Source organism: Asterias amurensis, chromosome 19 (genome assembly GCF_032118995.1).
Source record: "Asterias amurensis chromosome 19, ASM3211899v1".
NCBI lineage: Eukaryota > Metazoa > Echinodermata > Asteroidea > Forcipulatida > Asteriidae > Asterias > Asterias amurensis.
The window spans coordinates 2,731,049-2,838,867 of record NC_092666.1 but is presented as its reverse complement, the minus strand read 5'-3'; the positions used below and the strand labels follow the sequence as shown (position 1 = coordinate 2,838,867).

General features: G+C 38.7%; 4 protein-coding genes across 16 annotated transcripts; 1 reads left to right on the top strand and 3 right to left on the bottom strand.

Moving 5' to 3' along the window:
* Positions 1 to 389: 389 nt before the first annotated feature.
* LOC139951490 (ubiquitin-ribosomal protein eL40 fusion protein) lies at positions 390 to 4,380 on the bottom strand. Its single transcript, XM_071950397.1, has 5 exons — positions 4,287 to 4,380; positions 3,191 to 3,302; positions 2,458 to 2,544; positions 1,432 to 1,534; positions 390 to 872 (listed from the first exon to the last, which is right to left on the bottom strand). Exons 2-5 carry the CDS (start codon positions 3,291 to 3,293, stop codon positions 779 to 781), a joined length of 387 nt encoding a protein of 128 aa, XP_071806498.1. The 5' UTR covers positions 3,294 to 3,302; positions 4,287 to 4,380; the 3' UTR covers positions 390 to 778.
* Positions 4,381 to 4,697: 317 nt separating this feature from the next.
* Positions 4,698 to 46,419, top strand: LOC139951326 (tyrosine-protein kinase JAK2-like). Its single transcript, XM_071950176.1, has 21 exons — positions 4,698 to 5,031; positions 7,139 to 7,770; positions 11,916 to 12,104; positions 15,137 to 15,253; positions 19,818 to 19,975; positions 20,916 to 21,064; positions 25,852 to 25,986; positions 26,509 to 26,741; positions 27,848 to 28,054; positions 29,328 to 29,470; positions 29,920 to 30,058; positions 30,711 to 30,864; positions 31,969 to 32,136; positions 33,249 to 33,316; positions 34,015 to 34,104; positions 34,594 to 34,777; positions 36,344 to 36,483; positions 37,074 to 37,264; positions 37,603 to 37,719; positions 38,187 to 38,403; positions 40,064 to 46,419. Exons 2-20 carry the CDS (start codon positions 7,243 to 7,245, stop codon positions 38,398 to 38,400), a joined length of 3,324 nt encoding a protein of 1,107 aa, XP_071806277.1. The 5' UTR covers positions 4,698 to 5,031; positions 7,139 to 7,242; the 3' UTR covers positions 38,401 to 38,403; positions 40,064 to 46,419.
* Positions 46,420 to 46,681: 262 nt separating this feature from the next.
* On the bottom strand, positions 46,682 to 100,006 carry LOC139951493 (uncharacterized). 13 transcript variants are annotated; one of them, XM_071950401.1, is made up of 24 exons: positions 75,227 to 75,344; positions 73,744 to 74,103; positions 72,236 to 72,400; positions 70,750 to 71,112; positions 69,821 to 69,892; positions 68,887 to 69,261; positions 68,209 to 68,535; positions 67,394 to 67,723; positions 61,392 to 61,709; positions 60,469 to 60,804; positions 59,660 to 59,947; positions 59,147 to 59,170; positions 57,705 to 57,989; positions 56,731 to 56,871; positions 56,591 to 56,624; positions 56,243 to 56,313; positions 55,347 to 55,532; positions 54,117 to 54,227; positions 52,851 to 53,038; positions 52,633 to 52,755; positions 52,100 to 52,211; positions 51,184 to 51,280; positions 50,559 to 50,658; positions 46,682 to 50,086 (listed from the first exon to the last, which is right to left on the bottom strand). In XM_071950401.1, the coding sequence occupies exons 3-24, from the start codon at positions 72,303 to 72,305 to the stop codon at positions 50,009 to 50,011; spliced, it is 4,029 nt and encodes a 1,342-aa protein (XP_071806502.1). In that variant the 5' UTR covers positions 72,306 to 72,400; positions 73,744 to 74,103; positions 75,227 to 75,344; the 3' UTR covers positions 46,682 to 50,008. The 13 variants fall into 13 exon arrangements, 12 of the variants coding, with proteins under 12 accessions (XP_071806502.1, XP_071806504.1, XP_071806506.1 ...); XM_071950403.1 differs by having other exon boundaries at positions 56,243 to 56,310; XM_071950405.1 differs by having other exon boundaries at positions 56,731 to 56,856.
* LOC139951497 (uncharacterized) lies at positions 75,265 to 85,592 on the bottom strand. Its single transcript, XM_071950428.1, has 6 exons — positions 85,498 to 85,592; positions 84,561 to 84,914; positions 82,286 to 82,642; positions 80,026 to 80,421; positions 76,738 to 77,097; positions 75,265 to 75,391 (listed from the first exon to the last, which is right to left on the bottom strand). The coding sequence occupies exons 1-6, from the start codon at positions 85,559 to 85,561 to the stop codon at positions 75,351 to 75,353; spliced, it is 1,572 nt and encodes a 523-aa protein (XP_071806529.1). The 5' UTR covers positions 85,562 to 85,592; the 3' UTR covers positions 75,265 to 75,350.
* Positions 100,007 to 107,819: the final 7,813 nt, after the last annotated feature.

Here is a 107,819-nt window from a genome sequence, read left to right as displayed (position 1 = left end):
TGCATTGCTAGAGCAGATGTCCCACCACTAAACCATCAAGCCAGCCCAATTGCTAGAGGCAGTTGGAATCCGTATTAAAAAATCCAAAGGCAATTATATGCAGAGTTAATTTAATAAAATTTTGACCCCCATAAATGGCCGACGTGTTAGTCGACGAGGTAAAAGGAAAACCACGCAATTTCGAGGCATGTTTGTGTGGATCATTGTATTCTACTTTTACAACATCTTTCTACCCATATGCATTTTATAAAAAACGGTTACAAACGCTTTTCAAAGACCAACTCGACCGATCCAAGGCAACGTGTTCCTTTAAGAGAGTAGCCAAATATGATCTTGGTGCAAGGAGTCGATGGACATTTAAAACATACAAAAGTAAAACGACAACAAAGTTTCTTTGAAGCTTTCTTTACATTCCGTTTATTTTGTCCACTTTTTAAATTGATTTCCTTCTACTTTACAATCCTTACTCAAGCCAGAGGGTTTTCAATTGAATAAATGGTGTTACTTTTTAGTTTTGTTTTAACATGTTTATGTGGTTCTTGCTTGATTAAAGATGATAGTCCACTAGCAAAAACACATTTTGCAAAGAAAATAAAACCCCAAAGTATCGGACATTTTAAGTTCTTTTAAAACAATTGTAAAATGAAATGTTTTTTACAATTTGACACCAACACGAGTGTATTCACTGTAATCAGAAGTTGTTTTGTTTGTTTTGAAAAGGCAATAGAATCTGCAGGTGCCAGTATCCCTCCCGAGCTGGTAGATTAATCCGTGCAGCTTACTTCAACTTCTTCTTGGGGCGGAGATTGTTGGAGTGACCACACTTCTTCTTGCGGCAGTTGGTGGCACGTGGATGCAGACGGGCATAACACCTGATGCAGAAAAAAACCAGAAGGGCATATAAATAGAAGCCAAGGTGTGTGATTGTACAGATATGAAAAACCCTGTGGGGTGTCTCTGGCTGACAAGTGAGGAGCTGAGGAGGAGAGTCGGAGTGGAGGGGATCAGCCTTGATCAGCCCTGCAGGCCAAGGTGGTTTGGTCATGTGGAGAGAAAAGAGGATGCCAACTGGGTCAAAAGGTGTACCGATGTAATTGTGGGTGGGCCCATGACTGTGTTGGCCAACTGTGCAAAACGTGGCAGAGCTCCTTGTCAATCGACATGCATAAGATTAGAGTCCATGCAAGGGCCAAGTGATGGAGAGCCATAGGGAGAAAGCAGGCCAACCCAGAACAGACTGGACAACGTAATATTTTGCAAACTGTGAGAAGTTTTAGCATTTATATACATTGAGTGTTTTTTTTCATGGTGTGAACAGGGCTGTAGTCTCTTTTGAGAATTTCTTGGTTTAATATAAACCAAAATAAAACACAAATCCAAAAGATGCAATTTTGTATTCGCCTTAAACGACAATAGCAGATTGGAACTTACTTGCGGCAGATCATTTTGTCACAGTTGTACTTTGCTGCTAAGATCTTCAAGCTGGGTTCGATGATACCTCCTCTAAGACGCAGAACAAGATGGAGCGTAGACTCTGTGGAAAGAGGAAGAGAAAGGTTAAGGATATCAGCCACTAGAAGCAAAGAGTAGAGTTGAGAGTCATGGTCGAATGGTTTGGTTTAATCGGACTCGTTCTGGTTGCTGAGTTAACAGGTTGTGGGTTCAAGACATTCAACTTTACCGGTGTCTCATCATCCAGGTAAAAGGGTGCATACGAGTCTACTGTTCTTGTGATTGGTTTAGCTTGATGAGCTATATATATTTGACAGTACAGCCTGTGTACTCCCACAGCTGTCAACAGTTGCATATTGTAATCAGAAAGATGCGTAGAACTCAACATAACAGGTCGTCACTCAACAGAACAGGTAAAAGGTTACCATATTCAGGGCGATATTCAAATTTGTTAATCAGAAAATGACAAAGGTTGGTTTACTTTCAGGGAACTTTCTGCAGAATATAAAGGGAGAATTGGCAGCAATGTACTCCAAAGAGAGCCGAGGCTTTAGGTAAGGAAACAAATTGGCCCGATAATATAAATCGAATGCCAAGAGCAGATTTGAGCTCTTATCAAGAAGGTGCGAAAGATTTGCAATGAGCCAAACCTTTCACCAACTTACACCAGTTTGAATTAAGTGCATGAAAAACTCGACGTCTGAAACAGTTAGGAGCGACTGGATGCACTAGACGACCTAAGATCCACTGTTGCAGTCGTTCGGAACGACTCTGGAGCGCCTTGGTTTTAGACATCAATCTTGTCATGAGCCGAACCTAATGTTAACATGGTTAATGTTATTAAGTTCTCCTGTCTGAAACCGAAACCCGAGTCGCTCTTAATCTATTTGGTTCTGCGCGACTCTGGAGCGCCTGCCTGAACCGGGTGTTCGTGATATTTGTATAATTGCCTGTTGATTCAGAATCAGTGCAAGGCAAGGCAAGAAAGTGTTTTGATGTACTTACCTTTCTGGATGTTGTAGTCTGACAGTGTGCGGCCATCCTCCAATTGCTTACCAGCAAAGATCAATCTCTGCTGATCAGGGGGGATACCTGCCATCAAGGTCAAATAACAAAAAAGTTTACAGTTTGACCCCAAGGAGAAGGCAAAGTTGTTCATTCAAGTCATAGGATGCAGGGTCCTCACCAGGATTTTGTAAGACTGGGGCATTCTGGATCAAAAACATTTTAAGTTTGGCCTAAGCACACTGAATTGAAATGAGGTCACATTTTGTGTTTTTAACTTTGTGTTTATCTTTGGTTTTGGACAAACCATGTAATCTGGATCTAAATGGATTCATCTTAATTATTTTTGTGAATTTGATCCATGATTAGGAGTAGGATTTGAAACTTCACACAATCTACATGGACCGATCCTACTAGATCAAATTCACAAAAAAATCATTCAGATGAATGTATCTCTATGATGCAAAGTTGCAAATCTTACCGATGTACATGGTGTTGGTGGAAACCTTACTAGATTGTATTATTTTTGTTATTATTTATTCGGCCATTTCACTAAGTACAATAGCAATACTTGTTTTTGCAAATAAAGTTTAAAATCCTACCCCTGTACTGCGCTACTGTAAACCTTACAAGGCAATTCTACTCACTCTGAAATCGTGGGATCGATGCAAACTGGAATCTTTTTAACTCACTGAAGACACAAAGACATAAACATTGAGCAGTCGCTACTTACCTTCCTTATCTTGGATCTTTGCCTTGACATTCTCGATAGTATCTGAAGGTTCAACCTCAAGGGTGATGGTCTTGCCCGTTAGGGTCTTCACAAAGATCTGCATGTTGGATCGCTGAGATTGAAACGACAAATAAACAATACAAGGATTGCTCAGGCCTGTATGCTATGTATTTAAGAGAGGGCACCAAGACATTTTCTCCTTGCCTTTGTTGTACATTTCTACTGGACTTTTGAAGGGTACCAAGGCAAAGACCAATGGGGGGGGGGGGGGGGGGCGGCATGGAGGCAGTCACCTTTGTTTCCTCCGTGGAGTATCAGTCCTGATTCATTGCTGCTATTGTAGTTCAAATGCAGGTGGTTTTCCATTCCAGTTATTTTTCATGTTTTTTTCATTATTATTGAGCAAATTTTGGGCACATTTGTATTTATGATAACGCAACATTTTGCCTGGCATGCCTTGGGGGGGGGGGGGGCTAGCTGCGGAATGACTGCGCATCAATGATCAGTCGAACTTGACGTTGAATTGAAAAAGATAAAATGAATACAGTGCTCAAATACACTGGTTAATATTCGTTCCATCAAGTCTTGAATTCTTGGAATTCACTAGAAAACTTCCCGTATCCTGCCAGCCCGTTTTTCATACATTTAAAAAAAAAAAAAAACATTTTAATTTATTCTTATTTAATTTAACTAATAATACAAAAAAAAATGTAGTAAAACTAGATTTTATTTTTATTTCATAAATAATTATTTCAATGAAAAAGTGGTGGCAGGATACAGAAACCTGTCCACAAAAAAACCGGACGATCAACTCAACTTGTCTGCTTTTTTAACTTGGCAATTAGCCTACATTACAAACATAGATTCATAGAAAATAACATGATGATGATGATGATGTGACAACTCGACCTGCAAGCATTCAAGGCATTTTTTTCATTGAAATCATAGATTTAATTTCACATTAATTTAATAATTTAACATACAGAAGTCTTATTACAACACCATGTATACATTTGATAATTTTTGTTTGTTTAATATCACAAAATAATCATGTTTTACAATTAGTCCCCAAGAGAGTTTTTCGTAATGTACCAACCTCACACGAGTTTTACGGCAAAAGGCCTCCACATGTATTTAACTGGTACTTTATTGACCTACACGTTGTCAACACCTTGCTGTTTTTGGTTACCAGCTAAAAAAGACTTGACCATTAATTTGGTATAGCGCCCTCTATTGAGTCAATTTTTAGGCGCCTCCTTTTTTAGGTTGGTCGAGGTTTTTTTGGCCTTGGATGCCAATATTTACTTTATATGGTGACCCTTTTTGCTTAGAAGTAAAACATTATTTAATTTAAAACAACTCAACAACGGCATGACAATTTTGTTCTAAAAAAAACCTAAACTAAAAACTAAAGAAGAAGGAAAAAAGCTTCCGGGAGGCAATACCGTCCCCCGGGTTTATCAGTGCCACTCTAAGCTTCACGTGGTTAAAACATCAGGGATCGATGTGGCGCACTGCTAAATGGGAGAACGATCGTGAAGTGCGTTCAACTCATCATAATTTTGTGCAGAGCGAAATGTATCGTGTCATGGAAATGTCACCATTTCTACTCAACCACTGCTGTCAGCAGAGAAGATAAAATCATATTTGTCTGTAAATTACATCCGCCCTCTGTACAGTAGATGCTTCAGTTTGTGATAAGACATGCTACACGTTGGTGACTGTCTCAGTCTGTGTTTATGGTCAAATTCAGTTGTTAGCGCTGCAGTGCTGTGATTGAATGAAGTGAAAGTTTCGGCGAGCTGCAGTTGTCAGTAATGACAAACCGGTTTACAATATCGGTAAGCCATTTGTACGTTTTTTTAACTGTTTTGGAAAAGTGCCTTGTCCAAATGCCTCTGTATAAAGCCCTTTCACACAAGATTAATTTAGCGAGGGTCCCTTGCTAAATTGTAACATGGTTGTAACATTATGCAAAATGTATCTCGTGTGAAAGTTGAATTCTCTGTCTACAACAAACAACACAACTCAACTGAGTACTGTCATGTCTCATGACTGTCCAACAAGTTCTTTTGCTAAATCTTGTTAAAATAAAAAATAAAACATTGCTACATTTTATTACAACCATAGTTAAGCAGGGGACCCCAGTTAAATTGCTGTCATGTGAGTCACTTTATGTTCTTAAAAAAGTCCAGTCAGTGCGCAACTTCGAGATAATGAAGCTGAGTTTCTTTGCAAAATTGTGATCAGATCAGTGAATTCATTTGTCTGTGAGCTGCCAGTTAAAGTAAAACTTAATAATCTGTTTTACCAATTTGTTGTTGAATAATTATTTAGCTGAGTTGAGTGAAAAAATTACTGTTTTGTGTTGGATTATTTTCCTTTGTAAAATTAATAACCTCATCTGAATAACCTACTGAATTGATGCGTCCTGGGGTCAAGTTCGGGTACACTTCTGGGTGTGGGGGGGGGGGGGTGGGGGCTACTCTTGGGTTGGGTTGTCAGGTGGTTTTCGCCCTTTATGATGTAAACAGTCATAGCACGAGCGTCCAGTAACTTCGCATGTACAGTGGAAGCAAAGAAATGCACGGGATCACCACAGGGAATTAACAGAGGCGCAACAGTCCAGGAGGTTATGATCACGTTGGACAGGGAGAGGGAAGGGGCACGTAGTGTGGTACATGTACCTCTGTGGGGAGGGGGGACAGGGGGACGACAAAAAATGAAGGGAACAAATCAAACGGGTATAAACGAGACTGGGAAAGAAAGAACCAGTAGCGGGACCTGCACAAAACTAGAAAACATGAGTTATGGGCAAACAGTGGCAAGCAAAGAACGATGCCAACCCAGGGGATCGCGGGAAGGGTGAGGCATGGAGGCGCAGGTTAGATATGGGACGGGAGTGGGAAGGGGCACACGGTGGGAACGGCAAAATAAATTATGGGAAAAAATGAACGGGGCTGGGATATAATAAGTACAGGAAAAAAAGAAAAAGGGACTTAAAAAGGATACAGGACAGGAAAATAATAAACTGAACAGGAAAAAACCCGAAACAGGGTATAAATGGCACTGGGAATGAACCACTAGCGGGACCGCGTGATACCAAACAACATAGACAGGACCGACAAATAAAAAGAAACAGGAAAAAAGACGGGCAAGTGTACGATTTCTCAAAGCACTAAAAGGTTCGTCCGGACTCCGAGTGTCCTCCACTTGCAACGATTTCTAGCAGGTGCCGCAACGGGGTGTAATGGGACTGGGAAAGAACCACTCGCGGGACCCGTGCGAAAATGGAAAACTTGAGTTATGGGCATACAGTGGCAAGTAAAGAACAATGCCAACGCACGGAGTCGCAGGGACGAAGGCACACGGAGGCGCAGGCTAGATATGGGACGAGAGAGGGAACAAGGCGGGGCAGGGGACGGGGGAACGGCAAAACAATTAACGGGCCGAGGATATCATAGGCCCTACGGGAAAGGAAAAAAAAAAAAACTTATAAACGATACGGATACATGAATGAAAGTAATGCACTGAACGTCAAAAACAACCTGGGGTACATGTATAAACGGGACTGGGAATAAACAAACCACTAGTGGAATCCTTGCGAAACTGGCAAATATGGATGGGATCGACAAATTAATGATGAGAAACGGAAAAAAAGGGCAAGTGTACGATTTCACAAAGCACTACAATTCGTCTTTTAAAACTTAGGGTGGGTGGTTTGCCCTGGTGATTTGTATTGTGACCATTCCCTCCGCTTACCCCCACCCCTCCCCCCCCACATTATTCATCTGAACAAAATTATTCCTGCATCAGTTGTTGTAATGTTGTCTGTTACTGACACTGAATAGTGACAAATCCAGTTGTTTATTTCACCGGACTCGGTTGGAAGTTGATATAATTAATATTTATTACACCGGTATCTTTTTCTTTGAATCTCCCCTACAGAGTATGCGCTTAGTGTGGCATGAAATCTGAACGCCACATGAAGCGGTCTTTAAGTTTCTAAGGAAAAACTTTAGTCCCCATCGACGGCCTTGGTTGCAAGCAAGATGGAAATGCAGTCAGTACAGCGGCCTGTGACGGTCTTTCTATACAACACCCTAAAGGGGGAACTGTTCTGTATGGATTACACCGAAAATCTTACAGCAGAGGCTCTTTGTATCTTCTGTGCAAAAAGGTGTAGAATCCCTCGCTTGAGCACAAATCTTTTCGCTATTTACGACGGCAACAAGAAACTCTGGATATCCCCTGGGGCTAAAGTCTACCCAGAGGATGTCGGTCTGACGTTCCGGATGCGGTTTCACATGTCTAAGTCGCCGATGAATATCACGTCCCTTGATAAGAACGTTGTTGGGTACCTGTTTGCGCAGTACCATCATGACTTCCATCTGGATAAGATTCCTAAGATTACCATGGAAGAGACGCTTGGGCTGGTCGTCCTGGACATAGTGCGCTATGCCAACGAGAAAAATATAAGCGTTCAAGCGTGTCTGGGGCGGAAGCACTTCAGGAAGTTTCTACCAAACTCGCTCTCCAAGAAGCTGAATATTTTGGACAAGTGGAAACTTAAAAAGAAAGTGAGCAATTTATATTTATTCTAAGTACATGTAAGGTACTCAGGAAGATTTGCATGCCTTTTTGTGTACTTGATGGTTACTTGGCCTAGGCAACTAGTGCGACTAATGTCGTAGTCGTGACTATTGATTGCTTGTAAATGAGTCGAGACTACCCTTTTCCAACTACCTGTCTTGGTTAATCGTGCTGCTGCGACTGCTACAAAAATAGTTGCGACTACTACAAAAATAGTTAGTGGTGACCACTTGTTTGATGAAACAATTGTGTCGCTCATGACTATTCATGACTACGTACATGTACTTATATTAAGTTATTTATGAAACACAATAAGACATCAGTGAGACAATCCTTCATTTCCCTTTTAGTAGCCTGAATTTTGTTAGTGCACTTTTGGCAAAAAAGCTAAAGGTGCAATTACAAATTAGTCACGACTAGTGTCGAAGTCGCGACTATTTGAGACGTGACTATTCGAGTAGTAAATTTCATTATAACACATCTCTTGCTTGTTCTGTATTCTGGTTGGCTGAAACACGGTCACATGGGATGAACTTATATAGTCTTGTGATCCCACGCATGCTTTGCGGGAACTACATGTAGTACCCGAGCAGGCACTAGTCTTTGAAAATAGTGCCCGGTTACAGCGCACTCTCTTGACTTGAACCGTGAACAGCAACTACAAAACTTCCTTTCTTTTCCAGATGTCTGTTCTTATTTGACAATTAAGACCGAGCTGTGTTATAAAACACATATTGACTGGCATAATTCTGTAACTAGTGTATACGTCTATTCCCCCTCGGGCCTATGAGTGACCAGAAGAGGGGCCTATTTCCTTCTGCCTCGGGAATAGGTCCCTCTTCTGGTCACTCAAAGTCCCTCGGGGGAATAGCTGTACACTAGTTACCTCATTGCCAGTCAATGTGTACTAGTCCCCCTGGCATAATGGTTACCAGTGCTAAGAAATGGAAACTTGCTAAGTAAGCACAAAATCGGCTGTCAAGCAGCTCAATGAAATAAGACCCTGGACCCATATTCATGGAGCTGCTTATTAAAAAACACAAAAAGTAGCACATCAAGATTATGCGTACAAGCCAAGGAAATGTGTCGTACCATTTAATATTGGTATCATTTCTGCTAAGCAGGAAATTGTTAAGCAATATTTCTGCTTAAATACCAGATGTAAATCTCGACCGTAGGCTCAAAAAGATAAAAGGAGTGAAAGGTTGTCAAAATAAAAGAAAATGTCTGGATTGAGGTACATGTACATGTACGAGTACAAATGGTACATGTAGTCTAATAACAGAAATTGTCTATCTGTATCCTTTTTAATGTAGAAACCACACGCCCGCCATGGTGCCGGACGTACATTGAGAAATGCACTTTTTTGTTTAACCAATTTGTATTCGAACTCTGTGATGCGTTTGAACCTTTAGAGAATTATTTTATTCATGAAAGGAAAAATCATTTAAATTTGTTACAAACGGGTGAACAATTAAGTCATGCGTTTGATTGAATAACTCAGGGATCAGATACAATAATAGTTCAGATTTTTTTTTTAATTTAGACTTTCTTAGAACTCGACCATGTGTTTTTCCCCTCCAAATTAAAAAGTCATGCTCTTTGGTCTACTTTTCTATATACATGTGTAGTACTAGAAGGATACTCTAGTTACTGTATACATGTAGTAACACATGTAATATGTATTCCCAAAGGCTTATTTTCATGTACATGTAGTTGTGGCGGAATGATTAACCAAGTAGTTGAAAAATGGTAGTCGCGACTTGACTTACATGACATACAATGTACGTAGCAACAAAAACATGTGTCGACAGGACACTAGTTGCACTAGTCACCCAGGCTTAATGTGTACACCTCTGAAGGTCTGGATCCCAGTTTTAGACTTTTTTGTATGTAAGTGCTCACTGCTGACTCTCATCCCTGGTCAAAGGGTTTGGGTATTTTTTGTAGGACACAATCTCCACAGATTTAAATTAAACTTACACAGTTTGAAGAGAAAGGGTAGTAGAACGCTTTACCTTAAAATATTACTACATACATGTAGCTGAGGCGCTGTAGTTTTTGAGAAATTAGTAAAACATTGTCACGAAAATACGTTTTACATGTTAAAGGAACACGTTGCCTTGGATGGGTCGAGTTGGTCTTTGAAAAGCGTTTGTTATAATATGCATATGGGTAGAAAGATGCTGTAAATACAATGATCCACACAAACATGCCTCGAAATTGCACGGTTTTCCTTAAACCTCGTCGACTAACACGGTCGGCCATTTATGGGAGTCAAATTTTTGACTCCCATAAATGGCCGACCGTGTTAGTTCGCACAGTAAAAGGAAAACCACGCAATTTCAAGGCAAACTTGTGTGGATCATTGAATTCTACTTTAAAATTATCTTTCCAACCATATGCATTTCTAAACAAACGGTTACAAACGCTTTTTTATAGACCAACTCGTCCGATCCAAGGCAACGTGTTCCTTTAAAACAATTTTTGTCTAAATTAATGGCCTGACGTTTCGACCCTAGACATGCTAGAGAAAGCCTTTGAGAAAGACTCTGCTAGGGTCCAAACGTCAGGCCATTTACAATTTTTTTGCATTCATAACCTTGGTCCTTTTGGTTAGTATGTAAGTTGTTTGCAACAGCTAATTCAATTTTCTCACTTGTTAAAGATGCTATGTCATGTATGTCAGATTTTTGGCCCCAAAAATTAAAAAATAGATTTTTATGAGTGAATGGTATTTCAAAGAGTATTGCCCGCTCCATCTAACGAAAAAAAGTTTAACTTTTACTTTTAATGGTCAGGAACCATGCAAAAATTTGAAACGTTTCTAATAAAACACATAAGAATTGGTCACGTGATATATTGTCGGGATCCCGACAAAAACTAATTTTGAGCACTTTATTTCACTGCTACTAATAATTGGCGGACTTTTTCGAGCAATGGCTCAAATGAAAGCTTGTAACTTTCTCGACCCCCATCAAAATTGATTTTTGGGTCAAATCGGCCAAAAATCTGACATAGCATCTTTAAATTACTAGGCCTAACTTCTTAAAAAACTACGGCACCTCAGCAAGTAATAGTCTAAGGAAAGGTTTCTACAATCATGGTTTTCAAAGTGTCAGTTTAATGTGAATCTGTGGACAATGTGTTTGTATCTGACAAAAAGTACCCAGACCCTTTAATGTTTTTATGATTCTTGATATCTCCTGCTGTTTCTTTTCAGGTTGCCAGATCTTAGGAGGTACATTAAAATGATTGCAGTTCCACCTTTTGATAACCACTGGAGTTCCTATATAGGTTCCAATAACCCTTTTCTACCAGAGAATCTAAAAAATTATTCTTCTAGAAAACATTAAGATCTGGATCTCAGTTTCAAACTTTTTGTGAGCACTGACTCTCACCCCTGGTTAATGTTTTCATGCTAACCTCTGGAGTTATAGATTCCAAGGAGCTTTTTTCTACCCGAGAATCTGAAAAAGTATTCTCAGAATGCTAAATGCCCGGTTACACAGGCCTCAATTTATAACGAGAACAAAAACGATAATGTTAAAAATGCACGCCCCTTGATTGGTTGATTAAGCGTTGGCTGGAGTTGTAGGGCCTAGATTCCAAGGAGTATTTGCTAGCCGACTCCTAAGATCTGGATCCCAGTTTCAGATTTGTGTTGTCAGTACTAACCTTCATCTCTTTATAAATAACAATTCAGATCAGGCAAAGCCTTGAGGAGTTCCGTCGCTGCGATCAGGACGTCATTAATGTTTTCATGATGTTTGTTATCTCCTGCCTTGCTAACCACTAGAGTTATAGGGCCTACATGTAGATTCCAAGGAGTATTTGCTAGCCGACTCCTAAGATCTGGATCCCAGTTTCAGATTTGTGTTGTCAGTACTAACCTTCATCTCTTTATAAATAACAATTCAGATCAGGCAAAGCCTGGAGGGGTTCTGTCGCTGCGATCAGGACGTCATTAATGTTTTCATGATGTTTGTTATCTCCTGCCTTGCTAACCACTAGAGTTATAGGGCCTACATGTAGATTCCAAGGAGTATTTGCTAGCCGACTCCTAAGATCTGGATCCCAGTTTCAGATTTTTGTTGTTAGTGCTAACCCTCATCCCTTTATTACAATTCAGATCAGGGAAAGCTTGGACGAGTTCCGTCGCTGCGATCAGGATGTCAACAACTGCCACATGATGTTCCTTATCTCACTGATGGAGGAACATGAAACATGGGGCGTGGAGGAGTTTGAAACGGTCAAAGGTCAGAAGTTTGAGGTCAGCATAATGTACAAGGGAGTAAAACAGACTTCACCAGCTGACCAGGTACAGTACAGCTAAGACTCTGTCAGTGGCTGGTACCAAGTTCATGGCCCTGCTTACCGCCGAATTCTGCGCTTACGATCACCATAGCAGGCCTGTATGCTTCGTTTTTGAAAGGGCAAGGGCACCAAGGCATTTTCTCTTTGGCAAAGGGCACCCTATGTGGAAATTGTAAATTTCTACGTCCATGAAGTATCAGGTCTGCGCTTGCATGGCAAGTGGCAAGCACCCGAATGCACTGCCAAATTTCTGCGCTAGCTGTGTATGAACCCGCACTTGTAAGCCAAAATTCCCCGCTAACCTGTGAAATACGCAAGCGCAGGATTCTTTGCTTATTGGTCAAGCAGAACCATGAAATTGGGCCCTGGTTGCTTTTATTTTTTAGTTTAGGTTTTTGTCAGTTGTTAAAATTATACAAATCCCCCAAAGTACATGTAGGTGGATCTGAGTGGAACGTCCTCTTCTGTTCCTTGTTTTCCCGGCATAAAATCATACGGTACATGTATGTGCATAATTTTGCAAATACATGTACATGTAGCTATTGGAATAAAAGGGTAGCGACGAGTTCTTAATCGGTCGTTTAAAACCAGCAGGGTTGTGGCCGTGCAATAAAGGCCCTCGCCTTCAACTCGAGCCTTTATCGCACGTCCATGACCCTGTAAGGTTTTTTAATCAGCCGTTTAAGAACGAGTCACTACTCTTTTATTCCCATTCATAATGCCATTTTGGTTAAAAGGCGTAATACAGTAGGAAACTCAGTAAAAACTTATCTGTTTTCAGATGTATCCTTGAGCTCTGTACGTTTGGTGCATTTTTATAAGACAGTTTTCAGATATAAAAAAATACATGTACATTAGACATTTGTGAGCGTAGTAATGCATCCTCGTATCCATGGGCTAAAAAAGCGCAGCAAGATCGATCACCCCTAGCTACAAGGTTGTGGGCTAACCCGCACAATGCTATCCGAAAACCAACCGGTCAAAACGGCTCCAGCTGGTCATTATCAACCGTTTAAGCACCCCCACGTGACACGCTCTCAACCAATAGGAATAGCGAAACTGTCTGGGGTATTTATGAATATATTTATTTTACAAAAGACATCAAGAAAAAAATCACGTAGAATGCTCCAGATTGTACAGTAGGACTTTTTTAAAAGCAAAATTAACACCAAATAAAAATGTTTGAAGACCTTATTTCAATTCAGCTTTGACCTAACTTGCAAAGTTTGGGTCCTGAATGCCCCACAGTTTTGGAAAAAACCCCAGGGAGAGCCCTGCTTGTATTGAGTAGCAATTGCTTTTGAGTTGTGAAACGTTTTCTGGATCTGGATATATTCTCAACGCTCTTACATGTATTAGAGCCAACCAGTAAAAAGAGAAGACAATGAAGAAATTTTTAGTTGTATACATGTACATGTATGTGGGAGGAAAACCCCAGAGAATCATTCCAGGGAATATCCAGACAGTCAAGTAGGGACTGAAAACCCAATCCACATAGTGCCCCCGGTAGGATTTGAACCAGGGTCCCACAGGTGAAAGGCGAGGAAAGACACCACTTCACCAACCTGTTTTGTTAAATGCTATAGGCCTACATTGCTATAGGCCTACTGTACATAGGGAAAGTGTTCGCTGTACTACTTGTGTAGTTTTCTAAATTAGACATAAATCCACCTATCAGTTTTTAAATGACACTGGATAAATTGTGCCTGGCACCATATGTTTTTTCCAATTTGCAATGATGGCCCGTTAGGACCCATCAGAGAGTTCTCACTTTTTATCCTTCATTGTACACTTTTTATAGAATCCAATCACCAAACTTGATTGCACGAGCAAATTTTTGACCTCATTACTCAAGAGAACATTTTAGTTGACTTGATTTATTTTGTTACGACCCTGTTTGTCTCACAGGCAAGTAATTATTTATTTATGAGCGAAAAAAAAAGGCCTCTTTGTAATTTGCAATTTTTTGTATTGTTTATCCCAGACGAAAAACTTTTGTACTTTTTGCTTGTCCTTTTTAAAGACGCTGGACACTAATGGTAATTGTCAATGGTCAAAGACTTGCTTCCCACTTGGTGTATCTAAACATAGATGCATAAAATAACAAACCTGTGAAAATTTGAGCTCAATTGGTCGTCAAAGTTGTGAGATATGAATGAATGAAATTAAAAAACGCCCTTGTCACACGAAGTTGTGTGCTTTTAGATGCTTGATTTCGACACCTCAAAATCTACTTCTGAGTTCTTGAAATCAAATTCATGGAAAATTACTTCTTTCTCGAAGACTACGTAACTTCAGAGGGAGCTGTTTCTCAAAATGATACTATCAACAGCTCTCTATTTTTCGTTTACCAAGTAAGTTTTTATGCTAAAAATTATTTTGAGTAATTATTACCAATAGTGTCCACTGCCTTTAAAAAGGTTTATAGGATTGGTAGAGCTGACCAGACAGTCAGAGACAGTGTTCATGCTTTTGTGTGATCAACCATAGCATGAAATAACAAACTTGTGAAAATATGGGTTTAATGTACTGAGTTGTCAGCGCACATTCTCAAAATAGTTGTAAGCATAAAAACTAACGTGGTAACAAGCAATGAAGAGCTGTTGATAGTACACAACATTGTGAGAAACGGCTCCCTCTGAAGTGACTAGATGTAATACAGTATTTGAGAAAGAGATGTAGTAAATTCTCACTCAAATAAAAAGACTTCAGCTGATGCCTTTTATTGTGCATCTGAAAGAACACAAAATAATGCAACAAGGGTGTTTTGTCTTTCATTATTCTCTTGCAAATTCGATGATCAATTAAGCCCAAAGTTTCACAGGTTTGTTATTTTACGCATGTTTGTATACACCAACTGAGAATACTGGTCTTTGACAATTACCAAATACCAAAGGTGTCCAGTGCCTTTAAAGGTATTTAACAGAATTGGCAGATGCTTTGTTCTTTGAATACCATTATACATAATTATTATATAAATGGTATTTATTATTATTAATATTATGTTCAACTTTCCTTTCAACTCCCACATTTCAGGCCAGATTTTTCAAGCTATTTTTTGAAGACATTCTAAGTGTTGGGATGATGGTATCTCGTGCGCCAGGATCCACTAACTGGATTGTTCTAGTCAATCAACGCGAAGGACAACCAAAGGTTTGTACAGCATTTTTTTATTGCCAACCAATGGGAGACTTTTGGGGGTGCTTTTTCACAGTTCTGCGCTAGCTCATACTACGTCACGTACGTGCAGAATACTGAGCATGTGTGCGCATGCTCAGAGCTGCAAACAAAGACCATTATGTCTGCTGCCGCTAGTGTCTCAAAATTGTCCCATAATACAGGGTGTCAGAGTAAAAAAGAAGTTGACCGGGATTGGCCATGTTTTTCAAAACAAATAAGTGACACTTAAAAGTTCACTCTCACTGCTTATTATGGAGAAAAAGAAAAAAAAATAATAAATTAATTCGTAAGAGGAGTAAATTGTCTATTTGAATAAAGGTACTCATTTTGCAAGCTGTCCACGGAATACTTGACAAAACAAATGAATTACTTGTTTATATCCTTTGCTACTTAATCAGATGTTTAGATATAGTCAAGCACTAATAGTCCATGGACAGCTACAAACAAGAGTGCTTTCATTAAAGGGAAGGTACATGTTTTGTAATTACTCAAAACAAATATTAACTTAAAAACTGACTTGGTAACGTGCACTCAAAACAAATATTAACTTCAAAACTGACTTGGTAACGTGTATTGGAGAGCTGTTGATAGTATAAAACATTGTGGGAATCGACTTCCTCTGAAGTAACGTAGTTTTTGAGAAAGAGGTAATTTCTCACTAAAATAATAAAAGACTTTTATTCCTATCTGAAAGCACATAAATTCGTCCAACAAGGGTGTTTTTCTCTCATCATTTTCTCGCAACTTCGATGACCAATTTAGCTCAAATTTGCACAGGCTTGTTATTTTATGCTAAATGTTGGGATACACCAAGTGAGAGGGTGGTCTTTGACAATTACCAAACGTGTACATTCCCTTTAAACACCCCCACGTGATGCCCTCTTGACCAATCAGAATGGATAAACTGTCTTATAGGTATACGTATGAATGCTTGTTTAATATCTGGTTTTAAGTGTCAGTTGTTGTTTTGTTTTTCAAATCATAAATCTCGGTCAACTTCATTTTGACTCACGCTGTATGTAACGTAAACATGGTACGTAACAACCTATTTCACAGCGTTTGTCTGTAGCCAGCCTCTGTCTTTTCTACAGATTATATTTTCATGGGAATTTTGTCGACAGTGTGTTCGACCTACATTACATGTAGTTTCTCTTTCGAATGTTTGAACGTGGAACCAGACTTTCTGTTTTTTTCTCACCCATATGACACTCCTACATGTATGTACATCAAGGGAAATTTGAACCTGCAACTTTTGAAAAATGCAAACGTTTGCGTGTTACATCGAACCTGTATCCATGGTATCGCACACCATGACAGAAGCAACTTTAGCTTCTAGTTTTGTTTTGGTTTCGGTTTGGTTTCACATTGAATCTATCAGCAGCCTTTTCTCTATCCCATGGGTTATCAGACTAGTACTGTTAAAGGCAGTGGACACTATTGGTTATTACTCAAAATAATTGTTAGCATAAAAACTTTCTTAGTAACGAGTATTATGGGGAGAGGTTGTTAGTATAAAACATTGTGAGAAATGGCTTTCTCTGAAGTAGTGTAATTTTCAAGAAAGAAGTAATTTTCCACGATTTCGATTTCAAGACTTTAGATTTAGAATTTGAGGTTTTGAAATCAAGCATGTGAAAGCACACAACTACATGTACGTGTGACACAGGTGGTTTTTTTTTTCATTATTATCTCGCAACTTCGACGACCGATTGAACTAAAATTTCCACAGGTTTGTTAGTTTATGCATATGTTGAGATACACCAACTGTGAAGGCTAGTCTTTGAAAATCTTTGAAGGGGCACACCGACTCACCATTTACGCAATTTAGTGGTGTAGAATCATAAATAATGACAGACGTACACTAGTTACCGAATATGCCAGTCAATATGTGTTTTATAAAACACCTCGGTCTTAAATGTGAAATAAGAAAAGAAATTTGGAGAAGAAATGAAGTTTTTTAGTAACCAGGCGCTATTTTAAAAGACTAGTGCCCGGCGTGCACAATTCCTGCAAAACACGCACACGCAATCACTAGACTATAGGCCTAATTAGTTCACCCCCTGTGACCGTGTTTCAGCCAACCAGAACACAGAACAAGCAAGAGGTGTGTTTAACGGTAATAACTCCCAATTTTTGTTTAGCATAAATCTTACTTGTTAACAGGCGTTGGAGAGCTGTTGATAAAACATTGTAAGAAACGGCTCCCTCTGAAATAATAGTTTTTGAGAAAGAGGTAATTTCTCACTCAAGTATTAAAATACTTTTAGCCTGACATGCCTGAAGCCTTTTTAGGCATCTGAAAGGACACAAATTAGTGCACTGTGACCGTTTTCTTTTATTATTCTCTTGCAACTTCTTGGGATGTCAGACAATTTCAAACAATTAGTTACAATTGATTTAACCTTGCAATGCCCCGCCCCTCTTTACACGACTGCCATTGGTTACTGCATCATGCTGAACTTAAGGAAAGCTTTTGGACGTCATACATTGTAAATGGTTTGTTATTTGAAAATACATAAAAGACATCACAATCGGTTCTTGGATTGCATTGCATCTAAATTTACATTAAACTAAACATACATTCGAAAATTACAATTTAACAGAGTTTGACTTGTTTTTTTTTCTAAACTGCTGACCAGTATGGTTGAGTTTGATGGACTCTGTACTGTACTTTGTACTTCATTTTATACTGCATACATGTAACACTGGCTTAAATTCTTTGATTATGAATTGTATGTGTTGTGCGGCACTTGTACCTGTAGAGTTGACATGGTTGTACAATCACGTACATTGTACACAAAAGTGTTGAGGTTTCTATTTCTCGCATCCAATTTCATTTATAATCCTACTTCATTTACAAGCCTATTGTGTTTTCAAAATTGCTGTGTAGTTTCACTTCGATACATTTCACACACGTATTGAACGTAGGTCTTCGTGTCATTCGGTGTTAAATCTATGTTAGAAACAGTTTAAAATTTAACTGAGTATAACAAAAACAGTTTGGGGCGTGTTGTACTTGTTCATCTGTTGAAAATTCATGTTCTTTAAATTTACAGCCTTCATTTTATTTTCAAGTACATGTACATACGGTACATGTATGTAGTGGAACTTACTTAGTTTGTGTAATTTTGGTAACATTAAAAAAGTTGTACAATGGATGATCAAGGGTATTTTATTTTTTAAAGACTTCCATTGAATTTCTGGGTAGTTTTTAGCAGTCCCCCCATCTTGAAACCAAGCCTAACCGAGCTAACAAGTGTTGCCGTTTTGGTCTGGACAGCCTTGTCCCCCTTCAACTGAACATGCGAAAGCGCTCAACCAACATGACCAATAAGCTCAAACACGTTTGTGGTTGGGGTGCACTTTTTAACGAGTATACATTATATAGGCATATGTACGTATGTATGTCTTGATTAATAGTTGCCGTCACTTACATTGTAATTTGTTGTTGAAAAGCAATGGCGAAACCATTAGAGTGGAACAAGCCATCCGTGTACATGTAGCATAATGGTCTGAATGAAGGATTCATGACATGACTGATCGACTTGAAAATCATCTGGAAATTGAAAAAAGAAAAAATTAATTGGATGAGTAACATTGCAAAGAAAATTGTTCTGTACAGTAATATAGGCCTACTGTGTGCATGTATTGCCAGTGTGCTCTCCATGCCGTTTGGGTAATGGATTGATACATGTACAAATTACAGCTCAATGACTTGCGTGTAGATTAGCAAAAAAAAGGAAATCAAAAAGAGATGGCGTTGACTGAAGACAACCTCTCGCACCACTACTACGGCTTCATGTACTACATATTAGTGCTGCTACTACATGTACATGTAGTACTACTACTAATAAAGTCTTGTATTGCGCACACCATATGTACATATCCAACCTGCTGGGTGTTCAAGCTGCAGTAAAACCCACAACAAATGAAAGAAAATATATAAACTAAATTAGTCTTTGAAACCTATGACATTATAGTTTTGAGAAAAGATTTGAATTTTGTGGTACAAAGACAAGATCTAACATGTCTAAGATTAAGAGAGTTCCAGATGATGGCCAAAAAAGACATGTCACCCCAGGCATGCCGGGACTGTCGAGACTGGGTACATTGTTCATACTATGTACAATTTGTAACCACCATAGGATCGGTGACAAATCTGTGAAAATATGGGCTCAACTGGTTGTTGAAGTTGCAAGAAAATAATGACAGAAAAAAGAAAAACAAATTGTGTGCTTTCAGATGCCTGAAATTTAAATATTTTTGTGAGAAATGACCCCTTTCTTAAAAACTATGTTACTTGAGAGGGAGTCGCTTCTCATAATGTTTTAAGCCTATACTGTCAATAGCTCTCCACGTTAACAAGTAATTTCTTTTGCTAATTTCTAGTTTACCAATAGTGTCCAGTGCCTTTTTAAAAAAGCCATTTTTGGAAGTGAAACTATAGATACACATCAATACTTATTTTGTGTAATTACCAAATGTCCAATGTCTTTATTTATCTATTAAATCTATTTTTTTCAATTTTTTTTTCCAGGAGTTTTTGATGGAATGTAAAGAAGACGCCGAGTCAGTAGTTTCCCTTATCGATGGCTACTGTCGTCTTCAGGTTGACTTCTATCATTACCTTTGTCCTGAGTGTGCACCGCCCTCGCTTGTTCAATTAGTCAAAAACAGATGTCACGGACCAATCCCGTAAGTTAATGGTTTCGCTAGTTTCTCTTTTCACTTGTTCTGAACATAACCTTTGTGCCACCCTCGTTGATTTTTGTGCATCTTGATCAGTTTCCTGAGGTATGCGCATTACATGTACATGTTATATGTCCATCTAAAGCCGCGTGCCCATTTAAAAAAAATATTTTTAAGTACTGCGACTTTCTGTAGAATGACAAAATTAAACTGCCCTCCCTGTCATGCCTGTCAACTTACCGCGATCGTGATTTAAAACTACACTGTAACAGGCTGAAAGAGGTCGCGTAAAACTTCTGTGCAGCCATGGTACATGTACAAGTAAGTTAACAGTCATGACAGTGTTGCTAAAAAGTTCAATGGGAACAGCTTTGCCTTGTAAACTTCCGCAACCACGCTGTAAAACGCTATGCAATTGTCGCATTTAAGTCTAAGTTGGAACGCACAGTAGAATTAAACCAAAGCCAGTCACGGTAAATCTCCGCAAGGTAACGGAAGAAAAAGTCCAATCGGAACACAGCTTTAAAGGCAGTGGACACTATTGGTAATTACTAAAAATAATTATCACCATAAAACCTCACTTGGTGACGAGTAATAGGGAGAGGTTGATAGTTTAAAACATTGTGAGAAACGTCTCCCTCTGAAGTGACATAGTTTTCGAGAAAGAAGTAATTTTCCACAAATTTGATTTCGAGACCTCAAGTTTAGAATTTGAGGTCTCGAAATCAAGCATCTGAAAGCACACAACTTCGTATGACAAGGGTGTTTTTTTCTTTCATAGTTATCTCGCAACTCCGACCACCAGTTGAGCTCTAATTTTCACAAGTTTGTTATTTTATGCATATGTTGAGATACACTACCGTAAGTGAGAAGACTGGTCTTTGACAATTACCAATAGTGTCCAGTGTCTTTAAATTGTTTATTTATTTATTTTCTTCTTTCACAGTCTATCGTGTGCTAAGAGAAAAATAGAGGACGCCGGAATGGAAGATGGGATATACCTCATACGACAAAACCCTGAGGACTTCTTCAGCTATTGTCTGACTGTACGAATGGGCGGCGACATTAAAAACTACAAGATTTTGGTGAACGAAGGTGAGAACTTGTACTTGTATGGACAGCGTGTCTAATAAAAATGTACCAAAGGTGTTTCCCTTCAAGTGGTTTATATTACATGTATAATAATAATAATAATAATATCAAAGTCTTAAATACCGCAAGCTACCAACAAGTTACTCAAGCATGTCAAGGGGCTTAGTATACATGCATATAGAAAGAAATGTTATTGAAAGTTATGAATTCTGAGATTATTCCAATTCTAATATGTAGCACTTTATAAGGGTTTACAAGGTGCTACGGCGCATTTAGCAGCTACAGCCAGGAACACCGGGGCGAACCCCTTCTCTTTCGATAAGTGCACTGGGTTCTTTTACATGCGTTACACAACACATGGCATGCATGGGACCACCGGCTTTATGTCCCATCCGAAGGACGAAGCAATGGTTAAGTGTCTTGCTTAAGGACACAAGTGTCACGGCTGGGGGTTAGAACCCACACTCTACTGATCAGAAACACCTGAGTTTGAATTCGGTGCTCTTAACCGCTCGGCCACAACACTTCCATTTTTTGATATCTGAAATAAAAAATTGCATCACTTTACATCTAAGTAATTTCCTGGCACTCGTGAGACCAGTATTTTTTAGTGGTCGGCCAGTAAAGTTATGACCAGACAACTTCGGGCAGGGGTTCACATGTCGCTGAATGAAAAGATGTAAAGTAAACAGAATATGTACTGTGTACAAAATGTACACGTTTGTAGTATTACATGTACAATACATGGTACGTGTACGTGTGTACACGGTACTGGTGTATACAGTACACATGTATACTAGGGAATTACACGCAGGCGGCCTCCGTTGCCCCTGGTCTTTGCCTTGGTGCCCTTCAAAAGTTTCCCATTCACTTTAAGGTTTTCCAATAGAAGTGCCCTTTGCAAAATGAAAATGGCCTTGCCCTTTCAACATGTTCCAAAATGAAATTCCAGGTCTGCGTGTAATGTACTGTACAGTACATACATGAAGTTTACACTGGACCTTTGTGGTGGGCCAGTAGAGTTACGTGTATGACAGTTAAATTGAAAACGAATTTAATCAGGGAATCAAAATGCGGTAAAGAGGTTTGAAACTTGTTGTTTTAAACATGTTTAGGTCTTGGTCTTGATAATTCTACCGAAACAAAGTCATCTTGAAATAATAAACTTAATTGTATCCTACAGTAGGGTTTATGCCGGACAATCAGCATGTAAGTGATTGATAGCATTAAATTCAATTACTGCATTAAATTACTGCATTAAATTCCTGACGCCCTACTGTAGTTGACAATGAAAATAATATCACTCATTAGTCATTGTCAATGTAGTTAATCATATTAGTTACATGTAATTACTAATTATTGTTTTGTCTGAGTCAGGATAAACTTTGGATATGGCACCTCAATACTAAGTCTCAATTTCATCGAGCTGCTTTTAAAAAGCAGCCAGTTAGCACACAAAGTAGCTCAGCTTTTAACAACATTATGCATTATGCCTAGTCTCCTGACGATGACTAGAGCAAGCTAGTCGAAACGTTGAGACCAATTCAAGAAGTGACTCTGCGGTAGTTCAGTTAATTACAATCCTAAGAGCTAAAGTAGTAGTCCCAGCCAATTTTTTATACCTTCCGCCCGGGTAGTAGTTTAAAAGCAGGACAGTTCTTTTTAGAACTGAGAAGTCTACCGACCATCCGATAAATCTATTCTGCAGTAGTAGCCTAGAATAAAGAAAGTCAGTTCGCTAACAACAAACCTTACCTGGTAACACATAGTGCTACCGCAAACAAGGTTACCAGCCAAACTACAAAGTCACATGTACAGTTTATAATGGTATCTGATTGATTTGTTCTGCTGCTGAGTCTAAAAGTATGGAACTCATTACCATCACATCTTCGCCATGCAACTTCACTTGGACAATTCAAGAAACTACTTAAAGGGTCTATGTAACTTTTGTAGGACAAAAAACACAATGTCCACAGATTTACATTAAACTTTCACAGTTTGAAGATAATGTTAGTACTTTTAGTAGAAAGCTTCCCTGAAAATATTACGTGCTGAGGTGCTGTAGTTTTGGGAAATGAGTAAACAATGTTAAGAACATAATTTTCGTCTCATGCGACGAATTTTTTAAAATCTTTTACAAACGTGTTTTTTATGACATTGTTTTACTAATTTCTCAAAAACTACAGCACCTCAGTAAGTAATGTTTGAAGGGAAGCTTTCCACTATCATTATCTTCAAACCCTGTAAGTTTAATGTAAATCTATGGACATTTTGAAAAAGTACCCAAATCCTTTAAGACTCATTTATACCTTTATTTGACTACACATTGGAACGTCTTGAGTTTGGGACTTTTTCTTGCATGTCTGGCGCTTTTCACCTTAGGAAAAAGACGCCTGATACAAGTGCTATACTTGTTGTTTTCATATGTGTCTCTGCTGAGCAGACAAACGTAAAGCATAGCTTTCTGCTTAAGCATCTCTGTACTGCTTAAGCAGAAATAGTTACTTACAGTTGTGTAACAGCTTCCTAAAAGCAAGCAGGATACCAGTGACAGAAGGTGCTTGTGTAATGGTACTTAGGCTTGTAACCTTATTTATTCTGCTAAGCATAATTGTGTTGTGCTTAGCTACTTTGGGCCCAGATCAGTCAATCAAATGGGCTGAACATCCAAAAGGAAATGATTAATATCTTGTTGTCTTTGCCACCTTTTATTTTTGACAGATGTTCCCCATTGAAGTCTCATTCACTAATTAATGACTTGTTCTTCCTCATCCCACCTTTAATTTCACAATAGGAGTTGCGTTTCACAATAGGAGACTTTCTGGGTGGCAGCAGACTTACCAGGTAAAATCCATTGTTCTCGGTCATGTGCGCATGCTCAGAACTACGTAAACAATGGAAATTTACCTGGTAAGTCTGCTGCCACCTAGCATTCAAAAGTCTCCCATTAAATAATAATAATAATAATAATTTATTTTTGATATACAGTAGCGTCTTACATAAAAAAAAACTCAAAAATCTCAAAATCTCTTTGTTTAAACCAAACCCCTTTACACTAAAGAATAACAAGATCAAAGGTAAGATGATATTTAAAAAAAGGTGTAAGGAACCTGTGGAGAAAATGGGTTACTAATACTATACATATTGTACATTTGCAAATGGAGATAGTTGTAATCAACTGATCAATATGTAAGGCCTACATATACTGTCACTGCATGAAGACTGTTTTACTGTCATTTAATACTGACTGGAGTGGGAGTCAATGGGAGACCTTTTAGACTCTGGCAGCAGACATACATGTAGGCCTAATGGTCCTATTTTTGCGTCTCTGAGTGTGCGCGCACATGCTCACTATTGCGTACAGAGGTCTGAGCACGCACACTTCTGGGGAGAGCTGTGACAAAGGACCGTCCAAGTATCTCCCATTGGGGTTTGAGTGTTAGAGTGAGGTTATTTTCAGCAGAGTTTGGGTTCGAGTCCTGGTTGTGACACCTCTGTCCTTAAGCAAGACACCTTCATATAACCATGATTGCTTCGTAGTGCTTTCTGCTCTACCAGCCAGGCTTCTGATGGATGAATTTTTTTAATGATGAATGTACATGTACATGTACATTCATATGAACCGTTCCGGCCTTACCCCTGGCACCTGGAAAAATAGTTGATTGTAGCCCACACCTTGAAGTGGCCTTCAGGCCTTGTGTGCCTGGCGACTTACATACACATTTTTTTTAATAATAATAATAAAAATAATTAATAAATTTACTCCACAAGCAGCAAATTATGTATAAATTGGTTTTCTTTGAAATTTTGTTCAGCTTTTTAACAGCTTGTGTAATTAAAGGAACACGTTGCCTTTGATCGGTCGAGTTGGTCTTTCAAAAGGGTTGGAACCGTTTGTTATAAAATTTATATGGTTAGAAATATGTTGTAAAAGTAGAATACAATGATCTAACAAAAATATGCTTAAAATTGCGTAGTTTTAGTTTTACCTCGTCGACTAACGGCCATTTATGGGAGTCAAAAAGTTGACTCCCATAAATGGCCGATCGTGTTAATTCACGGCTTAAATTGAAAACCGTGCAATTTTGAGTGATGCTTATGTGGACCATTATATTCTGCTTTTAAAACATCTTTCCAACCATATACATTTCATAACAAACGGTTTCAAACGTTTTTTTTTAGACCAACTCTTCCGATCCAAGGCAACGTGTTCCTTTAATATGCTACTCCCTAGTGCATGAAGTGCCTTTGTTTACAAATTAATCCCATGGGGGTCTACTATGTAGATGCGTATGTTACATGTACAGTACATGTACAGTACATGTACATGTATACTGAAAATTAGCGGCTTTTAGACCAAGTGGAAAGAATTTGTACCAGTTGATCATCCCGATGTGCATCCTTTTTTTATTTAAAGGAATAAAAAAAATAAAAAAATCTACTCAGAAAATCTACTCCCCGTTTTACATGTTTTAGAATAAAAAGCAAGACAAGCTCTCAAAAGAACAAAAACTACATGTACCTGGCAAGTAAACATACAAATATGACGTACATGTTACCGTAAACCAAATATATATTGTCATCTCACCATGCAATGCCTCAAATCCCACTTAAAATGTTATGATTGAAGCTTCCTAAATAAGAAGAAACTATAAATAAACTATAAAAGGTTAACTCTGCTCGTCTTCAGGAGAATAGAAGACAGTTTCTCCTGAAGATGAGCAGAGTCTACATGTACTGTTCGAAACATTGAGACCACATTAGCTGACTTGTACGTCTTTCCCCAACAGTTGATGGTTCAGTCTCATTGCCTGGTCAACGCTCCTTCCCTGATGTCAGATCACTGGCCGAGCATTACCGCAGGGATGTCAACTGTGCTTGCTTAGACGGACCTCTTACAAAGGTTGTGTCCTACCAACCAAAAGGTAAGATACAACATAGGGCTCTGCCAATCACCAATGCAAACGCTCAACTTATGTGCTCTTTAATAGATGTTAAATTTGCCTCGGGATAAAGAATATTAACTTTTGGTTTTTACCCATATACACCAAAGTGTGTAGCACTGTATACTCAGTACTTTCCCGAGTCCTGTGAAAAAAAATCACAGGCATTTTACTTGGGTGGGATTCGAACCCACGCCCTTTGCCAGCAGTGTCATACCAACTAGACCACCGAGATTGCCCGGCAGCTAGAGGCAGTTCGAATCCTATGTTTTTAGCAGCGGGTACTGCAAAAGATTTAATAGATGTTAAATTTGCATCGGGGATAAAGAACTTCTTTCTCAAAAACTACGTTACTTATGAGGGAGCTGTTTCTCACAATGTTTTAAACTATCAACAGCTCCCCCTTATTTGCTACCAAGTAAGGTTTTATGGTGATTATAATTTTGAGTCCTTACCAATAGTGTCCAGTGCCTTTAAGCTACATGCACTGTCTATCATCAACAGAAGAGTCACTGCGCCTTCATGATTTATCGATGCTGCCCGAACCCCCTCGTCCACGGGCTCCGGAACCCTCGATAGAGTGGATCAAAGAAGAGAACATGTCTGAGAGGAAAAGAAAACTTGGCAGTGGGGATTTCACTTCGGTCTATAAAGGAGGAATCAGGAAACCGGGTAAAGGAATGGTACCAGTTGCCATCAAATGCCCAAACAGGAACATCTCATCTAACGTTCAAAAGGTAAGGACCAATTTGTCTTCTCCATGATATGAGGTCTTTAAAGCGGAGATGTGTTTTTTCGGGTTTTAACCAGAAATCCGTTTTTTTAAGCACACAAATTATCTCGGATTAAAGGCAGTGGACACTTTTGGTAACTACTAAAAATAACTATTGGTAAAATTGTTACTTGGTCACGAGTAATGAGAAACGGTTCCCTCTTTCGAGAAAGAGGTAATTTTCCACGAGCTTGATTTCGAGACCTCAGAATTAGATTTTGAAAGCATCTGAAAGCACACAACTTCGTGTGACAAGGGTGTTTTTTCTTCAATTATTATCTCGCAACTGCGACAACCAATTGAGTTCAAATTTTCACAGGTATGCATATGAGATACACTAAGTGAAAAGAATGGTCTTTGAGCCCCAAATTGTGCATAATTAATTTATTAAATTAATAAATTACAGGCATGCAACTCTTCCGCGGAATTCCGCGTTTTTTTTTTTTTCTCGTTTTTTTTTGGGTTTTTTTTCTGATTTTTTTTTAAAGCCTCATACATGCCTGGCATTAACAGTGTACAACTACAATTATGTAAAATAAGCCTAGTACATGCTAAAAATACACCCAAGAGCATAATAAACCTCAACATTTTCTATGGTACCATTGTGGGTGTCATGTCCCGTGGCGTTTCGGCTGCCTCGCTCCGCACTGCATTGTGCCTTTGAAAATTTTCCAATTTTTTTTTCAACGGGCAGTTGCATGCCTGAAATTAGTTATGCACATTTTGGGGGCTTTTTCATTGTATTACTTACCAATCTATGACTCTAGTTTTTGGAGTACAGGCATGATAGGTTCCCTCAAGCTTGTGCGCTATTGTGATGAACATGATGAACTTCACTTATGAGGCACTCTTGGTTTCATTACTATAATTGCTAATTAATAACCAAGTATTCACAGAGTATTCAACAGTCTTTTATTATTCCCCTGTAAAGCCTGTTCATCCTGGGATTGCGATTCGCAACAGTTGGACTCATGCGAAACTCTAGCTCCGAAAACAGCCACGTGACGTCAAAATTTGTATTGCATTCGCATTGGCAGGGCTTAATTCATACAAACCTCGTTCTTTTGGCAGAAATTTTGCTCGTCTGTTGACATGATGTCGTCGTGGAACAACCAGTCCATAATTAAATTCCTTGGTATTGGCGCCAAGTTCACGTTAATCATGGAGTTTGCGCCGTATGGATCTTTAGATCGTTATCTGCGATTAAATTACTCCACAGTCAACCAGAATCACTTCATCGCTATGGCAGTGCAGCTTGTGGATGGGTTGGAGTACCTGGTAGGTATCTTAAGGGATGAAAAAAATACAGAGTTTATTCTTATTCAAGCGGAAACTAACAACTAAATTTATCATCAAATATTTTTAAGCAGAATTTCTTTATTCCAATCTCGATTTTACTTTATATACTACATTGTAGCTACAAAGTACTGTATGCCAATGTTAAGTTTCAATTAGTTCTAATAGTGTTTTCATATTGTTGTATTGTTCTTTGTTTTATTATTGTATGAGTGGGATCTCTACTCAACAAGCTGATGCTTCTTGGAGACCTCCATCCTCACACAAAATTCTACTGTACTTATGTTTTCTTTAGTTGTTATAATAAAATGTATATTATATCATTTTTCTTTGTGTGTGGTAAAAATAAAAGAAGTGAATGAATGAATGAGTTATGTGATTTCTCCGATTTAACCGGAATTCTGTTATTTTTGTTTTTTGCCCTACATGTACATGTATTTAATTTTCTTTGAAAAAATTCATAATAAAATGAAGAAAAAATACAATATAATAGTGCCCCAGATTACAGAGTAGGACTTTTAAACCAAAAATAAATGTTAAAATTCGGCTTCATGCTCACAACTTTTCGAGCTCACATGCTTTCGCACTTTGCGCTCAAAGGTTCAGGTTTTTTTCTCAACAGCCTACCGCATCCCTAGTATCATCAGGGACAAGAAATGATAATGACAAGAAATGATTATCAGCAAGGAGAACATAACTATTGTTAGAATATTATCGTTGTTATGGAGTAGTATAAGAAACAATTGTCAGGGTTGAGCAATACAGTATTGGCACAATTTTCTTGTTGTTAGGGAGAAGTACTAGCCATGGCGGCCTTACACTTTCGTTTTATACTACAGTGACGTTCTGGATATCAGGGTCCATTTCTGGGGCGGAAAATTTTCAAAGCTCCATAACGCAAATCTTACCTGCAAGACGCCACGAATTTCAACAGATTCACATTCCATGGCAGCATACATTTTTCCGCAGTGGGTTTTGATCGTCATATATTCCTCACAAATTCGAATTTTTCGTGAAATAATGCGGCTCCCAACGTTGAGAAATTTCCGTTTTGATCGTATTCTGATCGTATTTTTATTCATGTCGTAAACAAGATTTGAGTTATGAAGCTTTGAAAATTGTCCGCCCCAGATAAGGGCCCTAATATTTAGGACTCTGTATCTGTGTACAGCACAGAGGAAGAGTCCTAAATAGGGCTAGGAGAAGTACCTGGTACATGTATTATGATGAAGGTTTTCTTCTTTGCCTCTTTTAGGAATCTCGTAAGATTGTTCACGGCAACATCTCGGCTAAGAATGTTCTGGTGGTGAGAAACAGCCCCCAGATACGGGTCAAGCTAGGAGATCCCATGATGAGTAAATTCTACCATAGTCTACCGATGGACGCCAAGATGAATATGTAAGATTAATATATTTTTTTATTACCTTCATTGCTCAAATACATAACAAATTGACATTTCACTCTGTCTGAAATGTCATATTTGGTGAGAAATAAACAGTCTAAGTTTAGCATTATTCATTTTTGTTTTGCATCGATGTCATGCAAAGTGTACTCAGGTTTTCACTATTTTCTTTTAACCCAGATGGCCGATCGATCAAACTTGGCAGTTTATGTACATGTATTATATGGTGGATTACATCAAGTGATTACACTGCCAGCAACTGTTTTCTTAGCAAAACAAGTTCTGTAATGTTCCTTTAAACAAAATAATGACAAGTATGGACATGACAATTAATCGTTGGATTCCTTCAGGAGGTACATTAGGTCTTCAGATTCTTGTGGAACAGTTCAATCGTTTTGCTTGATTTGAAGTCGTGTAGTTAATGAATTTTTGTTTTCATGGGCAGTGTTCGTTGGACCGCCCCTGAGCTTCTGCACCCCAATGTAGAGCCAACGCTGGAGAGTGATCGCTGGAGCTTTGGGATGGTAGTCTGGCAAATCTGGTCTCTTGGCAAAATCCCATTTGAAGATTTTACAGAGTTGGAGGTATAATTGATAATAATATTTGATCATATTTTAATAATTATATTAATTTAGTTTTGGGGGTTTTGACCCCTATTTACTGATGTGTGTTAGCACTGTATACTCAGTACGTACCCGAGTTCTGTGAAAATAATCACAGGCATATTAGAACCCATGACCTTTGCAATTCTAGAGCAGTGTCATACCAACTAGACTACCAAGATTGCCTGGTAGCTATAGGCAGTTCGAGTCCTATGTTTTAGCTATGGGTACTGCAAATGCTTTAATTGATGTTAACTTTGCCTCGGGGATAAAGAATATTCATTTGGGTTTGGGGGGGTTTTACCCATATACTATGTATACACTGATGTGTGTTGGTGCTGTACACTCAGAACTTACCCAAGTTCTGTGGAAATAAATAACAGGCATATTACTCAGGAGGGATTCAAAACCCAAATTAGCTAGTAATAGTTGAAGGGAAGCTTTCTACCATCATTATCTTCAAACCATAATGTAAATCTGTGGACATTGTGTTTTGTCTCCTACAAAGAAAACCCAAACCCTTAAATGTTTGTAGTAGTGACCCATCCTTGACCCTACTTTTAAAGTAATGAAAACCATTTTTATTTTATTTTTCTTGCCACTGAAACGTACTTCTTTGCTACATTTATTTCAGGTGCTGCAAAAGTATAGCAGATTTGAATTCCCGCCGTTCTCTTCAAGCTGTTTGGAAGCTGTCAACAAATTGATTAAGAACTGCTGGCGCCACACTCCGATGGAACGCTACACCTGCAAGCAGTTACTCAGAGAATTCAGCAGCATATATTTACGTGAGTTGAATTGAATCCCTTGGTCATCATAATAATAATAATATGGATTTATAATGCGCACTTCTCCAGAAAACTGATCAAGGCATCTACACAAAAAGTAAACACTATACAATAGGAAGTGAAGAATAAACACTATTGAACTTAATAAATAAAACCCAATGAAAGTCTAAGTGAACAAGTGTGTTTGTAGTTCCCTCTTGAAGTTGTTGAGTGATGTTGTTTGGCGAAGTGAGACAGGGAGCTTATTCTGTAGGGCAGGAGCAGCTTCGGCGAAAGCACGGTCTCCAGTTATCAATGCAAGATTAATGCTGGCTTGTTTTGGATTTGCATAAAGTACTCCCCTCCAACCACCGTGTCCATGGTGCTATATGTTTTCCTGGCTAAGGCCATGTGAGTAGAGTTTTAGGTTGGTTCTGTGCTCTGTGGTCATATGGGTTGATGTGGCTACATGTAGTTGCCAAAGGCAACCTTGCATGCCAGCCCTTGCATGCCGGCAGCTCAAACAAGTTGTGGCTGCGTTCTTCCCAAATAAGCTTCTCAGCTGTAAGTATTCATGATTAATTAGCCTCCCACGCTCTCCCCCCCCCCCCCCAAAAAAAAAACCCAACGCTGGTGGCGCACAACTCGTAATTAATGGCAAAGTTTGTGAAAGTGGAACGCACCCCAGCTCTGTAGGCTGTACAACTTTAGCCTCCAGTTTGACTTAGCGGGGTGTCGTGGCTGAGCGATTAAGAGCACCGAACTCAAGCTCTGATGCTTCTGTTCACCAGAGTGTGAGTTCGAATCCAGGTCGTGACACTTGTGTCGCTGAGCAAGACACTTAACTATAATTGCTTCTCTCCACCCAGGGGTAAAATGGGTACCTGTGAGGGCAGAGATGGTTCTTGTGATTGGTTCAGCCAAGTAGCGCATATAATTGTTGCACAGGCTGTATACTCCTCAGGGAGCTGAGATGGTTTAAGGAATGAATTAAGGCCCAGTGACCAGGGGTTATAATGTCGGAAGCGCTTTGATACACCCCTCGGACATGAAAAGCGCTATATAAAAACTGTTTACTATTATAATCATTATAATTATTATTGTTGTCTTTTGTTCGACTTCCAGGAATGCAGAATGAGGACGGTGCCGAGGGGCTGTACTGGGAGTTCCCAGAAGATCAGGAGGATATTGATTTAATTGAAGAGGATCTCTCAGAGGGCGAGAGGGAGGATGATGACCTCTCGGATGACAACAGTGACGATCAGACTCTCTTCAATAATGACGTCTCCTCAAGTTAGTTCTCAAACATTCTTTATTTGTTATCAAGTTTTTTATGGGTATACGTGGTATACTGGGTATACTAGGCATGCTAGGTGTACGGGGTATAAAGAAAGGTTTGCGCTAACTCTTCTCTGACTTCTCTGATGACAACAGTGACGATCAGACTCTCTTCAATAATGACGTCTCCTCATGTTAGTTCTCAAACATTCTTTATTTGTTATCAAGTTTTTTATGGGTATACTGGGTATACTGGGTATACTGGTTATACTAGGTATATTGGGTATAAAGAAAGGTTTGCGGTAACACAATGACTTCTCGGATGACAACAGTGACGATCAGACTCTCTTCAATAATGACATCTCCTCAAGTTAGTTCTCAAACATTCTCTCCTACAATCAAGTTCTTTGGGGGTATACTGGGTATACTGGATATACTGGTATATACTGGGTGTACTGGGTACACTGGGTACACAAAGTGTACCCGGTAAACTGGGTGTGTCAAAGTGTACCCGGTAAACTGGGTGTGTCAAAGTGTACCCGGTAAACTGGGTGTGTCAAAGTGTACCCGGTAAACTGGGTGTGTACACACAGTGTGGGTTCGAATCCCCAGCCGTGACACCTGTGTCCTTAAGCAAGACACTTAACCATTGCTTTGTCCTTCGGATGGGACGTAAAGATGTTGGTCCCATGTGTTGTGTAACGCATGTAAAAGAACCCAGTGCACTTTTCGAAAAAGAGAAGGAGTTCGCCCTGGTGTTCCTGGCTGTGGCTGCTGTATGCGCCGTAGCACCTTGTAAACCCTTATAAGGTGCTAAATAATTGGGTCTCAAAATTCATCACTGCAATTACCTATCTTTCTGAAAGTTTGTTTATACTCAGGTCCTTGAGTACCTTGTTTGGTAGATACGTGCGCTATATAAGACTTCGATATTATTATTATTATTATTAATGTACCCAATAAACTTGGTATTCTGTATGTACCCAGTTTACTGGGTTTAGTACCTGTAGTATACTGGGTAAACTGGGTATACTGGGTTGGTAAATGCAGGTTGGACCTGAACTAAAGAGTATGTATTATACAAAAATGAGGCCTAACAGTGATTATTCTTTGCTTGTATTTGATAGATCCTCTGGCACAACCAAGCAACAATCACGCAACTACCTACAACCCAGGTGTGTCTAATACACCAGAGGTAAGGCATTTTTTTTAATGGATGTTGTAATGCTGGGCACCATTTTTAATAATAACCCGTTTTAATAGCGCTTTTCATACCCGAAGGGCATTTCAAAGCGCTTCCAACATTACGTTAATACTGGGCTTCATGCTCGCAAATTTTTTAACTCGCATGCTTTGCGCTCATAGCTCAGGTTCTTTCTCAACAGCTGAGTTTGTACCCTTGTGAAAATGTTGATAATTGTGAACATCCCCTTATTACAAAGTTTCATGTCTGTTTAAAGACACTGGACACAGTAATTGTCAAATACCAGCCTTCTCACTTGGTGTATCCAAACATATGCCTAAAAGAACAAACATGTGGAAATTTGGGCTCAATTTGTCATCGAATTAGCAATAGAATAATGGAACAAAAAACACCCTTGTGGCACAAGTTGTGAGCTTTCAGATGCCTTGAATTCGAGACCACAGCCGAGGTCCCTTATTCAATTTTAGTGGGAAATTACTTCTTTCTCAAAAACTATGTTGATTCAGAGGGAGCCGTTTATCACAAGGTTTTATAATATCAACATCTCTCCATGGCTCGTTACCAAGTAAGTTTTTATGCTAACAATTATTTTGAGTTATTACCAATAGCAATAGTGTCCTGTGCCTTTAGGCCTCTATTGGATTTCAACTCATTCCAATTGTCTTCTATCACTTTATTTTTAACCACAGCAACTGCAGAATGTCAGTCGACTCGTAAAGTTCAAAGGAATCGAGAAGGTTATGGAAGGAACACTGACCACTGAGAAGCCACTTGGAGAAGTAAGAATAATAATTCATAATAAATAATTTTATTTTTATTTAAAATTTTTTTAAAGTTTTAAAAACTGTCATCAAAGCAATGTGCCCTCCCAGACCTCTCCAACAGGGGTTTGTTGTGTTGCCATTTAGCCTTTGAGAAAGTCTCTTCTAGGGTCGAAACATCAGGCCATTAACAAATGTTATGCATTTATTATGGTCATTGGCTACTGTGAATAAACTTTTAATATGTAAATTTATAAAATTTATTTGAATTTCTAAATGATTTTCTGGAATTTTTAAATTATAATCTACATGTATTTTTATAAATCTCTGTATTTTAAGCACAATTCAGCCTTTTGCTGCAATGGTCGAATGTTGTTAATAAAGCAACAACATTTTATACCATCAGTCCTTTTGGTTGGTAAGCAGTTTGCAATCAGCTAATTCTATTTTCACATTTTTATCAACTGGCCATATAAATTTTCCTTTTTTCTGGCTATTTGTTGCTAGGGTCACTTTGGTTGTGTGTACAAAAGCAAATGGATCCGCGGTGGCGGCAACATAATCGACGTTGCTATCAAAGTCATCAAGCAGGATACGGACATGATGGCGCTAAGTCAGTTTGAAGAAGAGATAAGGCGGATGTCTCAGTGCGACCATAAGAACATTGTCAAAGTCTTAGGATTCGCTGAAGGTAAGTTCAATTGCCTTTGCTTTTTTGTTTTCTCCAGGGCGAAATTTTATTAAGCTCCAAATGCTGATAATCGGCTCGGGTAATTATCACATCCATACTGCAAACAATATTAAAGCCATTGGACCCTTTCGGTAAACAGTATTGTCCAAGGCCCACACTTCGTGTATCACAACTTCTATATCAAATAACAAACCTGTGAAAAATTTGGGCTTAATCGGTTATCGGAGTCGGGAGAAAATAACGGGAAACCCACCCTTGTATCCGCGCGTTTCGCCGTGTCATGACATGTGTTTAAAATAAATCCGTAGATCTCGTTAACGAGAATTGATATTGTTTTACTGTTTTCTCAAAAAGTAAAGCATTTCATGGAATAATATTTCAAGAGAAGTATTTCACCACTACCTTCTGTAAACCCTGTAAGTTATTTGTAAATCTGTGAACTTTTTTTTTTTTTTCTGTACCGAAAGGGTCCAATGGCTTTAAACAGTGCCAAGCACATATTTATTCCCTTAATATTATAATAGTAAGCACTTGGTTCTTATATAGCGCTTTATCACGTCCCTATAAGGGGGTATCAAAGCGCAAAGTATTTTGTCCTGCAAGGTATGTGGAGCTACGATTTGACATGTTTGAAGTATGATACCTAAATAGAATGGTGAGGTATCAATATATATTTGGTTTGCGATAACACTGTGTGTATCTACTTGCCAGGTAGAGTTTGTTCTTAGAGGAGCTGTCGCCTTAAGATATTTACTAGAGCAAGCTAGTGGAAATGTTGAGGCAAATTCAAGAACTGACTCCGCTGTAGTGCAGTTATACATGTACATGTATGATCCTATAAGCTACATGTAAAGTAGTGGTCCCGCCAACAAAAATCTTGCTACTGTATTTAGCCTTTTTCTGTTTACCAATATTTTATGTCTGAATGTCTGAAGTGTGAGTTACTTTTTATTGTATATTCTCCTGTAATACATGTATGTTGCAACTTTGTAACATTTATCTGCTATTGACTTTTGTCTTTGTGTCTTGTTTTTTTATACAAAGCGCTCAGAGGACTTTTTTGCGGCAATACTGGGCTTTATAAGTTTCTTTTATTATTATTATTTCAGTTGGATTTGACACTTTGCATGGTGGAAATACAATATAATAAGGTTTGTGGTAACACCATGTAATGATAATCTCTAAATGAGTATGGGAAGTTCTGAAAATGAACGTTGGTTTCAACTCTCATTTCCTTTTTTGAACCACCCCAAGTCTTTAGAGGATATCATTACATGGTGTTACCACAAACTTTACTATATTAGCGGGCCGTTTAGCTGCACGTTACGCGAGCAAATACGTGAACGTGAACGTCAAAATATTGTGCTGTTTGTGGGTGATGTCACCACTTTGGGCTTATTGCATGTTCACATATGATGTCTGCGCACAGGTTTGTACTTAACGTGAAAAATGGTAACTTCACCAGTGCTAAAAACGTAAGATTTCAACTACACAATTTTCTGAACGTGCAGCTACATGGGAACCTCCCTACTATCATTTCATCAATTGTTTTCATTTGTTGTCCAGGGTACGATTTTCATCCGCTGTGTATGGTGATGGAGTACTACTCTATCGGTGCTCTGGACAAATTCCTGTGCAGGAAGAAACATGAGAAGAATCCATTGTCAAAGAGAACGAAGCTTCTGTTTTCCCAGCAAGTAGCGCAGGTACCACTAATTGTTTATTATTATGTTATTATTTTTTAACATAAAATGAAAGGAACATTACAGAATTGGTTTTTGATAACAAAACAGTTGCTGGCATTTTAAAAAATTGTTTTTATGCAAGTCGCCAGACACACAAGGCCTGAAGGCCACTCAAGGTGTGGGCTACAGTCCATACGGATGTAGGCTTGGGTATCATCAATTTGAAGCCTGGCTGGTAGAGCAGAAAGCACTACCTCCCCAATTTTACGAAGCAAGTGTCACGACGGGGATTCGAACTTACACCCTGCTGATCAAACACCAGAGCTTGAATCCAGTGCTTTTAATCGCTCGGCCATGACACTGACAAACCTGCAGAAGTTTGAGATTAATCGGCCATCTCGGTCAGATCTTGTCTTTGTACCACAAAATTCAAATCTTTTCTAAAAACTTATCTTACATGTATGTCCCAGGTTTTCAAGGACTATTTTTGTTGTGTCTGTTTTCTTTCACTGCGCCCTGAACACCCAGCAGGGTGGATACATGTGCATTACAAGTCTTTATTATTATTATTATTATTATTATTATTATTAACTTGTTAACTCTCTCGGCAGGGCATGGCATACTTAGGTGAGCAGAAGATCGTTCATCGGGACCTAGCAGCACGCAACATCCTGGTGGCCTCGGACGAAGACTATTATAGCGGGCCGGAAGTCAAAATCTGCGATTTTGGTCTGGCCCGGAAGTGCAGAGCAGATGGGTACTACTCCCCAACTGGTCAGAACCCGCCACTACCTGTGACAGTGTGAGTACACAAGAAGCGTTTGGAACCTTCTTGCGTTTTGGTGGCCCCAACCAGAACAATGGTTATCGGTTGAGCGTTTTCGCATGTTCGGTCAAGGCGTGGTGACGATGCTGTTCAGACCAACCAGTAACCAACTTGTTGACTTGGTTGGGCTCTGGTTGGGGTTCGCCAAAACGCACTCCAGGGAGCTGAGATGGTTTAAGGAATGAAATTCATTGAAACAAATAGCCTAGTGACCATGGGTAATACTGTTGGAGCGCCATGAGGGTCACTGAGTGACGGATTGGAGAGCTTTTAAAGAAGCCATTTTAAATTTATTTTATGTACTTCATTCACAGTTACCCGCCTGAGAGCATTGAGGAGCCGACGAATGCAGGGAGGTTTAGCTGTGCAGGCGATGTGTGGGGCTATGGGATTCTAATGTGGGAGATATTCTCAGATGGTGCATCGGCAAGGTATGTACTTCACCTTCTTGACTTTGAACATGTTGAAGTATACAGGTATGATTTCTCTGTTCTAGGCTCCTAGTGGATTATACCCACGCCAACATTCTACCACCGAATTCAAACTCTGGTGTTTCTGATCAGCAGAGTGTGGGTTCGAATCCCCAGCCGTGACACTTGTGTCCTTAAGCAAGACACTTAACCATTGCTTCGCCCTTCGGATTGGGCGTAAAGCCGTTGGCCCCATGTGTTGTGTAAAGGCATGTAAAAGAATCCAGTGCGCTTCTCGAAAAGTGAATGGGTTCGCCCCGGTGTTCCTGGCTGGATTGGCAGCATATTGTACCACAAAGGATTAGGTCTTGCATCTCGAACTTTGTCCCACTCCTTGCAGTAATAATACCGGGCGCTTTGTATCCTTTGGCAAAAGGCGCGTTATAAACACGGTTATTATTTATTATTTTATAATTAATACTTTACAGATACCAAGACGGGAATCATACATTAACAACAATGAGGGAAGTTCACGACTTCCTGCTGAAGGGAAATCGTCTGAAGCGACCTGTAGACTGCCCTCAACGTGTTTACAGCGTCATGTTGGACTGTTGGCGCCTTGAGAAGACGTCTCGACCTAAATTCAGTATGTTAATACAACGGCATGGAGACATGCTAGAGCAGGATATGATTGATAACTAGTGAGTAAGTAAACATTTCCTTATGATTCTACTTCAGGATCTTGCCAGAAATTGCTTATGGCCTGACGTTTCGACCCTAGCAGAATGACAGGCCATTATACTACGTATTGTTTTTGCATTTATACCATAGGCGCATTTCCGTAGAATCCTGTGCTTTTGCTTCGAGATTGATTCAGTTTAATCATCAATCTATAATTTATTCACTTATTTAAAAATGCATACATGTACATTGTATATTTTGTAACCACATCTGTATTGTGTGCATTGCCCAGTTTTATTCCCTTTTTGTTGTATAGTTGACTGTGGATATTATTTCTTAACGAGTGTGTTTTGCTTTTTATAAATTGTTTGTTACATTGCATTTATTTACATGTACATGTATAGGCTCTATTGCATTGCATTTTTGTATTTTGATGCACATTTGTAAATGATTTTATTCCCTTTGTTAGGGATGAGGGTGTCTGCTATTCATTTGCTTTTTTTCACATGTGTATTATTGATGCTGCATAAAGTGTATTTAACTTGTCTTGTATATTGCATTTATTATAGGTGCTATTTCATTGCATGGTTGTATTTTGATGTAACTTTCATTGAATTTGTTAATGTAATTTTGTGCTTTTGAAATTCCTTTGATGGAAAGAGCAGAGATGATATGATATGAATGATTGCTATTGTTATTGTGTACATTGCATTTATTTATAGGTATTGTTGCAATTGCATTTTTGTATTTCAATGCAATTTTATGGAATTTTAAAATTCATTTTGTGCTTTTGAAAATCCTTGGAAGGAAAGAGAGCGCAAGAAATGATATGAACTATTGCTATTGTTATTGTGTACATTGCATTTATTTATAGATATTGTTGCAATTGCATTTTTGTATTTTAATGTATTTTTTATGGAATTTTAAAATTTATTTTGTGCTTTTGCAATTCTTAGGTAGAATAGGGTTCAAAAGAAATTATTTAGATTATTGTTGATATTGTTGTGTACTTCGACTATACTTTTAATAATATGAACTTGTCTTTTGATGGGGTAGGCTGTTTCATACTATTTAAAAGGTTTTTTCTTTAGATTTTATTGTATTTCTTTGTATTGTTTTCATTTTGAACACATAGTGTTTTTAGTGCCTGAACACATTATGTCTCAATACCTTTGCACTGTCTTCTTAAAAACTAGGCCTAGAACCCTAGAATTATTTAATGGCTTGCAGTTAGTGCAAGAATAGTGCCTTAAAATGTTTCCTAAAATGAATGGGAGAGTGTGGATTGCTAGGTGCCAGCAGACAAACCAGGGCCCAAACTTATGTCTCAGCAAAGAACCTTGGCTTATAAAGCAAGAAATTTCACGCTTAGTGTAAGTCAGGCATATTTCACAAGTTAAGCAGGAAATGTTTGCGTGTGTGCGTTGGTGCATCACGTTACTGCCCACTCTTCGATTACAGAAGTAGATAGGGCAGATAGCGCAGAAGTAGATAGCAAGATAGCAGAGCCATGAGTTTGGGCCTAAAGAACTTAACATTATCATGTAGTTCTAAGCATTCCAATATTTCTGAGAATAACTGATTTACTTGCAAAGTCTGCTGCCACCAAGTGTCACAAAGTCTCCCATTTGCCGAGTAATAATTTTCAAATTAATGCTTTTTTGTCATTCTCCTTTTATCTTAGAACCCCAGCACGGTTGCCCTTCAAGCATTAGAAGCATAACAGGCTGTCAATGATGTACTGAATCTACAATTTGTAAATAACATACGTACATACATACACAAAGGGCATTTGTATAGCGCCACTACGTCAAGAACGCATCGCATTAGATAGGATACAGATAATGTTCGATACCCTTCTTTAATGTTCGAAGAGAGTCGGATTCCCTGATTGAGGTGGAGAGTGCATTCCAGGTGTGGAGAGCAAAATGAGAGAATAACAACAACGTACATGTATATGTATTGCGCGTACTGTGCATTGCGTACGCACCTGGCCCGTATGCTTTGTTTTTGAAAGGGGAAGGGCACCAAGGCATTTTCTGCTTGGTAAAGGGCACCCTGTAGGAAATTGTTAATTTCTACTGGGGCTTTGCAAGGGTACCAAGGCATTGACCTGGGGGTCACAGAGGCAATCGCCGCTGTTGCCTCCGTGAAATTAGCAGGCCTGTTTAAAGGGAGTGGACACTATTATAACTCAAAATATTTATTAGCATAAAACCTTTATTGGTGACGAGTAATGGGGAGAGGTTGATGGTATAAAACACTGTGAGAAACGGCTCCCTCTGAACTGCCATAGTTTTCGAGAAAGAAGTTATTTTCCACGAATTTGATTTCGAAACCTCAGGTTTAGAACTTGAGGTCTCGAAATCAACCATCTAAACACACACAACTTCGTGTGACATGGGTGTTTTTTTCTTTCATTATTATCTCGCAAGGTCGATGACCGAGTGAGCTCAAATTGTCACAGGTTTGTTATTTTATGCATATGTTGAGATACACCAACTGTGAAGGCTAGTCTTTGACAGCTACCAATAGTGTCCAGTGTCTTTAAGAGAAGATTTATGACCCCATTTGGGGTATACATGTACATACTTCATTACTCAGTAGGATTGAAAGGTTTTTATCAGACTTAAAGTCAACATTTGAGCCTAACTTGTACGAGGCCTGTACGCATACAGTGCGTTGCGAGGGTGCGAGCTTCCTACACCACCTCGAGACTTGGTCGCCTGCTTGCTTTTCGCGCAAACTCTGTGTCAGGAAAAAGTCCAGCGACCTTGAGAATGTCTTTCCAGATGATCATTGTCCTTGTAGGGGAAGCGTCTTGTTTCAAAGATGTGCTAGTTGTATTGTTTGGTTCAAAGTGGTAATAACATGTAGTATTATAATGGTTTAACCTTCAAAATACAAATGTCTTCATTTAGAAGGCATGCTTTTTCAGCTGATTTTTCTTTTTTTAGTCTGGCTTTGTCGTTGAATGTTGAGAAACGCGGAACAAAGTCTTGCTTTGGCTGAAAATGTCCTCTTTGTTTGTCAAGCTGTAGATGCTTGTTTTACTGCGCAGGTCAGTTTATTTATAGTGTACTTATCAGTGCATTGATGTTAACTACTTAATCGACGTTTAACATTTGTACATTTTGTAAAATGAAAATGGTGTAACAACGATAAGACTTTGTGTTGCCTTGAGTTTTAACCTGATGTAGTGTCTCAGTCTTGTTCAACACTTTGTTCTTGCAAGGGCAAGACAGTTTTCCTGTGGTAAGATTCTCCTCTATAAGGGATTTGTACATATCTTATGGGACATAATTCATTGGGGCACTAGGGCACTGACAAAGGGCATTAGGGCAATGAATTTTCTCCTTTGCCCCTATGAACTACATGTATCAGACACTACACATACTTTTGAAACATGCCTTTAAATGGATTACTTGTTTTCCTTTTTTTCTTAGGTAAGGTGCACCACACTAAGGGAATTCTAAATAAGGCACCAAGGCAATGAACAGGGGGCATGGGGGCAATCGTCTGCGCTGCCCCACAAACTATCAGATGGTATACCTTCTTTTTAAACATGCATGGGAATGGAATTTTTTTTCTGTTTTGCCATATTAACAAATGTGCACCTCAAGAAGGGATTTGTTAAGTTCTACTGGAATATTTTAAAGGGGCACCAAGACAATGACTGACTAGGGTATGGGGGCTATTTTCTCATTTTCCCCTATGAAGTATCCAACCTTGAAGTTTTGAAACGAGCATAGACATCATTTACTGTTTGAATACCACCCCCTCCCCCTTGTATAGAGCTCTATAAGGACTGGAACGTTTCTAAGGGGCCCAAAGGCAATGACTGACCAGGGGCATGGGGGCAATTGTCCCCTTTGCCCCCATTGAGTTTGAAACCATGTACTTTTGAAACATGCATGGACATAATTTTCTGTTTTGAAACAGGTGCACCTCTATTTATAAGGACTGGAATATTTTAATGGGGCTGACACCAAGGTGATAACTGACTAGGGCATGGGGGCAATTGTCTCCTTTGCCACCATGAAGTATCAAACCTTGTCCTTTTGAAACATGCATGTACATGTTCATATATTTCTGTTTTTAATTAGTCCCCCCTCTCCCCCGGAATGGTGCCCCTCTATATGGACCGGAATATTGTAAGGGGCACCAAGTCAAAGACTGACCAAGGGCATGGGGGCAATTGTCTCCTTTGCCACCATGAACATGATGAAGTATCAAACCTTAGACTTTTGAAACATGATGTACATGTACATCATTTTCTGTTCTTAATAGTCCCCCCTGCACCTCTTTATGGAGAGGAATAATTCAGGGGGCACCAAGGCAATGACTGACCAGGGCATGGGGGCAATGTGCTCAGTTGCCTCCATGAAGTGTCAACCCCAAGACCAACCTAAAAAATGCTTTGGAAAGTTATAATAAAATGTCACCTACATTGTATATATTAATGTAAATAGCACGTTCTCTCTTTCCATTTACATATATACATATATAAACAAACAAACGTCTATATAATAAACAAATAAGTATTTTTGTTATTGTTTACAGCAGAAATGTGGTAACATATTGTTTGACTCTCATTTGGTCTGTAATGTAAGGAGTTCTGGAAGTGCCATCCAACTTGTTCAGATCATGAGATAAATAATACTTTTAGTGCTAACTACAGTATTAGACTTTTGTACTTGCCATTAGTCGATCAGGTTGGTGTAGTGGTTACTTTCCTCACCTTCCACCTCTGGGATTGTGGTTCGAATCCCCTGTGGGTACTCTGCAGGTTTCCAGTTCCTATTTTAATGTTTGACCTTTCCTTGGTATAATTCTCTAAGGCCTTCCAACCCAAGTTTCATACTTCCTTTCTTGTCTTCTCTTCAGTGGGTTCAAGCGTTCTTGGCATGCTTTAAAGTCGGAAACCTTCTACATCTAGGACTGTGGTTCGAAGCCCATTGGGGGTACTTTGTGGATAGGTTTTCAGTCCCTATGTCATTGTGTTGGTTTTCCCTTGAATATTTGTCTTGGGCTTTCCAACCCAAGTCTCATACTTCTTTTCTTGTCTTCTCTTCTGTGGGTTCAACCGTTTTTGGCTTGCTTTAAAGTCCTTTTTATTGGCAACCTTCCACCTCTAGGGCTGTGGTTCGAATCCCCTGGGGGTACTTTGTGGATAGATTTTTCGTCCCTATGTTACTGTGTGGCTTTTCCCTGGACTAGTTCTCTTAGGTTTTTGTCTTAAGTCTCATCTATTCTGTTCAGTGGGTTCTTGGCTAGCTTTTAAGGAACACGTTGCCTCGGCGGTCGAGTTGGTCTTTAAAAAGCGTTTGAAATCCAAATCTGATCCAAGGCATGGTGTGCCTTTTAAGTCCTTTTTATTGGCAATATATGATAAATTTGTTTTTAAATTGAACGATTTTGTTCACTCGATGTGGTCCAGTGAACACGATGAACTTGGAATGTGCAGTCTGTTTTGTTTTCTTGTCAAACTATGTATTCACTGAATAATTTTGCTGGTTAATGTGATGAAGTATTTTACTTGATACTGAAAGCTCAAGCTGCATGACAATGTAGACAACTTTCAATTTGTTTAATCTAATGAATGTTGAGATCGAAATGGTAATGTAGCACACAAGGACTTTGACAAGTTTAGCATTATTTACTTGTATCAAAGTTTTAATAGTAACAATGTTGAGATCAAAGTGGTGTTGTAACACAAGAACTTGGACAAGTTTAGCAACTGAACTTGTATCAGGGTCTTGAGTCATAGTGTTCAGTCAAAGTGGTGATGTAACACACAAGGACCTAGACAAGTTTAGCAACTTGTTTCAAAGTGTTTGGAATCAATATGTCAAGATTAAAACAAAATTGTAACAATGGACTTGGACAAGTTTAGACAACTTAACTTGTATCAACGTTTTGAGAGTCAAAAGGTCACGATCAAAATAATGATGAAATATAAGGGACTTGAACAAGTTTATCAACTTAGCTTGTATCAGATGTGTTCGGAACAAAAATCAAAACAACATTGTAACAAACGGACTTGGACAAGTTTAGACAACTAAACGTAAACGCACGGGTCCATGGGCCAAAAATGGGACTTGCATAAACTCATCTAAGGATAAATCTTATAGTGCTTTGTAAAATAGAGCCCAACAAATCAAATTGCGCTAATAAAACTTGGATTAAAATCTACAGACGTTTTGGCAGATGTACCACCAATCACCTTTCCGTCCATGTGCAGTTGGGGATGAAGTCATCTGTATAGTGTGGTTCTTCCCATATTGACCTTTGACTTTCGATCTTGGAAAGAGAGATCTTCGGGTCATTTGTAATAGGTGAAACATAATGGTGCGTGCCCTCGGTTCGAGTGTGCACATTATATGGAGTGCCTTGAATGTCTTTTGTGTAAATAAGAATTAAATTAATTAATTGATAATGAAAAGTGTATTTTATATCCAGATTTATCTCATTTACATATTATATATAGTATTAATCATGGAAAACAAGAAAGATTATTTTCCGGTAACTTTATACAAGGGACTACAGAAAACACGGAATATAAAGTACATGTAAGAAATGCTGCATGAAAGAACAAGGGTGAAGGCTTTTCAAACAATTTGTTTGTTTTTTGAAAGTCATTAGATATTACATTACGCTATCATTAGATATTACATTACGCTATCATTATAGTTCTTGCACTTGTGATAGCACCTTCATTGTTCACTTGTTTTCAAGTTAAAACACACACCAACGCTTTGTATTATAAAATATAACCATTAAACTAAGTGCTGGTTCACTCTCTCTTTCAAGAACGGTGAACTCAAAACACCCCTTATGACGTCACAAGAACAGTTTTCGTCCAATGGGCTGCCTTCTTTTCTCTTAGTGGGGCGCTGTTTTAGGGTGTGACGTCATACGCGAGAGGGTCCATTGACATTTAAGGTTACTCCTTTTTTCACCACGTAACACGTCTGAAGCTACACTTTTTTTTTATACTACCATTTTTTTGAAGCTCTCAAAATCCATACATTGTTCGCGAGGATTAAAATCTATACTATTACGTACATGTACAGATGTTTTGTGATGTAATTATTAAGTAATATAACATAGTCTTTATGGTATCTATGTAAGTGTCCGAATAAAAGAAACCCAGAGACATGGCTTATGACGAGTTGACTTTTCTATCTGAAATTAATTCACTGCGTTTTACTTTAATCATCCCGATCCGTGGGGAGTAGGAGACTAGACAAGTCTACCCGTATTATTGTACACTGCCATGTACATGTGTGATAAGTAGGATTTAAATTTGTGCATGGTGGAAATACGATCATATGAAAAGGTTTGCGGTAAAGCCATATGAGTTGGGGTGCTTCTGAAAAGAACCGTTGGTTTCAACCGTTGGTTTTCAACTCATACATGTGTAGTGTTGTAGGCCTACGTTGGTTTTTACTGTAAATCTCAATGTGAAAGGGATGAGAGATCAAAGGGACATTTTGTACGGATCCGGACATCCGCTCAAGGAAGTGTGACGTCATAGTTCAAGCTACAGTTTGTGTAGTTAACTGCGCATGCACTCGCCATAATATGCAAACTGGCATATTATAATAGTTTATCATTCCACACTAATAGTCAATAATATTATTATACACTTAAGTTTTTATCATACCTTGACACACGTTTTTATTGCAACACTCTCTCGGGGCTAAAGTGACACTGTATGGCTCGGGTATTTTTTAAACATTACAAGTTAATTACTCTATACTTTGAATGTACACACTAATTATCGGAAACTAAATTTACCCCAAAAATCCCTCCTGGCATTGGATTGATTGTTTACCAGCTGCCTGTCTGTATTTGATTGCCACATTAATTATCATAAAATGACAAAACACAAAACTAAGACAAACAGAGACTAAGCTACTCATTTGGAGGTGCTATCAGATGTTTTTGTACTTAGCTTGATCCTTCAAAGCATTTGGCACCCTTAAAGGAACACGTTGCCTTGGATCGGTCGAGTTGGTCTCTTAAAAACCGTTTGTAACAGTTCGTCATGAAATGCACATGGTTAGAAAGATGTTTTGAAAGTAGAATACAATGATCCACACAAATTTGCCTCAAAATTGCACGGTTTTCCTTTTACGTGGCGAACTAACACGGTCGGCCATTTATGGGAGTCAAAAATTTGTCTCCCATAAATGGCCGACCGTGTTTGTTGACGAGTTAAGAGGAAAACCACGCAATTTCGAGTGATACTTGTGTGGATTATTATATTCTACTTTTAAAATATATTTCTAATCATATGCATTTTATAACGAACGGTTGCAAACGCTTTTCAAAGACCAACTCGACCGATCCAAGGCAACGTGTCCCTTTAATGGTTTGCCACCTCGGGTGGTACCAATAATCTGGTCTGGCCCATGGACTAATATGATGGGCCACTTCTCTTATATCCCTTCAGTCTCCTGGCGATGACTAGAGCAAGCTTAAGTCGAAACGTTGAGACGAATAAAGAACTCACTTCGCGGTAGTGACATTAAAACGATCCTCTATAAGCTAAAATAAAAGTCCCAGCCGAAGTTCTATCTACCGCCCAGGTAGTAGTTAAAACGCAGGATAGTGCTTCTCATAATTGAGAAGTCTCCCGAAATCCAAAAAAATCTACTGCGCGGTAGAAGAATATGTAGCAAGACAGTTCTCTAAAGAACAAACTCTACCTGGCAAGTAGATACACACATGGTGTTACCGCGAACCAAACCACACTAATTGACTTATTCACTCGCTTGAATGTTCCCCGTGCAGACAAATGTCTATGTCAAAAAGCTGTCGGTGTAGCTTGGCCAATGATATGGAACAATCTTCCTATAATAAGGTAATCTGCTACTATCTACATTTTGTATAAAAGTTCTAAAGACTCCTTTCCATGCTTTGAAGTGCGCTACAACAATTACTCTTGGAGAAGTAAATTCAAAAAAATTATCCAATTTTGTAGTTTTCAGTAAAAGTCATTGACTGAAAGACTAATTGTTTTTTAGCTTATTAATTTTTTGTCTCTGTTGTCATAACCAACAAATATACATTATCAGTAGCCGTTCGGAAATTCATAAGCTAGTAGACCTATGATACAGTTTGAAATATGAAATTTCAATTAATATTATTGTAAATCAAAGAATTATTACTAACAACATACTACTATTATATTTAATGATTAACAAAACTACAACTCTTTTGTTTTGCATAAAATATTAAAATCAAACAAAATATATATCATAGGCATTCTCCCTCAATATTCAGTCCAACATTATTCAGTCCAACATTAAAGGCAGTGGACACTATTGGTAATTACTCAAAATAATTGTTGGCATAAAACCTTTCTTGGTGACGAGTAATGGGGAGAGGTTGATGGTATAACACATCGTGAGAAACGGCTCCCTCTGAAGTGCCGTAGTTTTCGAGAGAGAAGTAATTTTCCACGAATTTGATTTCGAGACCTCAGATTTAGAACTTGAGGTCTCGAAATCAACCATCTAAACGCACACAACTTCGTGTGACAAGGGTGTTTTTTTTCTTCATTATTATCTCGCAAGTTCTATGACCGATTGAGCTCAAATTTTCACAGGTTTTTTTTTATGCATATGTTGAGATAAACCAACTGTGAAGGCTAGTCTTTGACAATTACCAGTAGTGTCCACTGTCTTTAATAATTAGTAAAACTACAACTCTTTTGTTTTGCATAAAACATTAAAATCAAACAAAATATATCATAGGCATTTTCCCTCAATATTCAGTCCAACATTAAATCATACAAATTTAACTTGTTTTGTTTGTGCATAAAACATTAATCTCCTAAACTATATAGGTGGTTGTCAAAAATACAAGTTGTTTGTAATGTGGGACTTTTAGGACGCTTGGTGGCAGTAGACTTACCAGGTAAAGTCAATCGTTCTCGGTTATGTGCACAAGCTCAGAACTACGTCAACAATAGACCTTTTCGCAAATACCGGGGCGCGCGCGTAAAGCTTGGAATTAGGTGCATTGTGGTCTAGCTGGTAGCAAAATTTGATGCATATCTATCCCACAATGCACCTCATTCAACAGTCTGCGCTTGCGCATTGGTATATGCGATAAGGTCTATGTAAATTTACCTGGTAAGTCTGCTGCCACCTAGCGTACCAAAGTCTCCCATTGTACATGTAAACATCACATAGGGCGAGATAAAAAAAATAATACTGCGCGCTAAAAACTCGAAATTTACTTAAATTTAACAGCCACGTTTCAATTTTACAAGTAAAGTTCAAAACATAACATAAACCACTGCAAAAGTATTACCTTTATAGAAATGCCAAAATTTCAGTCCAACATTATATTATTATAAAAATACAACTTTGTTCTTCTTCTTTTTGCGTAAAACATTAAAACCAAACAAAATAATAATTTAGTACATCCTAGGTATTCTTCCTTCTTTGTAATTATGTATTACCTGTATCTTTACATTGTTCAATATTCACTTCAACTCTATAAATCATATAAATTTAACCCTTTTTCGTTTATGCATAAAATATTTATTTCCTAAATTCTACAAAGGTGGTTGCCAAAAAATACAAGTTGGTTATAATTACATACATAACATAGGGCAAGGTAAACCAAAAATACTGTCCGCTAAAAACTCGAAATTGACCTTAATTTAACAGCCACGTTTCAATTTTTCAAATAACGTTCAAAACATAACATAAACAACTGCAAATCCATTTCGTATTAATTGTAAAAGTATATTAGTTATTCTAAAACAATGTGATGTTATTTACAACTCATATCTTGGGACTTGCTTTGAAAAAATATGAATAGCCAAGTTGATAATATTTAAAGGCACTGTACACGTTTGGTAATTGTCCAAGACCAGTGTTCTCACTTGGTGTATCCCCTCATAAGCATAAAATAACAAGCCTGTGAAAATTTGGGCTCAATCGGTCATCGAAGTTGCGAGAAAATGATGAAAAAAAAACCACCCTTGTTGGACGAATTTGTGTGCTTTCAGATAGGAATAAAAGAATTCTAGCTAGAAGTCTTTTATCATTTTAGTGATCGTTACCAAGTCAGTTTTTTAGTTAATGAGTAATTACCAAACGTGTTTCTTCCCTTTAAGGGGAAAAACAAACTTTGGTTTTAAAAACCGTTCGATTGTTTTAAATGAGAAAATAGAATAAACTGTTGCAAACTGCTCATCAACCAAAAGTACCAATGGTCATCTCATTGGGGAGTATACAGCCACAGGCTGCCATGTCATTCACAAGACTTTTCAACCTCTACCCTCAAAGGTGTACCAATAAACCCCTTTAATTAAAGTATGAACTTCAAGATTTAGGTATATAAAAAGGCCCTCTCCACCAATTTACAAAATGTATATATATATGTTTAAATCTCTATTAGAAATATGAAACAACTGCTAGGGGTGGGGGGGGGGGGGTTGGCCTCACGTGGGGGCCGCGAGAACCATTCCGGGAGTATGTCAAAGTACAGAGTTTGAGGCGTTCAGAAGATCAGAGCGCGCTCATGGGGGCCCGCGGAGCTCCATTCCCCACCAATTTGGCCTGGGCCGACGCGGTCCGGCACACAAGGCGTACCGAATGGACTAACATTTCTCCTGCTCGCCATCAGGTATGGTGACCGCATATATGGTTTCCTCGTAGGCGTTTACTACTATGTAATCCTGTAGGGATTAAAAACACAAAACAATGATAACTGGTACAGGTCATGTACTGAGCTATGTGAGCCCCCCCCCCCCAAAAAAAAAGAAAAAGAAAAAAAAGAAACAACAAGAAAAAAAGGGGGAATAACGTTCATCGTCCCCGTCGCCTCCTTTGTTTTATTGTTGTTTGTTTTTAACAAAAACAAAAAAGATACATTTTAAACATTCTCAGACGATTTTGTTTTCTTCTGAAAAATGGCACAGGCGTTCGTCTGAGGTCTTGAATTCAATTCAATAGTGAGAAGTTACTATTTTTTCAAAAACTACTCCACTTCAGAGGGAGCCGTTTCTCACAATGTTTTATACTATCAACAGCTCTCCATTGCTCGTTACCACAGTCAGTTTCTATGCTTCACCCTAACAATTACGTTTAGTAATTGCCAATAGTGACTGTCTAGTGCCTTTAACTGACAAACATTCTAAAGACACTCACCTTGTCCAATTCTCTCAGTTGTCGAAGCTCGTCTGCAATTACTTCAAACGTTGGTCGCCTGTCTGGCTCCTCCTCCCAGCATTTTAGCATCATCTCATACCTAAACAACATCAAAATAAATGTTAATCTGGAGGTCGTTGGTTCGAGTCCAACTCTAGTAGTCAATGTCTTTGTTCAACCCCAAATCATTTTAACAAAGCTTTACAGTCAGTTTTCCTTTTGATTTACAAGTAAAGACTCTACGGTAGTAGAATATAGAAAGACAGTTCTTTAAAGAACAAACTTGACCTGGTAAGTAGATACACACATGGTGTTACCGCAAACCAGTGATACCTCACCATGCAATGCCTCAAATCATAAAGACATCATTATAAATATATTGTACTGAAATGAACGTAAACCTACAGACCCCTTGCATGTGACGTCACAAGACCCAAATAGCGCCCTCATTGATGTGAATGAAGATTAATAAATCTATGATGAAGACCTTTCATTGGCTAAAAATTGTGCGCGGCGCATAATGTGCAGATTGGCCCAGATAAGGGACTCAACTCGGATCAATGACAGTGGATTCAGTGTACCAGATCTTGGTACACCACTTACAATAAATTTATAGCTAACTTACAGTTCCCCTTGGCAGTGTGTTGGTTGGGGCATACGGAACCCAATACGGAGCTGCTTTAGCATCAGTTTAGCACTCATTGTAGGATATGGGCGCGCACCTGTGTATCAAATTGGCATGAGAGTGAAGAAAATTAGTGACTCAGCAAAATAGATTGTTAATGTCTTATTGTAGAGAAGTTTTGCTTCCTTTACACCCCTCAAGAATCCTAGGTCGGAATTGGCTCCGATTTAGTGTTTCATTCTGGGTCAGTAATATTTTATTATTTTAAATCTTCAGACGTAAACACAATGATTACAAGTTAGGACAGGGGCTTTTCAAGGCTATTCAAAAGTATAACAACTGTCATCCTTAAAGTAACATTACAGAATTGGTTTTTGCTAACAAAATAGTGTTGGCTGTGTAAGCACTTTATGTAATCCACCATATACATAAACTGAAAAACCCGTAGAAGTTTGAGATCGATCGGCCATCTGAAAATCAATCGTAGTTGCTTAGTAAAAGTGTGATGTCACAATACAAATCACTATGGTGATACTGACAATTTGTCTTACAATGGATTTTATGGCTTTGCAAAATGTATTGGTTTACAAGGTGATGTGGCGCAATATGCTGCCAAGCAGACCAGACACACCGGGGGGAACCCCTTCTCTTTTCGATACTGCACTTGGCTCCTTTACGTCCGTTATTACACAACACACATGACCAATGGGTTTGCGTCCCATCCGAAAGACGAAGCATCATGGTAAAGTGTCACGACTGAAACTCGAACCCACACTTCGCTGATCAGAAACACCAGGGGCTGGTGCTCTTCACCGCTCAGCCACGACACTTCCATAGCCCTAACCCTAACCCTAACCCCAAATTAAACATTTCCCCGCTAGGCACGCCACAAAAGGTATTTTCAGGCAGAACTCACCAAGTGTAACGATTTCCCATAATAGTACACCAAATGACCATACGTCACTCTTTGTTGTGTACATCTCATCCAGTATAGACTCCAACGCCATCCATCGTAGAGGCAGTCGTCCCTGGCATCAATCATCACATTGAAAAAAAAAATAAAAATAGTAATAAAGAAGTCTTAAATAGCGCACGTATCTACCAACAGGGTACTCAATGCGCTTAGTATATACATTTTTAAAGAAAGTAATATTGAAGTTATGAATTCTGAGACCCAACTATGTAGGGATAAGCTACAAACATCAATTAGGCCCGACAAACATTTGTTAATCACATTTTTATTTCATTTTGGTAAAATAAAAAAGGGCTTTTCGATTTGCCATTCCGTCCTTCGATTCCAAAAACTAAATGGAAAGTTTCTGGACGCAAAGTGGCAGCAGATTTGAAATAATGCGCGCGGCTGCTAAAATAAGAACACTTCTCAAGTGTAGTTTTATTACTAAAAGGTGATACAAACGCGTGTCAGGACTCCACTGTGAGGCAACTTACCTCTGATTTTCTTTCGTATACTCTGTTGTCAATCACATCTCGAGCGAGTCCGAAATCAGACACCTTGCAAGTCATGTCTTCAGCAACCAGAACATTGCGGGCAGCAAGATCTCTATGGATACACTGCGACAAAACAAAACAAAAGTACATCATAGAACTGGGAAATGCCAAGAAAAAAAATGGAAAAAAATCACGGGTACCCTTGCATGAACACGTACCTTCTGCGATGATATGTAGTGCATACCATCGGCTACGTCATTAGCAAACTTCATGAGGTCCCCGCATGACAGTGACTTACTAGCACCATGTAGGTTACCATAGACAGTCGTTCCTTTAACGCGACTGTCTTTCAATAAATCCTTCAGATTACCTTTGGATAGGTACTCAACTATAATGTACAGAGGATCTGGAAGGGTAAACATATGCAATGAAAAGTATGTCATTTACATTTACAAAGGCTTCTAAAGCCCTGGGGTGGATTTCACAAAGGTAGTCCTAACTTAGGACTAGTCCTAGGCAATGCTAAGAGATAGGACCAGTCCTAAGTTAGGATGAGTTACTGGTCCTAACTTAGGACCAGTCCTATCTCTTGGCATTGCTTAGGACTAGTCCTAAGTTAGGACAACCTTTGTGAAATCGACCCCAGGGCCCAATTTCATAGACCTGCTTAAGCACCAAATTTTGCTTAAGCAAAAAAATCCTTGCTTAGTAAAATCAAATTACCGGCCAAGACTCCACTCAATTTTTATGCTAAGTAAACAACAGCTAAATACCAGTCACAAGCAATGTATATGGCATGAAATTTTCGCCAGTAACATGTGTAAAATAAGCAAGCTAATTTCGTGCTTAAGCAAATTTTTTGCTTAAGCAGCTCTACGAAATTGGCCCCAGTTCATACTTCCTGCGAATGCGAATGCGAAGTGAATTTTGGTGACGCAACAATCGGTACGCACTCCATTTCCCTGTGTGACGCAATGAAAATCCGCATCGCACGAAGCATTCGCAGGAAGTATGAACCGGGCCGTGTCCGAAACGGCGACTTCGGCTACAATACGGCTAGATCGGCGCGTCTGCTAGGGTTGACACGGCCTAAGAATGTAAAAAAAGTGTTCAAAAACCTTAATATTTTTTAGAGGTGAAGTATCTGCGATAGTTTCAAACTTTAAGCAGAGGAAGAAATACTGAAAAGAAACGGCAGAAATGTGCGTTATAATAATGCAGAAATGTCAAACTTCACAATTAACAACACATTATCAAAAGAGTGCACTTATAAAAAAATATTTATTTTTTGAGAACCGCAGTACTTTGAAGTGAAATATTTCTCAAAATGTTTTAGTAAACGCCGCTGTGATAGGCTTCTAACCAAAAAGTTACATTTCCATTGACTAAAAGAGCGACTACCAAACGTATTATACCAAGTTTCCTTTAAGTGTAAAAACGACTTCCTCAAAAACAATCATTAAAAGAAAAACTGAAAGTTGTACCTTGTTCGACTGAGAATCCCATAAGTCTGACAACGTTTTTGTGATCAGGCAACTTCTTCATCAGATCCAGCTCTCGCAACAAATCATCTTTGTCGCTTTGACTTGCGCCCTCTAGAAACAAAAAATAAGAATAACTTGATTGCTCAGTAGTGACTGACCCTTCACTGAAATTGACCAATATCTCTCAAACTAGAGTAAGCTCCATTGTGTAGGTATATAAAAAGCAGGACAGTTCTTTTCAGAACGGATGTATTCCGAATATCTATTCTGCGGTATTGGATTGTTACTGTATATCAAGACAAATCTCAAAAGAACGGTGTTACCGCGGTGTTACCGCGGTGTTACCGCAAACTAAATATAGATTGAATTATTTTGTAGAATTATCATGACATTGACGTTGCTCACGACTTTGTATGAAAGTATTTCGACAGGGTCTTTGAATGCAATGCCAAAATTACAATCTTGAAGGTGAACATTTCACAATAAAATTTGAAGAACAAGATGTTCACGCGTCAGGTTAATATCGCGGGCTTGCGAAATATGCAAGCTTTCACATAATGTGACGGGAAAGGAATCACAGACTTTGCTTTGCTATACTCGAAACTCGTACTTAAAGTCACCTGGAAAAGAGTATATGCTTACGAACAATAAAACAATTTTTTTTAGTAATTGTTTGTCACGATTTATATGTTTAAAAAATATATAAAGTTGTTTGAGGGGCTGACTCCGCCTACCCCTTTTGTGACGTCATTCAAGGCAGACTTTGCCTGCAATGCGTATAGTAAACACACGTGCAAAGTACATGTACGTCCAAGTCGTGAGTTGGTACATTTCAAAAAGTGTTTTTCTGCATTCAGCAGCAATACACCTGGTCGGCATTGTCGGAAAAAACAAAAATTCTTTTGTTTGAAACGTACAAACTCACGACTTGGTCCGTACATGTACTTTGCAATTGTGTTTACTCTACGCAATACAGGCTTGACGTCACGAACAGCGCCCTCTCGGGTCGGGGTCTACTCTTAAATTTGTAAATAACATAAAAACTGATTTTTAAAACCTTAGTTACCTGTTTATTCACATTCAACTCATCAAAACACATATATTAGTTACAAAAGCTTTGTTTTGAAAAAATACCACTTCCAGGTGACTTTAACTTCGACTAGTTTAGTAGTTACTTATTAATGTATAAAAAACGTTCCAAGTTTGGAGGTTGCTTATTTTGCTACGCACCTTTGAGTGTCTTGACAGCGACTAATGTCACTTTCGACTTCTTAAGGATTCCATTTGCTTCAGCCAGAAACACCTCACCAAAGGCACCGTGTCCAAGCTCCTTTATAATCTTAAGCATGTCACGTGGGAATGACTTGTCCTTGAACAAGACATTTGCGTATGTCCTGTCTGTTGGTTCAACAATGTCTGAAGAAAAACATAAACAATAGACCTATATCACGCTGTCACCATTTTGTCATGTTCCATGTTTCCAATAACTGTAATGTTGTGCTAACATGCATTGCGCATGGCACCAGACTATTATTTCGTCCAGCCCCAGTTTGGTTAAAATGAGTTGGAAGGGAGTAAAATCAAGATGACCACACCGTGATACAATGTCTTTAGGGTCGTGTAGACTTGGTTCAAGTCGGGTGTGCTGCTAAACCAAAGGCAACGGTACAGAACTAGCTCTGACAAACTTGTTTAAAGGCACTGGACACTATTCGTAAATACTCAAAATTATTATTAGCATAAAAACTTACTTGGTAAACGAGCAATGGAGAGCTGTTGATAGTATTAAACATTCTGAAGTAATTTATCATTAAGATATTTATATTGAATAAAGAGACCACAGCTGACGTCTCGATTTCAAGGCATCTGAACTTGTGCAACAAGGGTGTTTTTTCTTACATTTTTATTCTCTCGCAACTTCGACGACCAATTGAGTCAAAATTTGCACAGGTTTGTTATTGTATGCATATGTTGAGATACAACAAGTGAGAAGATTACCAAAGGTGTCCATACCTTTAACGTGAAAGATTAGTAAACATTGAGCACTTGCGGGCATATTTGTCTTTATTGAAAACAAAATCGTCGGCCTGTTAATTTCCTTTTCAACTATTTTAATATTTAGGCACCTGCAACTTCTTGATAGTCGGCTGTTCCTTGCAACGCATTTCGTTTTTGCTCCAACCCTTGGTGTTTTCTGCTAGAGAGAACAAAAAACAGGTTGTGAGGCATTTTATCAAGTAAACAGCTAACAGGTTATTAAAATTCTCACAAGTAAGGGCAGTGAAACAAAGTGGAACTGTCTCGGGGGAGGGTTAAAACAAGGGATGTGTTGATGGTGTCATGGTTTTAGAGCATCTGGTTCAAGCTCTGGTTGTAAAGTCTTTGGTGGGTTCGAATCCCAGTCATGGCACTTGTGTCTTTGAGCAATATGCAATATGCTAAAGGAAAGTAAAAACAGCCAAAGGAAATCTTACGTTTGCGTTGTCAAGTTTATTTCCTCTGCTGAACCTGAAAGGAAAATGAAATAAATAAACACGTACAATTCAAAACTCATTTTCAACTTTTTGTCTGATTGCCATTTTATTCAATTATTGAAACGTAATGAGTTACTTGCCGTTTCGATTTCTGTATTTCCTTCGAAAATAAAATACAAGTGCGAAAACTATAACAGCTAGTGAAACAATCCCAACGGTTACACCAACAGCGGTACCGGTAGTCGACGAGGCGGGCGGGTCTGTCACTGGTGGAGCGATTTCTGTGCAAAAAGACAACATGTTTTATTTGTTTTAAATCTTTAGACATAATACACAATGATTACCAGTTGGACAGGGGCTGTCAAGGTTATACAAAAGTGTAAAAACAGCCATACCCCTACCAACGATACAAATGAAGACGAACATAGTATACTGTTCGAAACGTCGAGACCACACCACTCCCACAAAAGAGATATCTCACATGGATGAACCCGCAAGTTATATTTATAGTTATTCTGATACGGCATATAAAATATAAAAAGGAGATTGCACTCAAACGCTTTTAAAATTACATTTTGGAAAAGAATACACAAAAACAAATCCAGATTATTGCAAGAACAACACCCACAAAACACCATAAAAAACAGGAGGAAGGGACAACAATTTTAAAAACACAAGTCCAAAGACGAATGGACTAAAAACCCTCTACAGCCAAAAAAAAAAAAAACCCAAAACTTAAGAACATTGTAAAAACAGTATTATTATATTGGTACATGAAGCAAAGATACATATATAGACTGACCCTCTGTCTTTATCTGCAAGGATAAAGATTGCCCTGGTTTAACAGAACCAGTGATTTCATTCGATGCAATGATTTAATTTAATACACGTAAAATGACGTAAGCTTTTTATATCAGTCGAGGTCCCGAATTCAAGGCATCTGAAAGCACACAACTTATCCGACAATAGTGTTTTTTTCTTCCACTATTCTCTCGCAACTACGATGACCAATCGAGTCAAAATTTTCACAGGGTGCATAATTATGTTTGTATACATCAATTGAGAAGACTGTTCATTTGGCAATTATCAGAGGTGTCCATGCCTTTAAACTTACCGGGCTCCATCACGTTAATGAAATCACCGCAAAGCTGACTGATCATTTGACAAAGCTTTGCACGCACCATCTCCACGTCTCCGATAGCCCGCCCTCTTCGTTTTCGAGTTTGTAGACACCAATATAATAGCGTAAAAGTGCCGTTAGTTTCGATGCAGTCTCCGCAAGAAGTCCAACCTGGGATGCCTTCGCGTTTAACTTCCAGTTGGATGCATTCGCCTTTATTAGCATTCAATCCGTCAATTTTCACTGTGCCCTCATTAGAGTCAAACAATAAGGTGAAACCTTAAGGGGGGGGGGGGGGAACACAATAAATTAATAATAATTATTAAAGGTGGCATATGAACATCGAGGTGAGGGCTACTGACCCAAATAAACTGCTTCCCCTCTAGGGACACCCACCCTTTGTTTAGAAGGATGTAGGCATGGGTATCATAAGCATGGCTCAACTTAGAGCACATTGCATTGGGTGCGTTCTATTTACCCGGGTCGACGCTGATCTGCCCCCGGTACGTTCGAATAACCTCGACCCCATAACCCCATTCCAGGGGCTTACCCGTATCGGCCCCCAAGTGCCTTGTTTGTGGAACGGGTCACGTGGGGCTGGCCCGAGGCGCATGACGTCACCAAGAGAGGGCGAGTGATCGTTCGACTACCTCTTGCCGGGGGGGGGGCTCACCTAAATGAGCACCGTGGGGTCGACACAGGGAAGCTTCTCGAACGTACCCAATGATACTTTCAAAATCTGTTACGAAGCAATTATGTGCTTTGCTAAAGGTTACAAGTGTTATGGCCGTGTGTCGAACCCACACTGCTGAGAGAAGCACAGCTTGGGTCCAGTGAACTGGGGCCCAATTTCATAGAGCTGCTTAAGCACAAAAGTTTGCTTAAGCAAAAAAATCCTTGCTTAGTAAAATCAGATTCCCGGCGAAGACTCCACTCAGTTGTTATGCTATGTAAACAACAGCTAAATACCAGTCACAAGCAATGTATATGGCATTAAATTTTGGTCAGTAACATGTGTAAAAACAAGCGAGCTATTTTCGTGCTTAAGCAATTTTTTTGCTTAAGCAGCTCTATGAAATTGGCCCCTGGACCAGGCCTGTATGCTTCCCATTTTTTTACGAAGCATTTACAAAGTGCGTCCTCTAGGGCACTTGCTTACAAATGAAATATAAAATCAAGTTTTTTTTTTCCTGAGAGTATTAGTTTGACTTTTATTCCAACAAAGTTAACGAAAATATTTACTGCATTAAAATTAAGGCAACCGAACTGAGTGAAAAAGGGCCGCTGATTCAAATTAATAAATATTTCCATTTTTTATTTTAACAAAGCTAATTTTCTTCATTTTAATTTTTTTTTTTACTAAATCTTTAAATTTTGTTTCCAAAAGTATATTGTTATTCATTCATTTATACAATTATAATGACGTGAGAATTTACCTGAATCCGAGGTTGGAACTCCAGCTAAATGATGCGTGATCATATGTTGATATAAAAAAAAAAAAACAATCAGTGACATAAACTAATGGTTAAAAAGTCAATACAAAATTGTTTAACCACTTATGGTTATAAAAATGACAGACAGGAATGTATTTCCTGTTTATATGCAAATAATTAAATAATTACACGATATAACGCTTACATCAACATGCTTTTGTGTTTTTAGTGTGATCAGTCTTGATTGGCGAAGCTGCTTTTGTATAAGTCACCCAGCAGAGGGCGCAACTCGACTGTGTGGGAGGATGACTGGGAGGGACTGGGCAAATCTATGAATCTGGATCAAGATTCATAATTTTGAGCCAGATTTAATTATTTCTCACATTGATTTAAATTACCAACAGCTCTCCGTTGCTCGTTACCAAGTTTATATGTTTATATATATTTTGAGTAACAACCAAAAATATGTACACTGCCTTATTTAAATAATCAAAAACAGAATAGTTTAAAACTTACGTAAGGTGTATTCCACAATGCTGCCAGGTCTGGGATTTCTCCCCACGTCATTCTGAGCATAAACCTTGATCTCGTACTCCGTGAATGACTCGAGACCATCCACGTTGTATGTAGTCACCTCTCCATCAATCCTATCACTGAATGTCTCTGAGGAGTCTTCTGCAGTCTTCTTATGGCTGACATTAAACCACTGAGTCTCACCACCATCATAACCAGCTGACCATCGCACTGCTATTGAGCTCGAAGTACGGTCAGTCAATACGACACCAGTCGGCTGGTCTGGTACTCCTATTAACCAAAGAAACAGTGGGGAAAAAAAACTCGGATAGTTGTTTAATCACGATGTTGAGCCAAGTCGTGCAAGCGCAACCATTGCTTCGTCCTTCGGATGGGACGTAATACCGTTGGTCCCGTGTGTTGTGTAAACGCTTCTCAGATGTGTATTCCTATGAAGGAATAGTCTTCCTGCTTTGACATAATCATTTGCCACAGATTTTAGGCGACATCTCAAGAACGCGAACTCCTTTTTTCTCATTTTTTTTGCATGCAAAATGTGTAATCTGTTTGTCAGTTTATGTATGATGGAAGTGCTTATAATGCCAGCTTTTTTAATTTTATATTTTGTAGCAAAAAACAATTATGTAATGTTCCTTTAAACATCTGTGCAACTGTATAGCAAAATCAGTTGACCGCCAATGATTCTTTTTTGGTTAACAATTTTTCATCCTTTGCTACAGCAAATTTAGCTACCATTATATTAGAGACAGATTGTCAATTATAGGCTATTACCAATCATAATGTAATCTTACTTGTTCCATTGACAATGATTTCATGCTTGTCTGGTTGTCCGATACCATTGTTGCTGTTGCAGGTATACACCCCATAGTCCACCTGAGGGTCCACTGCCCAGATGCTCAGTGTACTGGTGGTCACATTCCCAATAGTCATATCAGTATCAGATGTTGTATATGATACTACCACCGTGTGCTTGTTACTATTTCCACCAGTGATGATATCTACTCCATTCGGATCGACCCAAGTGATGATAGGTGCGGGGTTGCCCTTTGCAATGCAGGTCAGGTTTGCTGTAAGACCACCCCCGATACCAACCTCAGTAAGGTGCTTGTTGGTGATACTGCCTTCATCTGGTGGTCAAACAAAGCCATTGACGTGTTAGTGCTGTTTAAAACATTGCATGGTGCAATAAGATATTCCGTTTCTAAGCTTCCCTTGTAGTAGTTTTCTTGCAACAATTGTTTTGTTTCATTAAGTACTTATTCATGTGGAAATAAATGATTCTGAAATGAGATATGAAATAGATAAATTGTGGATAAGTCGTCCTGTGTGGACATCTGCTCCAAATTATTGGTGATATCTCAATAACGCTACCACCCTTTGAGAATATTCAAGGCTAATAGTATTCACTTTTTATACTAAACCAATCGCAGTGTTATGTTGAGTTGAGCGCCCAAGCAAATTTTATGCTTATTGTAACAATGACAAATTGTGCGTAAAAGCATAAACGTATTTTAACATGATTTCTCAAGTAAGCAGAAAATGTCTAGGTGCACAATGGCTTTTCTTTGTTACGTCACTCATGCGCTTATCGCGGGTAGCCAGCATTTACCCTTGCTTATACGGTAAACAGCTTTATGGAATAGAAGTTCTGCTAAGGGTCAAGCACAAAACGGCTGCTTTTACATGTTTTATATAATTGGTCACTGTTACTTACATTGGACATTGATAGGACCCCATTTATACTCTGGTAATGGTGTTGAAGTCCATGAGGCTCTACTCGCAGTGCAGTTAATGAAGTGTGTGTTGTCTCGTCTCTTAGGGGTAAACTCAAGCTCACTGGTAAACATGTAACGTTGACTGGTTCCCGATAGGGCTGCCATAGTATTAGGTTGATCCCTTATATCGCTCCCACTATTAGACCAAACCAAGTCCCAGTCATCAGGATATCCCAAGTCTGCTGTGCATGTCAGTGTAGTCACCATATCCGCAGTCATTGTAAGACTACCTGATATCACAGGGATGTCAGGTGGACCTGTATTGGAAGAATAGTGGACGTTTTTGTTTTATAGATTGTCTGTCTGAGTTGTAACTTGAACGGAGCGCACACTAACACCTTGCTGGTCCAAATTGACCCGGTTTTCTAGGTCCCGTTGTGAGAATGACCTATTTCCGGGTCATGTTGACCCGGGGAAGCTGGCTAAAAATAACAAAGAAATGGTTTAAAAACATGACACGTGGCGTGTCATGGCCCAGCGGTTAAGAGCCCAGCGGTTAAGAGCACCGGATTCAAGCTCTGGTGTTTGATCAGCAGAGTGGGTTCGAGTCGCAGTCGTGACTCTTGTGTCATATGCTTCGTAAAGTAGGGGAGGTAGTGCCGTCAAGCCTATACATCCTCATTAACTGCACAGGGGTAATCCTGTTTCTGCCCCAGAAGTAGCTGGCATGGGCCTCTGGAAAAAAAATAGATTGTAGCCCACACCTTGATGTGGCATTCAGGTATTGTGTGCCTGGCAACTTGCATAAAAAATAATAATAAATACAAATTTTTAAAGCCAGTTTCCGTGTCAACTTGACCCGGAAATAGGTCAGGCTCAACGGGACTCTGAATCCAGGTCAGCTCTGACCCGGGAGTTTTTAGAGGATGGCGATTTTACGATTTGACAAGTGGAAAGCAAAGTACAGTTTGTTAGGGTCAAAAGCTCGATGTAAAAACGTATTACAAACAAAAAATCGCTTTACCAAATTAATGGGCAAGTATATATTAAGTATGAATGCGTAGCCTATACAATGTCAATATTCAAACAACTCAAATGTTTATTGTCTTGCGAGATATGATTGCATTTTTAGTACACTGGACAAATTACCTGTTATAAATAAAAAATCACATACAAAACAATGCAACTTTATTCAAAAAGTGTTCAATTGAAATAAATAAAAGACATATCTTATAAAAATAGTACCATATAACAACAAATTCAACATCAATAACTACAAAAGTATATAAAAAAGGTAACTTATAAATTTGAATAGTTATTTCCGAAAAAATATTTCCTTTGACGGAAATTTTAACATAATAAATTGAATTAAATTTAATTGAAAGAAAAAATAAACAAATACTGAACAAGATTTTAGCTCAAAGACAACCAAGTGCTGATTGTTGATAAAATCAGTAATGCAATGACAGTAAGAGAAATCGACACAACACAGCAAAAACAAAAACCAAAAAAAACCCACACACACATGTAGGCTTGCGAATAAAATCTACTCATTTTTATTCACTTAATTTTATTCACGTGACGATTTATACATAATTATTTTAAAGAAAAAGTGAAATTGTAATACCCTGCCAGAGTAAATGGAAACAGTAAATTGCCATGCATTTCTATCAAACAATGATGTACTTTCTTGCCTTTACTGAACATTGTATAAAGGGCTTGTGATTGATTTGCAAGGCCGAGGCAATTAATGAAAGAAACATACATTATGGTTCACAGCAAGAAAGTATTTTTGTTTAATAAGAGTAGTGGCTTCTTATACAGCGCGCATATTCGTCGCTCATTCGTCACTCATTCGTAACGCTCAAGGCGCTGTAACATACAGTAATTCCTGCGAGATGTGTGACTACGTTTGAATTATGAGACCCAATTCATTTATGTTTCACAAGTAGCCGTTGCGCGATTTACTGCCGCTCAGACCAGGAACACCGGGGCGAACCCATTCTCTTTACGATAAGTGCGTGCACTTTTTTCTTTTACGTGCGTTTAACGACACACGGACCAACGGCTTTACGTCCCATCCGAAGGGCGAAGCTAAGTGTCACGACTCTCGAACCCACACTCTGCTGAACACCAGAGCTTGAGTACGGTGCTCTACCGCTAAGCCATGACACGCCACATTCACATTTTTGTGCTTTGGAGCAAAATGATGATGACTACGATTGTATTATTTGGTATGCGGTACCAACCATGTGTATTTGATTTACTTGCCAGGTAGAGTCTCCTGCCATGACTAGAGCAAGCTAGTCGAAACCAATTAAGAACTCACTCCGCGGTAGTGCAGTTAATAACGACCCTACCAGCTAAAGTAAGAGTCCCAGTCGATTTTTTACCTTCCGCTCAGGTAGCAGTTTAAAAGCAGGACAGTTCTTTTCAGAAGTGAGAAGTCTCCGGGAAATCCGAAAAATCTACTTCGCGGTAGTAAAATATATAGCAAGACAGTTCTTAAAAAAAACTCTTACATATACATTGATAGCTCACCATGCAATGCCCCAAATCATTTTATACGATGATATTATACAAACCATCAACAGCAAGGATGAGATAAGCAGCTGGGTACGGCGTCGTTGACTCATTGGTCTTTGCTTCACATTCCACTCGCTGTTTGTGGTAGTTTCTCTGCGGAGTAAATACCCAGTCCTCCATGGTGTTCACCAATCCATCCCCTTCTGGGGTTTGGTCCTCAGTTTCCTGTAACATACCATCACGTAACAAGGTGATGGTTGCAGCAGGTCTGGAACCCTCAACCGTACATGTCAAAGTCTGTTCTTCACCCTGGTTAACAGTGAGATTACCTCCAGGAACCAGATCATTACCGCCGTAAGACAGCGAGACTGAGGATTCCTTAGGCGGAACTTCATAACAAAAAAGGCAAGAACAAGACTTATCAACAGAGAAACGTATGAATGCTGCACCATAAAGGTATATTATAATAAGCATGTAGCAGATGCACTCGCGCACTCAAACAAGTAGCCCCCCCCCCCCCCCAAAAAAAAGGGCTTCAAGTCAAAGAGCAACAACTTTCAAATTGAATATTTCTCACCTTTGACATCGATTGTTACGCTGATACTTGTCCCATCAGTTCCTTCTTTGTTTATTGCTAGACACTTCAACTCTCGATTATGATGTTGTTCAAATGAAGCCACCAATGAAGCTGTACTTGTACTAGTAGTGAGGCCGTTATCATCAACAGTATTGCTGTAACTGTGAACCAATTCTTCATCTCCGACAGTCCATGTAAAAGATGCTCCGGGGTTGATGTCTGGTACCACGCATGTGTACTCGCGATTGTCACCTTCCACCAGGTTTGATGTCCACCCAGGGGGGTAGGCACCAGTTGAGTCAGACAAAGTGATGATAGACGGAAAAACTGAAACAGATGAATGATATATACCTTTAAAAGGCACTGCCGTCGATTTCGCAAAACTATTCCTAACTTAAGACTAATCTTAGGACTAGGACGAGTCCCAACCCTGCACTGTAGCATGCAGACCTTAAGGTTAATCCCAAGTTAGGAAGGGTTACTCGTCCTAACTCGAGATAAGACGAGTCCTAACTCGTTGTGAAATTGGCCCCTGGTCTCGAATTCCAGCATCTTTGTATATTTTTAAGTGATGTTTTTTTCCTTAATGCCATTTTTGAAGACACAGGACCATAATATAAAATAGCTGTTGTGTAGATATTTAAATCCTGTATAAAGATCTTGAAATAAAATAATATAAATAAAATACACAGTACAATTCGGCTTACTTACCTATAACTGTCAATTTTGTGGTTGCCCTGCCTGATTCTCTATCTAGACCTTTCCTGTATTCCACTTCACATCCATAGATCCTACCATCATTGTACACATTAACTTCCGCAAAGGTAAAGGTTGACATAGAGTCATCTCTAGTCATGGTGTGAGTAGATGAATCGTACCCAATGAAATACTCAGGGTTTGTTATTGCGGTGTTAGAAAACCTAGCCATTACTGAAGACGCAACAAATACATCGCTGTTATACCACAACACACGGTATAAGACAAAGCCTTCTGTGCTCATTGAGTAACTGCAAGTAAGAGTTGTTCTTGTTCCATTCACACTGGACACAGGTGGTGCTGATACTTGCAAAGCCTGGTTGGATGTGGCTGGAGACAGAAAGAACAAGATGGATTTCACATGACGTCATTGACCGCCATCTTTGATGACAAAGTAATGGAATAGCGCACTTGTGTACGACTCGTGTACTCGTGCACTCGCGACTCTTAGCCAATGATACACTGTGCTTAGAGTAAAAGTTGCATCAACTTTTTAAACAAATTTAAATGATCAACATGTTTATCTTGTTGACACCTGCTTACATGGTTTGTAGGATTCAAACTCACACAACATTCTAAAAGTGGGTTAAACATGTGGAAAAGTTGGTAGGCTCTACAAATGCTTAGAAATGTGTCGGAAATCTTAACACTGTTTGTATAGTGTAGCTGTAGTTCTCACAATGTTTAATACTGTCAACAGCTCTCCATTGCTCGTTACCAAGTCAGTTGTTATTTTGAGTTATTACCATTAGTGTCCAGTGCCTCTAAAGTTACTTTTAGGTTTGGTCAAAGAAAACGAAGACATGAATACCAAATTGTTACTATAGATGAATAAATGTTTATGTGTATACTTCTACGATTCAAAGAGTCATCAATAATAATTTACCTTTGACCAGTATTCCAACGATGAACAGTAAGAGTCCTGATGACATCTTCATGCGCTGCAAAACCACACTGTAGACTAGACCATAGGCGACTACGATAACCAGTAGCTTATAGTAATGGAAGTGTCAAATTTTAGGTCTAACTCGAGATTTGACTAAAATAACGTTCACTTCCTTGTACAGAATTACTACGGACTGCAAAGAAATTAAATCCCTTTATTCAAATTGAGAGCACAACAATGGAGGTTACTTCCGCATCTGGTAACATATTTTGCTGAACTTTTGGTACACTAGTCAGTCAAGTTTCAAGGTGAAATACAGACGGGGGTGTGCGTACATTTTACGGTGCACGTACAAACAAATGTTTACATTATACCCAAATACCAGTTTAAAGTTCGATCAGTATTTGACATGGTTCATAAATGAAAAGAGTGTCAAAAGAAGGTTTGTTATCAGATTTGTTTATTTGTGAACTTATAAACTAAGATGATTTTGACAACGAATTAACAAATAATAGTATTGTACACGTGACCGTGATTTTGCAATAATAAGAACATAACATGCAAACAAAAAATCACAAAACCCGAAGAAGAAAAAAACAATTACAGATCAGATATACACCGATTTCATTATGAAGCCATTACGAATTGTGATGCAGAGTATATTCTCTGTTTTTTTTTACGTTTAGGAAAACCATGTATAATTTGATATGGTTCAAGCTAACCTCCTTCTTGCTAAGTTGTAACCCTTTTCCCAGGGGACGGTTTTGTTTTGTTTTTGAAGCTAAGGACACAAGTGTCACGACTCTCGAACCCACACTCTGCTGACCACCAGAGCTTGGGCCCGGTACTCTTAACCGCTAAGCCACGACACGCCACATTCACCAGTGTTATTTGGAGCAATTAATGATGACTATACGATTATATTAAGTATATTTAATTTGCGGTAACACCATGTGTATATTATTTACTTGCCAGGTAGAGTCTCCTGCCATGACTATAGCAAGCTAGTCGAAACCATTAACGACTCACTCCGCGGTAGTGCAGTTAGTCCCAGCCGATTTTCTACCTTCCGCTCAGGTAGCAGTTTAAAAACTGAACAGTTCTTTTCAGAACTGAGACGTCTTCGGAAAATCCGAACAATCTACTCCGCGGTTGTTAAATATATAGCAAGACAGTTAAAAAAACATACTCTTATATATATTGATAGCTCACCATGCAATGCCCCAAATCATATAATTCGATGATATTATACAAACCATCAACAGCAAGGGTGAGATCAGCAGCTGGGTACGGCATCGTTGACTCCTTGGTCTTTGCTTCACATTTCACTCGCTGTTTGTGGTAGTTTCTCTGTGGAGTAAATACCCAGTTCTCCATGGTATCCACCAATCCACCCCCTCCTGGGGTTTGGTCCTCAGTTTCCTCTATCGCACCGTTACGATACAAGGTGATGGTTGCAGCAGGTCTGGAACCCTGAACCGTACATGTCAAAGTCTGTTCTTCATCCTGGTTTAAAGTGAGATTACCTCCAGGAACCAGATCATTACCGGCGTAAGACAGCGAGACTGAGGATTCCTTTGGCGGAACTTCATAACAAAATAAGACAAGATCAAGACTTATCAACAGAGAAACGTATGAATATAAACTCTTAATATCTATTATATCGTTTTGTATTTTTGTATTTTTATGTGAATTTCCAAATAAATAATAATAATAAAACATAGGATTCGAACTACCCCTAGCTACCGGGCAATCTCGTTAGTCTAGTTGGGAAGACACTGCTGTAGAACTGCAAGGGACGTGGGTTCGAATCCTTACTCGGACTAGCCTTAGTTTTTCAATATCTCCTGAGACTAGTCCTTAGTTAGGACTAGTCCTAACTCTTTGTGAAATCGACCACAGACTATTTTGTTCTTCCAGCCTCGGTTCGGTAACCTTGATACCAATGGGAGAAGTTCAAGATGGCTGCACCATAAAGGTATATTATAATAAGCATGTAGCAGATGCACTCGCGAACTCAAACAAGTAGCAAAGTCAAAGAGCAACAACTCTAAAATTAAATATTTCTCACCTTTGACATCGATTGTTACGCTGATACTTGTCCCATCAGTTCCTTCTTTGTTTATTGCTAGACACTTCAACTCTCGATTATGATGTTGTTCAAATGAAGCCACCAATGAAGCTGTACTTGTGCTAGTAGTGAGGCCATTCGGCTCATCAGTATTGCTGTAACTGTGAACCAATTCTTGATCTCCTACAGTCCATGTAAACGATGCTCTGGGGTTGATGTCTGGTACCACGCATGTGTACTGGCGATCGTCACCTTCCACCAGGTTTGATGTCCACCCAGGGGGGTAGGCACCAGTTGAGTCAGACAGAGTGATGATAGACGGAAAAACTGAAACAGATGAATGATGTATAGCTTTAAAAGGCACTGCCGTCGATTTCACAAAACTCTTCCTTACTTAAGACTAATCTTAGGACTAGGACGATTCCCAACCCTGCACTGTAGCATGCAGACCTTAAGATCAATCCTAAGTTAGGAAGAGTTACTCGTCCTAACTCGAGATAAGACGAGTCCTAACTCTTTCTGTTTTGTTTTAAGTAATGTTTTTTTCCTTAGTGTCATTTTTTAACACACAGGACCAAAGTTTAAAACAGCTGTTGTGCTGATAATTTTGAATCCTGTATAAAGATCTTGAAATAAAACAATATAAATAAAATACACAGTACAATTCGGCTTACTTACCTATAACTGTCAATTTTGTGGTTGCCCTGCCTGATTCTCCATCTACACCTTTCCTGTATTCCACTTCACATCCATAGATCCTATCATCATTGTAAACATTAACTTCAGCAAAGGTAAAGGTTGACATAGAGTCATCTCTAGTCATGGTGTGAGTAGATGAATCGTATCCATTGAAATACTCAGGATTTGTTATTGCGGTGTTAGAAAACCTAGCTATTGCTGAAGCTGCAACAAATGCATCGCTGTTATACCATAGCACACGGTATAAGACATAGCCTTGTGTGCTCAGTGAGTAACTGCAAGTAAGAGTTGTTCTTGTTCCATTCACACTGGACACGGGTGGTGCTGATACTTGCAAAGCCTGGTTGGATGTGGCTGGAGACAGAAAGAACAAGATGGATTTCACATGACGTCATTGACCGCCATCTTTGATGACAAAGTAATGGAATAGCGCACTCGTGTACGACTCGTGTACTCGTGCACTCGCGACTCTTAGCCAATGATACACTGTGCTTAGAGTAAAAGTTGCATCAACTTTTTAAACAAATTTAAACGATCAACATGTTTATCATTTTGACACCTGCTTACATGGTTTGTAGGATTCAAACACGCATAACAATCTAAACATGGGTTAAACATGTGGAAAAAATGGTAGGCTCTACAAATGCTTAGAAATGTGTTGGAAATCTTAACACCGTTTGTATAGTGTAGCTGTAGTTCTCACAATGTTTAATACTGTCAACAGCTCTCCATTGCTCGTTACCAAGTCAGTTTTTGTGCTAGCAATTATTTTGAGTTATTACCATTAGTGTCCAGTGCCTCTAAAGTTACTTTTAGGTTTTAAAAAAAACTTGAATACCAAATTGTTACTATAGCTGAATAAATGTTTATGTGTCTATTTCTACGATTGAAATAGTCATCAATAATAACTCACATTTTAACAGTATTCCAACGATGAACAGTAAGAGTCCTGACATCTTCATGCGCTGCAAAACCACACTGTAGACTAGACCATAGGCGACTACGTCAACCAGTAGCTTATAGTAATGGAAATGTCAAATTTAAGGTCTAACTCGAGATTTGACTAAAATAACGTTCACTTCCTTGTACAGAATTACTACGGACTGCAAACAAAATAAGTCCCTTTATTCACATTCGCAGCACAACAATGGAGGCAACTTCCGCATCTGGTAACATATTTTGCTGAACTTTTGGTACAATAGTCATTCAAGTTTCAAGGTGGTGTACGGGGGTGTACGTATATTTACGGTGCATGTAACAAACCAAATAAAAGTTTAAAGATCGATCAACATTTGACTTGGTTCAAAAGCTTTATGAAAAGAATGTCAAAAGAATTGTCAACTAACAAACTAAGATGATTTTAACAACGAATTAAACAATTATGCTCTTGTACACGTCACCGTGATTTTGCAATGACAAGAACATAACATGCAAACAAACAATCACAAAACCCGAAAAAAATATAGATTAGATATACACCAATGTAATTTATAAAGCCATTATGAATTGTGATGCAGAGTATATTCTCTGCTTTTTCTAAGTGAAGGAAAACCAAGTATAATTTCATATCGTTCATGCTAACCTCTTGATCTTTGCTATGTTTTTATAAGTGTTGACGTTGTTAAAGTTGTAACCCTTTCCCAGGGGACGGTTTTTTTTTTTTTTTTTTTTTTTTAATTTATACAATAACAATACAATACCAATTTCACATAAAGTGCAGTAAATTTTCAATTTTTTTCTTTTTAATGGACAAATAAATTATTGAATTGAATTGACTTGCAGTTAATAATTCGTCACTACAGAAAGCATACGTTACAAAATTGATTTTTATTTCAAACTCACCTCTTACTCTCATAACAGCAGTACCAAACTGGTTTCCGATTCCAGAGCCGATATTCAAACGGCACCAGTACTGAGCCTCATCATGCAATGTAACTGATTTGATGGTGAGAGGAACACCACCTAGTAGAGCTGCATCAAACTCGTAATGGTTTTGATCCACTAAAGGATCCCATATGACAGCTTGGTTTAGGGTAGATAAAAGTATGGCATCAGCATCATTAAAGGTCACATTGAAGGGGCCCTTTTTCCAACTGACTTGTCTAATTGTACCAGATTCAGTTGATGTGCAAGTCAATGTTGTATCTGTACCACTGTCCACTAATGGACCACTGCTGATAACTATTTCCAGCTCTGCAGATACACCTTTATTAAAACACAAGAAGAAGTTTGATTATCAGTAGTATGAAGTACAAGGATTTTATTGTTAAATTTGCATAGGGGATAAAGAATATCCATTTTGGTGTCACCCATATACACCGATGTGTGTTAGCACTGTGTTTACTCAGTACTTTCCCGAGTTCTATGAAATAAATAATAGGAATACTACTCTGGTTGTGGGTTCGAATCCCACCCGAGTAATATTGTGTTCGCAGAACTTGGGCAAGTACTGAGGTTACAAGGCTATACGCACATCGGTGTATATGGGTAAAACCAAAATGAATTATACAATGAATTTACTTGAATCCAAAGTGGAATAGTATGCCTATTATGTTGGATACATAATTGATGTCAAGTCACTAAGTTGATTTATTAATTTACACCTGTAGTTATATTAATCCATCTTTGTCTTGTCCCAATTGTCGGTCTTAAATTTGGATGTGTGTTTGTGTGATGTGTAATGTAGAGTGATATTGTCCCCGTGGTTGTCTGCTCTAAAAGGAAAAGTACAGAAGTGACTTGTCTTATTCGTTTCTCAAAAACTACAGCACCTCAGGAAGTTATATTTAAAGGCAGTGGACACTATTGGTAATTGTCGTAGACTATTCTTCTCACTCGGTGTATCTCAACATATGCATAAAACAACAAACCTGTGAAAATTTGAGCTCAATTGGTCGTCGAAGTTTCGAGATAATAATGCAAGAAAAAACCACCTATGTCACACGAAGCTGCGTTTAGATGGTTGATTTCGAGACCTCAAATTCTATATGTGAGGTCTAAAAATAAAATTTGTGGAAATTTTCTTTTTTCTCGAAAACTATGTCACTTCAGAGGGAGCCGTTTCTCACAATGTTTTATACCATCAACCTCTCCCCATTACTCATCACCAAGTAAGGTTGTATGCTAATAATTATTTTGAGTAATTACCAATAGTGTCCGCTGCCTTTAAAGGGATAAGCTTTTTACCATCAATATTTTTAAACTGTGTGAATTTACTGTAAATCTGTAGATATTGTGTTTTGTAACATACAACAAGAACACAGACCCAAAAAGTACCAAAATTGTTCCTATAGACGAATATACGTTTAATTCCACCATAATAATTTACCTTTTAACAGTATTCCAATGATGAACAGTATTAGTCCTGACATTTCCACGCTCTGCAAAACCGTACGCATTGTAAACTATAGGCGACTGTAATATTCAGTAACTTCATAGTACAGTGTCAAATTTTAGTTTGAGACTTTACTCATCTTTTGCATTTCCTGATAACCTGTAACGTGGGAACACAACTATTTTATTCAAACTCGCAACGCAATATACATACAATAGAGGAAGTATACTTCCGTGTTTGGGAACATAGTTTGCAGTTCTTTTGGTGTAATAGTCTGTGTATACAGTTTCAAGGTGAAATACAGACGAACGAGTCCTGCACATATAAAGTGCATTTTTAAAATTTTGATCAAAATCAAAATAACAGTTCAAAAATCGGTCAGCCATTCCACTTAACAGCGTTCGACTCATTCACAAGTGTTTTGTAATTTAAATCAAAATAAAATGAAAAGAGTATCAAAGGGTTTGTCACCATGTGTTTTTTTTATATTGTCGCAATATTAACAAATATTATTTTGACAACGATTTAGCACCGGGTCACCTCGATTTTGCAACATGCACCCCCCCCCCAAAAAAAAGGGACCACGAAACACCCCCACGCACGACCATGTGTTGCAGTCCCTGTGAACATTCCTTTGTTTAATAGGAAAGAAAAAAAATCCTCAACACTGTAAATAACACTGCGTGTAAGTCCACATATATTGGTCCATACACATGCTTCTTTTGTTCTCAGCTCAACACTATACGTGTAACTATCTTGTACCACAACACTGTGTAGTAACACTGGGTATGTCTACTAATTGATAACCGAGGACCTCAAAAGGGATCCGGGAAAAGGTTACACCGAGGACAGTTCTCGGTAGATTTTGTGTACAAAACCAATGGGGACGTCTGATAAATAATGTCCAAGCAATGGGCGAACAAAGAGAAACCCTCGGTATACGCCATAAACACTGTGGCCGAGAGCGTGGCCAATCGATGACCAATCGTGGGCCAAACGTGGGAGGATCTCAATTGGCGTGGTTTGGTCGGGGTGGGTTCTCCCAGGTCAGGAAGCTGCATTCTCTCCCCACGCTTATTTTGAACATGCTCAAAATAAGCGTAGCCGGGTCGTAGCTAACAATGAGCGGGGAAAAGGTCGTAGTGGGAACGCCATTTATCGTACAAGCAGTTTGGTAGCATCGTGGTGAGATCGCAGCACTGTCTAAGTTAAGGAAAACCAAGTATAATTTGATATCGTTCATGCTAACCTCTTGATCTTTGCTCTGTTGTTATAAGTGTTGACATTGTTAAAGTTGTAACCCTTCCCCAGGGGACAGTTTTTGCTTTTTTTGTGTGATAACTTTTGTACAATAACAATACAATACAAATTTGAAATAATAGTGCAGTAATTTATTTTCTTTTTAATGGACAAATAAATTATTGAATTGAATTGACTTGCAGTTAATAATTCGTCACTACAGAAGGCATACGTTACAAAATTGATTATTATTTCAAACTCACCTCTTACTCTCATAACAGCAGTACCAAACTGGTTTCCGATTCCAGAGCCGATATTCAAATAACACCAGTACTGAGCCTCATCATGCAAAGTAACTGATTTAATGGTGAGAGGAACTCCACTTAGAGTATGATCAAACTCATAATGGTTTTGATCCACTGAAGGACCCCATAAGACACCTTGTTTAATGTTATAGAAAACTATGGTATCAGCATCATTAAAGGTCACATTGAAGGGGCCCTTTTTCCAACTGACTTCTCTAATTGTACCGGATGAAGTTGATGTGCAAGTCAATGTTGTATCTGTACCACTGTCAACCAATGGACCACTGCTGATAACTATTTCCAGCTCTGCAGGTACACCTTTGTTAAAACACAAGAAGAAACTTGATTATCAGTAGTATGAAGTACAAGGATTTTATTGTTAAATTTGCATAGGGGATAAAGAATATTCATTTTGGTGTCACCCATATACACCGATGTGTGTTAGCACTGTGTTTACTCAGTACTTTACCGAGTTCTATGAAATAAATAATAGGAATATTACTCTGGTTGTGGGTTCGAATCCCACCCGAGTAATATTGTGTTCGCAGAACTTGGGCAAGTACTGAGGTTACAAGGCTATACGCACATCGGTGTATATGGGTAAAACCAAAATGAATTATACAATGAATTTACTAGAATCCAAATTAGAACAGTATGCCTATTATGTTGGATACATAATTGATGTCAAGTCACTAAGTTGATTTATTAATTTACACCTGTAGTTATATTAATCCATCTTTGTCTTGTCCCAATTGTCGGTCTTAAATTTGGATGTGTGTTTGTGTGATGTGTAATGTAGAGTGATATTGTCCCCGTGGTTGTCTGCTCTAAAAGGAAAAGTACAGAAGTGACTTGTCTTATTCGTTTCTCAAAAACTACAGCACCTCAGGAAGTTATATTTAAAGGCAGTGGACACTATTGGTAATTGTCATAGACTATTCTTCTCACTCGGTGTATCTCAACATATGCATAAAACAACAAACCTGTGAAAATTTGAGCTCAATTGGTCGTCGAAGTTTCGAGATAATAATGCAAGAAAAAACCACCTATGTCACACGAAGTTGCGTTTAGATGGTTGATTTCGAGACCTCAAATTCTATATGTGAGGTCTAAAAATAAAATTCATGGAAATTTTCTTTTTTCTCGAAAACTATGTCACTTCAGAGGGAGCCGTTTCTCACAATGTTTTATACCATCAACCTCTCCCCATTACTCATCACCAAGTAAGGTTGTATGCTAATAATTATTTTGAGTAATTACCAATAGTGTCCGCTGCCTTTAAAGGGATAAGCTTTTTACCATCAATATTTTTAAACTGTGTGAATTTACTGTAAATCTGTAGATATTGTGTTTTGTAACATACAACAAGAACACAGACCCAAAAAGTACCAAAATTGTTCCTATAGACGAATATACGTTTAATTCCACCATAATAATTTACCTTTTAACAGTATTCCAATGATGAACAGTATTAGTCCTGACATTTCCACGCTCTGCAAAACCGTACGCATTGTAAACTATAGGCGACTGTAATATTCAGTAACTTCATAGTACAGTGTCAAATTTTAGTTTGAGACTTTACTCATCTTTTGCATTTCCTGATAACCTGTAACGTGGGAACACAACTATTTTATTCAAACTCGCAACGCAATATACATACAATAGAGGAAGTATACTTCCGTGTTTGGGAACATAGTTTGCAGTTCTTTTGGTGTAATAGTCTGTATATACAGTTTCAAGGTGAAATACAGACGAACGAGTCCTGCACATTATAAAGTGCATTTTTACAATTTTGATCAAAATCAAAATAACAGTTCAAAAATCGGTCAGCCATTCCACTTGAAAGCGTTCGACTCATTCACAAGTGTTTTGTAATTTAAATCAAAATAAAATGAAAAGAGTGTCAAAGGGTTTGTTGCCATGTGTTTTTTTAATTTGTCGAAATATTAACAAATATTATTTTGACAACGATTTAGCACCGGGTCACCTCGATTTTGCAACATGCACCCCCCCCCCCCCAAAAAAAAAGGGACCACGAAACACCCCCACGCACGACCACTTGTTGCAGTCCCTGTGAACATTCCTTTGTTTAATAGGACAAAAAAAAATCCTCAACACTGTTAATAACACTGCGTGTAAGTCCACATATATTGGTCCATACACATACTTCTTTTGTTCTCAGCTCAACACTATACGTGTAACTATCTTGTACCACAACACTGTGTAGTAACACTGGGTGTGTCTACTAATTGATAACCGAGGACCTCAAAAGGGATCCGGGAAAAGGTTACACCGAGGACAGTTCTCGGTAGATTTTGTGTACAAAACCAATGGGGACGTCTGATAAATAATGTCCAAACAATGGGCGAACAAAGAGAAACCCTCGGTATACGCCATAAACACTGTGGCCGAGAGCGTGGCCAATCGATGACCAATCGTGGGCCAAACGTGGGAGGATCTCAATTGGCGTGGTTTGGTCGGGGTGGGTTCTCCCAGGTCAGGAAGCTGCATTCTCTCCCCACGCTTATTTTGAACATGCTCAAAATAAGCGTAGCCGGGTCGTAGCTAACAATGAACGGGGAAAAAGTCGTAGTGGGAACGCCATTTATCGTACAAGCAGTTTGGTAGCATCGTGGTGAGATCGCAGCACTGTCTAAGTTAAGGAAAACCAAGTATAATTTGATATCGTTCATGCTAACCTCTTGATCTTTGCTCTGTTGTTATAAGTGTTGACATTGTTAAAGTTGTAACCCTTCCCCAGGGGGCAGTTTTTGCTTTTTTTGTGTGATAACATTGATACAATAACAATACAATACAAATTTGAAATAATAGTGCAGTAATTTTGTATCTTTTTAATGGACAAATAAATTATTGAATTGAATTGACTTACAGTTAATAATTCGTCACTACAGTAGGCATACGTTACAAAATTGATTATTATTTCAAACTCACCTCTAACTCTCATAACAGCAGTACCAAACTGGTTTCCGATTCCAGAGCCGATATTCAAATAACACCAGTACTGAGCTTCATCATGCAAAGTAACTGATTTAATGGTGAGAGGAACTCCACTTAGAGTATGATCAAACTCATAATGGTTTTGATCCACTGAAGGACCCCATAAGACACCTTGTTTAATGTTATAGGAAACTATGGTATCAGCATCATTAAAGGTCACATTGAAGGGGCCCTTTTTCCAACTGACTTCTCTAATTGTACCGGATGAAGTTGATGTGCAAGTCAATGTTGTATCTGTACCACTGTCAACCAATGGACCACTGCTGATAACTATTTCCAGCTCTGCAGGTACACCTTTATTAAAACATAAGAGGAAGCTTGATTATCAGTAGTATGAAGTACAAGGATTTTATTGTTAAATTTGCATAGGGGATAAAGAATATTCATTTTTGGTTTTACCCATATACACCGATGTGTGGTACCACTGTTTACTCAGTACTTAGCCGAGTTCTATGCAAAAAATCACAGGCATATTAACCGGGTCGTGGGTTTGAATCCTACCGAGTAATGTTCCAGTGATTTTTTTCACAGAACTCGGGAAAGTACTAACACAAATCGGTGTATATGGGTAAAACCAAAATAAATAATACAATGAATTTACTAGAATCCATGACCAGACACCATTATATATCAAGGATTGCTTTACTTTTCATAACCCATCTCGCCCTAATCTTCGCTCTTCTCGAGACCCATTTTTGCTTACCATTCCTAGGACCTGAAGCAAATCTGGCGATCGCACATTCACTGTAACCGCATCCACAGAATGGAACAACATCCCTTCTTTCATTAAAACCGCTAAATCCACAGACCAATTTAAAAAACTTCTGAAAACACATCGCTTCCCTGTTTAAGCTTTTCTCTTTTACTCATGCTTTTCAACTATTGTGTATGTAGCTTTTCCGATAAGATGTTGTTGTTTATTGTGCATTTTCAGTTTTTTGTAAGCGCTGTGATATAGTTTATTAGGGAGCGTTTCTAAATAAATGTTATTATTTATTATTTAATATTAAATAAGAATAATATGCCTATGTTGGATACTTTGTCAAGTCACTAAGTTAATTTATTAGTTTACAATTCTCATGTTATACTTTTAGTAATATTGTCTGGCAGTGACCATGTCGGTCTTAAACTTGGATGTGTGTGTGTGTCTGATGTGTATATTGTCCCCATGGTTGTCTGTTCTAAAAGAAAAAATACAAAAGTGGCTTGTTTTATTCGTTTCTCAAAAACTACAGCACCTCAGCAAGTTATGTAAAGGGATAAGCTTTTTACCATCAATATCTTTTAACTGTGTGAGTTTACTGTTAATCTGTGGACATTGTGTTTTGTAATATACAAAAAGTATACAGACCCAAAAAGTACAAAATTATTCCTATTGATGAATAAACGTTTATGTTTAATTCTACGATTCAAATATTCCCCATAATATTACCTTTTAACAGTATTCCAACGATGAATATGATTAGTCCTGACATTTTCATGCTCTGCAAAACCGTAGGCCTACGCAACGTAAACTTCAGGCGACTGTAATATTCAGTAACTTCATAGTACAGTGTCAAATTTTAGTTTGAGACTTTACTCATGTAATGCATTTCCTGATAACCTGTAACGTGGGAACACAACTATTTTATTCAACCTCGCAGCGCAATATACATACAATTGAGGTAGTACTTCCGTGTTTAGGAACATACTTTACAGTTCTTTTGGTGTAATACTTTACAGTTTCAAGGTGAAATACAGACGAACGAGTCCTGTACATATAAAGTGCATTTTTACAATTTTGATCAAAATCAAAATAACAGTTCAAAAATCGGTCAGCCGTTCCACTTGAAAGCGTTCGACTCAGTATGTTATTTAAATCAACATAAAATGAAAAGAGTGTCAAAGGGTTTGTCGCCATGCTGTTTTTTTATTTGTCGAAAGGCTTGTTTAATTGACAAATTACAAACAAATATTATTTTGACAACGATTTAGCATCTGCTCACCTCGATTTTGCAACATGCACCCCCCCAAAAAAAAAATAAAATAAAATAAAAAGGGACCACGAAACACCCCCGCGCACACCCATGTGTTGCAGTCCCTGTGTGGACATTCCTTTGTTTAATAGGAAAAAAATAATTTGCCTCAACACTGTAAATAACACTGCGTGTAAGTCCACATATAGTGGTCCATACACATACTTCTTTTGTTCTCAGCTCAACACTATAACTATCTTGTACCACAACACTGTGTAGTAACACTGGGCATGTCTACTAATTGATAACCGAGGACCTCAAAAGGGATCCGGGAAAAGGTTACACCGAGGACAGTCCTCGGTAGATTTTGTGTACAAAACCAATGGGGACGTCTGATAAATAATGTCCAAACAATGGGAGAACAAAGAGAAACCCTCGGTATACGCCATAAACACTGTGGCCGAGAGCGTGGCCAATCGAGGACCAATCGTGGGCTAAACGTGGGAGGATTTAAATGGGTGTGGTTTGGTCGGGGTGGGTTCTCCCAGGTCGGGAAGCTGCATTCTCTCCCCACGCTTATTTTGAACATATTCAAATTAAGCGTAGCCGGGTCGTAGCTAACAATGAGCGGGGAAAAAGTCGTGGTGGGAACGCCATTATCGCACAAGCAGCGTGGTAGCATCGTGGTGAGATCGCAGCACTCGTATTAATGACAGCGAGTCAGCAACAGTGTTGACGTAGAAGCAGTACTTGTGTACACACAAATGCATTGAATTAGAATGTTGCGTGCAGTCTTTAATTTGCATTATTGCTTGCATGATTTTGACGGCGATTGTGTCCCGACTTGATACATTTTTGAGATCCCGGTGATCGGCATGGTCTTTTTAAGGTCGTAGGGGCTGTGCGAGCGGGGTATAACATTAAGTACACACGGTCTAATGATGATGAGAAAAAAATCCCTTGGAGTATTTTTTTCTGAAATGTCAGATTTGATGAGCCAAAATAAAACTAATTTCCCGTTTGGAGTTCATCGCTCAGTGAGCGTTTTATTCAGTGTCTCATATTTTTACCAATATTATTCAAAATGTGTTATCGTGTTCTCGTGACCCAGATATCCGATCGATCTCAAACCTCTACAGGTTTGTCAGGTTATGTATTATGATGGGTTGCATTAAGTGCTTACTCTGCCAGCAAATGTTTTGTACGCAAAAAATAATTCTGTAATGTTCCTTTAATTTTTAAAATGTTCTAAAACAATAGTACTTACTGTACACAATCAAGTCAGTTGTGGCAATTGCATTAGAGTTCGTTCCGTCAGGTCGTACCACTATTACTCTGCACAAATACCACCCTCTATCTCTGCTAAACTCCACGTTAAAAATTTCAAAAGTACTGATGAAGTTATTCATGTTTCCAGATCTGGAAACATTGTATTGTGATTGGTCATCATAAGCACTGCCATATGTAGGAGATGTTGCATCTAGATAGAATTCAGCAATCCTGAGAGTAGATGGGCCTGAAACACTCTCTCCCTTGAACCAATCCAGAGTGAAAACTAAATAAGAACTGTCCAGAATCGCATACGAACAAGAGAGGACAGTGTGGTCGCCAACATAACTGGTTTCAGATTCAAGACTCACTGTGACTACTTGACCATTAGTAACTAAAAAAAAAAGAAAATAGAAAATTTCAATTCTTCTTCTAAAAGTCATGTTGGCAGCTTTTAGTCAATGTAACGTTCATTTTCTGCTTAGAGTTACTATGAATTGAAAATACTTTCCATTTATTTAAATTCGCAGTGTAGTTTACATACAATGAACAGGTTAATTCTTACACATCTGGTAACATATTTTGTCGTTCTTTTGGTATAATGTTTCAAGGTGAAATACATACGGACGTACGTACGGGGGCTGATTTCCGCCAACAGCAAAACACTTTTTCAGATGCGGCGTTTCAAAGCCCCATCGCGGCGTTTGAACGCACCACAACGCCGATTTTTACTCCACAAAATGGCCGACGTAAAAGGAAAACCGTGCAATTTCGAGGCATGTGTGTGTGTACCATTATATTCTACTTTTAAAACATCTATTTATCCATACGCATTTTATAACTAACGGTTTCCAGCGCTTTTCAAAGACCAACCCGCCCGATTCAAGGCAACATATCCCTTTAATGGCGTAATGAGTTATGGATTCACCATAATGCCCCATTGGACAGGGTCAGGAGAGATGTATTGAACTTTTTCAATAACATCATAAAGGACACGGCAGTTTATTAATACATGAACCCCCCAAAGTACTGAACTGTAACCTTAGTATTAACTACGTTACACTAAGTACTTTGTCGAGTTCTGTGGACAAGTTGACTATGTCTGGGCAAGCTGCCACAGAGCACCATACAGGGCACAATAGTAATTGCCAAATAATGCCAGTTTAAGACCACCGTTGGGTGCTGCGTAAGAGTATATTGCGCATTATTGTTCTATCCGAAGGGAACTTTCATTCATTCATTCATTCATTCATTTCTATAAAAAAAAAAAACCATTAAAAAAAAAACAAAAAAAAAAACGGTAACACTAAGCTGAATTATTGTAGTATTGTTTTGTATGACAGCATTGAAATAAATGTACCAATACTGAGTGAGATCAACACACGAAAATATTGTTAAAAATTACATAGATAAAAGACATAAAAGTGTACCGCTGCAGTACGGGGGTACACAAATACATAAAAACAAAGATGCCAATAAATAATTATAAATATAAATTTGATGAACCACTGAAAGGCATTATAAAAATGCACAGGGTGTTATGGGAACCCTCTTACACATTGAAACCACACTACGAAAGAAACCACTTAAAAACAGGGTTCCCTTGCAATTAGAAACTGAACAGCCCCAAAAAAATATTTTTAAAAATATGACAACAAAAAAGGAATATGTCCTACAAGTTTGATAAAACATTGAGAAGTTACACAAATGAACAGGGTCGATTTCACAACTTAGACTTTAGTCCTAGGAGACGTACAAAACGTATGGCTAGTCCTACGTTAGGACAAGTAACCCATCTTAACTCAAGATAAGACTAGTCTTAAAGGCATTGGAGACTATTGGTAAATACTCAAAATAATTATCAGCATAAAACCTCACTTGATGACGAGTAATGGTGAGAGGTTGATAGTATACAACATTGTGAGAAACGGCTCTCTCTGAAGTGACGTTTTTGAGGAAGAAGTAGTTCTCCACGAATTTGATTTCTAGGACAGATTTAGAATTTGAGGTCTCGAAATCAAGCATCTGAAAGCACACAACTTCGTGTGACAAGGGTGTTTTTTCTTTCATATAGTTATTTCGCAACTCCGACGACCAATCGAGCTCAAATTTTCACAGGTTTGTTATTTTATGCATATGCTGAGATACACCAAGTGAGAAGACTGGTCTTTGACAATTACGAATAGTGTCCAGTGTCGTTAACTCTTTGTGAGATCCACCCTAGACTTTAGTGGTTTATCCCCGCACTGAACACTCACCTCTTACTCTCATAACAGCTGACCCTTCCTCCTCTCCCACAATATTCAAGGTACACCAGTACTTAGCTTCATCATCTAATGTCACTGATTTAATGGTGAGAGGAACACCACTTATAGTTTGATCAAACTCATAGTGGTTTGGATCCACTGAGTTACCCCATAAGACGGGGTCACCTTGGAGGTAATAAACGATCGGTGCAGCATTATTATAAGTCCCATCGAATGGACCCTTTTTCCAACTGACTTCTCTGGGTGAACCAGATTCAGTTGATGTGCAAGTCAATGTTGTTTCTGTACCACTGTCCACCAATGGACCACTACTGATGACTACATCCAGCTGTGCAGAAATACCCCCACCTTGATTATAAAACAAAAACACAAAGAAAACCAAATAAAAGTTATGTACAGTAGGTGTACTATGAAAAACAAGGAGCCAGCTATGATCCGAATGGCACAATATTGTAATTATTATAATAAAGCTTAGGAAACCCAACTTAAACAACATTCTATAAAAAAAATAACAAAACACAATGGTTGGCAATACAATGGCAACTTTGTTTTACAAAATAATAATAGGCCTATAGATGCACATTCCTAAATAATCACTTGTTACCGCAAACCTAAAAGAACACACAATTTAATACATAAATAACCAACCTAACCAGGGGCCAATTTCACAAAGCATTTGTATTGTCACATCACACTTTACTAAGCAACTACGATTGGTTTGCAGTTATGATCAATTTTCAATCTTTGTGAAATCGGCCCCACAACCCGTATTTAGATAAGTTGGTAGACTATGGTGAGTTAGATATTAATGCAAAAAAAAAAAAAAAAAAAACTATCGGGAAGGTACAACAATTTCCTGAACATTTAGAAAAACCAAGAGCTAAATACAAAAGTGAATACATCTCCTCTTATCACACACAGCACACCTCAACTAGCTCCTCGGGTCGATGAGTTTGCCGTGATCATAACAATGATTTGTATTTTGACATCACACAATGCCTAGCAACTACAGATTGATTTGGACTAAACATAAGATCAATTTCAACTCTTTGTGAACTCGACCCCTGGTCACGTATCTTTATTACTCGCTACGGTGAACGAGCCTTCTCCCGTGTGTGCCCCCAAACTTTGGAACAATCTCCCATTCATCACGCGCAATTCCCCGAATGTGAACATGTTCAAAACTAAATTGAATACCTACCCGTGATTGCTCCTTTTTTAAATCTTTTTTTTTAAATAATAATAATACCTATTACTTTTTTTGTAAAGTGCTTAGAAACTCTATGTATGAAGCGCTATAAAACTGTTGTATTTATGTCATCCAGGAAGAAACTGTGTTTGTGTTCCAACGATTCAAATAATCACAAAACTTACTTGTTAACAGTATTCCAATGACGAACAGTGGTAGTCCTGACATTTTCATGCGCTGCAAAACCATACTGAATGTAGACAATACTATGGGCGAGTGAGGTCCCAACTGTCAGCTTAGTCGATTAATTATTATTATTTGGAACTTAAGTTTTTACTTGCTATAACGTTAATTTCCTGCCTAGGAGACTGCCTAGAGAGACTAGAAATTGAAACCATATCAAGTTCTTTTATTTAAGTTCGCAGGGCTACTTCCGTGTTTGGGGACAAAGTTTACACTTTGTATATAGCCAGTCAAGTTTCAAGGTGAAATACACACGAACATTTCTATGTTTGTAAAGGCTGCATTGTGTATTAAGTGTATCATGGCCTAGCAGTTAATAATAACTTTCTGATTTTTTTTCTGAGATTTGAGTAAAACAAGTCACTACAACTATTTTTGCTTAAAAGCATGTAAAACGTTTTCGTGACATTGCCATTACCATCATCACCAAACTTTGTAAGCTTATTATATATTCGTGGACATTGTGTTTTGTGGTACAAAAAGTACATTAAACAACCGCTGTTGCTGCGTAAGAGTTGTGCGCAATTGGTTCATCCCGTGTGAACTGTTGTGGTTTTACCTGGGCCCAATTTCATGGCTCTGCTTACCGTATACAAGCACAAAATCGGCGCTTACGGAAGCAGGGAATTCTGTGTTACAAAAACCCGTATTTCACGGGTTAGCGGCGAATTTTGGCTTCTGCGCGTACGTACTCCATGTTACTAGGCATTCTAAGCTTATGATAAGGCTTGCGCAGAAATCCAGCGCTTGCACGTAAGCGAGGAATCGTGATCGTAAGCGCAGATTTGGCGGTAAGCAGAGTACGGTGAAATTGGGCCCTGCGCCGAATCTCACCTCTTACTCTCATTACAGCTGTCCCGTACTCCCTTATTCCAAAATTCAAAGTACACCAGTATTGAGCTTCATCAGCGCGAGAAACTGATTTAATGATGAGAGGAACACCACTAGCAGTTAGATCAAACTCATAATGGCTTAGATCTACTGAACCCCATTGGATAGGGCTACCCATGACGTATAAAACGATGGTATCAGCATCATTAAGGGTCCCATTGATGGGACCCTTACTCCATCTAACTTCTCTGGGTGAACCAGATTCAGTTGATGTGCAAGTCAATGTTGTATCTGTACCACTGTCCACCGATGGACCACTACTGATAACAACATCCAGCTCGGCAGAAATACCCACACCTTGATTAAAACAAAAAGAAACCAAAACGAAAACCAAATAAAATAACTTGCAGTATACATCTATTATGAAGATGAAATGTTTTTACTCTTTATTGCTAACTGATTGAAAGCACATCCAATTTGGTCTGCGGGCCACGACGTGATGTTAATCAAACAAAATGGAGTTAAGATCCTAATTTGACAAGTATTTGAACTACTTTTAGAAAACCCAAACAACATTCTACTACAAAAGAAATTCCGAAACACAATGGTTGGCAAAAATAATGACAACTTTGTTTACAAAATAACATAGGCCTCATATGAATTGAGTTATTTTGATAGTCCGATATTAAGAATACACACGTCATTATAACCACCTGATCCGAAGAAGTACGACACAAATTAACCCTGCCCTAAGTTTACGTGGTAAGACTATGGTGCTTTAGATAATGAACAACTATTAGAAAAGTACATTTTCCTGAATCTTCCGTTTAGAATTCGTTAAAGAAAAACAAGACCTCATTACAAACAAAGTTACCATCAAAAAAAAAAAAACTTGTGCGTGTGTACAAATCTTCTACGATTCAAATGTCACAGAACTTACTTGTTACCAGTATTCCAACGATGAACAGCGGTAGTCCTGACATCTTCATGCGCTGCAAAACCATACTGAATGTAGACTATACTACGTGCGAGTGAGGTCGCAACTGTCAGCTTATTAGTTGATAAATTATTAATTGGAACTTTAGTTTTTACTCGCGATAACGTTAATTTCCTGCTTAGAAATGACTAGAAATTGAAACACATTAAATTCATTTATTTTAAACTCGCAGCGCGACATACAATGTGGGTTACTTCCGTGTTTGGGGACAAAGTTTACACTTGGTATAATAATAGGCAGTCAAGTTTCAAGGTGAAATACACACGAACAAGTCTATGTTAGTGAAAGGTTGTATTGTGGGTTTTTTATGTTTGTCACGGCCGAGCGGTTATTAAGAGCACCGGATTTAAACTTTGGTGTTTCTGAACAGCAGAGTGTGGGTTCGAGAGTCGTGACACCTGTGTCCTTATAAGCACTTAACCAAGATACCTTCTTCCTTCGGATGGGACGTTAAGCCGTTGGTCCCGTGCGTCGTATAGTGCATGTAAAAGATCCCAGTAAAATTTATCGCTATAGGAGAAAGGGTTCGCCCCGGTGCATGTTCGTGGCAGTGGCTGCTGAATGCGCCGCAGCACCTTGTAACCACTATAAGGTGCTACATAATTGGGTCTCAGAACGTCAGCTCTCCTTTATATCTTTATGATTGATTTATAAGTTTGTTTTAGCATCTGAATGTAACCACTGATTTTGCAATAACAAGAACATACATGCAAAGTATAAAACCCACACATCATAGATTAAACACAACAGTGCCATGTTTTTATAATGTTGGAAAACTGAATTGTTTAAAGTTTATTTGATGATGGTCGTGCACTTACTGTATACAATCAAGTCAGTCGAATCCGCTGTATCAAAAGGGTTCGTTCCGTCAAATCGTGCCACTGTTACTCTGCACAAATACCGCCCTCTATCTCTACTAAACTCCACATTGAAAATGTCAAAAGTACTGATGAAGCTACCACTGTTTCCAGATCTGGATACATTGTATCGTGATTGGTCATCATAACCATTTCCATAATAGGGAGATGTTTCTTCTCTAATGAAGTCAGCAATCTTTTTGGTTGATGGGTCTAAAGGACTGTCTCCTTTAAACCAACTCAAAGTGAAAACTAAATAAGAACTGTCCAGAATCGCATACGAACAAGAGAGGGCAGTGTGGTCGCCAACATAACTGGTTTCAGATTCAAGACTCATTGTGACTACTTGACCGTTAGTAACTAAAGAAAAAAGAAAATAAACAAAGTTCACTTATTTTTTTATAAAATGCAAGTAGGCCTAAACAGCTATCAAAAGGTACACACTCAATGCATCATATGCATTATAGTGCACACATTAACAGCTAGGGCAATTACCATCATTATAAAGTGACTTTGATTGTTTACCATTTCTGGTTTGGTAACACCTTTGGTAATTGTCAACAGTCAAAGACCAGTATTCACTTGGTGTATCCCAACATATATACATATGCATAAAATAACAAACCTGTGAAAATTTGGGCTCAACATTTGTCATCGAATTTGAAAGAGAATAATGAAAGAGAAAACACCCATGATGCATTACTTTGTGTGCTTTCAGACGCATATAGGGTCATTCCGTGTCAATTCAACACGCTTTTGGACCTGACCCTCACGGATTTAAATGAAATTCGGTGTGCTGATTGGACTCCCTGAGAAATGCCCAAATCCCAAATTGTATGTAATTCGGATAATTATTTTGGGAGATACGGCTTAACGAACTTTTCACTAATTAGCATGACCTGCTACGTTTGGACAATCATATCTCCAAAAGTAAAACACCTACCAAGATAATATTTACATCATTTTGAAGCTCTTGACATGGCCCACATTTGATAACATAAAATCAAAAAATTTCCACGCACCACCAAAATAATACGCACAAATTTGACCTTTGACCTTGATTTGCGAAAATGAGTATTTTTCAAAATGCGTAAATTTTTTTTAAATGCAAGTTTAAGATGTAAGCAACAATATTCTGAAAAATTGTGATGGGCACTTTTACAGTTTTTTTTTAATGATTTTTTGAACATTGGCTATCAAGACCAAAACCATAAAAACGCATTGTACAACATACACAATGTACAGTGTACAGAGTATTGTGTGGGAGTGTGTACACGCACATTAAAAACCATGTTACCCTGGTAATAATATGGAGTTCAAAAGTCTATTTCATGACATGACTTAATAAACTAATTCATTTCATCCCCTTAATTTAATATAGGAGACACTGTGTATCCGACATACTGTATACATGTTATACAATGTACAGTGTACAGAGTATTCACATTTAGTGCTTTAAAAGCTTTATTTAGTGCTTTAAAAGTCAAGTCATGATCATAGAGAAAAATGTGTTGTGACCCATTTAAATCACACAGCAAGAAAAAAAAAGAAGCAGGCTTAAGGCAGGTATCATAAAGGTTTATACTGTAGCATCCAAGTCTTTATTTCACTCGAGCACACAGTTTATGCACTGGCTGTCACAAGAAGATATCTGAACTGTCGCCTGAGAAAATACTCTCAACAACTGAAAGTTTGATCAGTGATCCAGAAGTTCAGGGACCATCAATGTCATCTGCACATCAGAATGTTTTTGTGCAGCCAAATACCGACATTAACATTATCAATGAGGCTATGACAATTATTGGTGTATCTCCCATCATAAGTAATAAGAAAGCTCATGGAAGTTACATGGAAAACAAAGTTAAGAAAATAGAGACAACAATAAAGCAGAAACTTGAAACTGCTGCGGGAAAACAGTTCGGTGATGATGAAAGTGAGATGATTCATGTAACTCAGTTGAAACAAAAGTTTCATTCCTTGACAAAGAAAAGTGAAAAAGTTCATGTCTTGAGCGTCTTTCCAGTGAGTTGGAGTATCAGAGAATAGCAGATGAATTTGGAGCATCAAACTACATGCCAAGAAAATCAAAGAAACTGGTGAATTAGCAGGGAATGCTTTCCATTCCAAATCTTAAGGCTGGAAAATCTCTTTCATTAAAAATGGTGCAAACTGTGAGAGACTTTTACTTGTTCGAGTCCGTCAGCAGCCAAATGCCAGGGATGAAAGACTCTGTATCGGTTACTGTTGATGGTGAGAAGAAACATCTCCAGAAACATTTTGATCTTTGTATCTGAAAAAAGTGTTTGAACTTTTCAAGGAACATCCTCCTGAAAGTTTTGCTGAAAATTTGCTGAACTTGGGCTGAAGCAGTGCATCCTTGCCTTGTGGAATGCATTTAGTTTGTGTTTGTACTATACATCAAAATGTGAAACTCAAAATGTGAATGATTATCTTTAAATTTCTAATGTACATGTATCATGTACACATTACTACACATTACACTGTATATGTACATGTATGTACATGTACATGTACAATGCGTTTTTATAGTTTGGCCTTGATAGCCAATGTTCAAAAAATCATAACAAAAAAACTGTAAAAGTGCCCATCACAATTTTTCAGAATATTGTTGCTTACATTTTAAACTTGCATTAAAAAAAAAATTACGCATTTTGAAAAATACTCATTTTCGCAAATCAAGGTCAAAGGTCAAATTTTTGCTTATTTTTTCGGTGGTGCGTGGAAATCTTTTGATTTTATTTTATCAAATGTGGGCCATGTCAAGAGCTTCAAAATGATGTAAATACTATCTTGGTAGGTGTTTTACTTTTGAAGATATGATTGTCCAAACGTAGCAGGTCATGCTAATTAGTCAAAAGTTCGTTAAGCCGTATCTCCCAAAATAATGATCCGAATTACATACAATTTGGGATTTGGGCATTTCTCAGGGAGTCCAATCAGCACACCGAATTTCATTTAAATCCGTGAGGGTCAGGTCCAAAAGCGTGTTGAATTGACACGGAATGACCCTATAGTAAAAGACTTCAGCTGAAGTCTTTTATTATTTGAGTGAAAAAAATCCCCTTTTCTCAAAAACTACATTCCTTCAGAGGGAGCCGTTTCTCACAATGTTTTAAACTACCGACAGCTCTCCATTGCTTGTTACCAAGAAAAAGGTTTTATGCTAACAATTATTTTGAGTATCACCAATAGTGTCCAGTGCCTTTAAAAGTAATATTATAGCCCTCCTCATAACCGAGAAATGCACCAAACAAAATTATTAATTTACCGGCCTTTTCAGTGCGACAAAGCCCTACAAAGATGATTAAAAAGGTGCCTTAGATATTGTGACTCAAACTATACCAACTATATAAAGTGAGGTTTGTGGGAAAACAAAGTTAATTTTCTAGCTCTTTTTGAGTAGTTTCAAACAACCAGGAAAATTCGTATTATTCGCTCATAAATAATACCTACGTCTTAGCAGTATTCCAGCGATGACCAGAATTAGTCCTGGCATCTTCATGCGCTGCAAAACCACAATATTTATAAAGACCACACTGGGCAAGAGGGGCCCAATTGTAAATTTAGTTGAACATGTCAAATTAGTTGCACGAGATTTTACTCAATATAACTCTCATTTCCTGCTTAGAATGACTACAATAAATTGAAACTACTTTGAATGAGTTTATTCAAACCAGCGCAGTACACATACAATGAACAGGTTATTTCCACATCTGGTAACGTATTTTGCTGAACTTTTGGTACCATAGTCAGTCAAGTTTCAAGGTGAAATACAAACGGACGTACGCCTGGGGCTGATTTCCGCCAACAGCAAAACATATTTTTCGGTAGGCCCTACTCGGCGTTTTATTGCACCAACTATACCTTTAACGCCCTATGTTATAATGCTGTAAGTTTACGGCGTCATATAACACTCTAATTTACAGCTTTGTTCCCCATTAAAATTAATATATAAATATGTTTTTTATTTTTTATTTTTTATTTGACCATAATCAATTAAAAGTTCACAGATCTGTCATTTGTTCCAACTCACAAGTTTATGTGTAACCCACCTTTGCCATTTTTAAAAAACCGGGTCCAAACAAAGATTATTTTACAAACGATTTTATCATCTGGTCTGCTCGTAACCTATCTCTTCTAAATCTTGCAAGAACAAACGTGCAATGGGAAACTTTTCAACGCTAGGTGGCAGCAGATATACCAGGTACGCAATTAATACCCGGTACGCGCGCCGTATGCATTGAATGAGGTGCATGCTGGTCTAGCTAGCACTCAAGTTTGATCCCTAGCTAGACTGGCTATAGACCAGCATGTACCTCATTCAACAGTAAGCGCTTTGCGCAATGGGTATTTGCGAAAGGTCTATTGTCATTGTTTTAAGTTTTCAACTTGCGCTTATTAACGAGATAAATGGATTAACCTGGTAAGTCTGCTGCCACCTAGCGTTCGAAAAGTCCCACGTTAGTTTTCATGAAAAGACTAATACACAGTTGATGTTTGGGCGCATACCACAGTACATACGGATCTTTTCACAATTACACGGTATGTAGGCGTTTCCAATAGAGCCACGGTGCATGCTGGTCTACCTAGTGAGCAATCTGATTCCTAGCTAGACCATCATGCACCTCATTCAACAGTTAGCGCTTGCGCAATGTGTTTGCGGAAAGGTTTATGACCCTACCTCTGAATGTTTTAATTCCTTGATCTGCCAATAATTATGACCTATTAATTTTGTGTGTGTGTGTGAACGCTGCACAACGCGCAGCACAACGCGCAGCACACTCACATGCGCCTATGTCCGCCCTTTTAAGAGTCAACGTCGTACACATTCGTTGTTATGTTGTACCGTCCATTTCACCTTCACCTTTCACCTACATTCATTTCACACACAGTCGAATCCTTCAACTCAACATTAAATGCAAGTACATGCACTGTTATGTACATATTATACAGCATATTGACACTACATCCATGAGCAAGTTCGAGTGCGCACATTAGTCCACCAGTGGTCGACCACAGACTAGCAACGCACATGCGCAGTGACGTACCCACCCGAACGACTCGTTTGGTAGTCTAGTCAACCTTCCACCTCTTTTCGCTAAAGTGTCACTGGTTCCCTTCTGCGCTTAAGACATGTTAGAATGTAACATGCTGTAGGGACCAGTGAAGAAACCATGGGCTCGAGGTGGTTCCAAATGTCGACCACAGTAGTCAACCAATGGTCGACCAGCCTGGGTTCGAGTCAGTGGTCAACCTTAAGTTGACCATTGTGCACACTCGAACTTGCTTCATGGAGACGACCGAAATTAAGCTGTGTTTTGATTGGTCCGAGGTGATTTTGTCAGCTGCACTGACATCACCCCGGACCAATCAAAATACAGATATGTAAAGGAACGTCACTGCACGTTTATCCAGGACATCATTGCATTCAATCAAATCACTGGTTCTGAAAAGCAAGTTCATGTCTTTATCCTTGCGGATAAAGACAGGGGGGCCAGTCTAATGTTTACTTACTATAGACAATCAAGTCAGTCGAGGCCATTTCATCCACAGTTGCCCCTCCTCCTATTGGTCTCACTGTTACTCTGCACCAATACCGCCCTCTATCGTTGCTAAACTCCACATTAAAAATGTCAACAGTACTGATGGAATTCTCATTGTCTCTGGATACCAGGTATTGTGTTGGATCATCATAACCATTGTAATAAGAAGGAGATGTTGCCGCCCGATAGAAATCAGCGATCTTGAGGGTAGATGGGCCCGTAAAACTATCCCCTTTGAACCATTCCAGATCGAATAGTTCATATGTATTGTTCAGAATAGTGTAGGAGCATGACAGTGTAGTGGGATTTCCTTCATAACTTGCTTCAGACTCCAGAGTCATTGTGAGTGTTTGACCATTGCAAACTGAACAAAACAAAAGACACATAATTAACATGGGATTGTCATGTCACTGCTCGTTTATCCAATGAAATAACTATTGTATCCAATGAGTTCACTGGTTTTGAAAAGCAAGAACCTGTTTTTATCCTTAGGGGCCCAGTGTTCAATAACAGATTTAGTTACGATCTAGTTGATATAAGATGTAACAGTCATGTGATGGGGAGGATGATTCGAAAGAGGGCTCTGTCAGAAGTTTTTTTCCCCCATGGTTCGCCATATAGGGGTGGGGAGTGGGGGGGGGGACACACATAATCTCCTGCTACAACGACCTCAAACCGCCTATTGAGCAAACATGCACATCCCGTCATACCAGCCATAGCATTATTTGCAACATTACCCTGCGAGGTAAGCTCCCACTGGTAGAATTCAGCCCTATCACACGACAGCAAAATCAACAGGGGTCCATCGCTTAATATCGTGGTTGTAAAATGTATCAATATTTGACAAGGTCAAGGAACCTTGGGCATAACAAAAGTTGTCGTCCTTTCACACGATGTACAATGTGTTAACTTTTACAACCATGCTGCAATTTAGAAGGGGACCCTTACCCAATTGCTCTAGTATGAAAGGGGTTTAAGTGCTTTTTATTTTGAAATGTGAACAACTCATGGGAAAGTACAAAAGGTAAAATCTCCTAAACTTTCTTTTCAAGATTCGGGAAAGAAATACAATTCCTAAATACAACAATCTACCCAAAGAAGAAATACTGTTTTTGTGTACAAAAAGTTATGCACTTTAAAAATACTATTCACAGTCACACACGAACTTACCTTTTATCAGTATTCCAACGATGAACAGTAATAGTCCTGACATTTTCATGCAAAGAACCGTAATGAACGTAGAACATACTACTGGGCAACTGTTGTCCTTTTTGGTCAGCTTAGTTCAACTTTGTTGGAACACGAGAACATACTCAAATTAGCGTTCATTTCCTGCTTAGAGTGACGAATTGAAAGTAAAATAGAGCCATATTCAAATTCGCAGCGTCGTATACATACTATGAGCAGGTTATTTCCGCATCTGGTAATATATTTTACTGTTGTTTTGGTACAATAGTCAGTCAAGTTTCAAGGTGAAATACAAACGGACGTGCGCCGGTTGCTAATTTCCGCCAGCAGTAAAACACCCTTATTTCGGTAGGCCCTACGACGGGCGTTTCATGCCATATTACGGCGTTTTAACGCGACAAACAGCAGGACTATATACATTTTACAGAAAGATAGGTAATTGAAGTTATGCAATCTGTAGAACCTTTGGGTTTACAAGGTGCTAATAAGGCTCATTCAGCAGCTACAACCATGAAACCGGGCGAACCCCCTTCTCTTTTCGATAACTGCACTGGGCTATTTTATGTGCGTTACACAACACACGGAACCAACGGCTTAACGCCCCATCCGAAGGACGAAGCAATGGTTAACTGCCTTGCTTTAAGTGTCCTAGTTTAATGTAAAAGTAACGTGTATTTTTTAATGTTTGTTGAGTGATTTTTATTCACAATTTAGGCCTGTATGAATTTTTATTTTGGAACCTTTTGATCATCGCTTATTTCCAGCTTTCCCCGGGACCCCGCACCATGATACGCTATGGCGATCGTGCTTTTTCCGTCATAGCTCCAACACTTTTGAACAAGCTACCAACCCACATTAAATAAGCTCCTTCACTGGACTCTTTTAAAACACTACTTAAAACCAAAACATATTTTTTTGTCGATCATGTAAGCATGGTGTAAGGCAAGGTCGAAGGTTTAAATTAATGTTTAAGTTATACTCACCAATAACAATCAATGTAGTAGATATTGAAGGGAATTGACCCACTGACTCCACAGTGTTTGCCTTACACTTGACGGTGTTTCTATGGTTGACCCTCTGTGGAGTGAATGTCCAGTGACTTTCTGTGTCCACCAGTCCATTGCCTACTCCAGGGGTTGTTGTGGTGGGTGTTTGCTCTACGTCATCAAGATACCACTTGATGGTTGCAGCTGGTTTGGTACCATCAACCCTGCAGGTGAAAGTGTGTGCAGTTTGTTCAATGACGTCTACTTGATCTCCAAGAGGTCCGCTGGAATCGAAAAGCGACATCGATGAAGCCTTCGGGGGCACTACAAAAGAAAAGATAAAGGAAAGAAGGTTGGAATTCAGTTTGTACAGTACAATATAGTGGCTTCTTATATGCGCACAACCGTCACTCAGTGACGAACAAGGCTCTATAACACAGCACCGAATTCAAACTCCGGTGTTTCTGATCAGTAGCGTGTGGGTTCGAGTCCCAGTCGGCACTTGTGTCCTAGAACAACATACATAGCCATTGCTTCGTCCTTCGGATGGGACGTAAAGCCGTTGGTCCCGTGGGATGTGTAACGCTCGTAAAAGATCCCAGTGCACTTATTGGAAAGAGTATAGGGGTTAGCCCCGGAGTTTTCTGGTTTGATCGACAGAATACTGCGCTACAGCACCCTGTAAACCATTACGTAGTGCTTTATAGACGATGTGACCTCTGACGTCACTCGAAAACCATAACATGATTCGCGCGCATACCGCCGGGCAAAACCTTTGTGTTTTGGCAGCCAGCTAGAAAGTGTATGCAGTCTTACCATGACTACGCGTCTTTTTGCCCGGCGAAGCATGACGAATGCAGTGTTTTGTCAACAGAGGGCGGTTTGAATGTAAACTTAGGTCACATCGTCATAGAAACAAGTTTCATACTTCAAATTGTAGCTCCACATACCTTGCAGGAAAAAATACTGGGCTTTTTGATACACCCCTTGGGTCGTGATATAAAGCGCTATGTAAGAACCAATTATTATTATTATATGATTAATAATTACCTTTGACATCAATCAATACAGTTGTAGAAACTCCATCATGTCCTTCCTTGTTTGATGCTTGGCATTGTAACATCTCTCCATCGTGTCTTGCTTCAGCTGTTATTGTGGTGCTACTTATGCTGGTTGTTAACCCATCACTACCAATGACGTCATTGTTACTGTCTGCTGTAAGACTCCGACCTCCAACAGTCCAAGTAAAGGTAGCTCCAGGATTAATGTCTGATACCAAACATCCGTACAAACGTAACTCTCCTTCGACAAGGTATGATGTACCATCACCAGGATAGGGTCCAGTCTCATCAGATATTGTGATGCTCCTCGGGAGAACTACAGAACAAAATATTATTGTTGTCAACATTTCATTCATATGATTCGAACTGCCTCCTGTTATCGGACAATCTCGGTGGTCTAGTTGGTAAGACTCCGTTCTAAAATTGAAAGGGTTGAAAGTTCGAATCTCACCGAGTTATGTGCCTGTGATTTTTTTTTCCACGGAACTCGGGAAAGTACTGAATAGGCTTATACAGTGCTGACACACATCGGTGTATATGGGTAAAAACCAAAATTAATGATCTGTATCCCCAATGCAATATTAACATCTATGATATGAAAGTTGGTGATACTTTCGAAGCCTAATCATCCTTACTCGTAGTCTTCGACCCTATTTGTTGTAATAGTCGCCGGTAGGGGGCGCTACATATGTTGAAGACACTGCACACACTTGGTAACTACTCAACATTAAAGTTAGCATAAAATCTTATTTGGTAACGAGCAACGGAGAGTTTTTGATGGTACACAACATTGTGAGAAACGAGTTACGTAGTTTTGTTGAGAAATAGTTAATTTCTCACTCAAATATTTATTTGAATCCAAGAAGACTTCATCAGGGCAAAATTTCAAGGCTCTGTTTACCGTAAGCAAAGAATCGGCGCTTATACGGAAGCGCGGAATTCCATGCTTACGTCAAGCGTATTTCTTGGGTTAGCGGGTAATTTCGATTTATGCGCTTGCGCACTTCACGTTATTAGGCATTCTACGCTTACACCTAGCGCAGATATTCGGCGCTTGCACGTAAGCGGAGAATGGTGATCGTAAGCGATTCGGCGATAAGAATTCGGCGATAAGCAAAGCCATGTAATTGAGCCCAGGCATGAAGCCTTTCTCAGGCATCTGAAAGGGCTACACCAACCATATGTTTGGATACACCATGTGAGAATGTGGAAGTGTCGTTGCCGAGCAGTTATGAGCACTGAACTCAAACCCTGGTGTTTCTGATCAGCAGAGTGTGGGTTCGAATCCCCAGCCATGACACTTGTGTCCTTAAGCAAGACACTTAACCATTTCTTCGTCCTTCCGTTGGGACGTAAAGCCGCTGGTCCCTTGTGTTGTGTAACGCATGGAAAAGAACCAAGTGCACTTTTCGAAAAGGGAAGGGGTTCGCCCCGCTGTTCCCGGGTGGCTGCTGTATGCGCCGTAGCACCCTGTAAACCCTTATAAGGTGCTAAATATTGGGTCTCTCAGAATTCATCACTTCATAATAACCTATCTTTCTGAACGTGTGTATACTCAGCGCCTTCAGTACCTTGTCGGTAGATACATGCGCTATATATATAAGACTTCGATATATTATTTTATATTATGATACTGGTCTTTGACAATATTACCATGATATTCACCATTGTCATGACTGCAGTCATAATCTAATCGCATATAAAACATTGCATGACAATTGTTACTTCTAAGAAGTGAACAAAATAGCGAACAAGTTCAAACTAATCTTTTGAACAATGCAAACAATTCCAGTGGATTTTATTCTACATTTTCTATGTTCTATTTTTAACGGTAATAACAACTGAGAATGCGGACAAAAAAACAAAACCCAGCGAAGTTTAGAAAAAAGGGATGTTTAAATCTTAGGTCAAAACTTCGTTTGAGGAATGGTTAATAATAAATGTTACACGTGTTAAATAACAAATTATCCATTTTCAAAGAATTAGGAACATACAGCACAGTACAGAAAAATGTGTTATTATCCCTCTTTTGTTTATACTTTTTTTTTGCAAAATCTCCTATTGGTTTTGTACACGTTTTTCAACTGTGGACCTTACCCTAACAGTGGATTCTATTGTCCTTTTTTTTTTATAGGTCCCCGGTTTGAATGTGTTCCCGGTTTGAATGTGTAATGTGTTGCGTGAAAAAAATACTTATAGGCCTACTCACCCAATCTCACAAAAGACACCATTATGCTAGCACTCTACAACACTCACACAACCAACACATCCGAACTCAAAGTACGCTCAAATACCTAAACATACCTGTCACAATCACTTCAATTGAATCACTGATTTCTGTAACTGAACGTGAAGTATACACTTGAATATTACACCAGAAGAGTCCAGAGTCATCCTGAAACCTCACAGCAGCAATAGCCAATAATGCTATTCGGTTAATTTTATCTCTAGAGGCTGTGTACTCCGATGAGTTGAAGTTATTGTAGTAGATTGGCTGATCGACATCATTTACAAAATCAGCAATTCTGAAACTGTCCCCCACACTTTCCCCTCTTCTCCATTCTAGGTTATATAATAAGTAATTATTGTCCACTGTGTATGAGCAGGAAAGTGTTGTTGGACTGCCATTGTCAGCGGTCACGTCCGGAGAAACTGTCACTGTCCCTTGGCCACAAGACTCTGTAGAAAAGAAGAAGAAAATACATTGAGGTATTATGTTATGTACTCGAACAAGTGTATAATACACGAACAAGTGTATACACGAACAAGTGTAGATTCGTAGATAATGTACGGGCCGAACGCAGTACTTTATATCCACGAATGTACACTTTAGATGAGGTGCCTGTTAAGTTAAAGATAGTATACGAGAAATACTACATTCGTGGATAAAGTTCGACCCGAAAGCGAGTACATTGTAGGAACGAATCTACACTTTAGAGTTTAGACACTGACTTTAAACTATTTTTTTTGACGTCACTTTATTGACGAAAGTGTTGATTATTTTACGAATCTCCAATTAATTAACAAACTAAAGTGATAAGTTCAACTTGAAAATGACTTTCTTTACAATTTGAAAGAAACGTAGTGCGAAACACAGCTGATACATTTACTTTTGCTCGTGAAAAGGGAATGATCGTTTTTGTTATACCAATTCTTCTGCATTTAAAATGTTCACTAAAAGTAAATTACCTTTAAACAGTATTCCAACGATGAACAGTAGTAGTCCTGACATCTTCATGTACTGCAAAACCGTATTGAATGTATAGACTCATGTGACGAGTGGGGTCCCAATATTGTCAGCTTGTTATTATTTTGTTGAACATGTCAAATGCTGGAACACGAGAACTTACTCGATATAACGTTCATTTCCTGCTTAGAATTACTTTGGATTGAAACTACTCTGAATGAATTTGTTCAAATTCGCAGCGCAGTATTTCCATACAATGAACATGTTATTTCCGCATCTGGCAACATACTTTGCTGAACTTTTGGTACAATAGTCAGTCAAGTTTCAAGGTGAACTACAGACGCACCAGTCAACGTACAATGTACATGCAAGGTGTATTTGGTTGTGTTGATCACAATCAATTAATAGTTCAAAGGTCAGTCAGCTGTTAAGAGCCATTCACAAAACTTATGTTGCTAAACTCGCTGTTTTCACTTTACAAACTGAGGACGAGCAGAGATGATTTTGAAAACGAAGTCTGGTCTCGTAACCTATTTCTGTATCTCAACATATTATGCACAAAACAACAAACCTGTGAACATTTTGACTCAATTGGTCGTCGAAGTTGCGAGAAAATAATATAAGAAGAAAAACACAAAATTATGAACAAAATGGTTAAAATCACAAGTTTCTTACCTATCACCTTCACTTCAATTGATTCCCTATCGTCATAGCCATCAGCCAGAATAACGCGACACCAGAATAGTCCCGTGTCGTTGTAGAAATCAACAGATGCAATAACTAAAGTGGTTACCCCATTAGCTACATCTCTTGCTGCTATGTAATCCAGTGGGCTGTAGTTGTTGTGATATTTTGGAATATCACCTTCTTCACGGAACTCAGCTACATTTAATACATCACGAATTGTTTCTCCCATTGACCACAATAATGAAAACAATCGATAACCATAGCTGGCATCTGTGGTGTAACTGCAGGTAAGAGTGGCTGAGCTACCGCTGTCTACATTCAAAGTTGGAGATACTGTTATCATCACTTGACCACTTGACACTGTGGAATTAAATGTGGACATTACAAAATATTTGTGTTGCTTACAAAACAGCCGCCGGCAGTGTAAGCACTTTATGTAATCCACCATAGGCATAAAACTTACAAACTTGTACAAGACGGAGATCGATCATCCAGGGTCACGAGAAAAGAGTGAAACCGATTTTGGGACATCGAAAAAAGAAAAGAAAAACACAAACAAAACGCTCACTGAGGGGGTGGGGTGGGGGTGTTGGTCAGGAGCGTTGAACCCACTCGGATGGCGTTTTAGCACTGTATAATAATGCTCAATAACAATAACCCTTACTAACGATATTAGGAACCATCGAAGACAAAACGACGATTATTATAATAAATACAAAATTATTCCCAAAGAAGGAATTCACTTGATTATGTACAAAACTGCGTTTCAAATACCCGCTTAAATAACATAACTCACATTTTAACAGTATTCCAACGGTGAACAGTAATAGTCCTGACATGTTCATGCGATACAAAACCACAGTGTCAATAGTGTAGACCATACTATAGGGCGAGTGCGGTCCCAATTTTCACCTTAGTGAAACTTATGTCAAACTAATCAAACAGTGTTTTCTTCTGGTTATGACGATTTGAAAACACATGCATGTGCCCAAAATTCTTTTATTGAGTCAATACCACAGTCCAATGTACATGCAAGGGAGGTTACTTCCGTGTTTTGGGGACAAGTTTGCCGTTCTTTTGTTATAACAGCAGTCAAGTTTCAAGGTGAAATACATCCCCGGACGAGTACATGTATATAGGCTCTACTCTATCAATGTAAAAGAGTGAAAAAATCATTCGGTTTGTCCGCCACTCACTCTTGCAAAGAGCCATATGGCGGACAACTCTTTTTAGAGTGAAAGACGGGTACGTTCAACTCGACAGGAGTGAAGTTCGTTCCAATTTCACTCGAAAAAGTGACTCAGATTGATTTTCATAGTTTTCGAGAAAGAAGTAATTTTCCACGAATTTGATTTCGAGACCTCAGATTTAGAACTTGAGGTCTCAAAAGCAACCATCTAAACGCACACACCTTTGTGTGACAAGGGTGTTTTTTTCTTTCATTCATATCTCGCAAGTTCGATGACCGATTGAGCTCAAATTTTCACAGGTTCATTATTTTATGCATATGTTGAGATACACCAACTGTGGAGGCTAGTCTTTGACAATTACCAATAGTGTCCACGGCCTTTAACGTAGTTTTAAAGAAATAGGGAATTTATCTATGGGTGCGTTCGAGCTTCCCCGGGTCGACCCCGATCTGCCCCCGGGGGCTCACCTGGGTCAGCCCCAAGTGCCCTGCGTGTGGGACGGGTCACTTGGGGCTGGCCCGAGGTGCATGACGTCACCACGAAAGGGCGAGGGATCGTTCGATTAGCTCCTGCCAGGAGCTCACCCGAATGGGAACCGCAGGGCCGACCCGGGGAAGCTAATCGAACGCACCAATTTTAACTTATTAATTCCCATTATCGTGTGAGAGGTCACCTAGACTTGATTCAAGTCCCATTCTCGTGTGAGATGTCCCTATGCATATCACTCCAACTTACTATAAAACAACGTAGCATACACAGTACAGTGCGCGCTCGCCGTCAAAATGTGGTCCTGAGAATGCGGAACAGGTTGGGGAATGATGCAGAGCATCACAAAGCAGTAGTTTCATGGGGTGGCACGGGATTGTGACTTGAGTCAAGTCTAGAGGTCACCAGGCTCATCGTGCCAACTAGCAAACAAGCCATACAGCAGTGCGCCCTCGCCGTCAAAATGCTAGAATTAAGTTTCCGACACGATCCACGGGATTGGTACTTGAGTCAAGTTTAATACTTTGCACGCTCCGGTTTTATAATAAAACAAAAACTATACACAACGGTTAGGCTACTGGAAGCAAAACATTTCAAAATCTACCCCAACCCATTAGCAGCCGTAATTGACTGTAAACATAATTGCACCTACGAGATTAATGTTTATTATGCAAATGTTCGCCTTGTGTGTAATAAACGTAATTTCATCCTTGCATGCTCAATATTAACAACACTACACTCTAAAAACAGTGTTTACGTGTTCAACACATTTCTTAGCATAAGTTTAACCCACTCTGTTCACATGTTTAACCTTTACCATGTTATTCTTGTGTGTCTTTGAATCATACAAACCATCTAAGCAGGTGTCAACATGTTTATAATTTAAACATAATTTAAAAAGTGGGTACAGTAATGTGTTTAACTCTAAACACTGTTTTTACAGTGTATGGGTGCGTAAGTCCGTTAGTGTGGTTAACAGCAGTACAAAGTTTTAAACGATTAATGTTTTCTTAGCCATTTCAAATTTATATTCGTCCCCCCTCTTGTCCCCCATTCCCAGATTGAAGTAAAATAAAGTCCTCCTTTAGTTTTTGTTATTTATTCAAAATTGTTGAAAAAAGGCAAAGTATTGCATGTGTTTCAAATGTCCAGAACAAATGGTAAGCATATCTTTATGTTCCAGTAACACTTTACGCTTTTCGGATAAATATAACACGTTTTAATTTTCGACCCATACCTTTTAAACAAACCTCCTGGTTTATTTTGTTGGACTCTCTTTTCATTTTTGTGTCTCCTAATCTTTCGTTCGGAACTCGTAAACCTACCTAGTCAGACACTGCGTGTTTAAATTAAAATATCTTCGTTTGAGCTAAGAAATACTTGGCACCCACCACAGCCAGAAAATATCCTTAATAAAACCACAGGAACAGTCCTATACACATTACATACAGTGCACATTCCTACATCTGTTTGGCCCAAGAATGTAACAGTTTTATGCAAATCTCTTTGTTATGCAAATGAGATGTTTCCGAATTCACGCGCTGTGGTTTTACCTATGTACATTATAGGTATACTGTAACATGAGACGTCTAGACAAATGGCGGCGCTACACTACTGAGTCGTCAATGTTGTCTTCTAACAAATAGAAAAGTTGCAAAAGTAAGATTTTGGGCTCGTTAGCAGCAGTGTGAATGACTCAAGTTTGTGTGAATTGATTCGGCAAGTCGCAACGACGTTGAGTAGGCCAAGCCACATGGGAAAACTACGAAATTGCCGACCATGAAGTTGGTCTGCAAGGAACCAGAAAGCACCAGCTCGGGAAGACGGGCTGACTTCTCTTGAATGAAGATGTTGTGAACAATTCATCCACAACTTGAATATTTCTCTGCTTAGCTTTCAGTTGCTTTTCAAGCTTCATTGTGCTGTCTTCAATTCAACTTGTGTGGCGAAGGTTAGACACGAAGATGGTACCGATAAACTAAGTGCCTCTATCAGAAAAAACATCAATCCAGCACTCCAACAGCCGGTGTCAGAGCAGCAAAGCAACCCGTGGTACGACGACAAGAGCTGCAGCCCCCATCCCAGCGGGAGGAAAGGCTGCAAGACACCACCTAACCAAGGATGTTTTCAACCACGAGACAACGGAATGTGTTGATCATGATGTCCACGAACCCGAAAGGTAAAGAACCTAAAAAATGTGTCAAATTTTGCTGCCCTTAACACATTCTTTAAACTGTAATAAGATGTTAAATTTGCATCGGGGTTAAAAAGAATGTTAATTTTTGTGTTACCCTACACCGAGGTGTGTAACCATTTTATATACTCAGTATTTTTCCCGAGTCTTGTATACAGCGTCGAATGTTTGTCATTATCAATTTAAGACACTAATTGCCTCTCAAAAACACTGATTTATGGAAAGTTTTTCAGGTTGGCACAGTGTAACATGTATTTGAGGCAAATTCGTACAAAATAGATTAAACTGTTGCTATAAAGTGCAAAACAGAAGACAACCCACTGAAATGAATTTCAATTTAATTGAAGACAAATTGCTCCATCCTCTATTCTAAAAAACACTGACTTATGGCATGGAAACTTTTATATGAAATACAGTGTGTAGCATATGTATTTGAGACAAATTCGTGTAAAAATAGCCTCAGTTTGATGCTGTATTAAAATACCGAATATCTGATGCTTTATTTATGACTTTCCAATGCATACAAGGGATAGCCTACTTGTGTGATTTAAGAAAAATGGCGACAGACATGTTGTCTGCAGTTTGACCATTCAGCCCCTCCCACAATTCTGTTAATGGGGTCACGTGTGTAGCTATTCTGCACTGTGTGAATGTAGTGGTCAAAACTTTTATGCACGTGTTCTCAGTTGTGATTGGTCAATATATTTTAAGGGGCGGGGCCTGAGTGATCAGCATGTGGTTTTTGCTTTACAGTGTATAAAGTGAATGGCAACTTGATACAACCAGACACTGCTACATGTTTGACAATGTAATGTAAATTTAAGTCGTGAAAGAAATCTTATTTGTATTATGTCAATGAGCAGTTATTTTGATCTTTTATTTGTCATGAAGGCCCTATCCTTGTGTAATACACTTACCATGACAATGTTAGTTTTCTAAATAATTTCAGTGTTTTCAGAAATTTTCATTTCAAGTTTAGACATTTTTATCAAACAAATGTATCAAATGTATTTTAAGCAATACAGAACACAACATCAATTGAAACACCATTTTTACATGGTTAAGATACTCTGTTAACTTTGCATTACCAAAGCAGGGAAAATGTGAAGCAGTGCCTTTAAAATGTTCATCTGGGGGGGGGCAACATTTTTTCTTCTTTTTCTTCTTTTTAAAGGGATGGGTGCAAAGACACAATTGTCGGGGGGAGGGTGGGGGTGGGGGTGGGGTGGGGGTGGTAGTTGTTTTATTTGATGCAATCAATTTTGTTGGCGGATCTTGTGCTAGAGAATAATATGCCTTGGACACTAGTGTTCTGGCCGGACAACAAAATCAGTTTATCCTGGAATTTTTACTGCACGTCAACCCTCCCCCCTCCCTTCGATCCCTGGCCCTTCCTCTCCAATAACAACTGGAAAGATGACTTATGTATTGAAGTCATTGTGAATTTTCCCCATGATGCCTTTCGATATTACTTGTAATTATAAAAATACAACATGTTTATAATTTAAACATAATTTAAAAAGTGGGTACAGTAATGTGTTTAACTCTAAACACTGTTTTTACAGTGTATGGGTGCGTAAGTCCGTTAGTGTGGTTAACAGCAGTACAAAGTTTTCAACGATTAATGTTTTCTTAGCCATTTCAAATTTATATTCGTCCCCCCTCTTGTCCCCCATTCCCAGATTGAAGTAAAATAAAGTCCTCCTTTAGTTTTTGTTATTTATTCAAAATTGTTGAAAAAAGGCAAAGTATTGCATGTGTTTCAAATGTCCAGAACAAATGGTAAGCATATCTTTATGTTCCAGTAACACTTTACGCTTTTCGGATAAATATAACACGTTTTAATTTTCGACCCATACCTTTTAAACAAACCTCCTGGTTTATTTTGTTGGACTCTCTTTTCATTTTTGTGTCTCCTAATCTTTCGTTCGGAACTCGTAAACCTACCTAGTCAGACACTGCGTGTTTAAATTAAAATATCTTCGTTTGAGCTAAGAAATACTTGGCACCCACCACAGCCAGAAAATATCCTTAATAAAACCACAGGAACAGTCCTATACACATTACATACAGTGCACATTCCTACATCTGTTTGGCCCAAGAATGTAACAGTTTTATGCAAATCTCTTTGTTATGCAAATGAGATGTTTCCGAATTCACGCGCTGTGGTTTTACCTATGTACATTATAGGTATACTGTAACATGAGACGTCTAGACAAATGGCGGCGCTACACTACTGAGTCGTCAATGTTGTCTTCTAACAAATAGAAAAGTTGCAAAAGTAAGATTTTGGGCTCGTTAGCAGCAGTGTGAATGACTCAAGTTTGTGTGAATTGATTCGGCAAGTCGCAACGACGTTGAGTAGGCCAAGCCACATGGGAAAACTACGAAATTGCCGACCATGAAGTTGGTCTGCAAGGAACCAGAAAGCACCAGCTCGGGAAGACGGGCTGACTTCTCTTGAATGAAGATGTTGTGAACAATTCATCCACAACTTGAATATTTCTCTGCTTAGCTTTCAGTTGCTTTTCAAGCTTCATTGTGCTGTCTTCAATTCAACTTGTGTGGCGAAGGTTAGACACGAAGATGGTACCGATAAACTAAGTGCCTCTATCAGAAAAAACATCAATCCAGCACTCCAACAGCCGGTGTCAGAGCAGCAAAGCAACCCGTGGTACGACGACAAGAGCTGCAGCCCCCATCCCAGCGGGAGGAAAGGCTGCAAGACACCACCTAACCAAGGATGTTTTCAACCACGAGACAACGGAATGTGTTGATCATGATGTCCACGAACCCGAAAGGTAAAGAACCTAAAAAATGTGTCAAATTTTGCTGCCCTTAACACATTCTTTAAACTGTAATAAGATGTTAAATTTGCATCGGGGTTAAAAAGAATGTTAATTTTTGTGTTACCCTACACCGAGGTGTGTAACCATTTTATATACTCAGTATTTTTCCCGAGTCTTGTATACAGCGTCGAATGTTTGTCATTATCAATTTAAGACACTAATTGCCTCTCAAAAACACTGATTTATGGAAAGTTTTTCAGGTTGGCACAGTGTAACATGTATTTGAGGCAAATTCGTACAAAATAGATTAAACTGTTGCTATAAAGTGCAAAACAGAAGACAACCCACTGAAATGAATTTCAATTTAATTGAAGACAAATTGCTCCATCCTCTATTCTAAAAAACACTGACTTATGGCATGGAAACTTTTATATGAAATACAGTGTGTAGCATATGTATTTGAGACAAATTCGTGTAAAAATAGCCTCAGTTTGATGCTGTATTAAAATACCGAATATCTGATGCTTTATTTATGACTTTCCAATGCATACAAGGGATAGCCTACTTGTGTGATTTAAGAAAAATGGCGACAGACATGTTGTCTGCAGTTTGACCATTCAGCCCCTCCCACAATTCTGTTAATGGGGTCACGTGTGTAGCTATTCTGCACTGTGTGAATGTAGTGGTCAAAACTTTTATGCACGTGTTCTCAGTTGTGATTGGTCAATATATTTTAAGGGGCGGGGCCTGAGTGATCAGCATGTGGTTTTTGCTTTACAGTGTATAAAGTGAATGGCAACTTGATACAACCAGACACTGCTACATGTTTGACAATGTAATGTAAATTTAAGTCGTGAAAGAAATCTTATTTGTATTATGTCAATGAGCAGTTATTTTGATCTTTTATTTGTCATGAAGGCCCTATCCTTGTGTAATACACTTACCATGACAATGTTAGTTTTCTAAATAATTTCAGTGTTTTCAGAAATTTTCATTTCAAGTTTAGACATTTTTATCAAACAAATGTATCAAATGTATTTTAAGCAATACAGAACACAACATCAATTGAAACACCATTTTTACATGGTTAAGATACTCTGTTAACTTTGCATTACCAAAGCAGGGAAAATGTGAAGCAGTGCCTTTAAAATGTTCATCTGGGGGGGGGCAACATTTTTTCTTCTTTTTCTTCTTTTTAAAGGGATGGGTGCAAAGACACAATTGTCGGGGGGAGGGTGGGGGTGGGGGTGGGGTGGGGGTGGTAGTTGTTTTATTTGATGCAATCAATTTTGTTGGCGGATCTTGTGCTAGAGAATAATATGCCTTGGACACTAGTGTTCTGGCCGGACAACAAAATCAGTTTATCCTGGAATTTTTACTGCACGTCAACCCTCCCCCCTCCCTTCGATCCCTGGCCCTTCCTCTCCAATAACAACTGGAAAGATGACTTATGTATTGAAGTCATTGTGAATTTTCCCCATGATGCCTTTCGATATTACTTGTAATTATAAAAATACAACATGTTTATAATTTAAACATAATTTAAAAAGTGGGTACAGTAATGTGTTTAACTCTAAACACTGTTTTTACAGTGTATGGGTGCGTAAGTCCGTTAGTGTGGTTAACAGCAGTACAAAGTTTTCAACGATTAATGTTTTCTTAGCCATTTCAAATTTATATTCGTCCCCCCTCTTGTCCCCCATTCCCAGATTGAAGTAAAATAAAGTCCTCCTTTAGTTTTTGTTATTTATTCAAAATTGTTGAAAAAAGGCAAAGTATTGCATGTGTTTCAAATGTCCAGAACAAATGGTAAGCATATCTTTATGTTCCAGTAACACTTTACGCTTTTCGGATAAATATAACACGTTTTAATTTTCGACCCATACCTTTTAAACAAACCTCCTGGTTTATTTTGTTGGACTCTCTTTTCATTTTTGTGTCTCCTAATCTTTCGTTCGGAACTCGTAAACCTACCTAGTCAGACACTGCGTGTTTAAATTAAAATATCTTCGTTTGAGCTAAGAAATACTTGGCACCCACCACAGCCAGAAAATATCCTTAATAAAACCACAGGAA

Coding starts and splice junctions, on each gene's coding strand:
- LOC139951497 (XM_071950428.1), bottom strand. CDS start 85,561: ATGGTTTTGCAGCGCATGAAGATGTCAGGACTACCGCTGTTCATCGTT. Junction 77,098..80,025: donor AACTGACTTGATTGTGTACA/GTAAGTACTATT, acceptor GTTTTAATAAAG/GTGTACCTGCAGAGCTGGAA. Junction 75,392..76,737: donor TGCTGTTATGAGAGTTAGAG/GTGAGTTTGAAA, acceptor CCCACGTTACAG/GTTATCAGGAAATGCAAAAG.
- LOC139951326 (XM_071950176.1), top strand. CDS start 7,243: ATGGAAATGCAGTCAGTACAGCGGCCTGTGACGGTCTTTCTATACAAC. Junction 7,771..11,915: donor AGTGGAAACTTAAAAAGAAA/GTGAGCAATTTA, acceptor ATTACAATTCAG/ATCAGGGAAAGCTTGGACGA. Junction 37,720..38,186: donor TCAGATGGTGCATCGGCAAG/GTATGTACTTCA, acceptor AATACTTTACAG/ATACCAAGACGGGAATCATA.
- LOC139951490 (XM_071950397.1), bottom strand. CDS start 3,293: ATGCAGATCTTTGTGAAGACCCTAACGGGCAAGACCATCACCCTTGAG. Junction 1,535..2,457: donor AGACTACAACATCCAGAAAG/GTAAGTACATCA, acceptor CTCTTTCCACAG/AGTCTACGCTCCATCTTGTT. Junction 873..1,431: donor GACAAAATGATCTGCCGCAA/GTAAGTTCCAAT, acceptor TTTCTGCATCAG/GTGTTATGCCCGTCTGCATC.
- LOC139951493 (XM_071950401.1), bottom strand. CDS start 72,305: ATGCGTACGGTTTTGCAGAGCGTGGAAATGTCAGGACTAATACTGTTC. Junction 71,113..72,235: donor CATTGGAATACTGTTAAAAG/GTAAATTATTAT, acceptor GTTTTAATAAAG/GTGTATCTGCAGAGCTGGAA. Junction 67,724..68,208: donor CGTAACAATCGATGTCAAAG/GTGAGAAATATT, acceptor TTTGTTATGAAG/TTCCGCCAAAGGAATCCTCA.